At 41.7% G+C, this 144179-nt stretch overlaps 1 protein-coding gene across 2 annotated transcripts; it reads right to left on the bottom strand.

The window, feature by feature from the left end:
• Nucleotides 1-78740: 78740 nt before the first annotated feature.
• On the bottom strand, nucleotides 78741-143911 carry phf2 (PHD finger protein 2). 2 transcript variants are annotated; one of them, XM_029125386.2, is made up of 22 exons: nucleotides 143353-143911; nucleotides 135527-135612; nucleotides 135196-135310; nucleotides 125147-125307; nucleotides 124411-124552; nucleotides 119907-120093; nucleotides 118812-118974; nucleotides 115309-115396; nucleotides 114720-114826; nucleotides 111723-111814; nucleotides 110770-110859; nucleotides 106365-106721; nucleotides 104998-105114; nucleotides 101706-101824; nucleotides 99684-99859; nucleotides 97749-97816; nucleotides 92913-93091; nucleotides 88111-88463; nucleotides 86776-86871; nucleotides 82851-82960; nucleotides 82253-82619; nucleotides 78741-81625 (listed from the first exon to the last, which is right to left on the bottom strand). In XM_029125386.2, the coding sequence occupies exons 1-22, from the start codon at nucleotides 143448-143450 to the stop codon at nucleotides 81537-81539; spliced, it is 3360 nt and encodes a 1119-aa protein (XP_028981219.2). In that variant the 5' UTR covers nucleotides 143451-143911; the 3' UTR covers nucleotides 78741-81536. The 2 variants fall into 2 exon arrangements, with proteins under 2 accessions (XP_028981219.2, XP_028981220.2); XM_029125387.2 differs by having other exon boundaries at nucleotides 88111-88442.
• Nucleotides 143912-144179: the final 268 nt, after the last annotated feature.

The raw sequence follows: 144179 nt of genomic DNA, 5'->3' as shown, positions 1-144179 counted from the left end.
CAAACTTCTCCACCTGCTCTGCACATAGTTCTCAACCTTCTCCACCTGCTCTGCACCTCTTGATATCGCTGGCCTTCTAGTTACCATCGTTCCTCACCAGCACACCTTTCTTGATTGTACCCGGGCTGTCTTGTTCCATCATTCACACCTGGTTCCCATTAGTCCATTATTACACCCACTTAAGTCCCACTGTTCCCCCTGTCCTTTTTGTTAATTGTTGAAGTCACGCTGCCTCCGAGCTACAATTCTATGTTGCCGTATGTTTGCTTGGGCCTTGCCCTCAGTATTGTATTTTCTTTTCTTCTCATGTTTAGTTGAGTCCCGTTGAGATAATTCCTTTCTCTTCCAGTCTTAGAGAAATAAACTCTGTAACATGTACTTACTCCTGCATTTGCCTCCAGCCTCCTTTTCTCAGAAGTGACAATAATAGATAAAGTCAAAACAGGTTTGGCAGGTGACCCCAAGATAACAGCAAGAAATGCATGTGAACAGGAAGCAAACAAGAGGTTACGGTATGTTGAAGCAGGCTGCTGACGTTTGGCTGACAGGCTGTCTGACTCCAGGAGAACATAGGCCATTAGCAGCTACATGTTGTGATAACATACACACTTCTAACTCATCAGGTGTGCTAATGATAACAGCAGAGAGTGGGTGTGTTTGTGTGAGTGTGCGCATGTGCGTGTGTGTGTGTGTGTGTTTGTGAACATAGCAGGTGTGGTAATGGCTCTAGGTGAATTGTTCACAAATTATGTCACTATTTTGGGCTGTATGACTAGATGGTGGTATGAGCCCTGTCCAAACATGTAGATCAACCACCCCAGAATGTCTAACTACACATATGCTATATTCTCTATGTACAGGGCCTCTATATATGGGGCCTCTATATACAGGGTCTCTATATACAGGGCCTCTATATATGGGGCCTCTATATACGGGACCAATAACTACTGGGGTACACCCAGGGGTCGATTGTTTCACTCAACAGTATGATATTTTTTGCTTGCCTTATGTAGCATGGCATTTAACTGAAAAATACTGATTAGGTTCCTAAATAATGAAATTGTCAATCAAAAGTGGGACCCCCAGGGGTATGTCCTAAACCTCTTTATTTTACTGACATCTATCTGAGGCGATGCATGACAAGGGCTGCAATCAAGGACGTTTCATATCCCTGCAATGCACTATTCAATTGCCTACCGTCGGTTAGAAGGACATCCTATTGAAATACAGTATTTTTAAGGCTCATAAACACTTTCTACAGTCTTGACCTATTCAACCATGTACACTGATTCTACTGAACACTTGACCTATTCAACCATGTACACTGATTCTACTGAACACTTGACCTATTCAACCATGTACACTGATTCTACTGAACACTTGACCTATTCAACCATGTACACTGATTCTACTGAACACTTCACCTATTCAACCATGTACACTGATTCTACTGAACACTTCACCTATTCAACCATGTACACTGATTCTACTGAACACTTCACCTATTCAACCATGTACACTGATTTTACTGAACACTTGACCTATTCAACCATGTATACTGATTTTACTGAACTCTTGACCTATTCAACCATGCACACTGATTTTACTGAACACTTGACCTATTCAACCATGTACACTGATTTTACTGAACACTTGACCTATTCAGCCATGTACACTGATCTGACTCCACTGAACACTTGAACTATCCAGTCACCTGCACTGACTCTACTGAAAACTGAATACTTGAAGGTGCTGGAAATGAGGTTGAGGCCATATATTGAAGGTACTGGTAATGAGGTTGAGGTCATCTATTGAAGGTATTGGTAATGAGGTTGATGCCATATATTGAAGGTACTGGTAATGAGGTTGAGGTCATCTATTGAAGGTATTGGTAATGAGGTTGAGGCCATATATTGAAGGTATTGGTAATGAGTTGGAGGCCATCTGTTGTAGATATTGGTAATGGGGTTAGGGCCATCTGTGGAAGGTATTGGTAATGAGTTGGAGGCCATCTGTTGAAGGTATTGGTAATGAGTTGGAGGCTACCTGTTGAAGGTATGCATAGTCATGTCTGGTCCTCACTTTTTATGGGTCCCAAGAAAGATTAGGTTGGGGCACCTCCACCGTTTGGTGGAACATTCAAGTGGCTCCCCTCTTGATGGCAAAGAAAAAATTTACATTAATATCTTACAATTCAACACATTATCTGATAAGGAGGAAACCTTACTTTATTATTAAAACACGTATATATGACCATGCTGAAGCTCAAAAACCTGCACCTAGTGTATTCTACTAGTTTCTGTCATAAGTTGAGTAGAGGATAGTGGGCCCCCAAGCCACCAGGGCCCCTAGGTGGTTGCCTATGAGGACTATGTGGTGGACCGGCCTTGTTGGCAGTAAAGGGGAGGAGACTGTTTCTCTCTAGACTTCTCCAGATCCATGACTGATTCGATGTTAGCTCACTAAATCACCTCGTCAACATTTTGAGTCAATGTAATGTGATTTGAAAACCATGAAAGATATCTACAAGTTAGGAACTGCAATCTGCGTCAGCTCATCTGGAGAGGGATTGTGCAGCTTATATTTGAAGTACAAAATATTATTTCTCTCTGAGTATTTGGGGAAGGGCACGTGCTTTGTTAGAACTCATCCGGCTCTTTGTTAGTAGGTCTACAATGGGTTAATAGCTTGGCTATGGATATGGTTGATGGATTCCAAACAACAGCATATTCCCTATGTAGTTCACTTCTTTTAACCCAAATCCTAGGGGCCCTTGCGAAGAATACTGGAAGTAGGGTGCCATTTGGGATGTATCCAATACTTGTGTGATGCTGAGTGAGTGACGTGTCCTCTCGCTGGCCCCAGACCCTCACAGAGGACCTGCTGATTGGGTAATCACCTGTAATCACCTGTGTACACAGAACCTCTCGCTGATCTCTCCACTCTCGTCTCCCTGACACACACACGCACACACTGACAGACAGAACAGGATGAGATGACACACTTACTCCTCCTTTCACACTCTCTGTTAATCACTCGCTGCTTTAGAGCTTTAGTGTTACAGCCTGTGAGATGGTGGGCTGGGCGAAAATATTTACTGTTTCAACAGGTGAGGTCTTTGTGAGAATCAACAATTTCATGGAGGTCTGCGGTACAATAATCAGGAACAAGGAAACGATGAAAAGATAATCTGTTAATTGCAGCCAGGGAAAGATCTCAGTCCATTAGGAATATCATGAGTCAGCGATGTCCTGTCTCCAGATGAGAGTTCTTACTGTACACCTGGTCTGTCTGGCGAGGATTCACCCTTCACACTTGGAATCCTTAATGATGTGACTGCCAATCCGAAACTTAAACCTGGAAACCTTAATGGTGTGACTGCCAATCCGAAACTTAAACCTGGAAACCTTAATGGTGTGAAATGCCAATCCGAAACTTAAACCTGGAAACCTTAATGGTGTGACTGCCAATCCAAAACTTAAACCTGGAAACCTTAATGGTGTGACTGCCAATCCGAAACTTAAACCTGGAAACCTTAATGGTGTGAAATGCCAATCCGAAACTTAAACCTGGAAACCCTAATGGGGTGACTGCCAATCTGAAACTTAAACCTGGAAACCTTAATGGTGTGACTGCCAATCCAAACCTTAAACCGGGAAATATTAATGGTGTGACTGCCAATCCGAACCTTAAACCTGGAATCCTTAAAGGTGTGACTGCCAATCCGAAACTTAAACCTGGAAACCTTAATGGTGTGACTGCCAATCCGAAACTTAAACCTGGAAACCTTAATGGTGTGAAATGTCAATCCGAAACTTAAACCTGGAAACATTAATGGTGTGACTGCCAATCCAAAACTTAAACCTGGAAACCTTAATGGTGTGACTGCCAATCCGAAACTTAAACCTGGAAACCTTAATGGTGTGAAATGCCAATCCGAAACTTAAACCTGGAAACCCTAATGGGGTGACTGCCAATCTGAAACTTAAACCTGGAAACCTTAATGGTGTGACTGCCAATCCAAACCTTAAACCGGGAAATATTAATGGTGTGACTGCCAATCCGAACCTTAAACCTGGAATCCTTAAAGGTGTGACTGCCAATCCAAAACTTAAAGTTAAAACTCTACCGTGCAAAGAAGAAACTACATTTCCAGAAATGCCAGCTCATTCTCTTGGCCCAAGCTTACTATTGATGGACTAAAGTGAAGTGGAAAACTGCTCTGTGGTCTGATGAATCCAAATTGTAGATATTTTTTGGGAATTCATGGACACCGTGTCCTCCGGACTAAAGAGGAGCGGGACCATCCGGCTTCTTATCAGCACACAGTTCAAAAGCCATTATCTGTGATGGTATGGGGGTGCATTAGTGCACATGGTATGTGTGACTTGCACTTCTGTGAAGGCACTATAAATGCTGAACAATATATATAGGTTTTAAAACAACATATGCTGCCATAAAGGCAACATATTTTTCAGGGAAGGCCTTGCTTATTTCAGCAAGACAATGCCAAAGCACATTCTGCACGTTTTACAACAGCATGGCTCGGTAGTAAAAGAGTCTGGGTGCTAAAACTTCCAGACCTTCCAGACCTGTCACCCATTGAAAACATTTGGCGCATTACAAAATGACAAATACGACAAAGGAGACCACGAAATGTTGTTGGCCTCCTCAGTTCCCAAATGCTTTCAGAGTATTGTTAAAAGTGGTGCAACACAGTGGAAAACATGCCCCTGTCCCAACTATTTTGAAATATGTTGCTTTTATCAAATTCAAAATGGACATGTATTTTTCCAAAACAAATAAAAAATTTCATTTTCAATATTTGATATGTTGTCTTTGTACTATTTTCAATTAAATATAGGGATAAATGATTTGCACATCATTGCATGTAAGTGTATTTCTCTCCTGGGCATCTGTGGTGTCTGGTCTGGTTTTTGAAGAACCTACCTACCTATCTCTCTCTGTCTCCCTCTCTTTCTCTATGTCTGTCTCTCTCTATCTCCATCTCTATCTGCTTCTTTCTCTAGCTCTGTCTCTCTGTCTCTGTCTCTCTGTCTCTTTGTCTCTCTCTGTCTCTCTCTATCTCTATCTTGTCTGTCTGTCTGGGGTGGCCAAGTCATTAGTATGAATAGTTAACTTGATGAATGGACCAAAGAGAGTGTCTTTCTGTCTGTCTAGAGTGGCCAGGTCATTAGGATAAATAGTTAGCTGGATGAATGGACCAAAGAGAGTGTGGGTCTGAGTTAGTCTGTCTGTCCTGGGAGGTCTGGTCCACCAGGCCACAGATCAGTCATATTAAAGTGATGCAGCGGCACGCTCCCTCTCTCCCTCCTCCCTCCCTCTCTCCCCCCTCCCTCCCTCTCTAACCCCTCCCTCCCTCCCTCCCTACTACTTCCCTCTATACTGCCTCCCTTTGTCCTGCCTCCCTCTGTGCTGCCTCCCTCTCACCTGCCTACCTCCTGACTCCCTCCCTCCCTCCTTACTCCCTCCCCTCTGCCTCTCTCCCTCCTGCCTTTTAGCCTCCTGCCTCCTGCCTCCTCCCTCCTCCCTCCTCATGCAGACAGGAGGTAAAGAACTCTTGGTCAGTTCATTCATTAATCAGAGAGGTAAACAGTCATTCCTGTGACACCTGGCAGGGTTAATGCTTGGGACCCCTGGGTAATTACAGCCCCCCCTACCCCCCTACCTTCCACTCCTAGCCCAACTCACACAGCCACTCATATGAAAGCTGGTGATTAGAAAGGAAATGGGAATTAGCAGAAACATTTGGTGGAGGCGGTCTCAACTTAGCTGGTAGGGGAGAAAGGCAAGAGGGAGAGGAGGAAGAGGAGGGGGGGCTGAGGCCTGATTGGAGTGTTCCCCAGGGGGAGGGAGGGGGGAGTCAGAGCGAGGAGGGCCAGGGGGTCAGCCCTACACCAAATGAGTAGTGTCTGTTATTGGAAACCCAAATAAAGCAGCAGCGGCAAATGATTTCCCCAAAGCTACAGACGCCCCCCCCCCCCCCTCCACGGGCTGCCTCAGCAGAAATTACTGGGAGGCCACCACTGCGCAATTAGTGATTTGTTGCTTTAAGACTGAAATATGGCCATAATTCATAGCTTTCAAACCATTTCATTGGTAAGATGTATGGCTGGAGAGGGTAATTACAACACATGATATGCCAATGAGTTACCCAAGCAGTAAGTACACAACCTAACTGCATGGGGCCATAGCAGAGCAGTCAGGACAGTGAGATTCCAGAAAACATACAAAGCCTTTCTTTCCACAGTGGGGTTGAATTGTTGTGTCTCAAATATAATGTTGTGTGATGTTTGACTTGTCTGATTGAGTTGTTAGGGGGGAAAAAGCATTACTCCACTGCTGCTTTTTACAATACAATGAAAATACATATTTTGGGCAGCTTTATGGAGCAGCACTTTAAAGCACTATGGAGCAGCACTGTTGAGCAGCACAATTGAACAGTATGGAGCTGCACTGTGGAGCTACACTACGGAGCAGCACTATAATGCATTACGGAGCAGCACAATGCAGCAGCACTATGAAGCAGTATGGAACAGAGCTATGGAGCAGCACTATGGTGTTGTAGACAGTAAACTCCTCTTAACAGTTAAACAGGCCCCTGTAGTATTCTGTCCAATATGGCTGACAAATCAGTAAAACAGGCCCCTGTAGTATTATGTCCAATATGGCTGACTAAACAGTAAAACAGGCCCCTGAAGAATTATGTCTAATATGGCTGAATAAACAGTAAATCACAGGCCCCTGTAGAATACTTTCAATCAGCACTCTACTGTACACAGTGGCTATAAAAAGACACAATCCCTGTTCACCTTTTGTTGCCCTACAGTCTTAAATTAATACAGTTCTGGCTTCATTTACCCACATTGACCCATAACATCTAAGTGAAAACAAAGTCCCTGGTCTGTATTTTGCATGGTCCTTTTCCCCTTCTGTCTTGACAAGTGTTCTAGTCCCTGCTGAAGAAAAATACCCCCACAACAGGATGCTCCCACCACAGTGCTTTTCTATAGGCATGGTGTTCTTTGGGTGGAAATATGCATTGGGTTTTCATCAGATATATCTCATCTGACCACAGCAACTTTTGCAACTTGTCCTCTGAATCTACAATGTGCTTTGACAAAGCTCAAACCAGACTCAATGTTGCCTTTTTGGGGATTGTTTTTTGTCTTGCCACTCTCCTGTAGAGGCCAGATTTGGAGTGCTTGTGATATTGTGGTCACATGTACACATTGACCAGTCTCCTCCTTGACCGGTCCTTCAGTTTGGAAGGACGGCCTGAACTGTACAAGGTCTGGCTGGTGCCATACACCTTCCACTTGTTAATATTGGTCTTAACAGGGCAACAAGAGGTAGGAAAAACCTTTGAAGTGTTTTTGTAACCATGACTTGTGCCTTTCCGGGGCTTTATCTTTCTGCCCATAGTATAATCTTTGCTTTGATTTCGTTATTATGCAGTGGAGTCCTCAGTGAACAAGTGCTTCTATTCTGAACAAATCAAAATCACTACAATTGATAACCGATGGAAGACAGATATCTTGATTTCTTATCTGGAAGGTGGTTGGTTAATTAAACCTCACCAAAAACATTAAAATGTTTTGCATACATTTACCTTTGATCTGAAATACCACCGGTGAAAGCTTTCGGGCTCAAACCATCCAATTCATTATGTCCAACACGACTCGCTAAACACTAAGACACACAGTGGGGAGAACAAGTATTTGATACACTGCCGATTTTGCAGGTTTTCCTACTTACAAAGCATGTAGAAGTCTGTAATTTTTATCATAGGTACACTTCAACTGTGAGAGAGAATCTAAAACAAAATCCAGAAAATAACATTGTATGATTTTTTTTATAAATAATTAGCATTTTATTGCATGACATAAGTATTTGATCACCTACCAACCAGTAAGAATTCAGTCTCTCACAGACCTGTTAGTTTTTCTTTAAGAAGCCCTCCTGTTCTCCACTCATTACCTGTATTAACTGCACCTGTTTGAACTCGTTACCTGTATAAAAGACTCCTGTCCACTCAATCAAACAGACCAGAGAGCTGTGTAAGGACATCAGGGATAAAATTGTAGACCTGCACAAGGCTGGGATGGGCTACAGGACAATATGCAAGCAGCTTGCTGAGAAGGCAACAACTGTTGGCGCAATTATTAGAAAATGGAAGAAGTTCAAGATGACGGTCAATCTCCCTCGGTCTGGGGCTCCATGCAAGATCTCACCTCGTGGGGCATCAATGATCATGAGGAAGGTGAGGGATCAGCCCAGAACTACACGGCAGGACCTGGTCAATGACCTGAAGGGAGCTGGGACCACAGTCTCAAAGAAAACCATTAATAACACATTACGCCGTCATGGAATAAAATTCGGCTGCGCACGCAAGGTCCCCCTGCTCAAGCCAACGAATGTCCAGGCCATCTGAAGTTTGCCAATGACCATCTGGATGATCCAGAGGAGGAATGGGAGAAGGTTATGTGGTCTGATGAGACAAAAATAGATATTTTTGGTCTAAACTCCACTCGCCGTGTTTGGAGTAAGAAGAAGGATGAGTACAACCCCAAGAACACCATCCCAACCGTGAAGCATGGAGGTGGAAACATCATTCTTTGGGGATGCTTTTCTGCAAAGGGGACAGGATGACTACACCGTATTGAGGGGAGGATGGATGAGGCCATGTATCGCGAGATCTTTGAAGATCAAGAGCATTGAAGATGGGTCGTGGCTGGGTCTTCCAGGATGACAACGACCCGAAACACACAGCCAGGGCAACTAAGGAGTGTCTCCGTAAGAAGCATCGCAAGGTCTTGGAGTGGTCTAGCCAGCCTCTAGACCTGAACTCAATAGAAAAGCTGAAACTCCATATTGCCCAGCGACAGCCCCAATACCTGAAAGATCTGGAGAAGGTCTGTATGGAGGAGTGGGCCAAAATCCCTGCTGCATTGTGTGCAAACCTGGTCAAGAACTACAGGAAACGTATGATCTCTGTAATTGTAAACAAAGGTTTCTGTACAAAATATTATGTTCTGCTTTTCAGATGAATCAAATACTTTTGTCATGCAATAAAAGGCAAATTATTTACTTAATATCATACAAAGTGATTTTCTGTTTTTTTTTTTTTTAAATTACAGACCTCTACATGCTTTGTAAGTGGGAAAATCTGCAAAATTTACAGTGTATTAAATACTTTTTCTCCCCACTGTAGGTTCCTGTAGTATTAAAAGAATGTATCAAAATCTTCGTTTCATTTCTTAATTTTTTCATTTTCTTCTTCGTAACAAAAACCATGAAAAATTTTACTCCTGGTGGTTGATATTTCATCACGTGCTGTGAAAGGTTACAGTCCCTACCTTTCTCAAATGGTACCCTGCTCACTCTGTAGGGCACTACTTCTGACCAAGACCCATAGGGGTTTGTTTAAAAGTAATGCACTAAATAGGGAATAAGTGACATTTGGGAATCACAAACAGTTTCCAACCAGCTAATCTTCTGTTCATGACTCATTGACCTCTGTATGTAATAATGACAGTGTGAAGTAATTAACCAAATAAAACTATTTCCTTTCATTATGACTGTGTGTTTCCAGTACAATGTTGACCTGCCCGAGTCCAACATTACCCCCTGTTCCCTACCCAGAGAACATACTGCGCTTTGATTCACCTATATAGTGTCTACGGAATTAGTACATTGCATAGGGAATAGTGTGCCATTTGGGCTGCACTCCTGGCTCCTGGCTAGTCTCGGTAGTGTTCCAGGCTGCCTCTGCCAGAGAGGATGCAGAACATTAAACTCTTTCCCTTTTTATTATGGTGAAACCGTTTTACTTTGAGGAAATCGGTTAACGTGAGGTTTCACAACTGGGTTGCTTCTAATAGAGGATATGTCAGATTTAACCAGAGATTTGGTCTCTGTTTTCCATAGGGAACTGTCTGCATTATCTTTCTGCTCTGAACCAGCAAAAACCATCATCTTCATAACCAACCAATATCGACTGCAGCCATGCACAATCATTTGGGTTGGTATTAAAAGTGGAATGTTTTGTTAGTCCATGAACAAAATATTAAAATATAGTTTTTGAGAGAATTATCACTTTAATGGTGGTTCCAGTTGTATGTTGAGTTTTGTTATTAAGAAATATCAGGTTTTGTGCAATTTCATGGTCTTTTCATCTAATGATATATACACATCAATTCCTGAAGAACTTTGAACTTACAGAATGGATCTTTAACCTGTCTTCATCTTGCTCTGAGTGTGGGGCTCAGCCTCCCTTAGTTTCATCGTGGGGCCCACCCCCCTTCATCGTGGGGCCCACCCCCCTTCATCGTGGGGCCCACCCCCCTTCATCGTGGGGCCCACCCCCCTTCATCGTGGGGCCTACCTCCTCTGCACCAGAGGGCCTATTATGCCGCGTCCCTTAATGATACTTAATGATTTAATTGAGTAGAAATCATGGAAACAAAGTGATACATGGCTGACTCATTCTGACGTTAAGCAGACATTAAACCATGTGCTCTCTCAAGCTATTCATTCTGCCCTGTCTTCCTCCCTCCAAGAGTTGGAGGCTGTTCATTCAGCCTTGTCTTCCTCCCTCACTTTCAAACTTCAAACCAGCTGGAGTTACCTCACTAAAGCATCTGTGTCCATGGCTGAATACTAGCTGTGCTGCAGTTAACATAGTTGATATAAGTTCGGCCGACTACACCGAATGTAATGTGGGACATCACATTGTAAATCTTAATATTTACTTCTGGGTTGATGTGGTATTTGTTCTACGGACTAAATGGAACTTGCACACAATTAATGATGACACAGGAGTCTTTATAATATCTGAGCTAGGTTAATCCTTTTGGTATTTTATCCGAGAACATAATGTATGTTCAAACATTGTAACATTTACACATGCGCAGCCTCTGTAATGTTTCCATTTTGAAGGTTTACATAGAAAATATATGTGACAATCCTGACTACTTACTAGTTAACTGTGTAAACGGCTATTGTGTTTATGAAAATAACTGGATGTCACACAAAATACACACACACACACACACACTCACACACACACACACACACACACACACACACACACACATATATATATATATATATATATATATATATATACCCAGTAACTTTCATATATACCTAGTTTAAAATATAAATTAAGTGGTTTAAGTCTGTTCCCTCTATTTAGGCCACAGACTATATTCCCTCCAGTCTGTCTATTGAATGTCTCAGGTAGCCTGCAATTTTAGGCTGGATGAAACAGTAGAATGTACTAATATTTGCCATATTCTGATAATTATAAGGAGCTGGTGATTCACTGCAGCCCGTGCCATGCTGAAATTTGCTGTCCCGTGTCTAAAATAATTGGATGGTGTAACTTCAGCCAACCAGAAAGGTAAAGTATTCAGGCATTCTTGAAAATCAAGACATCTGTGTCCTGCAAAGAAACATACGTTTTTCTAGACATTTGGAATAAAATGTGGATTGAGGTTTATAGTTAGGTGATGACATCTTGTGCACCTTCAAAAGTAATTATGTAATCATCATTTATCAAAAAAACATAGTTTTCCAATTTATAATATCACAATAAAGAAAGAGTGACACAAAAACATCCACTGCTATTGAATATAATTTATAATATCACAATAAAGAAAGAGTGACACAAAAACGTTCACTGCTATTAAATATAATTTATAATATCACAATAAAAAAAGAGTGACACAAAAACGTCCTCTGCTACTGAATATAATTTATAATATCACAATAAAGAAAGAGTGACACAAAAACGTTCACTGCTATTAAATATAATTTATAATATCACAATAAAGAAAGAGTGACACAAAAACGTCCACTGCTATTGAATATAATTTATAATATCACAATAAAGAAAGAGTGACACAAAAACGTCCACTGTTATTGAATATAAAATCTTAGCAAAAGGTCTCCTATAGCCGTTTTTGAAATTGCAAGTTACAATTACTTTTATTTTTGTTGCAACATTGCTTTTCTCTAATCAGGATGTAAATTAATATTGTTATTAGAGACTTGCATGTAGTTTCTGTAGAAGTTGGTAATTGCTAAGTGATGGGTTCCAGGAATGCCTTTTCTCACATGGGCTTGGTAGCAATACACTCTATTGGCACTCTATTATATATTTCATTCATTCAATATTTTGTAGGATGAGTTTCACCAGAAAGATTTATAAGAGTAAAAAAATAATAACAAAGGCAGTAATTATAATAATCAAATAATTATTAAATAACAAAATAATACATAAATACACACTTTGAGTACATTTATAGACAGTAAAATGTCTTAGTTCAACTGAAAAACAAAATGTAAGCTGTTTATTAAGGGAGTGTGTCTTTGCTTGATTTTAATAATTACAAATAAATATGAAAACAATAAAAATGTACAATTTGTCTTGAATAAACATTTCTTAGAGTGGGCTAAGACTTTCGCACAGTACTGTGTTTACCGTGCATAAAATATTCACAGATATCCAGTATTTACAAATATCCCACATGGGATGTACTGGAATTTATAAATGACATCTATTTCACAAACTAAAGCCTTCCTTGTGTTTTAATAGATGATGTAAGGTCTTTCTAATGGACACAGAAAAACATTAGATCTGTGTAGTAGCTCAACGGTGTTTATTAAATAATCAATGTGCTTTTCCAAAAGATAATTCAGAATCTATTTTCAAAACCAGATTATTCATGCATTGTCACTTGCATACTTGCAACATTTTCAGTTACAAGCTATGAAATGTATGTTCTGCAGTGTACAAAACATATATAGTACTTGGTTGGATTAAAAACTAGAATATGAGTAAAAAACATTTAAACATTTAAAACATCTTTGCTTGTAACTGCAAAATATTTGAACCTGATATCGATAGAGGCTTGTCTCATCATCGTGTGAGTAAACATGTATTCTTACAAACTTGAGTCAGTTCTTTGAATGTGGGCAATACTGAGGCCTAAAGTAGTCATCTGATAAGTCTAGAGTAGTCATTTACTATGTTATGAGCTAGTGCCAAACTGAGTTAGTCCTCTACTGAGTTCTGATCTAGTCCTCTACTGTGTTTTGAGTTATTCCTCTACTGGGTATTGAGGTAGTCCTCTACTGAATTCAATGTTTGTCTAATTTGTCCTTCTCTGAAAACATTGTTTGCTGTCACTGAGAGACCTAATGAGCACTGGTTAAAAGAAATGCATTACATAGGGATATAAAAGTGCACTACATAGGGAAGTAGAAGTGCACTACATAGGGAAGTAGAAGTGCACTACATAGGGAAGTAGAAGTGCACTACATAGGGAAGTAGAAGTGCACTACATAGGAATATAGAAGTGCACTACATAGGGAAGTAGAAATGCACAACATAGGGAAGTAGAAGTGCACTACATAGGGAAGTAGAAGTGCACTACATAGGGAAGTAGAAGTGCACTACATAGGGAAGTAGAAGTGCACTACATAGGGATATAGAAGTGCACTACATAGGGAAGTAGAAATGCACTACATAGGGATATAGAAGTGCACCATATAGGGAAGTAGAATTGCGCTACATAAGGATATAGAAGTGCACTACATAGGGAAGTGGAAGTGCACTACATAGAGAAGTAGAAGTGCACTACATAGGGAAGTAGAAATGCACTACATAGGGAAGTAGAATTGCAGTACATAGCATTCCATGTGGAATGCAGACTAGATATCACAGTCAAGGTCTATTGTCAGATGAACCATCCAATATGGAAACAGTTAAGATACTAAGCAGATTAGCAATTAATCGCATCATTGAATTTCTTCAGGATGAGTTCTCTTTAGCTTGTTCTCCTTGTTTCTGTTACTCTCCTTTCTCTTGCTCCTCCTCTAAGCCCCCTCTTCTGCTCTCTCTAACGTTCTGCCTGCTCTCAATCCCTCTTTCTCTCCTCCTCCAGTCGCCCCCCCCCCCTTCTAATGTTTGTCGGAGCGTTTGGCAGACTGTCTCAGAGACCATCTGCCTGGCTGAAGTCCAGCTTGTGATGAATGGAGAACTACACTTAACGTCCTCATAGAGAAGTTCACTTGGGTTTTTATGGGAAAGTTTACAAGTGCCTCTAATAAATGAGACCTCAAGTGCACTTAAAGTGACGAGGTGTGGATTTGAATGTGTGAGCAACATTGAATCATGGTAGTGGACCAGTGTAACTTACCAGAAGACAAACTGCCAGATCTTATGTGAAGAAACCACAGAAATGGACAGAAGAATGATGGTTTTATATGTGTGCCTTGTCACCTGGTGGGGATTCTATTTTTGTCTCTCTAAACACCAGCCTACAAAAAGCCCACTGACATTTATTTCAGAAGAGCTGACTTTTTGCCACCTCTGCCACCAGCGTGTCCATATTTGAGTGCTTACATCCTGACAAGACATGAATGTATCTTTGACCCATAGATGATCACTCTCTCTATGTCTCCTTCTTCCATCCTTTCTCACTGCACTCCTTATTTGTTTGGGAAGTACTTTGATTGACAGTGGATATCATAGAGAGACGGGTACTGAACCCTCTGGCAGGGGTACACATGTACAAAGAGCCTGGAGTGTTACCACCAGACCATGAGCATTCCCACTGGACCAGGAGTGTTATCACCAGACCATGAGCATTACCAGTGGACCAGGAGTATTACCGTCAGACCATGAGCATTACCAGTGGACCAGGAGTGTTACCGCCAGGCCATGAGCAATACCACTGGACCAGGAGTGTTACCGCCAGACCATGAGCATTACCAGTGGACCAGGAGTGTTACCGCCAGACCATGAGCAATTCCACTGGACCAGGAGTGTTACCGCCAGACCATGAGCATTACCACTGGAACAGGGGTGTTAATGCCGGACCATGAGCATTACCACCGGACCAGGAGTGTTACCAATGCACCAGGGCTCCACACATGTTCTTGTAGTTGGGTCATGTGATGATGCCTCTTAAAACTGTGGTTCATCTCCCATTTTGGAAAAACTATCCAATAACATTACATCTGTCCATCTGTCCAACTGAAAACCAAAATTCTGTAACATTACATCTGACCAACTGAAAACCAAAATACCGTAACATTACATCTGACCAACTGAAAACCAAAATACTGTAACATTATATCTGACCAGCTGAAAAAAAACAAAACATAGTAACATTACATCTGACCAATTGAAAACCAAAGTACTGTAACATTATATCTGCCCGACTGAAAATCAAAATACTGTTACATTACATCTGTCGAACAGAAAACCAAAATACAATAACATTACATCTGACCAATTGAAAACCAAAATACAATAACATTACATCTGACCAATTGAAAACCAAAATACAATAACATTACATCTGACCAATTGAAAACCAAAATACTGTAACATTACATCTGACCTACTGAAAACCAAAATAAAGTCATATTACATCTGACCATCTCTCCAAATTAAAACCAAAATACATGCCAACTGTTTAGAAATGATTAGAAGGAGTCTGGCTTTCCCTTCTCACTTCTCCTCCCTTTCCTTTTGCTCCTCTCTCTTTCTCCTCTTCCTCTTCTCTCTCTCGCTCTTCTCTCCTTTCCCAGTCTCTCTGTTTACAAGTCCGCATGTCTCTTTCTTTGCGTCAAGATAGATGAAACAGCTTTTAACCAGCTCAGCGTGAGGATGTGCAGGTACCAGGATGAAATATGCTCTGTATATAGAAGAACATTTTATTACTCCATCAGTCAGGCCCAGGGTGCCTCACAAATATCAGCCTACTCCCTTTATAGTTCACTGTGTTGGCCCAGGACCCTACTTCTGACCAACATCCTATGGGTAGTGTACTATGAAGGGGCTAGAGAGCCGTTTTGGACGTGGATCGCAATCCTGACACTAATGTAAATTCCCCTTTAGTGTTTAAAATGTCCTTAATGTTGATAATGTTCTAATGTTTATAATGTCCTAATGTTGATAATGTTCTAATGTTTATAATGTCCTAATGTTGATAATGTTCTAATGTTTATAATGTTCTAATGTTGATAATGTTCTAATGTTTGTAATGACCACAGGGAACAGGTGAATCCCTCCATCCCTGTCAGTTAATTTGGGCTCTGCTCTCTGTGAGCGGCTTCTTTGCTATGCTGGTTGCAGATTAATCAGAGCTTCCCTGTAACATTCTGCATGAGCATTATTTTGACTGGCCATTAGAAGACAACTTACTGTTGCTATCATCTAGATCCTTGTAATGAACTGTCAACAATGTATAACAGATGTTGTTATTTCATCAGGACAGGTCCAGGATAATGAGGCACTCTTCATCTGTTTGTTCTCCCCTGTCTGTCATGCAAATCTTTCTGTTGGTCATGCTGTATCTTTCTCTCAGTCATTCTATACTTGTCTGTTGGTCATGCTATACCTTTCTCTCTGCCATTCTAAACTTGTCTGTCCATTATTATGTTTAGGCTAACTCGACTAACTTCCAAATGGCAACACCCCTGGAGTTGGAATGGCAACCCTGTTCCCGTAGTAATTCTGACATCTTAGGTCCAGGGCCCATGATGGATTAGTTCAACTACTTTGGTCCACAGACCATGAGGGAATAATGTGCACTACCTTGATCAAGGGTCCTTGAGGGAATAGTGTGCACTACTTTGGTCCAGGGCCCATGTGGGAATAATGTGCACTACCTTGATCAAGGGTCCTTGAGGGAATAGTGTGCACTACTTTGGTCCAGGGCCCATGAGGGAATAATGTGCACTACTTTGATCCAGGGCCCATGAGGGAATAGTGTGCACTACTTTGATCCAGGGCCCATGAGGGAATAGTGTGCACTACTTTGGTCCAGGGTTCATGAGGGAATAACGTGCACTACCTTGATCCAGGGCCCATGAGGGAATAGTGTGCATTCCTTTGGTCCAGAGCCCATGAGGGAATAGGATGCCATTTGGGACCAAAGTCCTATCTGTTTTAGCCTCTCATGTTTAACGCAGTGTCATGGTAACCCACACACTGCATTAAGAGGTTTCTGCCTCAATAAGCATCACTCTCACGTGTCAGCTGAGAGTCAGAGAAGCCTGAGGACCAGGTCAGAGAATGTCTCAACCAATCACGGAGATCACAGCCGCTCTGCAGAAACTACTGCCACTACTGACCAATCCCAGATGTGAGGACTCCTCCCTCCTTCCGATTGGCACGTGGACACAACATTACCTAAGGGCAAAAATATACGAAGAGGTCAACCTGAGGCATCCACAAGTAAAGTTAGTCATTTCCGAATTAAACCACATCCATAGTTATCCCTTACATACAGTGGGGAGAACAAGTATTTGATACACTGCCGATTTTGCAGGTTTTCCTACTTACAAAGCATGTAGAGGTCTGTAATTTTTATCATAAATACTCTTCAACTGTGAGTGACAGAATCTAAAACAAAAATCCAGAAAATCACATTGTATGATATTTAAATAAATAATTAGCATTTTATTGCATGACATAAGTATTTGATCACCTACCAACCAGTAAGAATTCAGTCTCTCACAGACCTGTTAGTTTTTCTTTAAGAAGCCCTCCTGTTCTCCACTCATTACCTGTATTAACTGCACCTGTTTGAACTCGTTACCTGTATAAAAGACTCCTGTCCACTCAATCAAACAGACTCCAACCTCTCCACAATGGCCAAGACTAGAGAGCTGTGTAAGGACATCAGGGATAAAATTGTAGACCTGCACAAGGCTGGGATGGGCTACAGGACAATATGCAAGCAGCTTGCTGAGAAGGCAACAACTGTTGGCGCAATTATTAGAAAATGGAAGAAGTTCAAGATGACGGTCAATCTCCCTCGGTCTGGGGCTCCATGCAAGATCTCACCTCGTGGGGCATCAATGATCATGAGGAAGGTGAGGGATCAGCCCAGAACTACACGGCAGGACCTGGTCAATGACCTGAAGAGAGCTGGGACCACAGTCTCAAAGAAAACCATTAGTAACACACTACGCCGTCATGGATTAAAATCCTGCAGCGCACGCAAGGTCCCCCTGCTCAAGCCAACGCATGTCCAGGCCCATCTGAAGTTTGCCAATGACCATCTGGATGATCCAGAGGAGGAATGGGAGAATGTCATGGGGTCTGATGAGACAAAAATAGAACTGTGAAGCATGGAGGTGGAAACATCATTCTTTGGGGATGCTTTTCTGCAAAGGGGACAGGATGACTGCACCGTATTGAGGGGAGGATGGATGGGGTCATGTATTGCGAGATCTTGGCCAACAACCTCCTTCCCTCAGTAAGAGCATTGAAGATGGGTCGTGGCTGGGTCTTCCAGGATGACAACGACCCGAAACACACAGCCAGGGCAACTAAGGAGTGGCTCCGTAAGAAGCATCTCAAGGTCCTGGAGTGGCCTAGCCAGTCTCCAGACCTGAACCCAATAGAAAACCTTTGGAGAGAGCTGAAAGTTCGTATTGCCCAGCGACAGCCCTGATACCTGAAGGATCTGGAGAAGGTCTGTATGGAGGAGTGGGCCAAAATCCCTGCTGCATTGTGTGCAAACAAAGGTTTCTGTACCAAATATTAAGCTTTTCTGATGTATCAAATACTTATGTCATGCAATAAAATGCTAATCAATTACTTAAAAATCATACAAGTGATTTTCTGGTTCCATCACTCACAGTTAAAGAGTACCTATGATAAAAATGACAGACTTGTACATGCTTTGTAAGTGGGAAAACCTGCAAAATCGGCAGTGTATCAAATACTTGTTCTCCCCACTGTATACAGTACCAGTCAAGAATTTTGACACCTACTCATTCAAGGATAATTTTTACTTTTTACTATTTTTCACATTGTAGAGTTATAGTGAAGACAACAAAACCAAAAAAGTGTTTAACAAATCACAATGTTTTTCATGTCGTAGATGTTGTAGACTCTCTGTTATATCAGTTGATTATAAGCTATTTATTATTACAGGGGATTTTAACATCAACATAGATAATAATATTGACAATAATGCCAAAGAACATTTTGCACTACTAGACACTTTTGCTCTCACTCAACATGTCAAGGAGCGTACACACACTCAAGGCCACATTCTAGATCTGGTTCTCTAAAGGTCTTGATATTTCCTCTGTATTTGTTAAATACTTTTTTGAATCACTGATCACCCTGGATGTTCAAGTAACAAATTACCTTCTAATGGCCTCAGACAAAGGTTCCGCATCCGTCCTGTTGCTTCTTGATCTTATTCTTGACCCATATTGGGCTACGTGGACATGTTCTAGCCTGGTTTAAATCTTATTAATCTGAAAGATATCAGTTCGTATGTGTGGGTTCTGCATCCGTCCTGTTGCTTCTTGATCTTGGCCTCTGGGTGGTGTAATCCGGAATCACAATATTCATTTTCACTGTTATACTGATGACACACAGTTATATATTTCAATGAATCATGGAGAAGCCCCAAAATAAGCTACTTTGGAAGCATGCGTTTCAGATATTAGGAAGTGGATGACAGAGAACTTCTTGCTTTTAAACTCAAGAAAAACAGAAATGCTCCTTTTAGGACCCAAGAAACAAAGAGCCTTGTTAGCAGATCTCACTGTGAACCTCGACAGCTGCATGGTCGTATCCAGGTGAGAAACCTTGGCGTTACCCTTGACCCGGACCTCTCCTTTGAAGAACATATAAAATATGTCTCAAGAGTTGCTTATTTTCATCTTCGAAACATTGCAAAAATCTGAAACTTTCTATCAAAAACGGATGCAGAAAAACTAATACATGCTATTATTACTTCTAGATTAAATTACTCTAATGCTCTTCTTTCCGGTTACCCTGACAAATCAATAAATAATCTTCAATTAGTGCTGCACAAGGATGCTAGAATCCTAACTAGAACAAAATAAATGTTAAACATTACTCCAGTACTCGTCTCTTCACACTGGCTGCCAGTTAGGGTTTGGGCTGATTTTAAGGTTTTATTGTTAACCATCAATACATGGACTTGTTCCTACCCCCTTGCTGAAATTATCCAGCCATACATACCTACAAGTAACCTACGATCGCAAGATCCAGGCCTTTTAATTGTACCTAGAATTTCTAAACAAACAGCCGGAGGCAGGGCCTTTTCTCATAGAGCTCCATTACTGTGGAATGATCTGCCAATTAAGGTTAGAAATGCAAACTCAGTGCAGACTTTCCAGTGTCTACTAAAAACTCATCTCTACAGCACAGTTTATAATTAGGTGTAGCCTGGCACGGGGGCGTGAAGGTGACCAGTAGGCTTGATACTGTCCACCCTTGCTGTCTTGCCAGGTGGGCTCTCATCGCCACTGGGATTCCTTCCCTCCAATGCCTTTCGGGGGTGGAGTCACTGGCTTGTTGTTGTCTCTCTCTTGCGCACTTGTGCAATTGGGCTGTATTCCGCTGGCAATACTAGGTTTAAATAGACTAGGTTTAAATAGACTAGGTTTAAATAGACTAGGTTTAAATATACTCTGGACCACACCCTCTGAGCCTGGGTCCTCTCGAGGTTTATTCTTAAATTTCAGACCTCATAGGGAGTTTTTTCAAGCCACTAATATTTAACACTACTGTTGTTTGCTCCTTGGGGTTTAAGGCTGGGTGTTTTGTGAAAGCACTTTGTGACAACTGCTGATGTAAAAAGGGCTTTATGAATACATTTTATTGATTGATTGATCGGGAATGATTAACAAGAATATTAATAATACCCTCACTCTATTTGCCATTGTCAACAGGTTTACAAACCGCCTACAGCAGATAGCATCAGAACTCATGTCCACTGTGAAACTTTATGAATTTGCGTGTTTCTTTAGTGAAAAAAGTACAAGACGGACCATCAGAACTACCCAGTCTAACAAGGACTCTGTACCGTCACCATGACCACCAAGACATAACTTAGTTATTATGTTGCAATTTAATACAATTGATCAAAAATCCCTAGAAGAAACAGTTCGACATTTTAAAGCTTCTGCATGTTGTCTCAACACACTGCCATTCAGACTTTTTTAAAACAATTTTTAACTGTAACAATGGACCTACAGCAAATAGGTAATAGCTCTCTGCAATCAGGCATTTCCCCAATGCCTCTGAAAGCAGCTGCCATTAAGCCCCTATTAAAAAAGAGAACACTGGATGCATCCATATTGAACAAATATAGACCTGTATCAAAGATCTAGATTGCAGGAGTTACTTTGTCATCACTGGTAATCATTAATCTGATAGGGTGGCTATGACATGCAGAGTTCCCCAGGGATCAGTGCTCGGACCACTACTGTTCAATCTCTATATGCTACCAAATTCTACAAAACAACAACATTAACTACCACAGCTATGCCGATGATACTCAAATATATATGGCTCTCAAACCATATGACAACAGCTCAATAGACTCTCTGTGTCAATCTATAGAGCACATAAATACCTGGATGAACCAAAATTGTCTACAATTAAACCAAGATAAAAGATAAAACAGAGAATATTGTTCTTGGCAAAAAAATGTAATAACTAGTATTAGTAAAGAGCTAGATTCTCGGGTCCTACAAACCAGGTATCAAGTGCGTAATCTTGGTGTTCTGATAGACTCAGAACTCACATTTAACAATCATATCAAAGCAGTCACTAAAACAGCATTCTATCATCTTAAAAATATAGCCATAATCAAGGACTTGATGTCCCACAAAGACCAAGAGAAGCTTATCCATGTTTTTATCTCTAGCAGCGTTGACTACTGTAATGGCCTCTTAACTGGACTCCCCAAAAAGACTGTAAAACAGCTGCAGCTCATTCAGAATGCTGCTGCTAGAATGTTAACCAGGACCAAGAGAACAGAGCACATCACTCCAGTTCTTAAATCTTTGCACTGGCTTCCAGTCAGTTACAGAATATATTTTAAAGTGGTGCTTCTAGTCTTTAAATCACTGAATGGTTTAGGCCCCAAATACATTTCTGATATGTTTGAACAATATAAACTGAGCAGAGCTCATAGATGCATGAACTCAGGTCAACTAGTAGAGCCCAGAGTCCAAACTAAACATGGCCAAGCTGCATTTAGCAGTTATGCTTCACACAACTGGAACAAACTACCAGAAGATCTTAGACGTGCCCCAAAAGTACCCATTTTTAAATCCAGATTAGAAACACTTCTCTTTTCACGCACCTATGACCGAGCGCTGACCCTTAACCGCATTGTTTAGCCTTACAGCTTGTAAATCTTCCTGTGTTTTTATCTGTTTATTATATTTCTATTTTCTTATTCTATGTTTTATTATTATGATGTTGTTTTGATATTTTCATCTGAGTATTTGTTTTTATGCAATTGTATTTTTATATTTTTTCTTTTTCTTTGCTAAGCACCTTGAATTGCTTCTATCTATGAAATGTGCTATATAAATAAACTTGCTTGCTTGGAGATTCTTCAAAGTAGCCGCCCTTTTGCACACTCTTTGCCATTCTCCAATGGGTAAACAGGACACCACAAATATAGGTAGAGTATCGCCAAAGTTACGCACTAACTAAGGATGGTGTAGAGGCTTGAAAGATTTATGTATATGGGGTGAATCGTATGTGCAGTGTATATGAAAAGTGTATATGAAAAGTGTATATGTAAAGTGTCTATGTGTTTCCGCCCTGACACAGTATATTTTTGGTTGCATTGTTTAAATTGTCTTGCTTTGTCATCAAATTTAGTCTGTGTAAGTATTCCTGTGTAAGTTATTGGTCTGATTGTGCGGGCACACACAAACACACAGTCACACACACACACGTCTTACCCCCCGTAAAGAAAACTGCTGTCCCCATGGTAGCCTTGTTCAGGACAGGAGCTGAGAAGAGCTACAGCCCTCCACCACACTACATTATCCTACAGGACTCTCAAAAAGCCACTCAGCGACCACAACTCTCTCTCACACACACACACACACTGTTTATTTTAAATCGCTGAAATATTTGTATGGTGTGTGTCTGGTGTGTTGGGGTCTGTGTGTCCTATATATGTCCCTACACAGAGGTTGTAATACAGTCACCCTGTCATACCTCACAGCCAGGTTCCTTCTGACGGCAGCCGTGGTTAATGAAGACAGATGTCTCTCCATGGGGCGTGGACGACACGAGGCACAATAAAGTTTGCTGGATGGTAAATTAGTGATTGCAATGTAATGAGTTTGCTATCTATCATGCTGGACAGGTTTATCTAAGGTAGAAGAAGGCTTTAGAAAGGCAGTGATTCAGAGAGACAATGTGATTCAGACCTGAGAGAGATGGTCCTTGTACAGAGGAAATGGGCCATGGAACAGCTCAAACACAACTCCAAGGGCTCCATGCTGCGGTGAAGCCACAAAAGCATTGAACTGGTTAGCAAATGTGTCATAAATCTCTGAAACACTCCAAGTTTTGACAATCTATACACATCTCACAATTTCCCCCCCACACACAAAAACAGTCAGACCCCCCCCACACCAAATAGCTGGTTATCAGTCAACCTGCACAGCAATTAAACTCGTTATGCGTTGTGTTTATAGAAGCTTTGTGTGAAGGAATTCCCCTGAAACTGTGATTAGCCCACTGGGTGAGGAAGGCCAAGCCACACACTGCCATAGCATGGGCTGTGCGATCTGGGTCTGGAAGGCATTTCATTAACAAGTCGGTCCTGGTCCGTATTCACATGGCCAGACCAGCGCTATGGCGTTCCTGTACTCAGTTAGTTCCAGTCTTTTGCACTTAGCAGAAGTGTTGCATATAGTGTTTGTGTAAGGTGATACTCTGAGCCACCATCCCAAATAGAACACAGAGCAAACACACAGCATGAAGGCCGCTAGAAAATCAACAATGTAAAAAAATATAATCTGATGGTCTGGAGATGATGCCTGACAGATGTTATTTTGGTTCTCAGTCGATCAATAGAGTAAATTTTTTACCAGGCAATCAATATAATCAATAGTCCCCTTTGAAGTCAATTATTTCTTCTTTATATTCATTATTATTCTATACATTACAAAGGCTAACACTTTTGAAATCTACCAAAAGTCTCTAGCATTGATTAAAAAGCTCAACCAAGACACTTACAGATTAATTTAACCTGATGCATGAAGAATTATTGTATTGGTATGATGACTTTGTGGTATTCATGTAACAAATCCTATTCAAGCGATGCTACTAATATGAACATTTTCTAAAGAAATACAGATATTGTGAATGGTTTGGATCGGCACAAAAAGTGCTAATATCTGCACCAGGACTTGGATTGGATTTGTGCCACAAATACTAAAACATCAACTCAAGCCAATCAAACTCAACCAAAGCGTACCTTGCTGTCAAACCATTTCCATAGACTACTTACAGAGCAATGTAATATTGTAATTTGGGTGACCGTTTTAAGTTAGTTCGCTTAACATTTTCACTCTGCTAGCTTAGCACATTGAATTGGATAATTTAGCACATTAAGGTGGCTAAATTGGCTAATTAATTTGTATAGACTAACAAATAAACTAGTTTATCACCTGTGCCTTAAAGGGAAGGTTCACTATTTTTGATCCTGGGGCCTTTTTTCGGTTTATCTAGCCTTAATTATATGATACATTTGGTTTAACAAAACTAACACATTAAGTTACACTACATTTGCTAGAGTAGCATATTACATTAGATGACATTAGATAACACATTAGCTTAGTATATTAGGAAGAATAGATGCTGGTTAAATCTCAGGGGACAGACTATCTGAATATTTATGATACAGTCCATTCAGTAAATACCACATCAACAATTAGCATTGTTAATTGAGGAATGACCCAGATGAACACCAAAATGTCTAACTCCACACTACTACAACACACATGAATTCACATCTTTACACAATAACCCTTTACGACACAGTAACACATTACTACACATTTCTACACAATAACCCATTACTACACCTCTACACAATAACCCATAACCACACAATAACCCATAACTACACTTCTACACAATAACCCATAACCACACAATAACACATTACCACACATTTCTACACAATTATACATTACTACACACTAATACATTACTTCATGTCTACACAATAACAAATTACTACACAATTACACTCTGCTATACAATAACACATTACTACACACCTCTACCTGCTCAGGACTCACCTCAGTCTCAGTCACAACCTATAGGTGGTCATGTACTTAATGTGGAAACTGAAGTTTCCCCGATCCTGCCAGTTTCCTTGTTATGAGAACACACCTCCATAGACACACAGACACACACACCACACATACACAGACACACACCACAGAGACACCAACACACACCACACAGACACAGACACACAGACACAGACACACACCACACAGACACACACCACAGAGACACACACCACACAGACACACACCACACAGACACACACACTACAGAGACACCAACACACACCACACAGACACACACCACAGAGACACGCACCACACACACACACACCACAGAGACACCGACACACACCACACATGCACATACACACACCACACAGACACACACCACAGAGACACCCACCACACACACACACACAAGACATACACACACACACACACACCACACATACACAGACACACACACACCACACATACACAGACACAGACACACACACTCTACACACAGTCTGAAATGCCACATTTGTGCCATCACACACGCAGACCGTCTGGTGAATCAGAGTGTGTAGGTGTGCTGAGGCAGCCCTGAGCCTGAAGCATGTTGTTTTACCACAGACCATCTAACTGGCCATTACTCCCCAATTCCCCTAATGGGCTGGTTAATTAGGAGCAGGCCATACAGGGGCCTGTGTTCAGCAGTCACTCCTGAATGGTGTCCTAGTCCCTACCCAGTGCACTACTTTGGACCAGAGCTCAGGTTCATGTCTGTAGACTGTGTAGGAAATAGGGTGCTTCTTTGCAAGATGTTTGAAGAGGTGGTGTGTTCCATCAGGGTGTGCAGTATTCACACATTTCTTCTGGCTTGAATAAAAATCTGTTAATGTCTGAATGTGTATTTAGATAAAATATGTTTCAACATCTTTTGTGGAGTATAAAAATGATTGGTATCTGTTGTTTTACGTTATCTGTTGTATTTCAGTCAGTGAAGTAGTCAACCAGTCCCTCAGTCAGATAGTCAACCAGTCATTCAGTCAGATAGTCAACCAGTCCCTCATTCAGAGAGTCAACCAGTCACTCAGTCAGATAGTCAACCAGTCCCTCATTCAGAGAGTCAACCAGTCATTCAGTCAGATAGTCAACCAGTCCCTCATTCAGAGAGTCAACCAGTCATTCAGTCAGATAGTCAACCAGTCCCTCATTCAGAGAGTCAACCAGTCACTCGGTCAGATAGTCAACCAGTCCCTCAGTCAGATAGTCAACCAGTCCCTCAGTCAAATATTCAACCAGTCATTCAGTCAGATAGTCAACCAATCACTCAGTCAGATAGTCAACCAATCACTCAGTCAGATAGTCAACCAGTCCCTCATTCAGAGAGTCAACCAGTTACTCGGTCAGATAGTCAACCAATCACTCAGTCAGAAAATCAACAAGTCCCTTAGTCAGATATTCAGTAAAATAGTCAGACCATCTGCCAGATTCTGTCACCGGGTTTGAGAATCCCTGGAAGAGTCAATGTGTCAGATATAAAGTCAGACAGTCAGTCAAGTATTCAGTCAGTCAGTAAGTTAACCAAATAGTCCGTCCGTAAAATAGTCAGTCAGAAATTCAGGGAGTTAGTCAGTGAGATAGACTGTAAGCCACTCTGTCAGTCAGTCACTTCGTCAGGCAGTCAATCAGTCAGTCATGGAATGGGAAACACAGTTAGCATTTCTTTCTCATCAAATTTCATATGGATGATTGACATTTCCAACAAAATGAAAGAAAAAATAATCCCCAGAATCTGTTTAGTCTGACATTTATGATAAAGGACATTTTATTCCAAAAGTAAAAGGGGACAGACCTCCATCAGCTTCTACCCATTCTTCACATTCTTGGAAATTCTTTCAGCAATCATGATGGTTTCTGTGGGCCAACCACAGCTCTCCCTCACGGCTCTCTCCTCTCATGGCTCTCTCCTCTCACAGCTCTCTCGTCTCATGGCTCTCTCCTCTCACGACTCTCTCCTCTCACGACTCTCTCGTCTCATGGCACTCTCATCTCACGTCTCTCTCCTCTCACGGCTTTCTCGTCTCATGGCTCTCTCGTCTGACGGCTCTCTACTCTCACGGCTCTCTCGTCTCATGGCTCTCTCTCCTCAATTTATCTCTCCCTCTTCCCTCTTTCTCTTCTCTGTTTCTTGCGTGTTTTCTGTTTCTCCAGTGATCTCTGCTGGTTTCGTGCATTACCTTTTTAAGAAAGACTGATCTAAATTATTGTGTTTTTGTTATTGTGCTGATATGTGTGTGCCTGCCTGCAAATGCGCATGCCAGCATGCGTGTGAATTTACATTCTTGCATACATGCGTGTGTGTCCATTTGCGTGTGTGTGTTACTGCATATCTGGACTGGAACAGTTCAGAGTGGTTTGGTGTGGTTGGTGGGTGTGTTATCCCAGGTGCTGCTGAGTGTTTGGACAGAAACATGTCCAACATTAAATTATCTTCACAGGATGTCTCACAGACCTGACATAGTCTACACAGGAAGTCTCACAGACCTGAAATAGTCTACACAGGAAGTCTCACGGACCTGACATAGTCTACACAGGAAGTCTCACAGACCTGACATAGGCTGAGCCACACGTGGGTTCAAACACTACAGAACAGACATGTCAAATACTGAAGCTAAGCTAGTCACAAACCTTTTGCAAATCCTGCTCAGTAGCAAAGCAGGCAGCATAAATCATTATTGAACATTTAAATTTAACACTACAACTTCGAAAAATATAGACAGAAAAATAAAGCAACATTATACATAACACTTTCAGTTTAAAAAGAGTACTGTAAACTAGCAGCAATATTGGTAGTAGTATTGAATATTATGGATATGGCAAGTATGGCAATAATACACATAAAAATTTTAACTAGCATACATTTTAAAAGAGTAGGATGGGGAGTATGAACAGTATGGTAGAAGCATTGTGTGTTATAGATACATATGTGTGTAATAAGCTTATGAATGGTACATGCAAAGGAGTATTCTAATACCCATTAAATGTACCTGAAAGGACATCAGAGCATCTGGAAAGTTTGTGTGTGATCAGTATGACCATGGATCAGTGTTGCTGGTTGAGGAGCCTTAAATGACTTAAATGTAACTACTTGTTCAAAAGTACTGCACTGTACAGGAAATTAAATCACATTCAGGGCCGGTGACCAGATCTTGATGGATTCCTGATGATTCCACAATGTCATTTGTCACCGTTATGCAGATGACAGCTGTACATTCAAATTAAATATGGTGACTCCAGATCTGCCTTGGAAGCTTGTGTTTCAGACTGTAGACGTGGTCTGCAGAACCTATTTTACTTTTAAACTCAGACAAAACAGAGACTAAACTCTAAAAAGAAAAGGTTCCTGGAGGATTTTTTAGGGGTTAAAAGGTCCATATTAATGATTAAACAACATCAGAAGACAGTTTCTCCAAATATTTAAAAATCAATTAAGACCATGTGACCTTTTTATTGCTCTTCAAGAGTCATTTGCTGGTTTCATACAAATAACAAATCTGCAAGATTTAATAAGAATAAATCCTGGTTTTTGGTTAAAAAAGAAAAAAAAATCACAAGATGCTGTTATTGTTTTTACACAGTACTGGCTTAAAAAGCTAAACCTAACACAAAATTACTGGCTTAATAAACTAAACCTAACAAAACATTACTGATTTAATAAACTAAACCAAAAACAACATTACTGGCCTAATAAACCAAACCTAAAACAACATTACTGGCTTAATAAACTAAACCTAACTCAACATTACTGGCTTAAAGAATTTCAGCCTAACACAACATTGCTGGCCTAATAAACTAAACCTAATACAATATTACTGACTTAATAAACTAAACCTAAAACAACATTACTGGCCTAATAAACTAAACCTAACACAACATTACTGGCTTAATAAATTAAACCTAAAACAACATTACTTGCTTAATAAACTAAACCTAACTCAACATTACTGGCTTAATAAACTAAACCTAACACATCATTTGGCAATTCTTTCTCAGCCTGCCTGTGTCTGTGTGCTGCTCCAATAAAAAAAATCTCTTTCTAATAATAATAACTTTTTAGATAAATGTTCATAAATTAGAGCCCTTTTCAAGAACACTAACTGCAGTGATATTTACCAACATGGATAATTGTCATAATCAAATTACCTCTGACATTTAGGGTTACAGACAGTAAGCAGCTATTTAAGTTATAGGCACAATCAAATCTCATGAAAATCTATTAAATACGCATTCCTAACTAAATGTTTAACTGATATTATATTGTTTTTGTAGATGGGAAATGTATAAGTAACCAAGGCGTGGCAGCTGGGTTGTTGAAGATCACTGCGAGTAGTCAGTACAAAAAGGGAGACAAACATGGATTGCCAGGTAGCTGTTAGATCATTTGGGCCTTGTTTAACAGCTTAAACAAGTCTAGAGGGTAGAAGTTGTGCAGTACAGCCTGGACTTGAGTTAGCCGAGAATGTAATTCCTCTCTCTCCTCTGAGGCGGTTCCCTCCCTGCAGACGTTTGTTTGGCTGATCCCAGGGCAGCTTTCAACACAGCAGATTAACCTGAATAGTTGTCATGTGAGTGAATGGAACGAGGAGGCTTAGTGCCGTGTTGTTTAGACTGGCCATGTCATCTCCAATAGACACAACAGCTGCCTGGCTGGCCTGCTCCGCTCCGCTAGCAGCTAACAGTCCGCTCCTCCAGAGATCCATTATTACAGTCTGACACTTCGTCTTCTTTTCCCCCAGCAAGCTGCATGGCTGGAAATGAATGGTTATGGGCCTTGTAAGAGTAACAACTCTGGCGATGAATGGATGCTTGGTAAAGTAACAGCTCTTGGGCTGGACTGTGACTAAACTTAGTCCTGGCCTAAAATCAAACTCAATGGACAATCCTTTCTGTAAATCAGTTCAGGGTACTGTGGGAATTTGATTGGGGTGACTGGAGAAGACCTTTTCCAATATTTCTATGTTATTTTTTACCATCTTTTTTATAGGCACTTCTTTTTAATCATATTATTTTAAAGGTTTTAATTCACCCACGATAATATCTGCTGTAACATGGATGGGACCAATACCAAAACATGGTTGCTTAACAAGGAAGTAATCTAGAACCTGCCAGTTTGGAGGAGAACTTTTGCCTGTGCAGACACCCAACACACCACAATAAGTGTCAATGGCAATGGGCCAGTTCCCTGTTAATTAACTGCAATGGGCCAGTTCTTTGTTAGTTAACTGCAATGGACCAGTTCCCTGTTAATTAACTGCAATGGGCCAGTTCCCTGTTAGTTAACTGCAATGGGCCCGTTCCTTGTTAGTTAACTGCAATTGTCAAGTTCCTTGTTAGTTAACAGCACTGGACCAATTCCTGGTTTACTGCAATGGGCAAGTTCCTTCAATCAATCAATACAATTTATTTATAAAGCCCTTTTTACACCAGCAGATGTCACAAAGTGCTTTTACAAAACACCTGACCTTAAACCCCAAGGAGCAAACAACAGTAGTGTTGAATTTCCTTGTTAGTTAACTGCAATGGGCCAGTTCCTTGTTAATTAACAGCACTGGGCCAATTCCTGGTTAACTGCAATGAGCCATTTTCTTGTTAGTTAACTACAGCATGTGAGTTTTTTGTTAGGTAAGTGCAATGTGGCAGTTCCATATTTGTTAACTTGTACAAGCTGTATTTTGAAGTACATAATTGCTGAATTTACAAAGGCAGCCCAATTCTACCTTACTAATCTTTTCTAATGGGGGGGATAAACTCAGAAAATATTCATAATGGGCTGCATGTCCAAGCACAGCCTAGAAACAGTATTTTTGTGCACAGAACATTTGAGCCAGGAGGCATTGGGTTTGTTACTGTAACTGGCAGACGGCCAGCAGGCCTAATAAAATAAGTGTTATTAGTTCTGACTGGGGTTGTTGAATGGCAGCTTTGCCGCCCAGAAATCCAGCTACGTTGCAAATACGTCTCTGGTCCAAGTAGTACCCTGTACAGGCAATAAGGCACCATAGCAGTGGATTATATAGGGAATAGGATACCATAGTATAGTACTATTTGGGGAATAGGATAGTATAGTATAGTACTATATGGGGAATAGGATAGTATAGTACAGTACTATATAGGGAATAAGATAGCATAGTATAGGACTATATAGGGAATAGGGTGCCATTTGGGATACATTATGTTAAGTTGGTTCCCCACACATCATGGCCGCTCCTGTCCATACCAATGCCTGCCTGCAGGCCCCCTGGTCTGGTTAAACAGTGTTGATTAAAGCCCTTGTAGAAGTCAGACAGGTTACAGCTGGTTGGGACCTGCTGATTACTGGGGAGGGAGAGGCTTTGGAGCTTTCTCACATTGATTTATCAATGATGGAAACCCCCTTTTAGACAATAATTACAAAATGTCTATGCTTTAAAATACATTTCAGGGAGCATGCGCCTTCTGGTAACAGGGGGGACAATGGAGATACACACCAGAGGGAGAGGTGGAGGAAGTGGGGGAGGGAGAGGTGAAAGAGGGGGAGGTGACCGGGTGAGACTCTGAACACCTGCCATGAACAGTGCTAGACCCTGGCTGGCTGACACCAACATAATGGAGACAGTTTAATAACTGATGTCATTGTAGATATCAGTCCCCCTCCCAGGTGTCCTAACAGGCCCTCCCAGGTGTCCTAACAGGCCCTCCCAGGTGTCCTAACAGGCCCTCCCAGGTGTCCTTACAGGCCCTCCCAGGTGTCCTAACAGGCCCTCCCAGGTGTCCTTACAGGCCCTCCCAGGTGTCCTAACAGGCCCTCCCAGGTGTCCTAACAGGCCCTCCCAGGTGTCCTTACAGGCCCTCCCAGGTGTCCTAACAGGCCCTCCCAGGTGTCCTAACAGGCCCTCCCAGGTGTCCTAACAGGACATATCAGTCTCTGCCGGGTGTCCTAACAGGACATATCAGTCTCTGCCGGGTGTCCTATCAGGACATATCAGTTTCTGCCGGGTGTCCTAACAGGACATATCAGTCTCTGCCGGGTGTCCTAACAGGACATATCAGTCTCTGCCGGGTGTTCTAACAGGACATATTTGTCCCCCTGCCTATTTTTTGCTCATCTTCATCAACTGTGCCATTCATATTTGACCTCACTATGGATATTTGGACAACTGTTTTGCAGAGAAAAATTACTTCTGTCTTCATTTGTTTTATAATAATGATCAGCTGGCACCCAGTTTATCAAATGTGTCTTAGCAATCGAGAAAAAACTGTAATGAGTCAATTACCATAAGGTGTTGCAGAATTTTGCACTTTGCATTATTCTATAAATGATAAATTATCTCAATGACAATACACAAATACCATAATTGTTCATTTTTGTGGTGTTTCTTTTCCCTAGTCTTAAGTTCTGGTATTTTCCTTGTTTTGCTTATTCATAGACCCTCAAAGTAAAGACATCAGGGTGGACATCACAATGGTCAGAATACAGTAGGTTTATAGTAAGTTACTGAAAGACTGGACAATTGATCCCACAATGAAACAGCTCAGATGTGGCTGTACTGTCAGCCCAGCTTCCTTCATGGTCATATCAAGTACAAGAACATGGTCAAGTACAGTGTCACAAATGTCACTAGAGATCATTGATCTTCTTCTTCGCCCTCATTCTTACACTTCCTGTATCTTTTTGATGCTGCACTGTGCTGCAGCTCAGTTTCAGGGTCTTGGCAATCTTCTTATAGCCTAGGCCATCTTTATGTAGAGCAACAATTATTTTTTTCAGTTCCTCAGAGAGTTCTTTGCCATGAAGTGCCATGTTGAACTTCCAGTATGAGGGAGTATGACAGCGATGACACCAAATTTAACACACCTGCTCCCCATTCACACCTGAGACCTTGTAACACTAACGAGTCACATGACACCGGGGAGGGAAAATGGCTAATTGGGCCCAATTTGGACATTTTCACTTAGGGGTGTACTCACTTTTGTTGCCAGCAGTTACAAATGAATGGCTTTGTGTTGTGTTATTTTGAGGGGACAGCAAATGTACACTGTTATACAAGCTGTACACTCACTACTTTACATTGTAGCAAAGTGTCATTCCTTTATTGTTGTCACATGAAAAGATATAATCAAATATTTGCAAAAATATGAGGATGTACTCACTTTTGTGAGGTACTGTACATCCCACTTTTGTGAGATACTCTACATCCCAACAAAAAAGTTGGGATGTTGCGTAAAATGCAAATAAAAACAGAATGCAATGATATAATTTAATCCCAATATTCAATAGAAAATAGTACAAAGACAATATGTTATTGTTCACCCATGCCTTGTTCACTAATGCACCCCCATACCATCATGGATGTTGGCTGTGAACTGATAACAAGGTGGATGGTCCCATTCCTTTTTATCCTAGAGAACGTGGCTTCCATGATTCCCAAAAATAATTTAACATTTTGATTTGTCAGACCACAGGACAGTTTTCCACTTCACCTCAGTACATCTTAAATGAGCTCAGGCCCAGAGAAGGCAGGAGTGTTTCTGGATCTTGTTTATATATGGTTTCTTCTTAGCATATGTGAAGTGCAAGGGTAAAGGAGAGGCAAAAACGGAAGTGACAAAACAACAAAACAGGTGTGTCCTCGGGGTGCACTGTTGCCATCTGCTCCAGCCAGTGGTTAGTCCACTGGTGAGGTGGAGCGCCAGAGAGAGAACACGCAGCACCACATGGAGCAGCCATCACAGTACTGACGACGCCTCATGCTGACGACATGGGTGACCCAGAGGGCATGGAGCCGGCCGATCCACACGGCGGGCATGGAATTCAGCTGTCAGGGAGGGATCACAGAGGTCCACCCTTCTGGTCCCAGTTCTGTTTCTTGGGACTGTATCCTGCCCAATCCACCAGGTACTGGACCCGACCCGGCCGTAGTCAGGAGTCCAGAATCGCTTGAACCATGTATGCCGGACCCCCAGCTACCCCCACCAGAGGCGGAGCGCCACTGCAGGACCGGATCCCGTCAGTGGACCAGGAACCACCAGCCCGAGTGGACCAGGAACCACTGGCCTGAGTGGACCACCAACCACCGGCCTGAGTGGACCAGGAACCACCGGCCTGTTGGAGTTCAGGTGGAGTTCAGGTGGAATCAGGTGGAGTTCAGGTGGAATCAGGTGGAGTTCATAGGTGACCTTGAACGGCCCCACATACTGGGGACCCAGCTTATGACAGGGCAGACAGAAAGGGGGGTCCCTTGAAGACAACCACGCGATACGCCTGCTCCTTCTGCCACCGCACTGCCTCCTGCAGGCGGACATGGGCGGCAGCCCAGACCTTGTCAGACTTCCTGAACCACTCCCCCACGGCCTGGATGTCTCTGGAACCCCTCACCCAGGGGCACAACGGGGGCTGGAAACCGAGGACCACCTGGAAGTGGGTGAGACCTGTGGAGGAAAGTCTCAGCGAGTTCTGAGCATACTCCACCCAGGGGAGAAAACGTGCCCACTCACCTGGGCTGTCCTGGCAGTAAGACTGGAGGAACCTCCCCTTTTGGTTGGTGAGCTCCGCCTGCCCGTTGCTCTGTGGGTGGAACCCGGATGTGAGGCTAACCGCAACCCCCAGCCTGGACAGAGATTTCTCCGGATTCTCTGAATCGTAGATGATGAGCTCTTTGCAATTTTATGCTGAGAAATTATATTCTTAAATTGTTGCACTATTTGGCTGCTCAGTCTTGAACCCTTTGGCATCTTTACATCTGACAGACTCATCCTCTCTGGGAGGATATTTTATAACCAATCATGTTTCCTCATCTTCTGATACTCATCCGCCCTAACCCTAACCCAAACCCTATTGAATATCGGGTTTAAACTTGATGCACATCTAACAACACACCAAACATCTAATACACAAATAAGAATAAGAATAACACAACCCCCTTTATAAAAAAAGTGTTAGGGTTAGGCCCTGATGTTTCTATATGTGTATTGTAAATAAATGTGACTTGACTTCATTCACATTCCAGGAACTCCTCTTTGTTTTTGGGTTTCGGCCGTGTCTTCTGACAGATGAGATCATTTTGAGAAGAGGCATCATTTCAACAGGTGACATCATTCCTACACGTTTCAAAGGAAACGTGAGTTGCTGCTGGGTAGGATCTCGGATCCAGGAGAAACACAGAGAGGCTGCGGACTTGCAGGGAGATGAAGGAACAGATCAGAGCCCTTTGTCATTGACACCTGCTGGACAGAGACGCCTGATGGACAGAGGCGCCTGATGGACAGAGGCGCCTGATGGACAGAGGCGCCTGATGGACAGAGACGCCTGATGGACAGAGACGCCTGCTGCTGGACAGAGATGCCTGCTGCTGGACAGAGACGCCTGCTGCTGGACAAAGAAGACTGCTCAATCAATCAATCAATCAAATGTATTTATAAAGCCCTTTGTACAACAGCAGTTGTCACAAAGTGCTTTACAGAGACACCCGGGCTGAAACCCCAAGGAGCAAACAATAGTAGTGTTTAATATCAGTGGCTAGGAAAAACTCACTAAGAAGGCCGAATTTTAGGAAGAAACCTAGAGAGGACCCAGGCTCAGAGGGGTGACCAGTCCTCTTCTGGCTGTGCCGGGTGAGATATTAAGAGTCCAATTCGAATAATAAATACATTTATCTGGCTAAATCCAGAGTCTTTTTGATTTTAGACTAGGTCAGAAGTATGATCAGGTGGACAAGGACAGGGACAGCAATGGGGCCCCCAAACCAGGTACTCCGCAGGTGTGGACCAGGACCTCATCTCCTCCTAAAGTTTCAAACTGGAAGAGACTGAGAAAAGTTAGAAAGTGCATTCCTCATATCCCCCAGCACAATAGGATAGCAGCGTAACACCTTGGAACTGTGACGGGGGGACAGAGCCTGCTGGACAGAGACACCTGATGCTGGACAGAGACGCCTGATGGACAGAGACGCCTGATGGACAGAGACGCATGATGCTGGACTGAGACGTGTGCTGGACAGAGACGCCTGCTGCTGGACAGAGACGCCTGATGGACAGGGATGCCTGATGGACAGAGACGCCTGATGGACAGAGACGCCTACTGGACAGAGACGCATGATGCTGGACTGAGACGTGTGCTGGACAGAGACTCGTGCTGCTGGACAGAGACGCCTGCTGGACAAAGACGCCTGCTGCTGGACAGGGATGCCTGCTGGACAGAGACGCCTGCTGGACAGAGACGCCTGATGGACAGAGATGCCTGATGGAGCCCCCCTTTTTAGCCTCCTTCTTATGAAGGACTAATGGATACATTAACCCTAACCCTAACCCCTAATCCTAACCCTAACCCTAACCCTATGGATACATTTTAGGACAGTTGGCTGGAACTACCACCAAACTCAATAATAATAAATCCATCTTACTAACCCAGTATTAAGTATGTTATATTCAATATAATAGCTGCCTGCAAAGTGTGGAAGGAAGACAGGACTAATAATACAACATAACAACAATTGGTTTCTGAAGGAACAGTCCTTTTAGAAATGTTCTGATAGGCTCCAGCTTGGCTTCTTCAGTGAGAATGTCTCTTCTACCTGTCATGGACTTCATGTTCACCCATCATACACAGATGACAGATAAACTGTCGATAATTTCTATAGTAAATATCCATGAGAGCAGATCTTGTCCTGGAGACACTTCAAGGCCTTGACTAACTTGTGTTTCTTAGCAGCAGTTTGGTTGTGAGGCTGAAGATTGCCGTTGCAGTGTTAAACGCCATAAACGCCAGACAGGACTTGATGGCTTTGAGTTTTCTTCCAGTGCAGACGTCATATTCCACATCTCCAGGTCCAGTGCAGACGTCACATTCCACATCTCCAGGTCCAGTGCAGACGTCACATTCCACATCTCCAGGTCCAGTGCAGACGTCACATTCCACATCTCCAGGTCCAGTGCAGACATCAAACTCCACATCTCCAGGTCCACTGCAAACATCACACTCCACACCTCCAGGTCCAGTGCAGACATCATTAGATCTTCATCCTCACCTTCACTAAATCATCCAGCATGATTTTCTTCATCAGAAAAGGCCTTTGGATGAAGGTCTGTCTGCACTGGGAGCATCACCATCACCATCCTCTTTGTGAACAGGCATTGGTGACTGGCTACTTGAGATGATCCTAACAGATGGGACAGTCCATACAGTAACTATGTCAACAGGCATTGGTGACTGGCTACTTGAGATGATCCTAACAGATGGGACAGTCCATACAGTAACTATGTCAACAGGCATTGGTGACTGGCTACTTGAGATGATCCTAACAGATGGGACAGTCCATACAGTAACTATGTCAACAGGCATTGGTGACTGGCTACTTGAGATGATCCTAACAGATGGGACAGTCCATACAGTAACTATGTCAACAGGCATTGGTGACTGGCTACTTGAGATGATCCTAACAGATGGGACAGTCCATACAGTAACTACAATATTAAAAACGCATTTACTTTAAAACGTGTGATGTTAGGAATTTCTTATTTTTTTTTATTTTTGGGTTATTTATTGTAGCTTTATCATTTTCCACTTGTATTGCCAAAGTAATCATTGAACACCATTGAACACAATGCCAATAATCCTTTTAAATGAAATCCCATTTAATTTAGAGAGACCGTGAGACAGTGTAAAACATTTGCAAATAGTTACGAGTGACATGGAAAATAAAGACATTGTTATTTTGGTTTGCAATGTTGTTTATGCTCCACTGATTGACCTTTCCTCATGGCAACTTGTTTGTCTGTCTCTTGCTGTCTGTCTCTTTCTGTCTGTCTGTCTCTTTCTGTCTGTCTCTTTCTGAACTGTCTCTTTCTGTCTGTCTCTCTCCGTCTAGCTAAAGTGGTTAGCTGATACCAGTCAGAATCTTAACAACAATTTTTCAAGAGATACTCCCCTCCAAAAATAAGATATGCATGCAAAGACATTTCATTCTCTGTCAATAATCTTGCCCTATTTTCCAAATCGGTATTGACATCAAGAAACTTGATCTGTTTTGCAATAAATAAAAAAAATGGAGTAGCTTTCTGATGTTAACTGAAATGTGTGAATTTAATATGCGACTTTGTTGACCCTTCAAAAAGGGACCAGCGTCTGTGTTTGTTAAGGAAACATTTAAATATCATTATTAAAAGGAAAATAAAACCAAAACCGTAAAAATTCAGCTAAGCGCCACATTTTCTAACACTTCTGTGTGGATTCAACCATTGTCCCCATATTTTATTGTACTCGGTCCAACACCAGTCAGAGATTGGCTTTAGTGGTCAGCTCAGCTCCAGGCTCACATGTCCATTTACCTCCCAGATCGCTAAGCGTTGCTTTCTGTTCTGTTGAGTGAGACCCTTTCCTTCCTCCTCACTCTAACATGGTGATGGATGCCGGCCCATTAAGCTAGTTCAACACAGATGAGCCCAGGAGAGACAGAAGTCCAAACTGCAGCTGGTTCGGGGATCAGCAGGGAAATACATCAGCGTGTTGAGTCTCTCACAACGTTTCGTCCAAAAGGTAGTTTCATCGTTAATGCTTCCCCCTGTTGTGAGGTTGTCCGTGACAACATGTATATGAAGCACATTTGAAACATGAATTCCCCGTCTCTGAAACCAAACATGTGTTGAGGTGGAGTTGGCTGCTTGTGTGTTCAATCCTGAGTCCAGACCACAGAGCTAGCTGATGAAGGATTGCTCTCTTCTGGCACTTATTTAGTGAATTGAAACTCATTACTTCTGCAGCCATGCTTAACCTACAGTAATGAATGTACATACACGCTCCTGTTTCCTTCCCTTTCCTACACCAGGGTTTCTCAGCCCCCCCACTCACAGGGCCTGACCCCCCTTGTCCCCCCCCCCCCCCCTCGGGACATAACTCAGACCCCTTTACCCCAGGCTGAACACCAGACTGAGGCTGTTAAAAATCAAATGACTCTCTACAGCGTCCTGGGACCTATCTTAGTGATTTTGCCGACTGTCTCCTTCATCGTGTCGTACAGAAAAAAGGACAACATTATTAAGCAATCATTATAACTACTGACTTCATAGCTCTCTGTCCCAAATGACACCATGTTCCCTACAAAGTGGAATTAAGCCCTATTATTTACTTTGTTGCAGTTGATTCATTGTTTTTCACATTGTCTCTGACAGACGGAGACAGTGTTTCACAGTAAGTAATAACTTGTGAAAGTTGACTTCTTTAAAAGTTATTAAATGTGTTAAATGTCACTGTGTCACTTCTCTAGATATCCACCACACGCTGAAGGTGGGGCTACATAGTAAATAGTGAAATAACAGTAAACTATCATTATGTTATGGAGGGGAAAAGGAGGGCAGTTTGCTCTCTGTGCTCAACGCGGTGTGTAGCATGTCACTGTAATTACATGAGGAATACATCTGTTGATATCAGAACCATGTGTAGCTCATTGGATAATGATAAACGTGCTCCTTTCATTTGTCGTTTCTGTTGGGAATACAGGTTAGTATAACAGAGACTGTGATATAGGAGAGTAAGATAGAATGATATAGGATAGTGTGACAAATTACACAATGATATAAGATAGCATGATAAAATTCTATAATATAGGATAGTATGACAAACGACAGTTATATATTATAGTATGATATAGGATAGTATGATAGACAAGCAAATGATAGAGGAAAGTAAAATAGAGGCATTATAGAGACAGCATGATTTTAGACTGTAATATATAGGACACACAGTGGATATAAAAAGTCTACCCACCCCTGTTAAAATGGCAGGTTTTTGTGATGTTAAAGAATGAGACAAAGCTTTTTGACCTATATCCACTTTTAATGTGACCTATAATGTGAACAATTCAATTGAAAAACAAACTGAAATCTTTGAGGGGGAAAAGTAATCTTACACTAATCTGGTTGCATAAGTTTGCACACCCTCTTATAACTGGGGGTGTGGCTGTGTTCAGAATTAACCAATCACATTCAAACTCATTTTAAATAGAAGTCATTACACACCTGCCATCATTTAAAATGACAAATAAAGTTCAGCTGTTCATTTTCCTGACATTTTCTTAGTTGCATCTCAAAGCAAAAGCTATGGTCCGCAGAAAGCTTTCAAAGTATCAGAGGGATCTCATTGTTGAAAGATAGCAGTCAGGAGAAGGGTACAACATAATTTCCAAAGCATTAGATATACCATGGAACACAGTGAAGACAGTAATCATCAAGTGGAGAAAATATGGCATAACAGAGACATTACAAAGACATTAAAGGAACTACAGGAATGTCTGGCAAGTACTGGCTGTGTGCTACATGTGACAACAATCTCCAATATTCTTCATATGAATGGGCTATGGAGTTGGGTGGCAAAACGGAAGCCTTTTCTTGCAAAGAAAAACATCCAAGCCCGGCTGAAGTTTGCAAAAACAAACATCAAGTCCCTCAAAAGCACGCGTGAAAATGTGTTATGGTCTGATGAAACCAAGGTAGAACTTTTTGGCCTTAATTCCAAAAGGTATTGCACATCACCCAAAGAACACCATTCCCACAGTGAAGCATTGTGGTGGCAGCATCATGCTTTGGGGCTGTTTTTCTTCAGCTGGAACCGGGGCCTTAGTCAGGGTGAAGGGAATTATGAAAATGTTCAAATTCCAGGCAAATATCAGGCGTCCGTTAGAAAACTGAACATGAAGAGGAAGTTCACCTTTCAGCACGACAACGACCCAAAGCACACATCCAAATCCACAGATCCACAAAAGCATGGCTTCACCAGGAGAATATTAAATATTAAATATTAAAGTTTTGGAATGGCCCAGCCAGAGCCCAGACCTGAATCCAATCGAACATCTGTGGGGTGATCTGAAGAGAGCTGTGCACAGGAGATCCTCGTAATCTGACATATTTGGAGCGCTTTTGCAAAGAAGAGTGGGCAAATATTGCCATGTCAAGATGTGCCATGCTATTAAACTCCTACCCAAGGAGTGAAGACTGAGTGCTGTAATAAAATCAAAAGGTGTGTGCACACTTATGCAACCAGGTTATTGTGAGTTTTTAATTTTTCCCCCTCAAAGATTTCAGTTTGTTTTTCAATTGAATTGTTCACGTTATAGGTCACATTACAGGTGAAAACATTTCTGACATGATTTATCTTTGTCTCATTCTTTTACTTCGTAAGAACCTGGCATCTTAACAGGGGTGTGTAGACTTTTTATATCTACTGTATAAACAATATGATACAGGACAATATGATATAGGACATATAAACAATATGATACTGGACAGTATGATTTAGGACATAAACAATATGATACTGGACAGTATGATATAGGATATATAAACAATATGATGCAGGACAGCATGATATAGGACATAAACAATATGATACAGAACAGTATGATATAGAACATATAAACAATATGACACAGGACAGTATGATATAGAACATATAAACAATATGATACAGGACAGCATGTGCAATTGGGCTGTACGCTGCTGGCAATACTCTGCCCTCATTCAGGGGGGTTGCGGTTGGTGGGTGTCCCTTTGGTTGATGCTTGGCAATGTGGGTGGATTGATTTCCTGCCTGTTGGGACCTGTCCAGGGCCTCCCCCGGGTAGGGCCACAGTGTCGCCGGACCCCCCCGTCTCAGTTCCAAGGTGTTACGCTGCTATATTATTGTGTTGGGGGATATGAAGAATGCACTACTAACTTTTCTCAGTCTCCTCCAGTTTTAAACTTTAGGAGGACCTGATTTTAGGGGCCTTGTCCTTGTCCACCTGGTCATATTTTTGAGGGAGTTTTTCCTAGCCACTGAAATTCAACACTACTGTTATTTGCTCCTTGGGGTTTAAGGCCGGGTGTCTCTGTAAATCACTTTGTGACAGCTGCTTTTGTAAAAAGGGCTTTATAAATAGATTTGATTGATTGATTGATTGACATATACAATATGATACAGAACAGTATGATATAGGACATAAACAATATGATACAGAACAGTAAGAAATAGGATCCCAGACCCCCAGCCTCCCACCCACCAGCCTCCATGCGCCCAGCCTCCCACCCACCAGCCTCCATGCGCCCAGCCTCCCACCCCCCAGCCTCCCACCCACCAGCCTCCATGCGCCCAGCCTCCCATCCACCAGCCTCCCACCCACCTGCCTCCCACCCATCAGCCTCCCACCCACCAGCCTCCGGCCCCTTTGCTTTGCTAGATAAGTGGTCATTTAAGGCCCATTGCCAGTGACAGGCGATATTAGGTTAAATGTCTCTTCCTCCACAGAACACTCATTACACTGTGCCTCACACACGTACACGTGCACACACACACACACACACACGCACACACACACTTTCATTACAGCATGTCAGCCTCAGGACCAGAGGAAATCAACTGGCTATAATTATCATAATTAGTCAGAGCTCAGATCTCATCTTCCTCCTCAATGGCGTGTAAGTGTGTGTGAGTGTGGGTTTGTGTGCGTGTAACCTGAAAAAGCAGCAGAAACACAATTATCATGGTGAGAATGATGCATCCTGGGAGGCTGGTCTGCCACCGTCACAGTGATCACAGTAACCCTGTCTAGGGGAATGTGAAGCACGGTGATGGTTTTCAACTTCATTTAAATCCAACGAACAACAGCAGGAGGTTCTGCTGCAGTAGAAGGAGGGCCTGGTAGGAGAGACATACAAAGCATGTTGACAAGAGAACAGAGTGGAGAGAGGAGCGAGGAGGGGAGAGGGGAGAGAGGAGGAGAGGAGAGGGGAGAGGAGAGAGGGGAGGGGAGGGAGGAGGGGCAGGACACATCTGAGAGCAATCGTTATATTCTGACAAAACACAGGCGTAACAGCCTGCCCTAACACTTGTTACCACCACACACACACACACTCAAAGCCACACACACACACACACACACACACACATACACACACACACTCAAAGCCACATACACACACAGGGACATAAACACTTGTTAACAGCACATAAACACTTGCTTCGCAAGAGCTGCTTAACTCATACACACACACACCACACACAGATACACACACACACACACACCACACAGATGGTGCAGGCTGCCCTGACATCTATCACACACTAATTAACTGTTCATTTGCCAACCTTTGGGTTCAAGCATGCAGCCAATTCATCACCAACAGCTAACAGCCAGCACACTCACACACACACACACTCACACACACACTCACACACACACACACACACACACTCACACACACACACGGCCTCCAGAAGGGTGGTCCCCCTTGTCGTCACACTAACCCTGTCAGCCGCAGAAATCATCTTATTTTATTAGAGATCTCAGTTGATTTTTACATCTTGTTTTGTCAATAGTAAAAATCAGACTGGATTCAACAATCTTATTAAGTAATACCAGACTGAACAGTCTGACAAATGGATAACTAGAGAGATCTATCTGTAAAAAATATAGAGAGATTCATTTAGAATATAGGTTTATTAGTCAAATGCATCGAACAACACAGCGTCAGGAATTCAATTCTTGTGACATGGCACCTGACAACTACATAGTGAGAGCTAAGAAGAAGAATATACAAACAAAAATGTAGCCAGACAAAAACTATTGTAAAAAAATAAAGCAAAAATATACATAACATATATATATATCAGTATCATTTGGATGTGACTAATAAAACCATCAAGTGACTATAATGCATTCAATATATTTTCCTGTTTCACTCATACAGCAAGCCTTCAGTATGACTATTTAACAGCTAGCCAATAGTATGACTATTTAACAGTAAGCCTTCAGTATGACTATTTCACAGCTAGCATTCAGTATGATTATTTAAAAACTAGTCATCATTTTGACTATTTATAGCTAGCCTAGAATATGACTATTTAAAAGCTAGTATACATTATTAATACTGTACTTAAAAGCTAGTCCATAGTATGACTATTCAATAATTAGACTAGAGCAGAACTATTCAACAGCTAGCCTACTGTAGGACTATTCAACAGCTAGCCTTCTGCTGGAAGGAATAGTGTTAATATCATTATCACTATTCAACAGTGTTAATGATATTCAGGAATCTGGGCCATGCTTAAAGGCTGTCCGTGTTTGGTCTTCAAGCAAGTCCAGCTCTGTCAGTGATCATGGGCCCCTTGCATTGTGGAGAAGGAGCTGTTATCTACCTAGGTGTCCTCACATACAAATATACATAATATTTGAAGACCTTTCATTTGCATAGTCCTGTCAAGTCCATACGTTTGAGTTTTGGCCATAAATAAAATACTTAATAAGTGGTTATGTTTACTGTATGTCAAGGCACCTTGTTTTAGTGATGTTGACAGCAGATTTGTTAGCTGAGAGTGTGTGTGTGTGTGTGTGGTTGTGTGTGTGTTTGTGTGTGTGTGTGTGTGGGTGTGTAGTAGCAGGCTGATGGATGTGACAGCAGCTGTCAGACAGGCAGGAAGTTCTCTCGTAAAACATCCATATGTTGACAGCTAGAGCCTGAGAGTAACACACACAAACACACCCTCACACGTACACACACCCACAGTCACACACACACACACACACCTACTCACACCTCCCGCCACGTCCATTAACACACTCATCACACACACCTCCCAGATAAATCCCTCCATTAGTGTCTACAAGGCAGAACATTTAAAGTTAAGAGCTAGACATAATGGCTATGTGTTTATGGGGGATGTGGGCTAATAGGAATTCAACAGTCTACATTCACCAGTGAAACTATATACAACAGCGAATATTCCTGAACCAGGTTCTGTTAGTAAAGTCCAGTGCTTACATTTCATGAGTGAAGAGGAAGCCAATTGTAAAATAACCCCTGGTGTTTAAAATTTGGAGAATGAAACGATAGATATATTATTTCATTTCACTTTGTTTTATTTTTCATCCAATTTCATGATTTAGTGTGTACTTCCTAGTAATTAGTTGTGTTTTGCTGCACATACAGTTGTGCTCATAAGTTGCATACCCTTGCAGAAATTGTTACATTTTGGCATTGATTTTTTAAATATAACTGATCATTCAACTTATTTAAGCATAGTGATCATATGAAGCCATTCATTATCACATAGTTGTTTGGCTCCTTTTTAAATCATATTGGTAACAGAAATAACCCAAATGGCCCTGATCAAACATTTACATACCCTAGAATGTTTGGCCATTTTACAGACACACAAGGTGACACACAGGTGAAAATAGCAATTAAAGGTGAGTTTCCCACACCTGTGGCTTTTTAAATTGCAATTAGTGTCTGTGTATAGTCAATGAGTATGTTAGCTGTCACATGGACACACTGAGCAGGCTAGATACTGAGCCATGGAGAGCAGAAAAGAAATGTCAAAAGACCTGAGTAACCAGGTAATAAGGAACTTTATAAGGAACTTTATAAAGATGGAAAAGGATATAAAAAGATATCCAAAGCCTTGCAAATGCCAGTCAGTACTGTTCAATCACTTATTAAGAAGTGGAAAATTCAGGGATCTCTTGATACCAAGACAAGGTCAGGTAGACTAAGAAAGATTTCAGCCAAAACTGACAGAAGAATTGTTCGGGATAAAAAGAAAAACCCACAGGTAACCTCAGGAGAAATACAAGCTGCTCTGGGGAATCTTGTGATAATTGATGGCAACATGAATGCAGCATGTTATCAGAAAATACTGGCAGACAATTTGCATTCTTCTGCATGAAAGCTGCTCATGGGACACTTTTGGACTTTCCATGACGACAATGACCCTAAGCACAAGGCCAAGTTGACACTCCAGTGGTTACAGCCGAAAAAAGGTGAAGGTTCTGGAGTGGCCAACAGTCTCCTGACCTTAATATAATGGAGCCACTCTGGGGAGATCTCAAATGTGCGGTTCATGCAAGACGACTAAAAACTATGCATGACCTGGAGGCATTTTGCCAAGACGAATGGGCAGCTATACCACCAGCAAGAATTTGGGACCTTATAGACAACTATTACAAAAGACTGCACGCTGTCATTGATGCTAAAGAGGGCAATACACAGTATTAAGAACTAAGGGTATGCAGACTTTTGAACAGGAGTCAGTTCATTATTTTCTTTGTTGCCATGTTTTGTTTACAGTTTTTTTCAATTGCTTAAGCACAATTTGCAAAATGCATCATTTGCAAAATGGAACACTTTTGTCAAAACTATACACGACTTCATAAAAACAATATTTTGTTACCATACGAAACACACACATTTCATATGACATCAATCTTTTTAAACCAGTTACACACTGCTGTTGCTAACCTAAAGTACTTTTAGCAAGTCTAATTCTCAGTGATTAGTGTACTGTAAATGAAGTACCCAGAAAGTGCAACTATACAATAGTTCACCAAACACTACACAAGACCAATGCTGCAGACTGAGGAAAATATCATTTATTTCTCTCTATATACTCAAATCAGTCAATATGGAGAATCACAACAAAACATGTCCCAGTAGTCATGCTACAGTACTGTGCATAACACTGTTAGCTCTGCAATCAACAGACAAACGTAAAATACTGTATCCAGTACAGGTTACAATTACAGTAAATAACAACAACCATAAAAAAATAATCTGAAAAAAATGACAATATTGTTCAGAAAATACGACAGTAAACATGCTATTCATTATCTCTTCGCCTTGCTGGATCTGGCCAGAGAATATCATCAACATCACAAGCAATATCCTCATTAGCAGGACAACACAGGAAGAACCGTCTTGAATGTGGAATCCATCCTTGCACAGCTGCGGCGTCGACTTGGTCACAGGTGTCCTCCATGGGCTGAATGAGGGGTACCTGAGCCTGGGGCTGGAGATCGTAAACCTTCCACCGCCATGCAGCGAAAAACTCTTCAATAGGGTTTAGAAATGGAGAGTATGGTGGAAGGTATAGTACTGTCAACTGTGGATGGTGTTGAAACCAGTTCTGGACCAAAGCAGAGTGGTGGAATGACACATTGTCCCAGATGACGGTGTATTGTGTCTGGTGCATTTCATTACCTGCTGTGACAATGTGGTGCAATCGGTCCAAAAATGCGAGACTGTGAGGTGTGTTGTAAGGGCCCATTTTGGCATGACGGAGGAGAACCCCATGCTGTGAAATAGCAGCGCAAAGGGTGATGTTACCCCCACGTTGCCCTGGAACATTGATTATAGCCCTGTGGCCAATGATATTTCTGCCTCTCATTCTTGCTTTTGTGAGATTGAACCCTGCCTCATCAATATAAATGAATTCATGCTGGATTTCCTCAGCATCCATCTGCAAAACTCTGAAATACAGTGAAAGACAAGATTCTGTAGTTCAGGATAGGTCTAGTATACAGTCAATGTAAAAAAGTCCTGTGTGCAGTATGCAACATCACGGTGCTAAAGTGAACAACACAAACCTCCACATACTCATGCAGCAGCCGTTTGACCCTCTCTGAATTCCGCTCAAAAGGCACTCGATAAAGTTGTTTCATTTGAACCTGATGTCTTTTCAGGATGCGTGCCAGTGTAGACTGAGAGACCCGTTGGACATTACTGTAAATGGCCTGGTCACCGATAATGTTTGCTTGTAGTTCTCTGAGCCTGATAGCATTATTGGCCAAAACCATATTTATTATCTCTCTCTCTTGTTCTTGTGTGAATATGGGCCCCCTTCCTCCTCGCCGTTCCCGACCCTCAATCCTATGTAGAGAATCTTACATGTAACTTACTGTACAATGTCACAGGAAGGGGTATCAGTGCTGATAGGGTGCATACAATAAGCCACTGATTACTGTAACTGTAGACAGATCTTTTACCTGTTTTCCTGTCAAAGTCTTTCCTGTCTTATGACAGATGCCACTGTATATCTGCTAAGATTTGGCTGAACTCTCAGTCCAGCCTCCCTCAGCGTCAATCCATGGTTCACAGCATGGTCCACTAGTGTTGCACGAATGTCATTTGATAAGTTTGGTCGTCTTCTTTTTTGTGCACATTCTCCTCCTGCTTCAGGTCTTTCTCTACCTCCTGCTCTTCCTCTACCTCCTTCTCTTCCTCTACCTCCTTCTCTTCCTCTACCTCCTGCTCTTCCTCTACCTCCTCCTCTGTGTACTCCTCCTCTCACCCTCACTCTTCTTCTGACTCCTTCCATTTTGGTTCAAGGCAGGTGAACCTACCTGCTGCATTTTTATAGTGCTTAAACCTGATTGGTGTGTCTACAATTTAGCAATCATGTGTTTGTGCACCTGATGGCCGTGTTTAACAGATTGGCTCATAGGTGTGGTAATTTGACAGTCAGTGCTTTGGAATTGCAAGGAAGTGACATCTTGATATACTTCTGTGTCTGATGTATACAAGTGTGTTTTGGGTTTTGCAAATCACTGTGTGTAATGTTTTGCAAATAGTGTGAAGCTGCCAATGTGCTTACAGTTGTGCAAATCTAGCCTTGTGTTTTGCTCCTTGAGTGTAAGGTTTTGCTAATTGTGGGAAAAGTTAGATTTTAGTGTGTAAGCAATTGTAAAAAACTATAATGATTGTGCCATTCTGTTATGACCTACAATTGAATGTGAATCCCAAGGAATAATAAACATGTTTTGCCTGCTCACTCATGTTTTCTTTACAAATGGTACATATACTACCAATTCTCCAAGGGTATGCAAACTTTTGAGCACAACTATAGCTCTCCATAAGTGTTTGGATAACCTAAAGGACAATAATTGTAATAAATGTATATGCAGAATGGCAGTCTTAAATGCTACATATTGCTCTTCTTTCCAGTGGTCTCTGTTCAGTTTAGGAGGTCGTCACAGGTTTATTCAGTTTTTTCCATCAGTTGTTTCTTTCTGTGGAAACGGTAGATGATGCCAGACATGAAAACCATCCCAGTAGGGTTTTGCTCCAGCCTAGCCTTAACAATTCTCTTTCCAATGTGCCAGATACTCCAGTTACACTCAGCTGGATGAATACTAATCCACATAAATGAATCATCCATGTATAATGTAATCCATTTATAAACAATGTAAAACTAAACAAAACAACACATTACTGATTATAGGGTCTTTAGATTCTCTGTTTCTCTAATCACCTAGGAAACTACCAGAGATTATATTACTGCAGGTGTGTGTGAGTGTATACTTGCGCACATGCATCTGTGTGCATGGGTTTATGTTTGTGTACGTTTGCATTTTTGTGTTTGTGCTTGTGTGTGCATGTGTTTTGATCTGTGTGTGCTTGTGCGTATGTGTTTTTGTGTGTTTATGTGTGGGTGTGCATGTGTTTTGGTGTGTTGGAGCTTGTGTGTGTGTGTGTGTGTGTGTGTGTGTGTGTTTTTGTGGGTGTGTGTGTGTGTGTGTGTGTGTGTGTGTGTGTGTGTGTTTGTGTGTGTTTGTGTGTGTGTGTTGGTGTGTGGGTGTGTGTGTTTTGGTGTGTTTGTGTGTTAATATGTATGTGTTTTGGTGTGTTTGTGTTTGTGTGTGCATGTGTTTTGATGTGTTTGTGCTAGTGTGTGTGTGTTTTGGTGTGTTTGTGTGTGGGTGTGTATATGTTTGTCTGTCTGTGTGTTTTAGTGTGTTTGTGTGTCGGTATTTGTTTTGGTGTGTTTCTGTGAGTGTGTGTTTTGATGTGTTTGTGTGTGGGTGTGTGTTTTGGTGTGGGTGTCTGTGGGTGTGTGTTTTGGTGTGTTTGTGTGTGGGTGTGTGTAGGTGTGTGTGTGTTTTGGTGGGGCTATTTGTGTGTTTTGGTGTGTTTGTGTGTGGATATGTGGGTGTTTTGGTGTGGGTGTGTGTAGGTGTGTGTGTGTTTTGGTGTGAGTGTGTGGGTGTTTTAGTGTGGGTGTGTGTAGGTGTGGTGTGTGTGTTTTGGTATGGATGTGTGTGGGTGTGTGTTTTGGTTTGGATGTGTGTTTTGGTGTGGGTGTGTGTTTTAGTGTGGGTGTGTGGGTGTGTGTTTGTTTTGGTGTGTGTGTGTGTGTGTTTTGGTGTGTTTGTTTGTGGATGTGTAGGTGTTTTGGTGTGGGTGTGTAGGTGTTTTGGTGTGTTTTGGTGTGTTTGTGTGTGTGTTCTGGCCCTTGGTTATATTTAGTGATATTTTTGAAGGTGTTAACGCTAACAACATCAAGGTGATACATGAATGTAATAACAATGTTTAATAACACCAGGGTGATATAGAGATGTAATAACAAGGGCATTAGACTAATTACAGGTTAAATAATAAACTTAACAACATAGGGTGTAATAATAGTGGTTGATAAAAACAGGGACTTTAATAACAGGTGTTAATAACAAGGTTAAATAATGGGTTGTATTAATAGGTGTTAATAACAAGGGTAAATAACGTTTTGTAATAACAGGTGTTAATAACAAGGATTAACCTTTAATAATGATATATGGAGAATTAATGTAAATGTTTCTATTATGAAAATTGAGTGATTATCTCAATTGTTGCATGTTCATTCCTAAGAATGTATACAAGCTTTCCGCAAGAAATAACTGCCAGCAAGAGGCAACCTACAGTAAAAAAACTAATGTTACTATAGTTAGTTTTTGATATGTATGTGCTGCAATGTTTAGCAGCAATACTATTCAATGTATTCATATGGAGTATTACAGGTTGGTTTAATTACATCACCTGGCTTAACAGTTAGCTAGCTACCTAATGTAAAATTTCAGAAATAAAATGTGAGGTTCTTGTTTGGCTTTTGTGCTTTATTCTTCAATGTAGCCTTTTCTTTTTGGTTTTTGTGCTTTGTTCTTGAATGTAGCCTGTTCTGTTTGGTTTTTGTGCTTTGTTCTTGAATGTAGCCTGTTCTGTTTGGTTTTTGTGCTTTGTTCTTGAATGTAGCCTGTTCTGTTTGGTTTTTGTGCTTTGTTCTTGAATGTAGCCTGTTCTGTTTGGTTCTTGTGCTTTGTTCTTGAATGTACCCTTTTCTGCTTGTTTTTTTTCCTTTCTTTATCAATGTATTTTTTCCTTCTGTATTATTGTTTACACATGTGTCTTGTTAGCAGCCTATTTATTTATTCAGAGACAGTCAGGGACTTGTAATCAACAAAACATGTTTTTTTTATCCTCACGTTTTTGTCAGGATGCGCAATATGTTAACAGGTGCGTAATGTAAAAGTAGAATCACTATCATAGAACAGTTAGCTGTGAAATTCCAAGTTTGAAAGCATATCGTTTCGATGACATGGGGCCCATATTGACACACACAGTGACATAGAACTCTCAAACCTTGAAGCCAGTTCCACATTTCTTTAAATTTCAGACCTCTATTCAGGGACTTATTTAGACCTGGGATACCAGGTGGGTGACCTTATTGATGAACAGATGACCAGCAGGCTACCTCATAGGGTAACAGTTGAATACCCCTGTCATAGCACAACATTTTCGGGGGTGGCAATTTTAGCTCAAAAGCTAATGTGGAACATTCTGTCTCAGTCCCTCCTTTTACACTGCTCTATTATTGTGACTGGGGACTCGGGGCTGTCCTGTTTTAAGTCCCAATTGTTTTCATTTCATTGGTATAGGTGACGAGGGACAAGGGTCAGTCTGACAAATATGCTCAGATATCATTTCGAATCCAAGGAATGCTCTCTCTAACTTTGCTGGTGTCCTGTTTATCCATGGGAGGCCTTTTGGCACTGCCTGGGACTACATGGCCCAAAGGACTCGTGGCGGACCCTGTCCAGAGTCCTCCTGGTTGCATTGCAGATCATGGCTGGCCCCCATCAGAGTCTGGTTCCTCTCCAAGTTTCTTCCTAAGTTCGAACCTTACTAGGGAGTTTTTCCTAGCCAACTGTTGCTTTAGCCATGTATTGCTTGCATTAGGTTTGGCCGGGTATCTGTAAAAGCACTTTATGAAAACTGAAGATGTAAAAAGGCCTTTATTTTACAATTGATGGCTAATAACTCTAGAATTCATCTCTAAGAAAATAATACATTTTTCACACAGAATATTTGAGAAAGAAATAACTCAGCCTCTTTTTTCTATTTAGCAAAAATGTATTAATATTAAAAATAGATTTTATTTTACTGTGCATGAATTTCTTGTTGTTGTTTACCTTAAGCCTTAACCCCAAGTTACAGTTGGTGTTAGAATTTAGCTTAGGCACTGGGGCTAGGTTATGTTTAGGCACTAGCGCTAAGTTGTGTTTAGGCACGAGGGCTAGGTTATGTTTAGGCACTAGAGCCAGGTTATGTTTAGACACTATGGCTAGGTTGTGTTTAGGCACTAGCGCTAAGTTGTGTTTAGGCACTAGGGCTAGGTTATGTTTAGGCACTAGAGCCAGGTTATTTTTAGGCACTATGGCTAGGTTATATTTAGGCACTATGGCTAGGTTATGTTTAGGCACTATGGCTAGGTTATGTTTAGGCACTAGGGCTAGGTTATGTTTAGGCACTATGGCTAGGTTATGTTTAGGCACTAGGGCTAGGTTATGTTTAGGCACTAGGGCTAGGTTGTGTTTAGGCACTATGGCTAGGTTATGTTTAGGCACTAGGGCTAGGTTATGTTTAGGCACTATGGCTAGGTTGTGTTTAGGCACTATGGCTAGGTTATGTTTAGGCACTAGGGCTAGGTTATGTTTAGGCATGTAATGCTACTGAGGTTAGGGTTAGGATAAAATAAATGATGTTTAAGGAAGCTCATGGTGGCCAGAGCAGCGTGGGTGAGTATGCGTCTGGTTAATGTGTTCTGATTGCCCTCCCCCTTCCCAACACCCCCCCCTCACCTCCTCTCTCCCCCACCTCCCCTTCTTCTGAAACACCAGCCGCCATTGCTTGATCAGGTCCAGGCCTTACAGCACTCCTTCATCCCTGGCCCCAGCATGTACGTGTCTGTGTGTCTGTGTCACTATGTGTCTGTGTCAGTGTGTGTGAGTGTGTGTGAGTGTGTGTGAGTGTGTGTGTGAGTGTCAGTGTGTGTGAGTGTGTGTGTGTGAGTGTGTGTGTGAGTGTGTGTGTGTGTGTGTGAGTGTGTGTGAGTGTGTTTGTGTGAGTGTGTGTGTGAGTGTGTTTCTGTGAGTGTAAGTGTGTGTCAGTGTGTGTGTGTGTGTCAGTGTGTGTGTGTGAGTGCATGTCTGTGTGTGAGTGCGTGTCTGTGTGAGTGTGTGTGTGTGTTTGTGTGTGTGTGTGTGTGTGTGAGTGTGTGTGTCTGTGTGAGTGTGTGTGTGTGTGTGTGTCTGTGTGAGTGTGTGTGTGTTAGAGAGCTTACCTCCACAGTAATGACAACTTAGTGAAAGGAGACCTGTGGCAAGGCCAGATCTGTTCAAGATGGCTGCAATCAGCCGCTCAAGACCGTGTCATTGCTGCGCTGCCCTTCTTTCACACACACACACACACACACGCATACACACACGCACATACACACACACAGAACTTACAGATGGAAGATGGGAGGGGTTTCCCCAGAACAGCTTTGATGATTAGAAAGAGGGTTAACTCTTTCATTCATAGATAAAAAGAAACGTTTTTAGTGCATTTATGAGTATATTTAATGGAGAAACACTCAATCATAACGCCATAATGGAAAGACTCTTTACATTAATTGGGATTTAGACTAGTATGGATGTGGACTGACAGACACACATACAGACAGATGCACAGAAAGTTAAATCAAAACCATTACATGTACAGCATCTGTCTATGACTGTGATCTAAATATATATCCACAATAGAGGGCATGAATCTGGACTCTAACCTCTAGGTTACCATTTGTTACCATCGGGTCACATGTTCAAACGTATGTTCTGTTGGTTAGCGGTACCTCACCATTTAGAGGGGAACATTACCAACAGGTCGTTAGCATTGTATACAAGGACAGATCTGAGATGTTTGTGCCACAGCCTGGAAAAACAGTGTTCAATCAACACACTTCGGTTTGAATGATTCTGGTTTCCCCTCTAGTCAACTGCCCACGCGCTGAAACCCAAGAAACAGAACATAAACACAACCACTGGGAAAGAAAATACAGCCCTCCATACTCTGTCTTCCTCGTAGGTACTGACGCATGTAGACACACAGGACGCACAAACACGAGCACTCAAACCCAACCACACACCACACTGAAACAGCTCTCACTTCAAAACACAGAAAAAAATCTCACTTCAAAACACTGAAACAGCTCTCACTACAAAACACTGAAACAGCTCTCACTACAAAACACTGAAACAGCTCTCACTTCAAAACACAGAAAAAAATCTCACTTCAAAACACTGAAACAGCTCTCACTACAAAACACCAAAACAGCTCTCACTACAAAACACTGAAACAGATCTCACTACAAAACACTGAAACAGCTCTCACTTCATAACACTGAAACAGCTCTCACTTCAAAACACTGAAACAGCTCTCACTTCAAAACACTGAAACAGCTCTCACTACAAAACACTGAAACAGCTCTTACTACAAAACACTGAAACAGCTCTCACTACAAACCACTGAAACAACTCACACTAAAACATACTGAAAAAGTTCACCCTACAAAACCCTGAAACAGCTCTTGCTACAAAACACTTAAATAGCTCTCACTTCAAAACACAGAAACAGCTCTCACTTCAAAACACCAAAACAGCTCTCACTACAAAACACTGAAACAGCTGTTTACTACGAAACACTGAAACAGCTCTCACTACAAAACACAGAAACAGCTCTCACTTCAAAACACTGAAACTGCTGTTTAGTACAAAACACTGAAACAGCTCTCGCTACAAAACACTGAAACAGCTCTCACTACAAAACACTCAAACAGCTCTCACTACAAAACACTGAAACAGCACTCACTTCATAACAATGAAACAGCTCTCACTTCAAATCCCTGAAACAGCTCTTGCTACAAAACACTAAAACAGCTCTCACTACAAAACACTGAAACAGCTCTCACTTCAAAACACTGAAAAAGCTCTCACTTCAAATCCCTGAAACAGCAGCTTGCTACAAAACACTGAAACAGCTCTCACTACAAAACACTGAAACTGCTCTCACTTCAAAACACTGAAACAGCTCTCACTACAAACAACTGAAACAACTTTCACTTCAAATCCCTGAAACAGCTCTAGCCAGAAAACACTGAAACAGCTCTCACAACAAAGCATTGAAACAGATATCACCAGGAAACACTCTATCAGCTCTCACCACAAAACACTGAAATGGTTGGCTTATAATCAATTAATCTTTGTTCTGGCAGGTATTAACCATTGGCAGGTGATGTATTGTAAGGAAGGTGTGAATCTACGGAAATCTACAAATCTACGGAAATCTACAAATATGTGTCATCTGCATAGCAGTGAAAGCTGACATTTTGTTTGTGGATGGTGTCCCAGAGAGGCAGCAGAGAGTTGAAACAATAATGGTCCCAAAACTGAGCCTTGTGGAACTGTACCTTTGTTCTGTCAGAGAACATAACATCCACGCAAGGAACATACATCTTTCTGATGTATGGGATCCAAATCAGGTAAGAACATGACACACAGATGCAGAGCCTTTGTCTGAGGTCAATAAAAGACCTTCTCAAGTGCAGGTCTCAGTACCATGATCGGGTCTGAAACTGGACTGGAGGGTTTCAAGTATAATTTGTCTTCAGGAAGGCAGTGAATTGCTGGGAAACAATTATTTTTTTTTGAGAGGAATGGGAGGTTTGACATTGGTTGAGTTAGTTTCCGCAGTCTACACAAACACACAGACAGATTGACAGGCAGACAGACAGAAAGACACACAGACAGACAGTCAGACATAGAGACAGACATACAGAGCCAGGCACGCAGACAGACAGAGAGATGGACAAACAGATAGGCAGAAAGATAGACAAACAGACAGGGGCTTTAAATGTATTTGATCCTGCAAAGAGTTCAGCATTACACTAGTTTAGCAAACTCTATAATCCAGGGACTGAAACACTACAGTCATATTTTAATTATCTGTAAATCATTAACTGTGTGTTTGTGTGTGTAAGCGTGTGATGGAGCATTTGTGTGTACACATCAAGACTCTATTGACTCATATCATGACTGATTTTAGTATGTATATATGTGTTAGCAATGTTGTTGAAAACAACCATTTTAATATTTCTTTGCTGTAGTTATTGTGTCATGTCTTTGGGATGTTGGGTTCCACCGTTATATAAACAGCTTTATACAATCCTCCCGCTTAATTACACAACAGCCCTGCCCCAAATTCAATTCTATTCCCTATATAGTACACTTAAGTGGCACCCTATTCCCTACATAGTACACTACTACGGCATCCTATTCCCAATATAGTACACTACTATAGTTCCCTGTTCCCTACATAGTACATTACTTCTGACCAGGACCTGGAACTCTGGCTGTAATTTGGGATACTGAACGTTTGACTGGGGGAAAAATGCACCAAAAAAACAGCTGAAATCAGGACCAAGGCTGGAAATAATAAACAGTCAAACAGATTTATATTTTGAAGAGTTTTAGTACGAATGGCAAAGCAGCAGAAAGTCCCTTGAAGTCTGGAGTGTGTGTGTGTGTTCGTGTATGTGTGTGTGTGTGTAAGTGTGTGTGTGTGTATGTGTGTGTGTGTGTGTGTGTGTGTGTATGGGTGTATGTGTGTGCCTGTACCTCTCTGAAGCAGCCAGTCGTCCTCCACTGGCTCTCCGTCAGAGTCCTATCTGCTACCACTTACTCAAAAATGCAACAAATTTACTTGTAATTACTTAAACTTGGCCATGCTTGTAAATACTTGTGTTCTGACAGTTCATTTATTTAGTTTGATTGCTGCATCCTATTTATAGTGCTGAGGACTGAGGATGCCCAGCATACTGGGCCCAAGGAGCACAGCACAAATGGCACCCTATTCCCTAAATGGTGCATTACTTTTCACCAGAACCCTATGGGCTTATTGTCCACCATGTACGAAAAAGGGTGCCATTGAGAGGCAGGCGCAGACTAAAAGAGCAGGATGGTGATGTGAGTCTTTTATTGACTCAGTCCCAGGCAGGCTGAAGGATGAGGAATGAATGGGCTGGGCTGGGGCTGAGCTGGGGCTGAGCTGGGGCTGAGCTGGGGTTGAGCTGGGGTTGAGCTGGGACTGAACTGGGGCTGAGCTGGGATTGAGCTGGGGCTGAGCTGGGGTTGAGCTGGGACTGGGCTGGGACTGAGTTGGAACTGAGCTGGGATTGAGCTGGGGCTGAGTTGGGGTTGAGCTGGGACTGATCTGGGACTGAGCTGGGGTTGAGCAGGGCTGAGCTGGGACTGGGCTGGGGCTGAGCTGGGACTGGGCTGGGACTGAGTTGGAACTGAGTTGGAACTGAGCTGGGACTGGGCTGGGGCTGAGCTGGGACTGGGCTGTGACTGAGCTGGGGCTGAGCTGGGGTTGAGCTGAGGCTGAGCTGGGGCTGAGCTGGGGCTGAGCTGGGGTTGAGCTGGGACTGAACTGGGGATGAGCTAGGACTGAGCTAGGACTGAGCTAGGACTGAGCTAGGACTGAGTGGGGGCTGACGTGTATTCTGGCTTAGCCAGGCATTGAGAAGATTAGAAAGAATGATAATGAACTATCTGTCTGCTTATTATTTTCTGATGGGATAAAAGCCTCTAAGGCAAGGATAGTTAGCTGAGATTAGTACATGGCCAATTAGTGGTTTGGGTTTTGACAGTAATTATGAAGGAGTGTGAACTGATCTTCACAGCAACACCGAAAATCCAGAGCAGGAGGAGTCTCATCTACTTGGGAGGGAAAAGTATACAGATATTTATTTTCCTTATTTCTAACTTGCTTTGTCAATGTAAACAAATGTTTTCCATGCCATTAAGGACCTTTAAAATAAAACTGATACAGACACAGAGTTAAAGAGAAAGAGAGAGACAGAAGCAGAGATAGAAAAAGAGATGGAGGGAGAGCAATACAGAGATTCAGAGAGATAAAGAGATGCAGACAAAGGTACACATGAGATACAGACAAGATAGTGCTACAAGGAGAGATAGATATAGAGAGACACATGGAGAGATGCATAAAGAGAGATACAGAGAGAGATAGATATAGAGAGACACAGCGAAAGATGAACAGAGAGAGATAGAAATTGAGATATAGGGAGAGATAGATATAGAAAGATATAGGGAGAGATATATGTAGAAAGATATAGAGAGAGATAGATATAGAAAGATATAGGGAGGGATAGATATAGAAAGATATAGGGAGGGATAGATATAGAAAGATAAAGGGAGGGATATATATATAGAAAGATAAAGGGAGGGATATATATATAGAAAGATAAAGGGAGAGATATATATAGACAGATACAGGGAGAGATAGATATAGAAAGATATAGGGAGATATATATATATAGAAAGATATAGGGAGAGATAGATATAGAAAGATATAGGGAGAGATAGATATAGAAAGATATAGGGAGAGATAGATATAGAAAGATATAGGGAGGGATAGATATAGAAAGATATAGGGAGGGATAGATATAGAAAGATAAAGGGAGGGATATATATATAGAAAGATAAAGGGAGGGATATATATATAGAAAGATAAAGGGAGAGATATATATAGACAGATACAGGGAGAGATAGATATAGAAAGATAAAGGGAGAGATAGATATCGAAACATACAGGGAGAGGAGGATATGGAGGACAGTATGTATTTACAGCTGACAGCATATCCTAATGTAGTAGCACCATAACAGTTTTTTGCGTGATATCTTTTCTATGCTGACTTATGGTGATTTATTCCTATAAAAGAAACACATTTTAATCTCATGCTTTTTCACCAACGCACTAAGGTACATTTCAGATTGTAATCTAACCAAATCCCAAGGTATTTGTAAGAAAGCTTTGGTCATTTTTACAATATTTATTATTATTGAGGCCCTATGTATCATACCTATGGAGTATAATTTCTTCTGCAATATTTACAACACAATGCAATTCTGATTCATTGTTGACACCTACATGTGATCATTCCATCATGATTATTATGCATGAAGTCCATTCTTGGTTACATGTCCCTTAGGCAAAACTGAAATCTTATTTTATTTTTCAACCGCAGGGAGCTGCTGATCAAACCCTTAAAAGTCCCAAACAACACTTTCGAAGGTGATGTGAACTTGTCCTATGCCAGTGAATCTCCATTGAATTCAAAAGATGTCCTTTAAGTCAAGCTATATTCTCTAGAGGCAATTTTCTGTGCCACTTCATTTTCAAGTGGTTGTCAAGGCAACCCGAGGGGATAACTGCTGTGTCACATCCCAGCGTTTCGTCACTCAGAGAGATAACATCTAAATGATCTGACCTGCAAGCTGTTTACAGAGCATCTGAAGCATTTTAACACAAGGGGTGACAATGGCCCTCACCCTCTCCCCCATGTCCTGCAGCAGTCATCACTTACCCCTGACCCCGCCCCCAGCTGGTCATGCTCCATCTCTCTTCCACAAACACAGGGAGGTTTTCCTGATTAGCTGCCTGATAACTGTTACAGGGAAGCCCAGATCGGCGGCAACGCAGGAACGTGTCCGAGATGACGAGGCCATTAACAGGGCGCTGGTGCAATCAAATGTCCCCTTAAATACAATTCTATCTCAGTAAAAATAGCCATTTTTGGATATTATTTATTATAGTGAAGGAGTCCTCAGACTAAACTTTGATGAAAATAATAATATTATTTATAGAGCAAAAGCAAGACATGCTTCTCTACTGTCATTCAGACTGCAGCCAGTTAATGATGGGGGCTGGAGAGACACATAATCTATTAAACATTTTGTTGAAATATTCTGCTTTTAAATTACACAGAATAATCCCAGTCTGTGTTGCATCAAAGCAATGTCTTTAAGACAGATGTTTCATCTCCATAAAAAACATTGGTAGGATGTTGTCCTGGATGAAAGCCAACTGGCACATCTTCCCAATAGGTTCTGGATGAAATGAGTGTACTATAAAGAGAATAGGGTGGTCTAAAGTAGTTCACTATAATGGGGATAGGATGGTCTAAAGTAGTTCACTATAATGGGGATAGGATGGTCTAAAGTAGTTCACTATAATGGGGATAGGATGGTCTAAAGTAGTTCACTATAATGGGGATAGGATGGTCTAAAGTAGTTCACTATAATGGGGATAGGATGGTCTAAAGTAGTTCACTATAATGGGGATAGGATGGTCTAAAGTAGTTCACTATAATGGGGATAGGATGGTCTAAAGTAGTTCACTATAATGGGGATAGGATGGTCTAAAGTAGTTCACTATAATGGGGATAGGATGGTCTAAAGTAGTTCACTATAATGGGGATAGGATGGTCTAAAGTAGTTCACTATAATGGGGATAGGATGGTCTAAAGTAGTTCACTATAATGGGGATAGGATGGTCTAAAGTAGTTCACTATAATGGGGATAGGATGGTCTAAAGTAGGTCGCTATAATGGGGATAGGATGGTCTAAAGTAGTTCACTATAATATATATGTAATATAAAGGGATAATATAAAGGGGAATAGGGTGTCAGGGTAGTGTACTATAAAGGGAATAAGGTGTTCTAAAGTAACGTACTATAAAGGGAATTTGGTGTCAGGGTAGTGTACTGTAAAGGGAATAAGGTGTTCTAAAGTAGTGTAATATTAAGGGAATAGGGTGTTCTAAAGTAGCATACTATAAAGGGAATAGGGTGTTCTAAAGTAGCATACTGTAAAGGGAATAGGGTGTTCTAAAGTAGCATACTATAAAGGGAATAGGGTGTTCTAAAGTAGCGTACTGTAAAGGGAATAGGGTGTTCTAAAGTAGCATACTATAAAGGGAATAGGGTGTTCCAAAGTAGCATACTATAAAGGGAATAGGGTGTTCTAAAGTAGCGTACTGTAAAGGGAATAGGGTGCTGTTCTGAAGGTCTGTAAAGCTAGAGGAAGCCCTGGCTGGTTTAAAGCATTACAGCCAGTGGCTATCTGACCACATAATGACCTTCAGAGGCCTATGTTTCCTCTGGGTACTGTCACTAGGCCCACTCAATGTGTGCGTGCTTCTGTGTGTGTGTGCATGTGCCTTGTGTGTGACCAAGTGTTTGTGTGACCATGTGTGTGTGTGACCATGTGTTTGTGTGACCATGTGTGTGTGTGACCAAGTGTTTGTGTGACCATGTGTGTGTGTGACCATGTGTTTGTGTGTGTGTGTGTGACCATGTGTGTGTGTGTGTGTGTGTGACCATGTGTGTGTGTGACCATGTGTATGTGTGTGCCTGTGTGTGTGTGTTCCCGTGTGTGTGTGTGACCATGTGTGTGTGTGTGCCTGTGTGTGTGTGTTCCCGTGTGTGTGTGTGCCTGTGTGTGTGTGTTCCCGTGTGTGTGTGTGACCATGTGTTTGTGTGACCATGTGTGTGTGTGACCATGTGTGTGTGTGCCTGTGTGTGTGTGTTCCCGTGTGTGTGTGTGACCATGTGTTTGTGTGACCATATGTGTGTGTGACCATGTGTGTGTGTGTGTGTGTGTGCCTGTGTGTGTGTGTTCCCGTGACCATATGTGTGTGTGACCATGTGTGTGTGTGTGCCTGTGTGTGTGCCTGTGTGTGTGTGTGTGTGTGTGTGTCATTAGGCTCTTAGTAAGCCACATAATTGCTGTGCCATCAGGTCCTGTAATCGCTCCCCCTGATTGGCTCTTTCTCTGAATGAATCCGTGGTCTATATCAGGCCCTCGACCACATAACCACCCTGTTAACATGGCTAGGAAGTCCTGGAGGTCAGGAGCTCTCTACGTGGTGACCTCTGGTGTCATGGCAACCTGAGACTAGCCCACCACATGGACCTGAGTGGGCCCTAATGATTTAGATGGGATCAGTTACACACACAGCCTGCTAAAATAAACCACTTGTTTCAGTGGTGTGTGTTCATGAGCAGGGCTGGGGGAACGGACCCACTGCTGTCTCATATCATCCTGAGACAGGGAAGAGCTAGATGGTCACAATTAACCACAAGTCACAATTAATCACAGTTGTATTTAGCTGGTCAGAATGAACTACAGTAATAATTAACTGGCCAGAATGAACTACTGTAACAATTAACTGGTCAGAATTAACTACAATAATAATAAACTGGTCAGAATTAACTAGAATAATACTTAACTGGTCAAAATGTACTACTGTAATGATTAAGTGGTCAGAATTAACTACAATAATATTCAACTGGTCAGAATTAACTACTTTAATGATTAACTGGTCAGAATTAACTACAGTAAAGGTTAACTAGTCTGAATTAACTACAGTAATAGTTGTACAGAATGAAGTACTGTGCTGATACATAGTGAATAACTTTAGTAGAAAAGTGCATGGCATTAGCTATTTAATGTCGTGTAATAGAGGTAATAGAAAACTGTACATAGGTTAAAGTGAGTTGCATAGCTACATAGTTTCAGTAGATAGCAATATCATATAAACATTTTAATGTAGAACTACTGTACTTTAATAATCTGTAAAAGTTGACTCCAGTACATTTTGTCAATCAATGTTTTAATAATCCGTAAAAGTGCAAAAGTAATTTATCTGCAGAAGTGTTGGTTGTCCAGCTGAGTGAATGTAGCAGACAGGTAATGTTGTTTGTTTATTTATTCAGTATTACTGCATTCATCACCTAGTTTAAGTGCTTTATCGGGTGTGTGTGTCTCTTTCTCCAGGTCTGTCACTGAAACCTCTCAGAGCTTATCGTAGCATTCACTTCAGTTTTACTAGAAATTATCCTTTTGTCCCGGCGTCTAAGACACTTGCTGATGCATGGCATGGCGTAGAATTTCCCTAAATGCTCCGGTAAACATTGGGCTTACGTTGGGCAACAAAGCACCAACCTTAAAGAGAGCTTTCAAAAGCAATCTCCGTCCCGGCCTACTGCCTGTAAACAGAGTAATTGTCCTTGGGAGACTCCCAGCACCAGCTGTGTACAATTAAATACCACCTCACAAAGACCTCGTCTGAAGTAGAGAAGTGGTGTTTATTTAAATGTACCATTATTTTAAATTATAGAAATAAAGTTGATTGACATTTACTTCTGATTTTTAATCATAGACCTCGTGTGAGGGAATGTTTTAACCATGAAAACGATAATTACAATATTTATTGATGTCCTGTAAAACCTTTCAATAACTAACATTGAATTATTTTGTTTGGTTGACTGGAAATTATTAAGAAGCAAATAAAAAACTTTTTGTAATTGTATTTTGTTTTGAAAATGCATGTTATTCATTCAACCAACTTTCCGTTCACTCTTAAAACCACAGTTAAGTGATCTCCCTCCAGATTTTTTCAGCTGAAACTCTGAAAATAGCAAGCAAAGTGGTGTGTGTTTCCTGACTGAAAATATAGCGTAATTAGCTACTCTTTATATTGGCCTAAATGGCACCGTATTCCTGATCTAGTACACACATGTCATTTTGGCCGAAATGTTTATTGTGTATCTAGAATTGTGTCATAAACTTCATTGAATTAAAATAGTTGAAGTCCCCAGGGTTAGTTAGTGTAAAACTCTTCTAGCTGAGACAAGGTCACTGGGAGTTTAAAACCTTTTTGTTTGAATGTTCCTGTTGTAAGAAGCATCACAACCTATCATGTCTGCCTGTTCTATTGGAGGTAAAAACAACAGGTGGAAGTCTGAACTCTCTTACTGCGAAGTGTGATACGCCTAAGTTGTCAGTCATAGGCGTGTGTGTGAGTATATATATACTTTATATATATAGTATATATAAATGAAAAGGTAAATCATAGGTCTGAATGTTATAAAAAGAAAAAGAAAATATGCTGTATGTTGAGACAGAGGAAATTATTATGATGATGTTTTTGCATCACTGTGACAGTAAAAAAAGTAAAAAAGTGTATTAAAGTATCTTTAACAACAGTCAGGTAGCAGGCGATAGTATCTTTAGAATCTGTCAGGTAGCAGGCTCTGGTATCTTTAATATCCGTCAGGTAGCAGGCTATAGTATCTTTAACATCAGTCAGGTAGCAGGCTGTAGTATCTTTAACATCAGTCAGGTAGCAGGCTGTAGTATCTTTAACATCAGTCAGGTAGCAGGCTATAGTATCTTTATTATCAGACAGGTAGCAGGCTATAGTATCTTTAACATCAGTCAGGTAGCAGGCTATAGTATCTTTAACATCAGTCAGGTACCAGGCTATAGTATCTTTAGCATCAGTCAGGCAGCAGGCTACAGTATCTTTAGCATCAGTCAGGTAGCAGGCTATAGTATCTTTAGCATTAGTCAGGTAGCAGACTATAGTATCTTTAAAATATGTCAGGTAGCAGGCTATAGTATATTTAGCATCAGTCAGGTAGCAGGCTGTAGTATCTTTAACATCCGTCAGGTAACAGGCTATAGTATCTTTAGCATCAGTCAGGTAGCAGGCTGTAGTATCTTTAGCATCAGTCAGGTAGCAGGCTATAGTATCTTTAGCATCAGTCAGGTAGCAGGCTTTAGTATCTTTAGAATCTGTCAGGTAGCAGGCTATAGTATCTTTAGCATCAGTCAGGTAGCAGGCTGTAGTATCTTTAAAATCAGTCAGGTAGCAGGCTATAGTATCTTTAGCATCAGTCAGGTAGCAGGCTATAGTATCTTTAGCATCAGTCAGGTAGCAGGCTACAGTATCTTTAGCATCAGTCAGGTAGCAGGCTATAGTATCTTTAGCATCAGTCAGGTAGCAGGCTATAGTATCTTTAGCATCCGTCAGGTAGCAGGCTTTAGTATCTTTAGCTAGTCAAGCTTGGCTGGTGTCTGTTAAGCAGCTGCCTCAGTCTGCTATGTAGCCGGTGTCAAGGACAGATGTTTTACACTGCTGTAGTTTACACTGCTGTAGTTTACACTGCTGTAGTTTGCACTGAACTTAAACCAAAACTCTGTTTGTATCAGTGCAAAGTGGAGAGCTGTTCACTAGAAGTCCAGTACATGAAGCATGTGTCAGAAATGTAAACACTGTTAGAAAGGTAAACAGTGCTAAAATGGTAAACAGCAATAAAATGGTAAACAGTAAACAGTGTTCGAAAAGTTAAAGGTGTTACACTAGTAAACAGTGTTAGAAAGGTAAACAGTGTTAGAAAGGTAAACAGTGTTAAAATGGTAAACAGTGTTACAATGATTAACAGTGTTAAAATGCTAACAGTGTTATTGTAGCAAACAGTGTTAGAATGGTGAAGAGGGTTAGAAAGGTAAACTGTGTTAGGAAGGTGAGCAGTGTTAGAATGATAAAACAGTGTTAGGATGGTAAACAGTATTAGAATGGTAAACAATATTAGAATGGTAAACCATTTCAGAAAGGCAAACAATGTTAGAATGGTAAACAGTGTTAGAATGGTAAAGAGTGTTAAGAGGATTTAGTGTAATAATCTGTGGTAGACAGACGAGGACCCTCACGCAGAACTCAATACTTGTACTATAATTTAGGTTAAGCTTTCAGCTTTCAAAAATATTGTTTCCAGCATGTCATTACATATAGGCTACATTACCATAACCTGGAAATGTTGGCTACATTACTATAACCTGGAAATGTAGGCTACATTGCTATAACCTGGAGCCAGAGATTTGGAATCACATTAAAACCTGGTATGAATACAGAATGTACACTTACCTAAGGGATTATTAGGAACACCATACTAATACCGTGTTTGACCCCCTTTCGCCTTCAGAACTGCCTTAATTCTACGTGGCATTGATTCAACAAGGTGCTAAAAGAAACCAATTTCAAATGATTCGAGCTTTGTGACATGGTGCATTATCCTGCTGGAAGTAGCCATCAGAGGATGGGTACATGGTGGTCATAAAGGGATGGACATGGTCAGAAACAATGCTCAGGTAGGCCGTGGCATTTAAACGATGCCCAATTGGCACTAAGGGGCCTAAAGTGTGCCAAGAAAACATCCCCCACACCATTACACCACCACCAGCAGCCTGCACAGTAGTAACAAATAATGATGGATCCATGTTCTCATTTTGTTTATGCCAAATTATGACTCTACCATCTGAATGTCTCAACAGAAATCGAGACTTATCAGACCAGGCAACATTCTTCCAGTCTTCAACTGTCCAATTTTGGTGAGCTCGTGCAAATTGTAGCCTCATTTTCCTATTTGTAGTGGAGATGAGTGGTACCCGGTGGGGTCTTCTGCTGTTGTAGCCCATCCGCCTCAAGGTTGTATGTGTTGTGGCTGTACAGATGCTTTGTAACGAGTGGTTATTTCAGTCAAAGTTGCTCTTCTGTCAGCTTGAATAAGTTGGCCCATTCTCCTCTGACCTCTAGCATCAACAAGGCATTTTCGCACACAGGACTGCCGCATACTGGATGTTTTTCCCTTTTCACACCATTCTTTGTAAACCCTAGAAATGGTAATGCGTGAAAATCCCAGAAACTGATCAGATTGTAAAATATTCAGACCGGCCTGTCTGGCACCAACAACCATGCCACACTCAAAATTGCTTAAATCACCTTTCTTTCCCATTCTGACATTCAGTTTGGAGTTCAGGAGATTGTCTTGACCAGGACCACACCCCTAAATGCATTGAAGCAACTGCCATGTGATTGGTTGATTAGATAATTGCATTCATGAGAAATTGAACAGGTGTTCCTAATAATCCTTTAGGTGAGTGTATTTGTGTATATATGTTTTGGACTTTTTCGGTTTGTTGTTTTATCATGTGACCATTTTGTAATTATTATTTTCTGATGTTTTACAATTTGTGTTTTTACAGTTTCTTTGGACAATATGCAAATTAACTTTTTTAGAATAACACATTTTTGGGACAAATACAGTATGTGAATTTGTGTAGCATTTGAGTAGTTCCTAGTTTAAATACAACACTGTTTCCAAAAGTTGGGACGCTGTGTAAAATGTAAAGAAAAACAGAATGTAATGATGTGCAAATCATTTAAAACCTATATTCAATGGAAAATAATACATAGACATCATATCAAATGTTGAAACTGAGACATTTTATTGGTTCTTGAAAGATATATGCCCAATTTCAATTTGATGCCATCAACTCATTTCAAAAAAGCTGGGACAGGGACAACAGAAGCCAGGAAAAGTTGTGGGATGAAAACAAATAAAACCTGGTGGAACATCTCACAACTAATTAGGAATAAATTGGTGAAAGGTCTCACCTCTCTGTGAAAAATCATGCAGGCAAATAGTGTAACAATTTACGAGTAACGTTTCTTAACATAAAATTGTTATAAGTTTGGCGATCTCATCATATATGTATGAACTACCAGAGGGTCTTAGATATGAGACCACTTATTTTTTCACGCGCCTATGACTGAGTGCCTATGACTGAGTGCCTATGACTGAGTGCTTACACTATTAGCCTTGCAGCTTTTATATATCTTCGTGAAATCTACTACGGAATCTAGCAGTTAAATGTTTATTACATTTTTATTCTATTTTTTAATGTTTTACCAATCGTTAAATTAGTTTTCTGTAATGTGAGTTCTGGTGCTATCAGAGGAATAACGTCTGTGTAAATGTAACAATCTGGTGATGACGGGTAATGCAAGTTCTTGTGCTGCTGCTGTAATTTAGACATCAATTCAGAGATTATCTCACAAAGGGACTGACTGGTTCATCCAAGCGCTGGAGTGCAAGGATTGAGATACTGGCGTGGAGAGTCCTCCTGGAGGGTGCTTAGAGAATTGTAACAATCTGACTGTTTTTATTCTATTGCATTTAAATTTGAATTTTTTTGTAAAGCACATTGAATTGCTTCTATGTATGATTTGTGCTATATAAATTAACTTGCTTGTTTGCATAGCAAGCAAAAAAACTATATTGGATGGCTGTGATCTTCGGGCCCTCAGGTGGCACTGCATTAAAAACAGTCATGATTCTGTAGTGGACATTATTGCATGGGCTCAGGAACACTTCCGAAAATCATTGTCTGGGAACACAGTACATCACTGCATCTACAAATGCAAGTTAGAACTCTACAATGCAAAGACAAAACCATAATGAACATGATCCAGAAATGCCATTACCATCTCTGGGCCCAAGCTTATTTGAGATGGGCTGAGGTGAAGTGGAAAACTGTCCTGTGGTCTGACAAATGTAAATGTTAAATAATTTTTGTGAATCATGGATGCCGCTTCCTCCGGACAAAGCAAGAGAGGGAACATCCGGCTGTCTAAGAGCCAGCATCCATGATGTTATGGAGGTGCATTAGTGCACATGACATGGGTGACTTGCACATCTGTGAATGCACCATTAATACCGAACAATATATACATATTTTGGAGCAACATATGCTGCCATCCAGACGTCTTTTTCAGGGAAGGCCTTGCTTATTTCAGCAAGACAATGCCAAACCACATACTGCACATATTGCAACAGCATGGCTCTGTAGTAAAATAATCTGAGTACTGAACTGGCCTGCCTGCCTGCAGTCCAGACCTGTCACCCATTGAAAACATTTAGCGCATTATGAAACGAAAAATACAACTTTTTTGATATGAGTTGCTGGCATCAAATTCAAAATGGACATGTATTTCCCCCCAAAAAATAACGTTTCTTAGTTTCAACATTTGATATGTTCAATGAATATCAGGATAAATTACTTGGACTTCACTGCATTCTGTTTCTATTTGCGCTTTACACAGCAACACAATTTCTTTGGAAACAGGATTGTATATAGATTCTATAAAAAATCTCTAAATTAATAAATATTAAGTTATATTGGAATTTTTCAAATTCAGAACTATACTAAACTTTGTGTGTGTGTGTTTGCATTAATTATTTTAGGTTGGAAGGACATTTCAGTCCTTCCAACCCTGGGCTACTGATGGTTGGAAGGACTTTTATGTGGATGAGCTTTCCCTCTGCTGTCATGACAGGCCTTTCCTTGATGGGGGTGAAACATTAGGGATGAAGTTATGTTTTCCAGTTAGGCTTTTTAGATCAGTCAAAGGTTAAGGAAACATGCCACCATGAAAACACCATGACAATGCTGTCACTATGACGACATTATGTTTGGGCTCAGGATGAGAACCTGCAGTTTCCTCTGACACCATGACAACATGCTACAGAAACAATCAGGTTTCTTCAGGATGACAGAGAAGGGCTAGATCTACGAATTGGTTGAGAGGTAGCTCTGAATCTGTCTGCAGGAATAAACACTGAGTCACAATGTTTCAACACCAACAGAAACAGGCAACTAAAGAACTAAAGAGTGATCTTGAAATCTCTGCAACAAGGGACAGGGAGGAACACGCTATTAAAACAAAAGGAACTCTTCCAGCTATCATCATCTGGCTGTCTGAAGTCAAACCGGTGAATAGTGGGACTCCTGCTGCTGCCTGTCCTTTCCCCCCTTCCATCCTTAGTGAGACAACTCATCATTTTACAGTATATCTATAGACACATGATGGGCCTTGGCTCCTAGAAACTGGGAACGAAAGACTGATTCACCCTCATCAAAGTGCCATAAGTCCACACCTACTAGCAAGCTACTAGGAGGGTCTAATTACACACTGCAGGGACAACGCCCCCCTACCTGTACCAGTCACACTGCAGGGACAACGCCCCCCTACCTGTACCAGTCACACTGCAGGGACAACGCCCCCCTACCTGCACCAGTCACACTGCAGGGACAACGCCCCCCTACCTGTACCAGTCACACTGCAGGGACAACGCCCCCCTACCTGTACCAGTCACACTGCAGGGACAACGCCCCCCTACCTGTACCAGTCACGCTGCAGGGACAACCCCCCGCTACCTGCACCAGTCACACTGCAGGGACAAGCCCCCCTACCTGTACCAGTCACACTGCAGGGACAACGCCCCGCTACCTGCACCAGTCATACTGCAGGGACAACGCCCCCCTACCTGCACCAGTCACACTGCAGGGACAACGCCCCCCTACCTGCACCAGTCACACTGCAGGGACAACGCCCCCCTACCTGCACCAGTCACACTGCAGGGACAACGCCCCCCTACCTGCACCAGTCACACTGCAGGGACAACGCCCCCCTACCTGCACCATTCACACTGCAGGGACAACGCCCCCCCTACCTGCACCAGTCACACTGCAGGGACAACGCCCCCCTACCTGCACCAGTCACACTGCAGGGACAACGCCCCCCTACCTGCACCAGTCACTTCACAGCAGAATTACATGCTATTATCAGCCCTGACAGCCTTGAACCTGGACAATGAATGGAATAAAAGGCAATTGAGGACCGCGCCATGGAAACACTTCTTTGGCAACAGTAATACCTGGCTCACAAACAGCCCGGGCACACACACACACACACGCTCAGATGGCTTGGCCACACAGAGACAAAGCTAACCTTACATTCCTGTGTAATTAGGCCATCTCTGTTACGGCACGTTCCACCAAGCCACCGGGGACCTGCCAAGTGCATCAGGGGGCAAGCAGAGCCCTTCTACAGGCCCGCGTGCCAAATGGAATCCTATCCCCTCCATAGTGTACAGCTTTCATCAGGAACCAAAGGAGGACTGTGCTCTGGTCAAAAGTAGTGCACTTCAAATGGAAGAGTATGCCATTTGGGACCAGTCATCCTGGCCTGCTGCTGGCCAGTCACATCTGCAATCACTATTCAACACGGTGACCATGAATGCCGTTTAAAAGTAACACTCTACAGACACGACACTCACAGCTCTGACGGCTAAATGGGGAACCCACTTGCCCTTTCAAGGGAACCGATATTCAGAGGAGACAAATGGACACACATTATATTGGTGGAGGAAAACAATGACTGGACTAAGAACTTTAATGGTCTGTTAGGATGTATTGGTGGAGGAAAACAAAGACTGGACTAAGAACTTTAATGATCTGTTATTGTGTATGTTTTCAATGATTAACAACAAACACATTTTTATAACACTAGAACTGTGATTTGAATACCCTGAACAGCATGAGTGTTGGAAACTGGTCTAGAATAGATGCATTTAATTTTGTTTACATTAGTACAGAAATCAGAAAAGGTACATTTTAAACATAAACATATGGTGAATATTATTAAACGATGTTAAAAAGTATTATATTTTAGGTATTTATATAACATATTAGGTCATTATTATAATATATAAGTTACAAATCATAATACATAATATTAAAATTATAATATATGAGGTATTTATATAATTAATTAAGTAATTATTGTAAAACACGAGGTATTTATATAATATATAAGGTACATAACACAATATCAAAGGTAGAAATTATACTCTAATCAGATCCTGACGTCGGGGCAGACTGAAGTCCTGTAGATACCAGCTGAGGTTTCATCCGTTGAGGCTGGGTTGGAGGTTTTCCTGCTATGCTCAGCCTACTCATCCTCATCCCTTTTGGAGATAGTGATTGTTCCTAAAAAGAAGTCCATGCATAATGCTGAGACATGTAAGTTATCATTTAAAAATGGTTCACATTACAAAGACCACAAAATCATTAGTGAAAAGCAAGGCTTCCAGGACTAGTTTTAACATTAATCCCTGCAAACGAATTACCTAACTAACTAAGTTAATATAAACTCCCCCTATCCTACAGTTCTTTATGACACCAGCCTGCATGGTTGAGGGTGACAGCGCTTGTTTAACCACTGACTTAACAACTAAATGTAGTGTCACTGATCAACGTAATGTAAACAAATGTAGTGTCACTGATCAACGTAATGTAAACAACTGTAGTGTCACTGATCAACGTAATGTAAACAAATGTAGTGTCACTGATCAACGTAATGTCAACAAATGTAGTGTCACTGATCAACGTAATGTAAACAACTGTAGTGTCACTGATCAACGTAATGTAAACAACTGTAGTGTCACTGATCAACGTAATGTAAACAACTGTAGTGTCACTGATCAACGTAATGTAAACAAATGTAGTGTCACTGATCAACGTAATGTCAACAACTGTAGTGTCACTGATCAACGTAATGTAAACAAATGTAGTGTCACTGATCAACGTAATGTAAACAACTGTAGTGTCACTGATCACGTAATGTAAACAAATGTAGTGTCACTGATCAACGTAATGTAAACAACTGTAGTGTCACTGATCAACGTAATGTAAACAACTGTAGTGTCACTGATCAACGTAATGTAAACAAATGTGGTGTCACTGATCAACGTAATGTAAACAAATGTAGTGTCACTGATCAACGTAATGTCAACAAATGTAGTGTCACTGATCAACGTACAGTAAACAACTGTAGTGTCACTGATCAACGTAATGTAAACAAATGTGGTGTCACTTATCAATGTAATGTAAACAAATGTAGTGTCACTGATCAACGTAAGGTAAACAAATGTAGTGTCACTGATCAACGTAATGTAAACAAATGTAGTGTCACTGATCAACGTAATGTCAACAAATTTAGTGTCACTGATCAACGTAATGTAAACAAATTTAGTGTTACTGATTAAATTAACAGTTTAATCTAGTGTTATTAAAAACATAAAATGTTACTCATTAACGTAATGTTGTGTTACTCAAAAATGTTATGTGCAGCGTGACCACAAATTTAAAGTGTTACTGAACATTTTCATGTAAAAATGTGTTACAGAAAATGTTATTTAAGTGTTACCATATTTAAAATGTATTCTCATGTATTTTCTGTGCATTTCCTCCAGATCCATCACTGTCAGTGTTTCTCAAGAAAACAGAGGATCTCTTGTGACATTAACGAAGTGCTAGAACATTGTTTATTAAACAGTGTTGTCTGGAGGCCAACAAGCCGATGCTAAAACAACCCCTATCTGATCTATAGGCTTTTTGTGCAATCCCTCTCTGGAAAAAACCTTAGCGATAAACATCATTAATAAACTCCTAAGTACTTTTAGTCCACAGCCCAAACACCATCCTCTTCTCTAGGTAGGTAACTACTTTTGACCAAGGCACATAGAGCTACTACCCCAAATGTAATGAATAGGGCATTTTGGAGACATTCTATTAGTACTTAGCCATAGTGCTGCCTAGTTGTTACCCTGGTTTGAGGGTTATCATTTTGTTGTGTCCAGACTGGGACATTTCAGATTGTTAAAGACGTTATATACTCTGATGGCAATCACAGAGTGTTCATCATGTTTCAGAGGCTTTCTGTCGCATTCTGTAATGATAATATACATGAAAACATATAATGTTTTTTAAAATGAAACCATCCTGTTATTGTCAACATCAAGGAATATGGTGAAGAACAAATTAATAATTTCCTTCTTATTGTTTTTATTATTATAATTGTTCCAATATTTCCTTTAAGTTAATGCTTTAAACCCGAAATTAACTGAACTTTTGAATTCACTAATGTGTGAACTGAATATTGGCCTGCTAAAAACATTACAATACCAAAAACAGATGAAAAAAATATGCTTAAAAGAGAAGTCCAAAAACAGATTAACATGCGGGAATAATGACTATAAGAATGGAATTACAATTTTGGTAATTTTTGTTTGTAGTTTACTGTTTCCATTCAATGCTCTGCGACTTGATCCTTAAATGGCCTGAAGACAAACAGCTCAAATTATTTAAAAAACAACCTCCAGTAATGCCTGTAAATCTGTTATTGTGATATTAAAAACATTAAAGGTATATTTTTCTCTACAGAAACTGTTCTGTTGCACACTAGGTGGAAAACAGGTTTACTAGACCTAACACCCCAGTCAAGTCCAAAACCAATTCACATGAAATTAGGATAAATATGAAATGTGTTCATGTCATTTGAATGTGTGTAATTTCTTTCAGCATGTGGTATGATACCTAACATCTCAAATAATTCATCATGAAACATTTGGAAATCTTCCTGCCCCAGCAAAAATATATTATCCTATCAAAACAATTACAGTAATCTAATCATACATTATCATTACCCCTTGTGTTATTCAGATCAATCACAAACTCCTTTTTTTTTCTCTTTTATGCTTAAAGTCAAGGAGATCAAATGAAAAAACACATTCTATTTTGTTTCAGCAAAGATCTTGCCCTTAATAGATTAGATGTCTTGTACATTATCCCTGTGGTGTCACTAGACTAGATGTCTTGTACATTATCCCTGTGGTGTCACTAGACTAGATGTCTTATACAGTGGGGAGAACAAGTATTTGATACATGCCGATTTTGTAGGTTTTCCCACTTACAAAGCATGTAGAAGTCTGTAATTTTTATCATAGGTATTCTTCAACTGTGAGTGACGGAATCTAAAACAAAAATCCAGAAAATCATATTGTATTATTTTTAAGTAATTAATTTGCATTTTATTGCATGACAAAGCAGAACTTAATATTTGGTACAGAAACCTTTGTACTTGACCAGGTTTGCACACACTGCAGCAGGGATTTTGGCCCAGTCCTCCATGCAGACCTTCTCCAGATCCTTCAGGTTTTGGGGCTGTCGCTGGGCAATACGGACTTTCAGCTCCCTCCAACGATTTTCTATTAGGTTCAGGTCTGGAGACTGGCTAGGCCACTCCAGGACCTTGAGATGCTTCTTACGGAGCCACTCCTTAGTTGCCCTCGCTGTGTGTTTCGGGTCGTTGTCATCCTGGAAGACCCAGCCACGACCCATCTTCAATGCTTTTACTGAGGTAAGGAGGTTGTTGGCCAAGATCTCGCGATACATGGCCCCATCCATCCTCCCCTCAATACGGTGCAGTCGTCCTGTCCCCTTTGCTGAAAAGCATCCCCAAAGAATGATGTTTCCACCTCCATGCTTCATGGTTGGGATGGTGTTCTTGGGATTGTACTCATCCTTCTTCTTCCCCCAAACACGGCGAGTGGAGTTTAGACCAAAAAGCTCTATTTTTGTCTCATCAGACCACATGACCTTTTCCCATTCCTCCTCTGGATCATCCAGATGGTCATTGGCAAACTTCAGACGTGCCTGGACATGCGCTGGCTTGAGCAGGGGGACCTTGCGTGCGCTGCAGGATTTTAATCCATGACGGCGTAATGTGTTACTAATGGCTTTCTTTGAGACTGTGGTCCCAGCTCTCTTCAGGTAATTGACCAGGTCCTGCCGTGTAGTTCTGGGCTGATCCCTCACCTTCCTCATTGATGCCCCACGAGGTGAGATATTGCATGAAGCCCCAGACCGAGGGATATTGACCGTCATCTTAAACTATTTTCGAATAATTGCGCCAACAGTTGTTGGTTTCTCACCAAGCTGCTTGCCTATTGTCCTGTAGCCCATCCCAGCCTTGTGCAGATCTACAATTTTATCCCTGATGTCCTTACACAGCTCTCTGGTCTTGGCCATTGTGGAGAGGTTGGAGTCTGTTTGATTGAGTGTGTGGACAGGTGTCTTTTATACAGGTAACGAGTTCAAACAGGTGCAGTAAATACAGGTAATAAGTGGAGAACAGGAAGGCTTTTTAAAGAAGAACTAACAGGTCTGTGAGAGACTGAATTCTTACTGGTTGGTAGGTGATCAAATACTTATGTCATGCAATAAAATGCAAATTAATTATTTAAAAATCATACAATGAGATTTTCTGGAGTTTTGTTTTAGATTCCATCTCTCACAGTTGAAGTGTACCTATGATAAAAAGTACAGACCTCTACATGCTTTGTAAGTAGGAAAAGCTGCAGTGTATCAAATACTTGTTCTCTCCACTGTACGTTATCCCTGTGATGTCACTAGACTTGATGTCTTGTACATTAACCCTGTGATGTCACTAGACTAGATGGCTTATATGTTATCCCTGTGGTGTCACTAGACTAGATGTCTTGTACATTATCCCTGTGGTGTCACTGAACTAGATGGCTTGTACATCTAAGAAAGCCCCTATTTCAACTGAGAAAGTATACCGCCTGTGTATACGTGACTGTGTTTTGTCTGAGGCCATACGACCTGTACAGTTCTCTGCCCCTTCAAAGTCCTGAAAGTACAGGAGCTTGTCCCTTCAAATTAGTTTACAGTTATGTTAAACAATGTGATTTTAAATGAAGTGTGTTTGTGTGTGTGTGTGTGTGTTGGGGGGGGGGGGACTGCCAATGTTTTGACCTCCAATTTGCAAACTCTGGCAGCTAAATGTGTAAATGTATGAATTGAAATAGTAATTATGTCTGAAATTGTATGTGGTTGTATTTTTAGCTTGGTCTCTTTTAAAAAAAATATTGTTAGTCTCAATATGGCCATGCTGGTTAAATAAAGATTAAGTAAATAAAACATGTTAAAAGTTAAATAGGTTCCCATTCTACATTGTGGGGAAGGACTGACTCTTGTCCCTGGACCTACTATTGCCACCTAGTGGCCATTGACAGATCTGTCCCGAAATATTAGACAGCAGGCTGTTAACTTGCAGGTTGTGGCCAAAGGAAGTGCACTATATATATAGGGAATAGGGTGTCATAGTAGTGAATTATATAGGGAATAGGGTGTCAAAGTAGTAAAATATATAGGGAATAGGGTGTCATAGTAATGAATTATATAGGGAATAGGGTGTCATAGTAATGAATTATATAGGGAATAGGGTGTCATAGTAATGAATTATATAGGAAATAGGGTGTCATAGTAATGAATTATATAGGAAATAGGGTGTCATAGTAATGAATTATATAGGGAATAGGGTGTCAAAGTAGTAAAATATATAGGGAATAGGGTGTCATAGTAATGAAATATATAGGGGATAGGGTGTCATAGTAGTGAATTATATAGGGAATAGGGTGTCAAAGTAGTAAAATATATAGGGAATAGGGTGTCATAGTAGTGAATTATATAGGGAATAGGGTGTCAAAGTAGTAAAATATATAGGGAATAGGGTGTCATAGTAATGAAATATATAGGGAATAGGGTGTCATAGTAATTAATTATATAGGGAATAGGGTGTCATAGTAGTGAATTATATAGGGAATAGGGTGTCATAGTAATGAATTATATAGGGAATAGGGTGTCATAGTAATGAATTATATAGGGAATAGGGCACAAAAGTAGTTTACTATATAGGAAATAGGGTACCATAGTTGTACTATGGAAGTACTACTTCCAAAAAGAAGTATAATAAAACAAGAAAAGGAACCAGGCAGGCCAAGTTCGGCCGGCCTGCGATTAGAAGGAATGAATGTTGTTGCCCTCACTGGATTCAAACCGATGTCTCCCAAACAGGTGTCTTCAACCACTACGGCACATGTATGCTGAGTGTCAGTAGACACCATTAAGCATTGTGTTAAACTGACTTATTAAGTCTTATTAAGTTTACTTCCACCAACAAATAGCATCTATGAACTGTAATAGACTTACTAGTATCTACTTATTACTTGGAATAGTCATAAGAATTGTGCAAATGCTAGCAAGACTTGACACAGCCAAAGCTATTTCATTTCATGGCACAATGTCAGTTTTTTTCTGACGGAGGCACCTTGTCGGTCTACTCTGACGCAGGTACCTTGTCGGTCTACTCTGACGCAGGCACCTTGTCGGTCTACTCTGACGCAGGCACCTTGTCGGTCTACTCTGACGCAGGCACCTTGTCGGTCTACTCTGACGCAGGCACCTTGTCGGTCTACTCTGACGCAGGCACTTTGTCGGTCTACTCCGACGCAGGCACCTTGTTGGTCTACTCTGACGCAGGCACCTTGTCGGTCTACTCTGACGCAGGCACCTTGTTGGTCTACTCTGAGAGTCCTCCATGTTCATATCACCCTCTCCAAAAGCAGGGGTTTCAGTGGGAGCCTCGAGGGTACCCCATGATCATGTTCTGCTGATGAAACTCAGACGCTGACCTTCATAGAAAACCTCAGTTCAATAAACATCTTTATTTTCTGGGGTATTTCATCTTTCACGTGTCTAGTCTGACATACTACAAACAAACGCATGTGGGATGCTGTGAGAGTGAAATCAGGCTTTCACCCTCAATTATTTTCATTCCTCAGCTTTGGGACATTGTTAGCAAGTGGCAGAGACGCACATGAATATGTAAATGAATATGTAAATGGAGGGCGGAGGGATCTTTGGGGATTAGAACCAGTTCTCAGGAAAGATTATGTGACCCAACTTCTGGTATGGGTGGTTAACAAGGTGGGGCTTCTGGTATGGGTGGTTAACAAGGTGGGGCTTCTGGTATGGGTGGTTAACAAGGTGGAGCTTCTGGTATGGGTGGTTAACAAGGTGGGGCTTCTGGTATGGGTGGTTAACAAGGTGGGGCTTCTGGTATGGGTGGTTAACAAGGTGGAGCTTCTGGTATGGGTGGTTAACAAGGTGGAGCTTCTGGTATGGGTGGTTAACAAGGTGGAGCTTCTGGTATGGGTGGTTACCAAGGTGGGGCTTCTGGTATGGGTGGTTAACAAGGTGGAGCTTCTGGTATGGGTGGTTAACAAGGTGGGGCTTCTGGTATGGGTGGTTAACAAGGTGGAGCTTCTGGTATGGGTGGTTAACAAGGTGGAGCTTCTGGTATGGGTGGTTAACAAGGTGGAGCTTCATCTAGATTGGCTGATCAGTGCAGAAAAGAATCTTCCCACAGACATCTTTTTTTTCCCTCTTACTCATACAAGTCTGCAACACCAAGCATTCAAGTCCCCCTATCACATGATGACATCAAAGTACCACTAGCCTATAAAGTGGGACAGAGGCCTCTAGAGGAAAAATACAATATTTGCACAATACATAGTCATTGGCTAGTTAAGTGAAATCCAAGGCTTAACAAATTTAGTGAATGGAAGACAAGAGGTCCCAGAGTTACATCAGCCACTGTCCTGGCACAGCGTCCATTTAATAGGTTGGACATACAAAAATAAACCACAACAAAGCAACACACATACTGTATTCATGGTACAAATAAAACCTGAAAGAGTTCTTTTGACAGTTTGATCTGAGTGTTGTATCTTACTGTGGAGACAGGATCTATATCTGATAGACTAAAACAATCAACCAGCACATTAACAAAATGTATGTAAAAATGTACATAATAATGACGTTTTATACCAAAATAAAATCAACGGCATGATAGTTATTGGACATAGCTGCGTAAAAATAATAAAAAAATAATAATATGTAACATCTTGACTGCTGATGACCTTGATGTAGTGAGTTGTGGGGGAAAGAAATAAACACAGAAATGTATTTTATGAAGTATGGCAGAGAGTCTGAAACCTCAGTGATGTCAAAGACCACATAGCATGACTGGGGGGGGCGGGGGGGGGTTAATTCACAGGCTGATAAAATATCCAAAAACAAAACTCTTAAGAATTGTACAAGTATAAAAAAGCTACAAACATTAATAAATTACATCACAGACACAAAGAACACTCCACAAGGTGCTAGTAAAAATAATCTGGAACCGCAGCAAAACCGCATACTAGAACCTAAACAGGCTGGTCCTTGAAACTGTTTTTTCCATCTGTGTATTTTTTTTCCTCTCTTGAACATAATGACAATACAAAGAGCTGTATGTAGTTATGTTCTTGGACATCATGACAATACAAAGAGCTGTATGTAGTTATGTTCTTGGACATCATGACAATACAAAGAGCTGTATGTAGTTATGTTCTTGGAACATAATGACAATACAAAGAGCTGTATGTAGTTATGTTCTTGAACATTATGACAATACAAAGAGCTGTATGTAGTTATGTTATGTAAATGTAAGGCCATAAGACAACTCATGTAATGTTGTTCCTCAGCTGTTTTCCAGGCAACACCTTAGTCTCATAACAAATAAGCAATGGTTAAAACAACTGAAAACGAACAAGTCTAATCAAATAAAAAAGGAGAGACTAATATCTATATATTCATATATATTTGTTTAAAATAATTAGCAAAAAACAAGTAAAAATGTATAATAATGAAGTATTATTAAGGGAGGAAAGAAAGGATACAAAAAGTATTTATGTAAAAGGCTATGTACAAGCTACATTCTAAATAGTGTAATGTGAACGCGTTGTGCATATGCCAGTCGCGCGGGTCGCGGTGCTGCCTGCAAAGCCAACAGAAGAGTGAAAGTATCCCCATGCAACCACAGAGAATGGATGAGGCTTATCATTAGATCAGAATCCTAACAACCACGACACACGGCCGCTATCGTCCCCACGTCCCGTGCTTAGAGTTCTAACAACGTCAGTCCTACGTTTCCGCTAAGACAGAGGTAGTGTCCCAAATGTCACACTGTGCCCAACGTAGTACACTAGGTTTGACTCGGGCCCCGCCTTGGTCAAATGGAGTGCCCTACACTTCAAAGGGAACAGGGTGTTGTTTGGCACACAGTAAATACAGTATTTGTTAGATTACAATGAATTTGTAAACAGAACCACAAAAGTCATCCTTATTAAAAAAAAAAAAAAAAAAAACACAAACTATGGTTAAGGCTGCTTTGCTGGGACCGTGCACTGGGATAATAAATGTGCTTATCTAGAACACTATCACACATCGGTGCTCCCTACTGTCTCTATAAATATCCAATGTACATGGGCTTTATCACAGACTCTCAATGTAGGACCAACCTCAGTCCAAACAAATGGAACATTGTTACGAGTTTGTTTAGGTGTAAAAACAACCTTTCAAACGAGAACATTCATTATGATGTCTGTTCCATTTCTACATCTATAGAAATCCTCTTCAGACAGAGAAATCATTTTAACACTGTAACCGCCATAATAGACATTTGACATACTTTGAATATTACTTCATGTTTTGTGCTTAATAGTTGTTTCATATTCTAAGTGCCTTTTGGCGGTTCCTTTCCTACCTACGAATGAAACCTAATATGAGAACAATAAATATCAGGACTGATAGTGCTTAGCAAGCAAAAGATTTGCATGGAAGAGAATGTATTTAATGAAAGTTAAATGTTGAAAAACAGCCAGATTGTTAGGCTAGATCTAATCTGGTGAGGACAGAGAACAACTTCTATTAGCTAAATTCTTGAACAACATCACAAGATAATGATAAGCCACATCCGGACAGTGAGAACGAATTCGGTAAAAAACGACTTGCACCCTGAACTACCTCTACCCATAACCCCCCACCCTGTCTAGAAGTGTCATGCAACTGAACACATGCAGGGATACTTTCAGGGTCCTGGAATGACTGTAATGTACTTCTAGGTTGTCTATTATAGCACACTATTCCCTTTCTTGTGCACTAGTTTAGACCAGAGCCTTATGGGAGACCAGTGCACTATGCAGGAAATAGGTTGCCATTTGAAGACCTAGATTAACTCCCCCTGATAGATAAACTGACTGTAGTAAAATGAGACACATTTCTCTTAAAAAATATTTATAGCAGGTATTCTGTACACTTTAATATCTGAAAGTTATAAAGTATAAGTAGAGGCAAAAACCTATTGTGAGTGACGAAGTTCTTCTTAGAAATTGAAAAATGTATTGACTTTCTCCTTCCACTCCCCTGGTGTGTTTCAGTTTGTCTCTGTTAGCCCTGGACCAATCAGGAAAGAGGAGGTGGAGACGGGGCTAGTTCATTGGCCAGTATTACTGCATCAGGAGCCAATGGCAGTCCTCCTCAGTGAGTCAATTTCTGTTACAGCAGGAGCTTCCCATTGCGATGAATCTTGAGGATCTTTCCCAGTCTCTGTTTGGCCGTCGCCATGCCTTTCTTTAGCCGCTTTGCTTGGGAGAGAAAAGACAAGAATTGTTAGGACCAAACACTTTACTAATTATATCGACAGTCCCTATGTCTTCCATTGATTAGTAGAGTGTGAGTAATCACCACAGATCTCTCACCAGTATGGACAGAGAAATCACCATAAATCTCTCACCAGTATGGACAGAGTAATCACCACAGATCTCTCCCCAGTATGGACAGAGTAATCACCACAGATCTCTCACCAGTATGGACAGAGTAATCACCACAGATCTCTCACCAGTATGGACAAAGTAATCACCACAGATCTCTCACCAGTATGGATACAGTAATCACCACAGATCTCTCACCAGTATGGACACAGTAATCACCACAGATCTCTCTGGACCAAAGGACCAATTAGAAAAGGGGTATGATCAGAGTGACATGGCACCTGGCCAGTGGAAATGATCTTTAATAAACGTCAACACAACCAGCTAATAGCATAAGATGTTGGGAGCCATTCTAATGAAATACCATTGTATGGACAAGTGCAAATAAGGACCGTAATGCATGTAGCTGGGCGGCCATTTTACAATCATCATATCCAGACCTGATGCTTTAGTACACAGGACGTCTATGGTCAGGGGTCAGATCAGCCCTCCTCCACTCACCTTCGCCCTTCGCATCGCCCTTGGCGGCTGCTCCCCCCGCTCCTCCTGCTCCTCGCTCCCCCTTGGCTGTAGTGTTGTTGTTATTGTGAGATGATGAAGATGTGGAGGGTCTTCGCTGTGTGAGGAAGACTCCAGGGGCCATTGGCTGGGGCCCCCCAGACTGCTTCCCTCCTGCTTCAGAGAACTCAGGGTCGCTCAGGTCATGGTCGGAGTCCTGAACCACATCTGGTTCTGGAGAACTGCTGTCTCTGCTCAGCTTCCTCAATGGCTCCTGGTCTTCTTCCTCCTCCTCTTCCTCTTCCCTCACGACCACAGGGGGCTTCTTTTTGGTGCTCTTCTTTTTTTTCTTGGTCTTTTGCTGCTCTTCCTGCAGCAAAACCACATAATTGAATACATCATTACTCCCTACTTACAGTACAGTAGTACAACATGCAAATAAAGAAATCTGTCTTGCAGTACACCCTATTCCCTCTGTAGTGCACTCCTTTTGACCAGAGATGACACCCTATTCCCTCTGTAGTGCACTCCTTTGGCCAGAGATGACACCCAAGTTGGAGAGAGAAGTTTAACTAGTTGTTTTAGTAACTGTGTGACTGACCTGGTGTGAGAGTTTGGCGGCAGCAGCAGCCAGTCCCGTCTCTATGGAGGCCACTCGCGCTCCTTCTCTCGCCGGCCTTGCCTGACGAAGCACAGAGGGGCCAACACGCGCTGCAGACAAGTACAGGGATCAGTACGACTGAAAATAAATACTTTGTTTCATGTTAGCTAAAACCTTTGCACACACACACATCCACTGCTGAACAAAACACATTACACCAAACACTGAACACGTCCACCTAAATCAACACTAAACACATCCACTTCAATCAACACTAAACACATCCACTGCTGAACAAAACACATTACACCAAACACTGAACACGTCCACCTAAATCAACACTAAACACATCCACTTCAATCAACACTAAACACATCCACTGCTGAACAAAACACATTACACCAAACACTGAACACGTCCACCTAAATCAACACTAAACACATCCACTTCAATCAACACTAAACACATCCACTGCTGAACAAAACACATTACACCAAACACTGAACACGTCCACCTAAATCAACACTAAACACATCCACTGCTGAACAAAACACATTACACCAAACACTGAACACGTCCACCTAAATCAACACTAAACACATCCACTTCAATCAACACTAAACACATCCACTGCTGAACAAAACACATTACACCAAACACTGAACACGTCCACCTAAATCAACACTAAACACATCCACTTCAATCAACACTAAACACATCCACTGCTGAACAAAACACATTACACCAAACACGTCCACCTAAATCAACACTAAACACATCCACTGCTGAACAAAACACATTACACCAAACACTGAACACGTCCACCTAAATCAACACTAAACACATCCACTGCTGAACAAAACACATTACACCAAACACTGAACACGTCCACCTAAATCAACACTAAACACATCCACTGCTGAACAAAACACATTACACCAAACACGTCCACCTAAATCAACACTAAACACATCCACTGCTGAACAAAACACATTACACCAAACACTGAACACGTCCACCTAAATCAACACTAAACACATCCACTGCTGAACAAAACACATTACACCAAACACTGAACACGTCCACCTAAATCAACACTAAACACATCCACTTCAATCAACACTGAATAGTCCCAAATCAATAAATACTGTAGACATCCACAAAAAGCAATAATAAACATATATAAATGAACACTGAACATATCTGCATATACCAACACTGAACACATCTACCTCAACCAACACTGAATAGTTCCATATCAATAAACACTGTACACATCCACCTCAACAAATAATAAAAAACCTACAATACCCATTCACTTAAACCAACAATGAACACAACCAAATCAATACTGAACACACACCTAAAACAATACTGAACACATGAACCTCATCTAAAACAGAATACATCCACCTAACCAAAAATTGCATACACATATCAAACACTAAAAATAAACATATTCCTTCTATAAACACTAAACATCACCTAACACTGAACACATCAACTTAAACCAACACTTAACATATTCATATCAAACACTGAAAACCTCACCAAAAACTGAACACATCTACCTAAATGAACACTGAACACATCCACACGAACACTGAACCTATCCACATTAATCAATAATGAACACATCCACCTAAACCAACAGTGAACTCATCCACATGAACCAACATTGAACTCATCCACATGAACCAACAATGAACACACCTATCTCATCTACCATTGAATACATTCACATAACACATCCATCACAACTAAAACTGACCACATCCAGCTCAATTAAAACCGAACCCATCCACCTCTAACCCAAACACTCAATACATACACACACCAACTAAACACGTTCCTCAACTAAAACTAAACACACAACTTACCTAACACTGAACACATTCACATGAACATCTACATGAACACTGAATACATACACCTTAATTAACAACACTGACCACAGGTGTAGACTACCTGTGGTGCTGTTTTATATTATAATAATGACAGGTGTATGGCTGTTCTATATTGTGGTAATGACAGGTGTAGGGCTGTTCTATATTGTGGTAATGACAGGTGTAGGGCTGTAGGGCTGTTCTATATTGTGGTAATGACAGGTGTAGGGCTGTAGGGCTGTTCTACACTCACCTAAAGGATTATTAGGAACACCATACTAATACTGTGTTTGACCCCCTTTCGCCTTCAGAACTGCCTTAATTCCAAGTGGCATTGATTCAACAAGGTGCTTAAAGCATTCTTTAGAAATGTTGGCCCATATTGATAGGATAGCATCTTGCAGTTGATGGAGATTTGTGGGATGCACATCCAGGGCACGAAGCTCCCGTTCCACCACATCCCAAAGATGCTCTATTGGGTTGAGATCTGGTGACTTTGGGGGCCATTTCAGTACAGTGAACTCATTGTCATGTTCAAGAAACCAATTTTAAATGATTCGAGCTTTGTGACATGGTGCATTATCCTGCTGGAAGTAGCCATCAGAGGATGGGTACATGGTGGTCATAAAGGGATGGACATGGTCAGAAACAATGCTCAGGTAGGCCATGGCATTTAAACCATGCCCAATTGGCACTAAGGGGCCTAAAGTGTGCCAAGAAAACATCCCCCACCACCAGCCTGCACAGTGGTAACAAGGCATGATGGATCCATGTTCTCATTCTGTTTATGCCAAATTATGACTCTACCATCTGAATGTCTCAACAGAAATCGAGACTCATCAGACCAGGCAACATTCTTCCAGTCTTCAACTGTCCAATTTTGGTGAGCTTGGGCAAATTGTAGCCTCTTTTTCCTATTTGTAGTCGAGATGAGTGGTACCTGGTGGGGTCTTCTGCTGTTGTAGCCCATCCGCCTCAAGGTTGTGCGTGTTGTCGCTTCACAAATGCTTTGCTGCATACCTCGGTCGTAAGGAGTGGTTATTTCAGTCAAAGTTGCTCTTCTATCAGCTTGAATCAGTCGGCCCATTCTCCTCTGACCTCTAGCATCTACAAGGCATTTTCGCCCACAGGACTGCCGCATACTGGATGTTTTTCCCTTTTCACACCATTCTTTGTAAACCCTAGAAATGGTTGTGCGTGAAAATCCCAGTAACTGAGCAGATTGTGAAATACTCAGACCGGCCCGTCTGGCACCAAAAACCATGCCACGCTCAAAATTGCTTAAATCACCTTTCTTTCCCATTCTGACATTCAGTTTGGAGTTCAGGAGATTGTCTTGACCAGGACCAAACCCCTAAATGCATTGAAGCAACTGCCATGTGATTGGTTGATTAGATAATTGAATTAATGAGAAATTGAACAGGTGTTCCTAATAATCCTTTAGGTGAGTGTATATTGTGGTAATGACAGGTGTATGGCTGTTCTATATTGTGGTAATGACAGGTGTAGAGTCACTGTAGGCATGTTCTATATTGTGGTAATGACAGGTGTAGGGCTGTAGGGCTGTTCTATATTGTGGTAATGACATGTGTAGAGTCACTGTAGGCATGTTCTATATTGTGTTAATGACAGGTGTAGAGTACCTGTAGGGCTGTTCAATATTGTAATAATGGCAGGTATAGAATACCTGTAGTGCTGTTCTATATCGTGGTAATGACAGGTGTAAGGTACCTGTAGGTCTGTTCTATATCGTAGTAATGACAGTTGTAGAGAACCTGTAGGGCTGTTCAATATTGTAGTAATCACAGGTGTAGAGTATCTGTAAGGCTGTTATATATTTTGGTAATGACAGGTGGAGAGTACCTGAAGTGCTGTTCTATATTGTGGTAATGACTGGTGTAGAGTACCTGTAGGGTTGTTCTATACTGTGGTAATGACTGGTGTAGAGTACCTGTAGGGTTGTTCTATATTGTGATAATGACTGGTGTAGAGTACCTGTAGGGTTGTTCTATATTGTGGTAATGACTGGTGTAGAGTACCTGTTGGGCTGTATGGTGTGTCATCTGAGCCTTTCCTCTTCTTCGATCTAGATTTGAAGACAGGATTATCCTCTTCAGACTCCAGTGAGGGATAAACTGAGACACATAGAGACAATCACCATCAAGTAAGAGACACATAGTTAAACAGTCTGTCAGTTGTCCACAGCTGTCCGTGAGTTGTCCACAGCTGTCCGTCAGTTGTCCACAGCTGTATGTCAGTGGTCCACAGCTGTCTGCCTGTAGTTCACTGCTGCCTGTCTGTAATGCACAGCTGTATGTCAGTTGTCCACAGCTGTCTGTCTGTTGTTCACAGTACCTTCTAACCTCTTCTCAATCTCCTGAAAGGTCACCTTTCTTATCTCATAAAGTGCATTCCTAGAGCAATTGGTTTTCCTCCAATATCATAATGTTGGATGATATCTCCTTGCTCTCGCTGTCCAGCTGTGAGGCAGATGCCCACCCCCGATCCCTCCCTCCCTTCACCTAGCCACTCTGAACACGCCAGAGAAGAGCACGCACTTGGCATTCCAATAATTAAATGATCAAGATAAAGAATGAGTTGTTTACAGAATACAAGTCAGGGAGAACTAATAGAATGCTGCCCTGCTAGAGCCATTAGAACTACAACTGTTAGAGAGAAGTTCTAGAATAAGAATGTTCGTGCCACTAATGACTAATTAGAGTTCTGGGATTCTGAACGTTTTTAAAACAACACATCTAATTGGTGCTAATGGGAGATTAAGGGCCTGAGAGGGGCAGTGCTGCTGTTGTTGGACAGACCTCACAGGAACACCACGCCATCTGGAGGAACTGCAGGATACAACTGAAGGGTGGAGGTTTGGAAGGAGCTGGAGAAACGTAAACACATGCCCTGTCATCTAGCGCTAATGAAAACTTCCTGGGTTAAATTAGACCGTGGCAGCCACATGTTTATACAACAGAGGTCAATCTGATTTTAAAGACACCTGCTACTAGTGTGAAGGGAAGGTTTGAGGCACCTCAGCGCTCTGCTGGGACAGGTTTTACAAATACGGTCTCCGCTAGCTAATCATACCTCTAATGAAACATGCATGACATATCTCTAATGGAACATGCATCATATCTCAAATGTACCATGCATCATACATCTAATTAAATGTGCATCATATATCTAATGGAACAGGCATCATATATCAAATGGACCATGCATTATACATCTAATTAAACGTGCATCATATCTCTAATTTAATATGTATCATTTCTCTAAAGAAACATGTATAATATCTCTAATGGAACATGCATCATATTTCTAATGGAACAAGCATCATATCTCTAATGGAACATATATCTGGTTACCATAATCTGAGTCCTTGAAGCAGGCATCCATGTGATCATGGTCATCATCATAATCTGCGCTGTCAATGCTGCTGCCCTTCCTCGTCTTCTTGGGGAGTCGCTTTGCCGGCCGCTTACTGTTCCCATCTCCTCCTCTTCCGCTGACCACTCCTCCTTTCCGTCCAGTCGTGGTTGTGTTGCTGTGGTTCCGGCCGGCCCGGTCGCCGCCCCAGGCCCCAAGGGTGTCGGAGGAGATGGCGGTGACCCCGGCGGTGACCCCTGCGGTGACCCCAGCCGTGGCCCCGGAGGACAGGTTGGCCATAGACAACATCCCCTGAATGGCCTCCTGTGTGCTGGGAGATGCAGGTGGCTGACTGTAAGTACGTCAATAAGAAATAACACAATAACCCATTACACTCCTGGAGATGTCCCCGGCAGAGAGACACATCGAGAGAGTGAGACACATCGAGAGAGGGAGACACATCGAGAGAGGGAGACACATCGAGAGAGGGAGACACATCAAGCTTTGTTTCATACAGATCGAAAAAGAGAGACAGGCCAACAGAGAGAGACAGATGAAAAGACAGAGATCGAGAAAGAAAGATCAAAAAAGACAGATAAAGACAGAGAGACAGACGGAAAGATGAAGTGTGATCAAGACAGATTGATGAAGAGAGATCAAAAGAGACAGAGAGCGAGATCAGAAGAGAGACAGGTGAGGACAGAATGACAGTTTGAGATAGATAAGGAGAGATATACAGATTGAGAGCGCTAAAGAGTCAGGCTGAAAGAGACAGACTGACAAAGCAAGAGAGTGAAAGAGAGACTGACAAAGCAAGAAAGTGAGAAAGATAGATCGAGAAAAACAGATTGAGTGACAAATTGAGAGATAGACAGGAGAGACTGAATGAGAAAGACAGATTGAGTGAGCGACAGATTAAAAAAATTAAAATAAAAAGAGAGAGAGATGGTAATGTCAGACTGGGTTCATACACTTTATTTGCTATGAGTGCAAGGTGGGACATTTTGGGACCTTTCCATTGGTTTATTAAGCCAGACAAGCTAAAACAGGCACATATTAAGGATGACTAACTTATGTTGTAACAGGATCTCTTAAAATCTGATTCAGACATCATCAATCATCAAGAATGTGGGAAATAGACACCATCACTTGTTAACATTAATTTAACTATGTGAAAATTGCCACGGATAGAGACAGATAAAGATGAAAAGAGATGGATAGAGACAAATAGAAATAGATAGAAACTGATAGAAACGGATAGAGACAGATAGACCGGGGCTCCTCAGTAAAGTGTTCTTCTACTCAGAAGTATTATATGGAGTCCTTAGGGACTTTACCATACAGATTAGCTCTATTAGCGAAGTAATAAATGTGCAAAGTGGACATTTAATAATGTTTCATAATTATATTTAATGTTCTATAATTGCCTGTGGTCATTTCCTCCTTGCAGACCATGAGTCAAATGCCAGCAGTTTATAATTAGGAAGTAAATTAACATATTTTAGCGATGTTTTCTTTCAACTCCTTTGCTGCTCGTTTGCTTGAGCAACTAGACCATCAAGAGGTAGCTGAGCGGAACAGCTGTCAAGCTACACTCACGCGCACACTCCTGTTCCTATAACAAGCTACACTCACGTGCACACTCCTGTTCCTATAACAAGCTACACTCACGTGCACACTCCTGTTCCTATAACAAGCTACACTCACGTGCACACTCCTGTTCCTATAACAAGCTACACTCACGCGCACACTCCTGTTCCTATAACAAGCTACACTCACGTGCACACTCCTGTTCCTATAACAAGCTACACTCACGTGCACACTCCTGTTCCTATAACAAGCTACACTCACGCACACACTCCTGTTCCTATAACAAACTACACTCACGCTCACACTCCTGTTCCTATAACAAGTTACACTCACGCGCACACTCCTGTTCCTATAACAAGCTACATACACGTGCACACTCCTGTTCCTATAACAAGCTACATTAACGTGCACACTCCTGTTCCTATAACAAGCTACATGAACGTGCACACTCCTGTTCCTATAACAAGCTACATGAACGTGCACACTCCTGTTCCAATAGTTTCTATTAGACTCCTGGCAATTGTCAGGGGACCAATATTAACTCACATAAAAAATATATTTTCCCTAAACCATAACTTTTACCATTAACTTAACCATTACTTTAACACAAAGCCTAAAATAGCCTTAATTTGCAATTAATTACCAGCAAAATGTTCCCAAAACTTTAGTGACAGGTGTAAACAATAGACCCAGGTGATTAAAAACAGGTGTAAACCATAGCCCCAGGTGATTAATGACATGTGTAAACCAGAGCCTCTAGGTGATTAATGACAGTTGTAAACCATAGCCTTGGGTGATTAATGACAGTAATAAACCAGAGCCTCTAGGTGATTAGTGACAGGAATAAACCTTAACCTCCTGGTGATTAGTGACAGGTGTAAACCATAGCCTCCCGGTGATTAGTGACAGAAATAAACCATAACCTCCTGGTGATTAGTGACAGGTGTAATCCATAGCCCTCTGGTGATTAGTGACAGGTGTAAACCATAGCCCCCTGGTGATTAGTGACAGGTGTAAACCATAGCCCCCTGGTGATTAGTGACAGGTGTAAACCATAGCCCCCCGGTGATTAGTGACAGGTATAAACCATAGCCCCCTGGTGATTAGTGACAGGTATAAACCATAGCCCCCTGGTGATTAGTGACAGGTATAAACCATAGCCCACAAGTGATGTGCAACTCCTCCCTGCCTCAAAGCGGACATATAATGAGCATTTTGTAATAAACTGGTTGAAATGCTTCACCCAGGAGGGGACTACATATTGGTAATGGTTAAGGTGAGAGTTAATGCTTTAATGTGTGCCAATAAAAAGAAATGCTCAAGTCGAAATAACTCAACACACAGCTATTAATGGCTAAACCGCTGGCAACAAAAGTGAGTACACCCCTAAGATCTCTCTTGCTTAATGTTTGTAGACAAACATCTCTAGCTACCCTGCCTCCGTTATGCCTCTGCCTATTTTAGTATCCAGCATTATTGCACTTGGCTGAATTGGGGAAACATTTACTAAACACATTATTGTGGCCAAAAACCTATTAGAAAAGCTAATCGTTTCCAGACCCACACCTGAACCCCTTCTAAACACATTTTAGCCTAAAGATCAAAGGCCAAAACCACAAATGCATAGGAATGATTCAGCGTTGGATGACGTCCGCAGTTTTCCAGTTGGGGGGTCTGTGTTTCATACAGAATCCTAACACAGGGTAGGAGATGGTACAACTATTGGATCAGGGATGAATAACTTTTTATTTCATTTTACGTGGGCTACAAATATATTGGGGAAATGTAAGGGCTTTGACATACCCTGCTCTAATGGACCCACTTGGGTTCTGCACTTATTTCATTTCAAATCAAGCAATGTCCATAGTTTATAATAACACATAATATGTCTTTAACATAATGCACTGCTTTTTAAACAGAAAGTTTTTATTCATACAAATTTGAAAATATTCTAAAATTGTGATTAATCGCGATAACAGAACATTCAGGTAGAATCTACTGGAACCCCAGTCACAACAGATCACCAGGGATATAAGAAAACATTCAGGTAGAATCTACTGGAACCCCAGTCTCGACAGATCACCAGGGAATAACAGACTGTTTCAATAACAGCTTCCAGCTGCTCAGTTTAACTCTCTTTCGTCACATTAATTTACCTGCCTGTCGGCAGCCTGATCCATTTTAATGAGTAATCACTACAATAAGCTTCAATCCATTGAAATCAAATTTTCAGAACGGACTTTGTGAGTGTAGTTGACTCAATCAAAACCAGATTCAAACCCAGCAAATGTCTGTGTATGTATACAAGTACATGTGTCTATGTTTATGTATATGTTTGTGTGTGTTGGCTGGTGTGAGTCCTGTTGTCTACCTGTTTGTGTGTGTTGGCTGGTGTGAGTCCTGTTGTCTACCTGTTTGTGTGTGTTGGCTGGTGTGAGTCCTGTTGTCTACCTGTTTGTGTGTGTTGGCTGGTGTGAGTCCTGTTGTCTACCTGTTTGTGTGTGTTGGCTGGTGTGAGTCCTGTTGTCTACCTGTTTGTGTTTGTTGGCTGGTGTGAGTCCTGTTGTCTACCTGTTTGTGTGTGTTGGCTGGTGTGAGTCCTGTTGTCTACCTGTTTGTGTGTGTTGGCTGGTGTGAGTCCTGTTGTCTACCTGTTTGTGTGTGTTGGCTGGTGTGAGTCCTGTTGTCTACCTGTTTGTGTTTGTTGGCTGGTGTGAGTCCTGTTGTCTACCTGTTTGTGTGTGTTGGCTGGTGTGAGTCCTGTTGTCTACCTGTTTGTGTGTGTTGGCTGGTGTGAGTCCTGTTGTCTATCTGTTTGTGTGTGTTGGCTGGTGTGAGTCCTGTTGTCTACCTGTTTGTGTGTGTTGGCTGGTGTGAGTCCTGTTGTCTACCTGTTTGTGTGTGTTGGCTGGTGTGAGTCCTGTTGTCTACCGGTTTGTGTGTGTTGGCTGGTGTGAGTCCTGTTGTCTACCGGTTTGTGTGTGTTGGCTGGTGTGAGTCCTGTTGTCTACCTGTTTGTGTGTGTTGGCTGGTGTGAGTCCTGTTGTCTACCTGTTTGTGTGTGTTGGCTGGTGTGAGTCCTGTTGTCTACCGGTTTGTGTGTGTTGGCTGGTGTGAGTCCTGTTGTCTACCGGTTTGTGTGTGTTGGCTGGTGTGAGTCCTGTTGTCTACCTGTTTGTGTGTGTTGGCTGGTGTGAGTCCTGTTGTCTACCTGTTCGCGGTGTAGTCGATGCCGCCCACTGCCTTGCTGGCCTGGAGCAGGTCGAGGATACCCACTGCGCTACCTGCCTTCTTCTTCACCTTGGAGTTACGACCTTTCACTTCTGGTTTGACCTCTGGTTTGACCTCTGTGTCAATGTGGAGTGACTCTTCATCTGACGAGTCAGCCTTCTGAGAAGGGAAAAGGATCAAAATATTATACCTACTGAAACATAACTGTACTATACATACTGAAACAAAGTAAGTATACCCACTGAAACATAACTGTAATATACATACTGAAACTAAGTTCTTATACCCACTGAAACTTAACTGTACTATACATACTCAAACAAAGTAATTATACCCACTGAAACATAACAGTAATATACATACTGAAATTTTGTTCTTATACCCACTGAAACTTAACTGTAATATACATACTCAAACAAAGTAATTATACCCACTGAAATCCAACCATACTGTACATACTGAAACATAATGTTAATATCCCACTAAAACACAATGTAATTATACTGAAACATATACTGTCATGTGATATAGCTCTGACCCATCATTTACTTAATGGGAACCCCTTAAAAGCAACTACTCCCCCTTGGGTCCCCATAAAATACCAACATGACATGTAACTTAACAGATGACATAGTGACAGAAAAATAACAATAAAACACTTTTACAGTACAACCATACAATTGAAAGCAACGTGTCGATTTTGCCAGTTAGATTAAGTGTGTTATGGTCAGAGTTTGTGCGTATTTTTTTTTATTTACTGTACTTGAGTCCCAGTTCTGCCATGTTGTTTAGAGGTAATTTTGCTGTTCATTTCAGTAACTGAGGAGGGAAGGGATTATGTGTGATTATGACAATACTCATTTGTAGACCGAATAAATCCTTCTAGTCACGTCTGGTGGGAAACACATGGGGGTGTGAGCTATATCTGATCAGATCATCAAACTCAAGAGAAGCTGTCAGCTCTCCAGAAGCTGTCAATCCTCAACCAGGAAAGAGAAGGATGCTTGTTGCTAGCAATGCCTCAATGGCAGGTCTGCATGTGTCGTCAAGGACAATCACGCTGCTTAGTTTTTTAAGCGACCTGGAGCTTTGCTTCTTCCTACTTTGTCGTAACCAAGGTCTTACTGCCCAGCCCCATCCACTAAGATATACTAGCAACCAGCTGTGTTTCTGGCCTAGTTTTCCCTCTCTGTCTGTCTCCATCTGCCTCTCTGGTGCATCAGCCATGGCCATAGCTAATCAGTGTGTGGTATTCCTTGGCCCGGTGCTGCTGAGTGCTGCTCTGATTCACACTGTTTGTTGTTTTAGGTCTCACCAATATGGGAGAGAAGCAGCACGCGTCTATTCAAGAAGCTGGGACACACACACACACATACACACACTATATACACACATGTACATACACACATGTGATCTCTATTGCTTCATGACTGTTTTTTAAACGACCACACGGAATTCATTAAGGACCTCATGGAAGGGGAGGATATTCTAGAATGTTTTCCTCTGACTATTCTGTTCTTAGAAGCCGTCATTAGGCTGTTCTCTTCATGGACATAGAAATGTAAATATCAAGCTGTAATTAAAGTCATTAGTTCTGTATGATAGCTGGCTAATAGGACAGCTGATGTAGAAATGCCAGCCTGAGTTCCAAATGGCCCTTCCCCACTCAATAATCCACTTTGACTAGGGTGTAATTTGGACCACACAAGGGGATCTTGGCATTATGCTAACCAGATTATACCCTTCTGACACCAACTGACCTCAACTTATCCCAAACTAAATATGCTTTTCAGTCGTTCTATGTACATTGTACTTTATTACTGAAAACAGAGGTGAGAGCTAACATGAGAACAGAGGTGAGGAGCAAACATTAGAAGCCGATGGGGAGGAGCTAACATTAGAAGCTGAAAGGGAGGCGCTAACATTAGGAGCTGATGGGGAGGAGCTAACATTAGGAGCTGATAGGGAGGAACTAACATTAGGAGCTGATGGGGAGGAACTAACATCAATAGCTGATTGGGAGGAGCTAACATTAAGAGCTGATGGGGAGGAACCAACATTAGGGAGCTGATGGGGAGGAAGTAACATTAGGAGCTGATGTGGAGGAAGTAACATAAGGAGCTGATGTGGAGGAAGTAACATTAGGAGCTGATGTGGAGGAAGTAACATTAGGAGCTGATGTGGAGGAAGTAACATTAGGAGCTGATTGGGAGGAAGTAACATTAGGAGCTGATAGGGAGGAACTAACATTAGGAGCTGATGGGGAGGAACTAACATCAATAGCTGATTGGGGGGAGCTAACATTAAGAGCTGATGGGGAGGAACCAACATTAGGGAGCTGATGGGGAGGAAGTAACATTAGGAGCTGATGTGGAGGAAGTAACATTAGGAGCTGATGTGGAGGAAGTAACAATAGGAGCTGATTGGGAGGAGCTAACATTAGGAGCTGACGGGAAGTAGCTTACAGTTGTGGTCTTATGTAATGGGGCACTTCATTAAAATAATTCTAAATTGTTTAGTCTGCACATTGGCATTTCTCTGAGTTGCATTTGAACAAAAACATATAATCTGAAAAATTCACTACATTTGTACTTATTCCATACATAATTTATATTATTGTATTATTGGCACCTTCGGGAAGCAGCAACAAATAATTCTAGTGAATCTTCTTAATTATGGACCTGTTCTCACCTGTGGTGAGAAGTGCCTGCAATATGAAAGTCAATATGAAAGCCAGTTTGAATAGAGAAAATGTGTTTTGTGTCACTGTTTGTGCCGCAATGAGCATGGAGAAAATAAAGACAATTAGCGATTTACATAAGGAGGTCTGACACACGATTGTAGCCAAGCATTTACAATCTCAAGGCTACAAGTTAATCTCCAGAGAACATGATGTTCCTGTTTCCACTGTACGTAATGTTAACAAGACGTTAGGGTCATGCTGCTAGTCAAAATCCCTGACCGTGGCTGCAACACACAACTTGATCTAACATAGCAGTAAAAGATTGTTCGAAAGGTGAAAAATGCACCTTGATCAACCGCCATACAGATTTAAGCTGAACTTCAGACACACGGTACAATAGCTTCACCTTTTTTTCTATTGCACGGAGAAGGGACATAAGAAATCATGACTGCAGTGTGCCAAGACAGACCTGAACATGCCACAATCTTTCTGGGACAACCTTCGTGGACAGATGAGAATAAATAAGAGCTTTTTGGTAAAGCACACCATCTCTATGTTTACACAAAACAAAATGAAGACTTCAGAGAAAAGAACACTATAAGAACATTATAAGATAAATTCAATTTCTGTAATTATACATTATACAATGCCTTGATATAAAGGTAGTAAATAAGGTAGATAATGTATTTAACTCTCAAAACAGCTTTAACAAATACCATTGTGGGTCTTTGGATTCATTTGCTAAGGAGTCATTTTGTTTATATTTGCTATGTTTCTGAAGATGGTTCAGAAGTAGTCATTTTGTTTATATTTGCTATGTTTCTGAAGATGGTTCAGAAGGAGTCATTTTGTTTAAATTTGCTATGTTTCTGAAGAAGGTTCAGAAGGAGTCATTTTGTTTAAATCTGCTATGTTTCTGAAGATGGTTCAGAACGAGTATGCGGTGTAAGGATCCAAAGAAAAAAAGGTACATTGCTGCTCAATTTACAAAAGATCTTGTCACCCCACCTATCTAAGCCAAAATATCACAGATTGGAAATGTTCAGTTGGGCCTGAAAGGAGGTTACCGTGGAAACAGAGACAACGGCAGGTGCGTCTGTTTGCCGCCACTCATTAGCTGACTAGAATCTGACTGTCCTGAGGTAATTTGACGTCATTGATAGCAGTAGTGCGTTAAACTCAAATGAAAATTGAAAACCATCAAGCGTGTGAATAGAACAACGGAAAAATAGAAAGGAGATTTTTGAGTGAAGTATCTTGACCTCTAAAATGAATCCTTCAACATTCCACTCCGGTAGACTACTATAATGCACACGTTGTTGCTGAGCGCACTCCCTCTCCTACTGGAGACTGTGCACACTCTGAAGCTGCTCGCGCACCTGGTCTACGTAAATTGTGCTGAATTAATTGTCTGGATCTGACGATAGTGTGTTCTGTGTTTCAAGTCGCACATGAATACAATAGCACAAGGCTCTCAACAACATAAAGAATAGTGCTGTAACCCAACACATAATTTATATACCAAGAAAATGCAATTAATGCATCTAAGAATCAGGAATTTATGTTAGGAATATTTTTTTTTCTTGCTGTGGAGGCTAAAATTGCCACTGTAAAATGAACACAGAGGAAATGCTGGGAAGCACAATTGGTCTGAAAGATCAGGCAAATTTAAAGCAATGAGCAGATACTGATTATTATATTATTATTATTATTATTATTTTTGCCTATAATCGGCCGATATATCGGTGCATCCCTAGAAAAACAACCCAGGAATGGTTCAATTCAAAACGTGGAACAATGAGTCCAGGTAAATCCTACTGAAGTGATCTGATAACAGTTGGGAGGTGCCCTTCAAATTAAAAGTGAAGCAGTTTGCACAAGACGTGTGGGTAAAACTGCCAGAGGTTGACCATAGGAAGTGATTGAGTATAGTTATTTAACCAGGCTGTATTTTTTTCTTTGTAGAACAAAGATGTTTTTGATTTAAAAAGATATATAAGGTTTTGAATCAAAAACAAAGGTTCTGTGATAAAAAATATTTTGGAGACTATACCTTGTGGTCAATTTCAACACATTTTTGAGACAACGCGAGTTATTCGGGATGAAAATACTTTTGGCCACGACTGTACATACCTTGACAGCAGAGGGGAGGAGCTTTGGCTTCTTGGATGGCTGGATTGGTTCTTTGATACTTGACAGGACTGGAACAGAAAGATAAAAGACAGTCGATTAACAACAAATTAACTAGAATTTAGTCAGTCAACAACTGTCCAATGAGAAGCTAGATTCAATCAACATCTTGCTAGCAAATCCATCAATTAACAATTACAGCTACAAGCAGCATCAGCCCCCACAGCACCACTGAGAAATTGGACACACTGTCCAAACATTAACTACTTCTTGCCCCCTTACTGTTTTTACCAAATATCACAATGCATCATGGTACAGATAATTCTGCTATCAATCTGCAATCTGCTTTTTATGGATTTATTTGTAAAAAATTGTAGTAATGTTGACAAATTTGAACGTTGCCTTTTTATTGGTCCAGGACCAATAAGCACCAAGTTTGGTTTATAGCAATAATGGATGCCTATTTTCAATAGCTATATTTTACAAGAATGTAGCTCAAACAAAATGGTGGCTCAGAGCCAATAAGCTACAGTGATTTTTTTTCCTGTCTCTCCATACAGCCAATCTGAAGCATACTTCCAATCTGAAGCTAGCAGTGGATCAAGGCTTGATCTTCATAGCTCTACTGTACAGATAATCTAAACACGCTTTCATCTGTTCATTTTTGACAATTTACAAGAATTTGTGTTCCCACATGCATGTTTACTGGCCAGGGATTTGAATTCCTATTGGTTTAATATTCTCCAGTACTACACTGGGATATGAGGTAAGGTAATATTCTCTAGTAATACACTGGGATATGAGGTAATGTAATATTCTCTAGTACTACACTGGGATATGAGGTAAGGTAATATTCTCTAGTACTACACTGGGATATGAGGTAATGTAATATTCTCTAGTACTACACTGGGATATGAGGTAAGGTAATATTCTCTAGTACTATACTGGGATACGAGGTAAGGTAATATTCTCTAGTACTATACTGGGATACGAGGTAAGGTAATATTCTCTAGTACTACACTGGGATATGAGGTAATGTAATATACTCTTGTACTACACTGGGATACGAGCTAATGTAATATTCTCTGGTACTCCACTGGGATATGAGGTTATGGAATATTCTCTAGTACTACACTGGGATATGAGGTAATGTAATATTCTCTAGTACTACACTGGGATATGAGGTAATGTAATATTCTCTAGTTCTATAATTTTCATTGATTACGATTAGCATTATTTGGTGCCATTGAGGTTCCCATTGACCTGTGCATTGAGTTTCCTAATGCTGAGCTGTCCACTGAGCTGTCCACTGAGCTGTCCACTGAGCTGTCCACTGAGCTGATCACTGAGCTGTCCACTGAGCTGTCCACTGAGCTGATCACTGAGCTGATCACTGAGCAGGCCACTGAGCTGATCATTGAGCTACTGAGCTGATCATTGAGTTAGTCATTGAGCTGTCCACTGAGCTGTCCACTGAGCTGTCCACTGAGCTGATCACTGAGCTGTCCACTGAGCTGATCATTGAGCTGTCCACTGAGCTGATCATTGAGCTGATCATTGAGCTACTGAGCTGATCATTGAGTTAGTCATTGAGCTGTCCACTGAGCTGTCCACTGAGCTGTCCACTGAGCTGTCCACTGAGCTGATCACTGAGCTGTCCACTGAGCTGATCATTGAGCTGTCCACTGAGCTGTCCACTGAGCTGTCCACTGAGCTGATCACTGAGCTGTCCACTGAGCTGATCATTGAGCTGTCCACTGAGTTGTCCACTGAGCTGATCATTGAGCTGTCCACTGAGCTGATCATTGAGCTGTCCACTGAGCTGATCATTGAGCTGGCCACTGAGCTGATCATTGAGTTAGTCATTGAGCTGGCCATAGTAGTGCCTTTCCCTGTACTTGATAGTAGGAGTAATTTCCACATAAAAAAAGGACTCACAGGACAAGTCTCTCTTGATGGAGTTCTTTTTCCTCCTGATGGGGAACTCATCTATCTTCAGTTCCCCCTCGTCTGACACGTACTCGTACTCGTCTCTCACCGGCTTGCCCTTGTCCTCCTTCAGGTTTTGTAACGAGCTGAACACACCAGAGTTGGTCTGGGGCTTCAGCTTGGAGCTGGTACCGAAACACACAAGCATTAACACCCACACACACACGATCACCCACAAGTACACACTAAGACTAGATTGTATCGTCAACCTCTACCATTGGAGGTAGATTCAGTACATGCGTACTGTACCGTAGCTAGTTTTTCTGTTCATTGATTTTATATAGAGCAGGAGGTATAAATCGACTAGTGGCATGCTCTTTAGAGCTTTATTCAAGCATCATCATGTTCCGCGGGGCCGGGTCGCGGGGGCAGCAGTCTAAGCAGGGATGCCCAGACTTCCCTCTCCCCAGACACTTCCTCCAGCTCTTCCGGGGGGACACCGAGGCGTTCCCAGGCCAGCCGGGAGACATAGTCCCTCCAGCGTGTCCTAGGTCTTCCCCGGGGTCTCTTCCCGGTGGGACGGGACCGGAACACCTTCCCAGGAAGGCGTTCCGGAGGCATCCGAAACAGATGCCCAAGCCACCTCAGCTGACCCCTCTCGATGTGGAGGAGCAGCGGCTCTACTCTGAGCTCCTCCCGGGTGACCGAGCTTCTCACCCTGTTCGTAATTTTTATGGACAGAATTTCTAGGCGCAGCCAGGGGCCGGAGGGTGTCAGGTTTGGGGACCACATGATTTCGTCTCTGCTCTTTGCGGATGATGTTGTCGTGTTGGCCCCTTCAAGCCAGGACCTTCAGCATGCACTTGGACGGTTTGCAGCCGAGTGTGAAGCGGTGGGGATGAAAATCAGTACCTCCAAATCCGAGGCCATGGTCCTCAGTCGGAAAAGGGTGGCTTGCCCACTTCAGGTTGGTGGAGAGTGCCTGCCTCAAGTGGAGGAGTTTAAGTATCTAGGGGTCCTGTTCACGAGTGAGGGAAGGATGGAACGGGAGATTGACAGACGGATCGGTGCAGCTTCTGCAGTAATGCAGTCGATGTATCGGTCTGTCGTGGTGAAGAAAGAGCTGAGCCGCAAGGCGAAGCTCTCGATTTACCGGTCAATCTACGTTCCTACTCTCACCTATGGTCATGAGCTTTGGGTCATGACCGAAAGGACAAGATCCCGGATACAGGCGGCCGAAATGAGCTTTCTCCGCAGGGTGGCTGGGCTTTATTCAAGCATCGATTTAATGCCTTCACCAGCAGCGTTTAATGCAATGCTAATGTTACGCCACGCTGTTCTGACTTCAAGCCTGTAAAGTCCAGAGATAAGGCTGGCAACATTGGTGGTGCAAAGAATTTAATTAATAATAATCATGGTAACCATAAGCAGTTAGCCATTGTTAGCCAGTAGAAACCCAAACTATGAAATATGAAAATGATTAAAGATATTGTCAGATATTGTTACGGCAAAGATGTCAGACAAAACCACAAACCATAAATGCAAGTGTTTTTTGGTAATTAAGTCAGATACTCCCTTGCCTTTCATCATCAAAACCGATTGGTTCAGGACCTTCAGTGTTTGGGTCCTCTCTAGGTGCCTTCCTAATTTTGACCCTACTAGGGAATTTTTCCTAGCCACTGTGCATTTTCTGATTTAGAAAGGGCTTTATAAAATAAATAATTTTGATTTATTTGATTAATTGGTCAATTATCAAAATCTGCAATATATTAACCCTGAAGCAAAACATTTTTGTTTTTGGCACAAATGGCACTTTTATTTAAGCTACAGGCCCTTTGTTTTTGCATTTTGTTTTGCATTATAAAAAAAAAAAAAAATCTATCATGTTAAGAAGTTACATTAAAAGTGTTCATTCAGTTGTTTGTAAGAGTTAGTATTTATTTTTTTAAAACAATAATTGTCAGATTAATAGTTAAACACACCAACACCTAAAAACAGACAATAACAACCCCACACAGCTGCGGTACTCACCCTAATAACTTGTGGTGTGTCATTGAAAAGGCAAATTTGTCTCTGTTGCCCGACAGCGGCGTTCTCTCAAACTTGTGCTCTTCAGTTTCCATCTTCAGTAGGGAGTCTGGTTTACTGTTCTGTAAAAGATTCATGGTAAATGACAATCTCCTAGGCTGAGTCTGGCTATGGGCTGGCAGTCTAGAGAATGTCGCCTGATGACCTTCCAGAACAGGGTCAGTGTGGGCAACATTTTGGCTCGAAGGCCCGATCGGGATTTTTGAAATTCAAAAGGGGCCATACGTATTTATAGAAATTACAAATGTACTACCTGGAAAAGGGCAGTTCTGAAAAAATGTGATGTTTCAATATACTTTTTATCAGGTTTTAAAGTATTTAAGAGTAGCTGGGTGTGCTTTTTATTTACTCAAACTAATTTAGAATATATTATTTCTTACTGGAATATATTATTTATTTTACATTTGGTGAAACTGTGTCTGCAACCAGGTCTGGTCCGTGGGCCATAGGTTGCCCACCTCATTCTGAGACCATGTGGTGTACTCATAAGGTTTTTGAAATCACCGGACTCGTGTCAGTCATGTTGGGGCCTTTTTCACTCTAAGACCGGGTGTTAGATGGTCCATGTGTCTGCCTCTGTGTCACTAGCCCATCTGGTAATATTTGAGTTGCAGCAGCTCTGCACGGGGACCATGCAGCTGGGACAAACTACAGACATTCCAACCCAAACACTTTGGCATACGAGTTTCCATGAAACTAAAGCCGACTAATGTCTTCCGTTCACCCCTAAGCTTTCCTCCAGGAACCATCCCATGTTATCCAGCCATAATGACACAACATTAGAGCAGGCCTGTTTTCCAAACCGCGGACTGTATCCTACATGGAGCACTACTACTGAACAGAGCCCCATGCAAGATAGGTAATAGAGTGCCATTTGGAAAGAATCAGCAAAACTCACAGCAGCATATGTGAATGCTTATGTGAGGAATATAGTGATATATGACATAGTGTAATTCCATGGTTCTGAGGGCTGGGCCGGTTGGCAGGGCCATGGTTCTCAAAATTATGAACAGTTCCAGTACTCTAATTATGAATCAAGCCGCAGTGTTAGTTTAGCTGATTACTTTGATCTCCAGCGTGTTAATCACGATACGATGATCCCACATTTCTCTGGGTTGGACTCAGCTTCTCAGGCTCTAAGAGAATAAAACAACTTGCATCTGACAAATGGAATCCAGCTTAAATCAGGTTTATTTTTACATTTAAGCATCATTATGATGTTTACCCTGAGACATTGGTTGTTATAGTATGCCAAGACAACCACAACTCCAAGTTCTCTGAACCTAACCTAACTCAAACATGTCTGACCTCAAACTAACCTAACTCCAACATGTCTGACCCCAAACTAACCTAACTCCAACATGTCTGACCCCAAACTAAACTAAATCAAAGATGTCTGACCCCAAATTAACCTAACTCAAACATGTCTGATCCCAAACTAACCTAACTCAAACATCGGACCCCAAACTAACCTAACTCAAACAACGGACCCCAAACTAACCTACCACAAACATGTCTGTCCCCAAACTAACCAAAGGTGGATATCAAAAGTTTACACACCCCTGAGACAAACATGTCAGAACCTTTTCCACCTTTAATGTGACCTATAACGTGAACAATTCAATTGAAAAACATACAGAAATCTTTGAGGGGGAAAATTTAAAAAACTCACAATAACCTGGTTGCGTAAGTGTGCACATCCTTAAACTTGATTTTATTACAGCACTTTTTGAGTAGGAGTCTATTAACATGGCAAAAAACTTCTTTGCAAAAGCACTCCAAATCTGTCAGATTGCGAGGACATCTCCTGTGTACAGCCCTCTTCAGATCACCCCACAGATGTTCAATTGGATTCAGGTCTGGGCTCTGCCTGGGCCATTCCAAAACGTTAATCTTCTTCTGGTGAAGCGATGCTTTTGTGGATTTGGATGTGTGCTTTCGTTATCGTGCTGAAAGGTGAACTTCCTCTTCGTCTTCAGCTTTCTAACAGACGCCTGAAGGTTTTGTGCCACAATTGCCTGGTATATGGAACTGTTCATAATTCCCTCCACCCTGACTAAGGCCCTGGTTCCAGCTAAAGAAAAACTGCCCCAAAGCATGATGCTGCCACCATCATGCTTTACTGTGGGTATGGTGTCCTTTGGGTGATGTGCAGTGTTGTTTTTGCGCCAAACATACCTTTTGGAAGGCAAAAATGTTAAACCTTGGTTTCATCAGACCATAACACATTTTCCCACAAGCTCTTGGGGGATTTTATGTTTGTTTTTGCAAACTTCCGCCGGGTTGGATGATTTTCTTTGTAAGAATAGGCTTCTATCTTGCCACTCTACCCCATTCATATGAAGAAAATGGGAGAATGTTGTCACCTATAGCACACAGCCAGTACTTGCCCGAACTTCCTGCAGTTCCTTTAATGTTGCTGTAGGCCTCTTAGAAGCCTCCCTGACCAGTTTTCTTCTCGTCTTTCCATCAATTTTGGAGGGAAATGCAGTTCTTGGTAATGTCTCTGTTGTGCCACATTTTCTCCACTTGATGATTACTGTCTTTACTGTGTTCCATGGTATATCTAATGCTTTGGAAATTATTTTGTACCCTTCTCCTGACTGATATCTTTCAACAATGAGATCCCTCTGATGCTTTGGAAGCTCTCTGCGGATCATGGCTTTTGCTCTGAGATGCAACTATGAAAATGTCAGGAAAATCCTATTAGAACAGCTGAACTTTATTTGTGATTAATCTGTAAATTATGGCAGGTGTGTAATGACTTCTATTTAACATGAGTTTGAATGTGACTGGTTAATTCTGAAAACAGCCACATCCCCAGTTATAAGAGAGTGTGCAGACTTATGCAACCAGATTATTGTAAGGTTTTTATTTTACATTTTTCCCCCTCGAAGATTTCAGTTTGTTTTTCCATTGAATTGTATATAGGTCACATTAAAACCGGAAACAGTTCTGACATGATTTATCTTTGTCTCATTCTTTTACATAACTCAAACTGTTTGGTACCTAAACAAATTATTATAACCTAACTAAGGACAATCTGTATCTTATCTTACATTTCCAACTGAATCAGTTCTGTATCTTACATTAAATTAACCTTAACTTGGTTTTTGTTTCCAAATAAAACATCCTTAGGAATGTATACTACGTATCTTACCTGAAACATCCACACTCAAATGGTTCTTGTATATAAAATTGCCTCACGTCAGACTGTTGTGAATAAAAATCTTACCTTGTATTTCCACTTGGCTTCCGTCTGCTTCTTACTCTGTTCTCGGATCTCAAACTTCTCCACATCATTCTGCTTACAGGTCTCCTTCTCTGACATGCTTAAGACGTTCTTAGCCGCCTGGAGGAGCAGGGAGAGAGCTCAGATCATTTCACTGTACAAATAAACAGGCAGTTGATTAGCAAATCACTCGTGTTGGGACAGCACCGGTGAAACAGATGTGCGCACACTGTCCAGCGTAATGGGTCAGGTCTGGAGAAGATGTGTAATGAGTCAGGCATTGAGTATATGTGTAATGAGTCAGGCTTGGTGTAGATGTATAACGGGTCAGGCCTGGTGTAGATGTGTAATGGGTGAGGTCTGGTGTAAATGTGTAATGGGTTAGGCCTGGTGTAGATGTGTAATGGGTCAGGCCTGGTGTAGATGTGTAATGGGTCAGGCCTGGTGTAGATGTGTAATGGGTGAGGTCTGGTGTAGATGTGTAATGGGTGAGGTCTGGTGTAAATGTGTAATGGGTTAGGCCTGGTGTAGATGTGTAATGGGTGAGATCTGGTGTAAATGTGTAATGGGTTAGGCCTGGTGTAGATGTGTAATGGGTCAGGCCTGGTGTAGATGTGTAATGGATCAGGTCTGGTGTAGATGTGTAATGTGTGAGGTCTAGTGTACATGTGTAATGGGTTAGGCCTGGTGTAGATGTGTAATGGGTCAGGTCTGGTGTATATGTGTAATGATTGAGGTCTGGTGTAGATGTGTAATGGGTTAGGCCAGGTGTAGATGTGGAGGACAATACAGGTTTCCACAGGCTGCTTATGATGAAAGTTTAGCCCCAATGGAACAGTGATTTAAATGCCTACATTTTATATACATTTGACAAGGGTTCCTATAACAAGGTTATTATGCAAAACATCTCACCTAGAAGCACAGACCACATGGGACACAGCATTGTGGTCATGTAGAATGGTGTGCATTTAACTCTTATAAAGGAAAATGCTACCCAGATGCAACTAAATGGTCACACACATAGACACCCCAGGGCCAGCGGTGCAGTATGGTAGCGGCTATAACAGCTGACTGGAGGAGTACCAAGGGATCAAGAGAAACCCTCTCAACCAGATACGTTTGCTTTTCTGTCAGCTTGACCTGGTTGTTTGGCTCCTTCTTTGCTGACAAGTACATGTGGACTGAAAAAATTACAACAAAAAATGTACTGGTATCTTTTTTGTTGATTAACAGGGAAATAGAACATATACTACAGTAGTATATGACATAGAACAAAACTACAGTAAAGGAGCTTTTTGTTGGACTGGTCCATCCAGACTGAGGGGTGGAACTAGGTTAAATGGGTTGATCAGAAGTGAGGTTAGGGTTACCTTTCCCCCCATTTTGCCCTTCTTGGGCTGGTCCATCTTGCTGAGGATGTCCTTGGCATGAGACTCTAGAGCCGCCAGGCTGGAGGGCTTGGATGGAGGTGGGGGTGGAGGGGGAGGGACCTCTTTCTCTTTCTTCCCTTTCTTCTTTCCTCCTTCCTTCACTTTCGGGACCTTTGGCGGTTTGGGCGCTTTGGGCATCTTGGGTGGCTTGGGGGCCTTCTTCCTGGCTGGTTTATCCCGGGGAGGAGGGGAGGGTGAGGGGTCGCTGGAGGGAGAGGCAGGCTCCGATGGGGCAGGAGGGGGTTCCTCAACCGGAGCCTTGGAGCTCAATTCACTCTTAATGGCTTTAGTCGCATTCTGCAGGGACAAAAGACACTTACCAAGGTGTTCACACAATACATAACACACACGTTTTACTGTATAGTGACTAGGGAGGCAATGAAACACAGCATGTTATCGAATCGTTCGGTTAGCCCACTACGGTTCAATACGCAAACGTGAACCGCAGTGTTACGATATGCTGGTCATTTTCCTATAATTCCCAAAACATGCTTATTGCGCTGTTGACTAAACTCACGTTGTAGATTCAGATCCCCAGAATCAGATACGTAGCTTATGAACAGGTAAGACAGGCGACTGCTTGGGGCCCCAGGCTGTTAGGGGGCTCCTGAGAGCTGACAAATGTCACTCCACAGCAATGTCTCGAAATGTGTCAATCGCAGTGACGGCAACCCCCTCCCCCTTAAACAACCAATGAATGATCTGCAATGATATCTCAGTAAAAAAAACTCCATAAAGGCGCCCCATGAAGAGAGAGGAAAGGAAAAAATATATTATCTCAGCTCCAGCGCGCCAATGGCGAGTACTAGCGAGACAGAGAGAAGCAAATCTGATGAGGCACCACAGTCTTTCAAATCCACTGTGTGGAAACATTTTGGATTCAGCATTTAATAGTGTTCATTTTGGCACCCTTTTTTAATTTAGTCTAGTCTTAGTCATTCAGACTAAAATATTTTAAAGTTTTAGTCACACTTTTATCACTTGAATAATGATTTAGTCTAGTTATTGTCAAACGACAAAAACAGTGAGCCGTTTTAATTAAATCAATCACTGACTGACATGTAAACATACAGTCTTGTTCTACCAGCACATTTTCTGCATAAACATTATTTGTTGATTCTAGTCACAAATTGGTGAAAGAACACATTCATCTGCAGATAGAGGGCAAGAATTAATGCGAAAAAAAATCACTGATTCTGTAAGGTGACATTTTTTTTAACAATTCTAAAACACGAATGTATGAATGTATTCGTCCAATGAAGTCAGTTACAACAGCGAAGTCAGTTACAACAATCTATTTTATGTGAATATAATAACTTTCACAACATATTGTAGCAAGCTAGCATCAGTATTAATCTTGCAAGTGGGTTGTACATGTTTTTAAGTATTGCGTATATACTCCGTAAATCCATACTGATACGTGTCTAAAATGTTTATGGGAACTATACACAATATCAGGTAAGGCTGATGGAATATATCAGAATGTTTTAGAGAAGAATATAATAAATAGAACACCCTCCCCCTCTTCCAATTGGTTGTTAATAGCCTGCAGCGCCTGGTTTCTTGTTATACACCGACTTGTTTATTTCCTTGAAGATGAAAAACGATGTCCGTAGCTAATGATTTTATCGGTCTAAAATAGTGAAAACCCATAATGTCTTGTTTTTTTTTTTTACAGTAAAAACATGGATATAAATTGAGGGCGATTTGATGAAATACGTAAAACAAAAATAACAACCCAGCTAACTCGTTACGTAACCACGACCAACCTTGACATTATGGATTGGTGATGGATTGGTAATGCCATGACGCTGTGGCAACGTTATCCGAAGGTTATTGCATGACCACATAATTGGTAATCTTCCTTACCTCCTCCGCACGTCACAGGAGCGTAATTACACGACGTACTGACAAGGTAACTACTTACGTACCGGTTTGGTAAAGATCCTACGTAACTCCAGCGTTATCTGAAGGAAATTATGACCACATAATTGGTAATCTTCCTTACCTGCTCAGGGTGTAGCAGAAACGTAATTACAGGACGTACTGACTATGTAACAACTTTCGTACCAGTTTGGTAACGATCTAAAGCAACTACAACCGGGAAATATTAACTCCTCGTTGCTACAACGCACTTTGCTTACAATGTCCTTACTGCCACCACATCGGAAACCACGTATTCCAAATATTTCAAAGTTCACCTGAAGATCTTTAGAGTCACAAGAATTCCCCAATCACCACAATTCAGACCAATTCAAATAGTTCTATATAATCTCCCAAAACAGACGGAATGCGTACACAAATTGTAAACTGCACGCGCAAATGTGCCACACCTCGAGCGTCCCGCCATTTCTTGTTCGTTATAGTTTACTCCTAAATAATTGTCAGACGTTTACAGTATCTCAGCAGACATAACCGGTGGCTATAACAGGTTTATTTTACTCCAGTTTAAGATAATTAATGTTCTGATGTAGTCATGACTGTAATATACCTAGCTAACTACTGCAGGTAGCGCAAGTTTTCTTTTAAGGTATACCTGGCTAACTAGCTACTGCAGCAAGCAAACGGTACTGCACGACTACGTTAAACATCAGTTTAGTTCGTACATCATTTCTGGAGCACCGTGGTCATTTCTGGACAAGGAATCTCAGGTAAGCGTATTTACAAAGCAGATAGATAACTATCTGTCATATAGCTAAAATCGCTTTGGTAGTTCCCATCGAATTACAGTACTGTCTAGCAAGCCAACGTTAGCTCAAACGTTAGCATGTTGTTAACTTTTTTCAAACCAAAAAGATGAACACACAAGTACTCAAATGTAAAGATTTTTAAGTGTCCGTCTTTGCTTGTGTGATTGTATTTTGTCAGTTAGATAATATACATTTTTTGTTTCAATTTATTGTTAATTATTTTTATCTTCATGATTTCACAATTCTTCACTATTGGAAAAGAAAATAACCAAATGAAGAGTAAAGCATTCATATTGGCTTGTGTTTTTATATTTTAATTATTTGTAAAATGTCCAGTTTGATAATATTTCTATATTTGATCAGTTGATAGCTGGAATAAAAAATGCAATGATTGGTGAAGGATAGAAATTACATAAATGTTCTGGTTTGTATGAATATACTTTTTTGCTACTTATGGGGCTCTTGTATATTACAGGATATACAAGAGCCCCATCTCATCGACTGCCATTGAAGGTGTTTTATGAATATTATCATAGCCTTTTTTGTTGAAGAAATTAACTCTGGTTCAGTGTGATGATGAGGGTAAGAAGACCTAAACAAAGTATAGCCTGCAAGCCTTGCAACTGTCGGCTACTCGAGTGGAAACTTTTAACATGATGACGTAATTCATACCGAAACCGTACCGTTACCGAGACCCACAAACCGCGCTAAGTACCTAACCGTTGGCCCACTGTACCGTTGTATACCTAAGAGTAACACCTTCATGCAGGGTATATAGAAGAGTTGAACAGGGTATATAGCAGGGAAGAACAGGGTATATAGAAGAGTTGAACAGGGTATAAAGCAGGGAAGAACATGGTATATAGAAGCGTTGAACAGGGTATATAGCAGGGAAGAACAGGGTATATAGAAGAGTTGAACAGGGTACATAGCAGGGAAGAACAGGGTATATAGCAGAGTTGAACAGGGTATATAGCAGGGAAGAACAGGGTATATAGCAGGGAAGAACAGGGTATATAGCAGAGTTGAACAGGGTATATAGCAGAGTTGAACAGGGTATATAGCAGAGTTGAACAGGATATATAGAAGAGTTGAACAGGGTATATAGAAGAGTTGAACAGGGTATATAGCAGGGAAGAACAGGGTATATATCAGAGTTGAACAGGGTATATAGCAGGGAAGAACAGGGTATATAGCAGAGTTGAACAGGGTACATAGCAGAGTTGAACAGGGTACATAGCAGAGTTGAACAGGGTATATAGCAGGGAAGAACAGGGTATATAGAAGAGTTGAACAGGGTATATAGCAGAGTTGAACAGGGTATATAGCAGGGAAGAACAGGGTATATAGCAGAGTTGAACAGGGTATATAGCAGGGAAGAACAGGGTATATAGCAGGGAAGAACAGGGTATATAGCAGAGTTGAACAGGGTATATAGCAGAGTTGAACAGAGTATATAGCAGGGAAGAACAGGGTATATAGCAGGGAAGAACAGGGTATATAGCAGGGAAGAACAGGGTTTATAGCAGGGAAGAACAGGGTACATAGCAGAGTTGAACAGGGTACATAGCAGAGTTGAACAGGGTATATAGCAGGGAAGAACAGGGTATATAGCAGGGAAGAACAGGGTATATAGCAGGGAAGAACAGGGGTACCTCTGAGATCCGGATCTCCCTTGCCAGGTCCTTGATGAGCTGAGTGGGCTTCATGTTCTCAGGCAGCTCATCTTCATGTTCCAACAGAGCCTGTAGGGAAATCATGTTTTTGTTACAGAACCCTTATTTTTATTATGCTGCAGTGCATCTACAGTATCTCACAAAAGTGAGTACACCCCTCACATTTTTGTAAATATTTAATTATATATTTTCATGTGACAACACTGAAGAAATGACACTTTGCTACAATGTAAAGTATTGAGTGTACAGCTTGCTGTCCCCTCAAAATAACTCAACACACAGCCATTAATGTCTAAACCGCTGGCAACAAAAGTGAGTACACCCCTAAATGAAAATGTCCAAATTGGGCCCAATTAGCTATTTTCCCTCCCCGGTGTCATGTGATCTGTTAGTGTTACAAGGTCTCAGGTGTGAATGGGGAGCATGTGTGTTCAATTTGGTGTCATCGCACTCATACTGGTCACTGGAAGTTCAACATGGCACCTCATGTCAAAGAACTCTCTGAGGATCTGAAAAAAAGAATTGTTGCTCTACATAAAGATGACCTAGGCTATAAGAAGATTGCCAACCCCCTGAAACTGAGCTGCAGCACAGTGGCCAAGACCATACAGTGGTGTAACAGGACAGGTTCCACTCAGAACAGGCCTTGCCATTGTTGACCAAAGAAGTTGAGTGCACATGCTCAGCGTCATATCCAGAGGTTGTCTTTGGGAAATAGATGTATGAGTGCAGAGTGTTGAGTTATTTTGAGGGGACAGAAAATGTACACTGTTATAAAAGCTGTACGCTCACTACTTCTTCAGTGTTGTCACATGAAAAGATATAATCAAATATTTACAAAAATGTGAGGGGTGTACTCACTTTTGTAAGATACAGTATATTCAAGGAGTTTAGGTTGTAAATACCATGTGTAGATGTTTCAGGAAGGTTACCTGTTTCTTGGTCCATGCCCTGAATGCCCCATTGATGATCTTAGCTCCATGGATCAGGTACGGAGCTGGCTGCTTATTGGCCTTGTGCAAACCTGCAATGAGAGAACGCTGTCAGGCTCTGACACTCAAATAGCATCAGCCTGCTTAGAGAAATTAGGGAAACTAGTGCAAACTAAATTTACATGCACAATGTACAATCAGTTGTCAGATGTAAACAGCATGCTTTAACTACTGGTACACAAACAAGATTTCCACATCCATGCAACGTATGCAACTCTTTAGGTTATGTTCTGAAAGACTTAGACAGATCTGAGTGCCGTTTCTTGGTAAAGATGTATTTTAACCTCAACCTGTTAAAATAAAGGTTAAAAATAAAAATCTGTTAACCTTTGACTCTGAGAACATTGATGGAAATATAAGGAGCCATACAGAAGTTTTTCTCTCTCTTGCCAAACAAATCACAACACATCCACATTATCATGTTTCATATACAGCCTTTCAGAGCTCTATTTGTCACCATGTTAACAACCGGGATACATATCTAACCATGTCTCTTTGTTTAATTGGGACCAACAATGGGAGAAAAAAATAATTATTACATCTGACTAGTTCAGCAAACTCCTGGAGCATGTTACTGTTGAACGTTGTATAATATAGACACATACCTCCTTCTCCCCTTTACCACCTCCCCCTTTCCAGTCTATGCACACTGCCTCTAGATCTTGTCTCCATCTAGATCTTGTCTCCATCTAGATTTCGTCTCCGTCTATCTCCTATCTGCCTCTAGCTCCTGTGTGCCTCTAGCTCCTTTGTGCCTCTAGCTCCTTTGTGCCTCTTGCTCCTTTGTGCCTCTTGCTCCTGTGTGCCTCTAGCTCCTTTGTGCCTCTAGCTCCTTTGTGCCTCTAGCTCCTTTGTGCCTCTAGCTCCTGTTTGCCTCTAGCTCCTGTGTGCCTCTAGCTCCTGTGTGCCTCTAGCTCCTGTGTGCCTCTAGCTCCTGTTTGCCTCTAGCTCCTGTTTGCCTCTAGCTCCTGTCTGCCTGTAGCTCCTGTGTGCCTCTAGCTCCTGTGTGCTTTTAGCTTCTCACTGCACTCCACTGATGAGGGTCTGGAAGAGAGGGCCAACCTTTGCCAAGCCTGACAGGTGCCCTGAAAATCAAACAACTTCCTGTCTAAGTATGCATATGATTCTGCCTGTGACACGTCCTGCTACGGGTCGTTTAGTTACAGAAATTATGATATATAGATATATAAAATATTATTTAATAGACCAGATATAGCTGTTATGTAGAATATGGGATACTATCTGCTATATTAATTAAAGTTGAGGTTCTGCAACATTTTGAGCTTTTCATCACTTCTGAACCAACATACTGAGCCTCAACACTGAAATAGATGAGTCATACATTATAATTAGCTATAAACCACTATGGTCTTATATAGAAGCATTCCAAGTGCCACCCTATTACCTATGGAACCCTTTGGGCAATACACTGTTGGGGGAATAGGGGGCCATTTGGGCACTCTAATGTTGGGGGAATAGGGGGCCATTTGGGCACTCTAATGTTGGAGGAATAGGGGGCCATTTGGGACGGCCCATCCCGTATGTTGGCAGTGTGATCATAAGAAGGCAATTTGGCCGTAATACAGCAGAGAGAAAAATAGTTTAGTGGAAATATAAACAGAGCTCTGTAGCCAGCTGAGAGGAGTTAAAATGCAGGGACAGGGAGAGAGAGGGCGATATGGTTAGAGAGGGAGCAATATGGAGAGTGAGAATGAGAGAGAGGGAGCAAATCTGAGAGAGAGAGAGAGAGAGAGAGAGGGAGGGAGGGAGAGAGGGAGGGAGGCAAAGAAAGAGAAAGGGAGCGATACAGAGAGAGAGAAAGGGAGTGATACAGAGAGAGAGAGAGAGAGAGAGAGCCAGTGACTGCCAGGCCTTATGAACCTAATCATGTGTGAACGAGGCCATGCAGAAATTATATGATGGTAATAATATTGGAGCATCCAGATCCCCATCTGCTGAGCAGACCATACAAAGGACACACGCACCATGGAAAGACAGGAAGACACATCACACACACCATGGAAAGACAGGAAGACACATCACACGCACCATGGCAGGACAGGAAGACACATCACACGCACAGGAAGCCACATTATAGCTACACAAACAGGAAGACGCATCATAGCTACACAAACAGGAAGACGCATTATAACTGCACACAAAAATGGAGACGCATTGTAGTTACACGAACAGGAAGACACATCATAGTTACACAAACAGGAAGATGCATCGTAGCTACACATGAACAGGAAGATATACAGTATTATAGCTACACATGAAGAAGAAGACGCATCAGCTACACACGAACAGGAAGACGCATCATAGCCACACATGAACAGGAAGATATGCAGTATTATAGCTTCACATGAAGAGGAAGACGCATCAAAGCTACACACAAACAGGAAGATGCATCATAGCTACACAAACCGGAAGACACATCATAGCTACACGAACAGGGAGACGCATCATAGCTACAATGAACAGGAAGACGCATCATTGCTACACATGAAGAGGAAGATGCATCACAGCTACACACAAAATGTAGATGCATTGTAGTTATACAAACAGGAAGACACATCATAGCTACACAAACAGGAAGACAGATCATAGCTACACAAACAGGAAGACGCATCAATGCTACACATGAACAGGAAGACGTACAATATCATAGCTACACATGAACAGGAAGACGCATCACAGCGACACACAAACAGGAAGACGCATCATAGCTACATATGAACAGGAAGACGCAACATAGCTACACATGAACAGGAAGACACATCATAGCTACACACAAACAGGAAGATGCATCATAGCTACATGAACAGGAAGACACATTGTAGATCCATGGACAGAAATACATATCAAAGAAATAAATAGCCTAACAAAAGAAACAGAGAAAGAAACAGATAAGAAACAGAGAAAAAGAGAAAGTACCTTTGAATCTTTCCAGCAGGTGTCGTCCCACGTACCAGCAGGCCGTCTCAAAGTTGGGGAACGGAGTCAGACTGTTCACCTTCAGACGCTTCTCCACCTCGTATGCTCTGGAGGATGTATGTACTTTAAACACTGACAATACAGTCAACCTATCTGTCAGATATGTACTTTAAACACTGACAATACAGTCAACCTATCTGTCAGATATGTACTTTAAACACTGACAATACAGTCAACCTATCTGTCAGATATGTACTTTAAACACTGCTATTACAGTCAACCTATCTGTCAGATATGTATTTTAAACACTGATAATACAGTCAACCTATCTGTCAGATATGTATTTTAAACACTGATAATACAGTCAACCTATCTGTCAGATATGTACTTTAAACACTGCTATTACAGTCAACCTATCTGTCAGATATGTATTTTAAACACTGATAATACAGTCAACCTATCTGTCAGATATGTACTTTAAACACTGCTATTACAGTCAACCTATCTGTCAGATATGTATTTTAAACACTGATAATACAGTCAATCTATCTGTCAGATATGTCTTTTTAAACTGATAATACAGTCTTACCTCATCTGCATCTCAACACTCAAGTTGTGGACAAAGTGTCCAGAGAACGCCAGCGTGTCCACTGGAGTCAGTACTGCATTGATCCAACCTGGAACACACATGCAAGATTGATAATCCTACACCCCCTACACTTTAGAGTGGACTAACCTGTCAAGAACACTAGTTCTGAGTGCACTAACTTGTCAAGAACACTAGTTCAGAATGCACTACCCTGATATTTACCCTACTTCAATGTGCACTAACCTGATATGTACCCTACTTCAGAGGGCACTAACTTGATATGTACCCTACTTCAGAGGGCACTAACCTGATATGTACCCTACTTCAGAGGGCACTAACCTGATATGTACCCTACTTCAAAGTACACTAACCTGATATGTACCCTACTTCAATGTGCACTAACCTGATATGTACCCTACTTCAATGTGCACTAACCTGATATGTACCCTACTTCAGAGGGCACTAACCTGATATGTACCCTACTTCAAAGTACACTAACCTGATATGTACCCTACTTCAATGTGCACTACCCTGATATGTACCCTACTTCAATGTGCACTAATCTGATATGTACCCTACTTCAGAGGGCATTAACCTGATATGTACCCTACTTCAGAGGGCACTGACCCAATATGTACCCTACTTCAGAGGGCACTAACCTGATATGTACCCTACTTCAGAGGGCACTAACCTGATATGTACCCTACTTCAGAGGGCACTAACCTGATATGTACCCTACTTCAGAGGGCACTGACCCAATATGTACCCTACTTCAGAGGGCACTAACCTGATATGTACCCTACTTCAAAGTACACTAACCTGTTAAGAACAGCCGTTCAGAGGGCACTAACCTGTTAAAAAGACTAGCTCAGAAGACACTAAACTACACTGAACAAAATTATAAACGCAACACTTTTGTTTTTGCCTCCATTTATCATGAGCTGAACTCAAAGATCTAAGACTTTCTCTATGTACACAAAAGGCCTATTTCTCTCAAATATTGTTCACAAATATGTCTAAATTTGTGTTAGTCAGCACATCACTCTAAAATGTGCAGTTTTACTGTATTGGGGTGGGTCCGGGGGGATCCGAAAACCAGTCAGTATCTGGTGTGACCACCATTTGCCTCACACAGTGCAACACATCTCCTTCACATAGAGTTGATCAGGTTGTTGATTGTGGAATGTTGGTCTACTCCTCTTCAATGGCTGTGCGAAGTTGCTGGATATTAGCAGGACCTGGAACACGCTGTCGTATGCACCAATCCAGAGCATCCCAAACATGCTCAATGGGTGACATGTCCAGTGAATATGCTGGCCATGCAAGAACTGGGATGTTTTCAGCTTCCAGGAATTGTGTACAGATTCTTGCAACATGGGGCCGTGCATTATCATGCTGCAACATGAGGTGATGGTCGTGGATGAATGGCACAACAATGGGCCTCAGGATCTCGTCACGGTATCTCTGTGCATTCAAAATGCTATCAATAAAATGCACCTGTGTTCGTTGTCCATAACACACCTGCCCATACCATAACCCCACCGCCACCATGGGCCACTCGATCCACAACATTGACATCAACAAGGCTGTCTGTTAGGGTTAGGGCTGATTTTAAGGTTTTACTCTTAACCTATAAATCAATACATGGACTTGCTCCTACTTACCTTGCTGAAATGATCCAGCCATACATACCTACACGTAACCTACGATCGCAAGATGCAGGCCTTTTAATTGTACCTAGAATTTCTAAACAAACAGCTGGCGGCAGGGCCTTTTCTCATAGAGCTCCACTACTGTGGAATGATCTGCCAATTAAGGTTAGAAATGCAAACTCAGTGCAGACTTTCCAGTGTCTACTAAAAACTAATCTCTACAGCACAGTTTATAATTAGGTGTAGCCTTGCCCAGGGGCGTGAAGGTGACCAGTAGGCTTGATACTGTCCACCCTTGCTGTCTTGCCAGGTGGGCTCTCGTCGCCACTGGGATGCCCTCCCTCCAATGCCTTTCGGGGGAAGAGTCACTGGCTTGTTGTTGACTCTCTGTTGCGCAATTGGGCTGTATGCTGCTGGCAATACACGGCCCTCATTCAGGGGGGTTGCGGTTGGTGGGTGTCCCTTTGGTTGATGCCTGGCAATGTGGGTGATTTCCTGCCTGTTGAGCCCTGTCTGGGGCCTCCCCCGGGTAGGGACACAGTGTCGCCGGACCCCCCCATCTCAGTTCCAAGGTGTTATGCTGCTATATTATTGTGCTGGGGGATATGAGGAATGCACTACTAACTTTTCTCAGTCTCCTCCAGTTTAAAATTGTAGGAGGAGATGAGGTCCTGGTCCACACCTGTGGAGTACCTGGTTTGGGGGGCCCGTTGCTGTCCCTGTCCTTGTCCACCTGGTCATACTTTTGACCTAGTCTAGAATCAAATAGACTCTGGATTTTGCCCAGAGAAATGTATTTATTTATTTATTATTCCAATTGGACTCTTAATATCTCACCCGGCACAGCCAGAAGAGGACTGGTCACCCCTCTGAGCCTGGGTCCTCTCTAGGTTTCTTCCTAAAATTCGGCCTTCTTAAGGAGTTTTTCCTAGCCACTGAAATTCAACACTACTGTTGTTTGCTCCTTGGGGTTTAAGTCCGGGTGTCTCTGTAACTGCTGTTGTAAAAAGGGCTTTATAAAATAAATTTGAATGATTGATCAGCACACTGCTCACCCACACGACGCCATACACGCTGTCTGCCATCTGCCCTGTACAGTGAAAACCAGGATTCACCCGTGAAGAGAACATCTCTACAACGTGCCAGACACCATTGAGTGAGCATTTGCCCACTCAAGTCGGTTACGACGACGAACTGCAGTCAGGTCGAGACCCCGATGAGGACGACAAGCATGCAGATGAGCTTCCCTGAGACGGTTTCTGACAGTTTGTGCAGACATTTTGGTTATGCAAACCGATTGTTGCAGCAGCTGTCCGGGTGGCTGGTCTCAGACGATCTTGGAGGTGAAGATGCTGGATGTGGAGGTCCTAGGCTGGTGTGGTTACACATGGTCTGCGGTTGTGAGGCCGGTTGGATGTACTGCCAAATTCTCTGAAAGCCTTTGGAGACGGCTTATGGTAGAGAAATGAACATTAAATTCACTCTGGTGGACATTCCTGCAGTCAGCATGCCAATTGCACGCTCCCTCAAAACTTGCGACATCTATGGCATTGTGCTGTGTGATGGAATTGCATCATTTTAGAGCCTATGGCACACCTGTGCAATAATCATGCTGTCTAATCAGCATCTTGATATGCCACACCTGTGAGGTGGATGAATTATCTCGGCAAAGGAGAAGTGCTCATTAACACAGATTTAGACAGATTTGTGAACAATACTTGAGAGAAATAGGCCTTTTGTGTACATAGAGAAAGTCTTAGATCTTTGAGTTCAGCTCATGATAAATGGGGGCAAAAACAAGTGTTGCGTTTTGTTCAGTGTATTAAGAACAGCCGTTCAGAGGGCACTAACCTGATGGTATGAATAGGGTCTGTCCTTGCTTCAGAGTGCATTTATAGCACTTGTCCACTTGGTCGGCAAAAAACATCTCTGTGTGATTGGCTGAGGACCTCCAGCGTTCGTACAGCGATAGGTTGGCTGATGTTGGCTTGATCAGGAAAAAGATCTTCTCTCCCTGAAATAATCAAAACTAACATCAGGATAAAACACGGGCAATTATTCCTCAGATGCCTTTTGGAACCACAAACATTTCTGGTGTTTTGAGCTTGTAATTTCTGTCAAAGTAAAACATTGTAAAGAATAAAAGGTGTGGTTTGTAGTTCATCCTAACCTGACTCTGAATTATGTAACTTCCGTAAAGAGATATGCTTCAGTCAAAGGGTAAAATGTTGATCCCCATAAAATTATTATATTCCATTCATTCAGAATACAACATCTCCATAGTCCTGCCACCTGGTGTACAGGACTGTGGAAAAGTATGTACTCCCCCTGGAAAGTTGTATTTCTTTATATTTGGACGCATGGATAATTGAACTAAATTCCAACCACATTCATTGAGGAATATCCCAATTTAACAAATCAAATCAAAACAATATATACTTTGGAACCATGAATATGATTATAATAAACAGAAGTGGAGTTTCTGTTTACTACAACCCAAAGAAGTGTTTGGATTGTAGTGCAACCTCTTATGTGTTTTGGTTTGTTGCATTCAGCAGCGTCTGTTATCGTGTTGAGTCTATCACACCAGAGAAAAACATTGAACCATATTACTTTCTGCAATCTAAAAGGGCTAACTACGTCCAGTTAAATCTTGTGCTGCCATTTCGTCTGTGCCACAGTCCTGGAGGAGGTGCCTGGCTGTTGAGGAAACAGGCTGCTTACATCTGGGCCATTATTCACAAAGCCTCCCATAGTGGACTGATCTTATTCAGATGATCTAAACACGGCTGTGTCCCATTTACCCCGCAGACATTTTCAAATAGACCACAATCATCTGCATCCTCATTACAGTGCACTCGATGTAACACCAACTAAATAACATAAATCAAACCTGGCTTCACACATACACATAGGAATTACACAGATACGGTCAGCAACTCATACCTTCAGTATGTGATACCAGACTGAGGCCCCACCACACTCGATGTGGAAGTCAGTGTAACTGTCCTTAACACAGATCAGACAGTATTTAGTCACTTTGGGCTTTCCCAGCAGGGCATCATCCGGCCAGTAGTTCTCCACCCATGACAACCTCCTCACAATCTGAGGGCTCTGTACGATACTGTCCATCCTAGGGGAGAGACAGAAAAGTAGAGAAAAATAGATAGGTTGGGAGAGCAAGACAGAGATAAACATCATATTCAATCGTATACTAAGTGTATAATAGCTAATTGTATAATTTATATTTGGGAGCTATCCACTCTCTTGGGACAGAATCATATTATTATAGCAACAAGGACAACTTTCAAACAAAAATAAAGTAAGTATGCTTTAATACATTCATGAAAAGAAAAAAAGATTATTGAAAAGCAATAAACTGGTTACTATTTTTACGATTTTTCTGTATCTCACATTTTTGCATGGATGTGTACAACACTTTAGGTTGGCCATGGAAGTCCAAGTATGAAAGGGAGACATGAAACACAATATCACCAAAAGTATGTGGACACCTGGCCATCACACCCATATGAGCTTGCTGGACATCCCATTCCTAAACCATGGGCATTAATGTGGAGTTTCCCCCTCTATTTGCAGCTATAACAGCCACCACTCTTCTGGTAAGGCTTTCCACAAGATTTTTGGAGTGTCTCTGTGGGAATGTGTGCCCATGTAGCCAAAAGAGCTTTTGTGAGGTCAGGCACTGATGCTGGATGAGAAAGCCTGGCTTACAATTGCAATTCCAATTTATCCCAAAGGTGTTTAATGGGGTTGAGGTCATGGCTTTGTGTGGGCCACTCAAATGCCTTCACACCAACCTCACTGAACCATGTCTTTATGTACCCCACTTTGTGCACAGGGGCACAGTCATGCTGGAAGAGGAAAGGGCCTTCCCCAAACTGTTGCCACAATGTTGGAAGCACCCAATTGTCAAAAAATGATTTGTATCCTGTAACATAAAGTTCACACTTGAGTGTAACAAAGGGGCCCAAACCCTGAAACACAGCCCCAGACCATTATCCCTCCTCCACCAAACCTTATGGTAGGCACTATGAATTACGGTAAGTAGTGTTCTCCTGGCGTTCACCGCACCCAGATTCATCCATTTGACTGACAGATAGTAAAGCATGATTCATCACTCCAGAGAACATTTCCACTGCTCTAGAGTCCAGTGGCAGCGCGCTTTACACCACTCCAGCTGACATTTGGCATTACACATGCTGATATGAGGCATGTGTACAGCTGCTCGGCCATTGTGCTGATGTGGCTTTCAGAAGCAGTTTGGAACTTTGTGGTGAGTGATGCGCATTACCATGCAGCGGCCCTGCTCTGTGAGTCTGCGTGGTCTACCACTTTGTGGCAGGCTGTTGTTGCTCGTAGACACTTCCACTTCACAATTATAGCACTTACAATCAACTGGGGCAGATCAAGTAGGGCAGACATTTCACAAACGGACTTGTGGCAAAGGTGGCATCTTATGACAGTGCCACGTTTAAAGTCACTGAGCTCTTCAGTACGACCCATTGTACTGCCAATGTTTTTCTATGGAGACTTCAGGGCTATGTGCTGGAATTTATGCACGTGTCAGCAATGGGTTTGGCTAAAACACCTGGGGCTGTATTCACAAAACATCTTGCTGATTTGGGAGAACTCTTTAAAAAAAATCCTACCTTTAGGACTCCTACATTTTTGGCCTATTTCACAAAGTGGTTTAATGCTAAAACCAGCTCCTAAATCTGGGAAAAGTTAGGAGTAGTCAAGAGGACTCCCAAGTCACTAAGACCAGGTCACAAACCATCCTAAAAGGGCTGCTGATGGCAATCCGCCTTGTAATCAGGTCGACATTTTAGAAACACTTAATGATACCTAGATTTTAAAAAGGTATCAGCTTAATTGCGAGTATAATGACCACAGTAGAGCTAGTCAGGGATGCAGTCACTCCACCAACAAACAGAAACAACCCAGTAACCCCGGAGATCCAGGTTGTGACGACTCTACGCTACTTGGTCACAAGGAAAATGCAGCTATGCAGCGCAGATGAACTATGTACATCTCATTCATCGTTCTGTAGAATATTACATCAAACAATAAATACCCTCTCCAGACCCCATATCGTCAGAGAAATAATTTGGTTTCCTCATGATGTCCGTCAACTACAAAGAAACAAAGTCAACTTCCTGACCATAGCTCGACCACCCAGTGCTGGGACACATACTTGCACGAATGATTGCACCATCAAAGGAATAATGCGCATTTCTTTATGAGCTGCCAGACATGTAAGAGACTGACAATAACTGAACATACACTCATCAGCCATAACATTATGACCACCTGCCTAATATTGTGTAGGTCCCCCTTTTGCCTCCCAAAACAGCCCTGACCTGTCGAGGCATGTACTCCACTAGACCTCTGAAGGTGTGCTGTGGTATCTGGCACAAAGACGTTAGCAGCAAATCCTTTAAGTCCTGCAAGTTGCGAGGTGGGACCTCGATGGATCGGACCTGATTGTCCAGCACATCCCACAGATGCTCAATTGGAATGAGATCTGGGGAATTTGGAGGCCAAGTGAACTCCTTGAACTCGTTGTTGTGTTCCTCAAACCATTCCTGAACCATTTTTGCTTTGTGGCAGTGCACATTATCCTGCTGAATGAGGCCAATGCCATCAGGGAATATCGTTGCCATGAAAGGATGCACATGGTCTGAAACAATGCTCAGGTAGGTGGTACGTGTCAAAGTAACATCCACATGAATGCCAGGACCCAGAAGAACATTGCCCAAAGCATCACAGGTTTCCCAGAAGAACATTGCCCAAAGCATCACACAGCTTTGTGAATAGGTTTTAATAGGAAACTCTTAGTTAGGAACTTTTAGTGCTGTTTAGGAGTCCTCCTAGTGGTGAGATAAAATGTTTTGTGGATATGGGCCCTGAACTCAATAATTACTAGGGGCAGTGTTTCCCCTACTTTTCTTCCCAACCAGGTGGGGGGGGGGGGGGGTCACGGGCAGACACGCTGGCATCAACAACACAAAAGGCTAGGTGTGTGAAATGCTAAAATGTCCTCTGTGTACATCAGCCTGTATTGTTTTATATTTTCTTTTATTTCTTAACATTATTTGACAATACTGTCTTAACATCATTCCCTAATAAGAATTTACTCACAATTAACCATTCTCTAAAACTGTTCATGAATCGCCTCCCTGACTCCTAATAACTAATGAGGCAATATGAATTCCATGTACAGTATAGTGTGTTGCATTGATGGTTAAAGAGGGGGTAGAAAATATAGTTTTGCTGGATGTAGCACACAGTGCCCCATGATTTCACATTATATTTGTACATTTACAAACTCCTGAGTGTTTCGTACAATACATTCACTGTGGCACTGAATAGTTCTTCCGCAAATAGTATCATTTGTACATTTCAGTGGGGGGATGGAAAATATAGTGTGGTTGGATTTATAACACAATCCCTATCCAAACCTAATGAGCACAAGCAAATTAACAACAATAACATCAGATCTTGAATAGCATGTTCTCTATATTAACCTACTCAGCTCTGACCATTTCTCAGTGTGCTCCACCAGATTATATTCTTTAACTTATGTAAAATATTATTTATATAGTAATTTTGTTTCATTTCTATTTTTCCCACATAGTTTTTCCTTTGAAAATCTACACAAAACACACTCTATAGACACACCTCAGACTTTTATTTTGAAGAAAAACCATCAAAAGTTTGCAGCTGCCAAACGTATATAACGTTTCACTGCACACTTTTATTTTGAAGGCACAATATGAAAACCAGAGGTCTTATTGTTGCTGCTGACTCTCTAATGTTTCCAGCATGAAGTTAATCTAATGTAGCCAATTGTAGCTACCAAGCTGTGACTGTTAGTTAGCTAACTTGTTTTTTACCTTGGGTTGTCACTCAGACGATGGCTACCTTCTTTATAGCAATGCACAGCCACTTACTGACAGTCCAACACAAACCTGCACGTGCACAGACACAGGCAGTTATGTTTCTCTGATCTCACTCGCTAGCTTGATACTCTGAACATCGGGTGCAGGACGTTGTTGCTCTGCTCTGATGCTCGTGCGATGGTGAACTGCATGCGATAGTAAACTGTGTGTGATAGTAAACTGCGTGCGATGGTGAACTGCACTCAGCTTGGGGGGGTCCTATTTCATAAAATGATTATGTTTCTCTGTGGCGGCGCATCACAATTTAGCAGCAGTGGGATCTTATTACAATAAGAGGGAAACAGACATTTAGGGGTGTCCACAGACATTTGGCAATATATTTATCTGCACATGACAGAGTACACAACTTTTGGGAAGCCAGTTTGGCTCTGTGGAGTCAGATTATTTTTATATCATCCATTTAAACTGTTTCTAACTTGAATGCAGCTGTCTCCAGGTGCCTGGAGCTGTCAGGTCTGTTTGCGTACCTTGTGTCAGAGAACTCCAGATTGATAACGTTCAATACTTTCTTCCGGTTGGTGCTGTAGTAGTAATCTACAAACTCCTTCAGCTTCATCTTGCAGTCTGTCTGCTTGGTCACGTCTATCACATCAACCCCCACATCCGGACCTGCAGCAAACGTCAGACAAAGACATTAATAACAATTAAATTCAAAAATGCTTTGGAATAAACATTAGTTATTCATTTTATTTAAAACCTGTACTAATTCCTTTTTTCTGGGTGAGGGATAAATAAACATTAGTTATAAAAAAATGCGATCTACTCATTTGTAAACATGTTTACTGAAGGAGTGTTGAACAGTTTCATTGTTTCAGGATGTGAGTCGTGTCTCTAAACAGCAGACAACAGCTCCCTCTGCTGGACAACCAACGTCCCTGACAACACCCACCTGTTCTATATAAACTATTTTAGTAAACATTCAAGATGTTTTTAAACTGAAATAGGATTAAAACATACTTTGTGAAATTTTGAATGTAACAATTAAATAAACAATAATAACATGTTTTTTAATGTTGTCAACTTGGCACAGCAGATGAAAATAACTCTAAAAAGCCACAATTCATGTCAGGATCTGCTAATCCAATAGCATCCTATTCATTTTATAGTGCATTTCTTCTCACCAGGGCACACAGGAAATACAACACTATGTTTTACCTGGGACCTCTGAGGCCAAATTGAGGCAGGCTGATGTCCAGTGCTTACCAACATAGTTCTCCACATCACTGATGTAAAAGGTAGGGGCCGGCATGGACATCCCCAGGCCCTCTTTCTTCTGGACCAGGATGGGCTCATTAAACCCCACCTCCTCCAGATAATCCATAGTCAACTGGCTGCCGTTCAGCTTCACCACAATGTCCTCAGAGCTGTATAACACATTCAATCAGATTCCATCACAATATTATAATAATAACACTGTACGTTGTTGTTATCAGGCAGTCCACAATGGGCTGACCATGGTTCGGCTTCACAGGGACAGACTCTGAAAGTGTTTTCATTATGTTTTACAGCAGCTAGTGCTCCAGGCTGACAACACTGTGAACCAATGCCCCCATAGGATTTCGATGTACATTTCTGTGTTAACTGTCAGTTGGACAAAATCTGGAGGATTAAAAAAAAAAATCTTCTGAAGCATCTACATTTATTATTCAGACATTTTTATCCTGAGTGACTAACACAACGTTCATACAGGCATTGGCAAGTCAAGTTCAAGGACTTTCTTGACATTTTTAAGGACCTAAATGTGTAAAATGTTGAATGATAAGAGCCTCTGAAGGAACAGTAAATGGAAAACACTACAAAACTACTGTTAAGTATTCCATTTAATTTACACATTTAATTCCCTGCCTCACACAACCTACTCCCTTTCTCTCTCTCTCACTCTCTCTTACACACACACACACACTAAAAGACGTTCACCAGAATCTGGGCTGACACACACCTCTTAAGCTCACTGACCCACCGCCAAACCGGATGATGTTGCAGGCAGCATAACGTTCACCGCGGCGTCTCCAGGCTCTTTCAGGTCTTTTACATGTACTCAGTGTGAACCAGCTCTCAGCCAATGGCTGACCTGCCAATTCTGGTGTTCTCTGGCAAATGCCAATCAGGCTGCATGGTGCTGGGCTGTGAGCACTGGTCCCACTAGAGGATGTTGGGCCCTCATGCCACCCTCGTGGAGTCAGTTTCTGACAGTTTGGAGTCAGTTTCAGAAACCAGTCGCCCGCTGAAGGTCATTTTGTAGGGCTCTGGCAGTGCTCCTCCTGTTTCTCCTGGCACAAGGGAGCAGATACTGCTCCTGCTGCTGGATTGATGCCCTTTAATGGCCCTGTCCAGCTCTCCTTGTGTAATGGCCCATCTCCTGTTATCTCCTCCATGCTATTGAAACTGTACTGGGAGACACAGCAAACCTTGCGACGGCACGTTTGGATGTGCCATTGTGGAGGAGCTGGACTACCTGTGCATCCTGCCTCTCATGCTACTAGTATTGAAAAGGACACTAGCAAAATGCTAAACTAGAGAAGAATTTGTCAGAAAGGAGAAAGCAATTGTCAACCAACCACTTCGCTGTCATGCAGACCAGGTGCTGTTTGCTGTTGGCATGGCAGGTCAGGGACTGTTTGCGAAAGTTGTCAGTGCCTTTGTAAAAAGACTCACATTTGTCCGCTCTAGCTGGGAATTTACGACAGACGACACAGTGCATGTCAATGCAGAGTCAATGTCAATGCAGAGTCAATGTCAATGGAGAGTCAGTGCGGAGTCAATGTCAATGCAGAGTCAGTGTCAATACAGAGTCAATGTCAATGCAGAGAGTCAATGTCAATGCAGAGTCAATGTCAATGCAGTGTCAGTGTCAATGCAGTGTCAGTGTCAATGCAGAGTCAATGTCAATGCAGAGTCAGTGTCAATGCAGAGTCAATGTCAATGCAGAGTCAGTGTCAATGCAGAGTCAATGTGGAGTCAATGTCAATGCAGAGTCAGCGTCAATGCAGAGTCAATGTCAATGCAGAGAGTCAATGTAAATGCAGAGTCAAAGGCAATGCAGAGTCAGTGTCAATGCAGAGTCAATATATATGCAGAGTCAGTGTCAATGCAGTGTCAGTGTCAATGCAGAGTCAATGTCAATGCAGAGTCAATGTCAATGCAGTGTCAGTGTCAATGCAGAGTCAATGTCAATGCAGAGTCAATGTCAATGCAGAGTCAATGTGGAGTCAATGTCAATGCAGAGTCAGCGTCAATGCAGAGTCAATGTCAATGCAGAGAGTCAATGTAAATGCAAGTCAGTGTCAATGCAGAGTCAGTGTCAATGCAGAGTCAATATATATGCAGAGTCAGTGTCAATGCAGAGTCAATGTCAATGCAGAGTCAATGTCAATGCAGAGTCAATGTCAATGCAAAGTCAGAGTCAATGCAGAGTCAGTGTCAATGCAGAGTCAGTGTCAATGCAGAGTCAATGTCAATGCAGAGTCAGTGTCAAGGCAGAGTCAATGTCAATGCGGAGTCAATGGTAATGCAGAGTCAATGCGGAGTCAATGTCAATGCAGAGTCAATGCGGAGTCAATGTCAATGCAGAGTCAGTGTCAATGCAGAGTCAATGTCAATGCGGAGTCAGTGTCAATGCAGAGTCAGTGTCAATGCAGAGTCAGTGTCAATGCAGAGTCTGTGTCAATGCAGAGTCAATGTCAATGCAGAGTCAATGTCAATGCAGTGTCAGTGTCAATGCAGAGTCAATGTCAATACAGAGACAGTGTCAATGCAGAGTCAATGTCAATGCAGAGTCAATGTCAATGCAGAGTCAATGTCAATGCAGTGTCAGTGTCAATGCAGAGTCAATGTCAACGCAGAGTCAATGTCAATGCAGTGTCAGTGTCAATGCAGAGTCAATGTCAACGCAGAGTCAATGTCAATGCAGAGTCAATGTCAACACAGAGACAGTGTCAATGCAGAGTCAATGGTAATGCAGAGTCAATGCGGAGTCAATGTCAATGCAGAGTCAGTGTCAATGCAGAGTCAATGTCAATGCAGAGTCAGTGTCAATGCAGAGTCTGTGTCAATGCAGAGTCAATGTCAATGCAGAGTCAATGTCAATGCAGTGTCAGTGTCAATGCAGAGTCAATGTCAATACAGAGACAGTGTCAATGCAGAGTCAATGTCAATGCAGAGTCAATGTCAATGCAGAGTCAATGTCAATGCAGTGTCAGTGTCAATGCAGAGTCAATGTCAACGCAGAGTCAATGTCAATGCAGAGTCAATGTCAACGCAGAGACAGTGTCAATGCAGAGTCAATGGTAATGCAGAGTCAATGCGGAGTCAATGTCAATGCAGAGTCAGTGTCAATGCAGAGTCAATGTCAATGCAGAGAGTCAATGTCAATGCAGAGTCAGTGTCAATGCAGAGTCAATGTCAATGCGGAGTCAGTGTCAATGCAGAGTCAATGCGGAGTCAATGTCAATGCAGAGTCAGTGTCAATGCAGAGTCAATGTGAATGCAGAGTTAATGTCAATGCAGAGTCAATGAGGAGTCAATGTCAATGCAGAGTCAGTGTCAATGCAGAGTCAATGTCAATGCAGAGAGTCAATGTCAATGCAGAGTCAAAGGCAATGCAGAGTCAGTGTCAATGCAGAGTCAGTGTCAATGCAGAATCAATATCAATGCAGAGTCAGTGTCAATGCAGAGTCAATGTCAATGCAAAGTCAGTGTCAATGCAGAGTCAATGTCAATGCAGAGTCAATGTCAATGCAAAGTCAATGCGGAGTCAATGTCAATGCAGAGTCAGTGTCAATGCAGAGAGTCAATGTCAATGCAGAGTCAGTGTCAATGCAGAGTCAGTGTCAATGCAGAGAGTCAATGTCAATGTAGAGTCAGTGTCAATGCAGAGTCAGTGTCAATGCAGAGTCAATGTCAATGCAGAGTCAATGTCAATGCAGAGTCAGTGTCAATGCAGAGCCAATGTCAATGCAGAGTCAATGCGGAGTCAATGTCAATGCAGAGTCAGTGTCAATGCAGAGTCAATGTCAATGCAGAGTCAATGTCAATGGAGAGTCAGTGCGGAGTCAATGTCAATGCAGAGTCAGTGTCAATACAGAGTCAATGTCAATGCAGAGAGTCAATGTCAATGCAGAGTCAAAGGCAATGCAGAGTCAGTGTCAATGCAGAGTCATCGTCAATGCAGAGTCAGTGTCAATGCAGAGTCAATGTCAATGCAGAGTCAATGTCAATGCGGAGTCAGTGTCAATGCAGAGTCAGTGTCAATGCAGAGCCAATGTCAATGCAGAGTCAATGCGGAGTCAATGTCAATGCAGAGTCAGTGTCAATACAGAGTCAATGTCAATGCAGAGAGTCAATGTCAATGCAGAGTCAAAGGCAATGCAGAGTCAGTGTCAATGCAGAGTCAGTGTCAATGCAGAGTCAGTGTCAATGCAAAGTCAGTGTCAATGCAGAGTCAATGTCAATGCAGAGTCAGTGTCAATGCAGAGTCAATGCGGAGTCAGTGTCAATGCAGAGTCAGTGTCAATGCAGAGTCAGTGTCAATGCAGAGTCAGTGTCAATGCGGAGTCAATGTCAATGCAGAGTCAGTGTCAATGCAGAGTCAATGCGGAGTCAGTGTCAATGCAGAGTCAGTGTCAATGCAGAGTCAATGTCAATGCAGAGAGTCAATGTCAATGCAGAGTCAGTGTCAATGCAGAGAGTCAATGTCAATGCAGAGTCAAAGGCAATGCAGAGTCAGTGTCAATGCAGAGTCAATGTCAATGCAGAGAGTCAATGTCAATGCAGAGTCAAACACAATGCAGAGTCAAACACAATGCAGAGTCAGTGTCAATGCAGAGTCAGTGTCAATGCAGAGTCAGTGTCAATGCGGAGTCAGTGTCAATGCAGAGTCAGTGTCAATGCAGAGTCAGTGTCAATGCAGAGTAAATGTCAATGCAGTGTCAGTGTCAATGCAGAGTCAATGTCAACGCAGAGTCAGTGTCAATGCAGAGTCAGTGTCAACGCAGAGTCAATGTCAACGCAGATTCGTACATAAATGAATTTTCAGCATTGAATGAACATGTTTTAATCAACAGTTTATTAAAAGTTTTACTGAAATTGATAATTGTGAACACTGTAAACTAAAAGGGAAATGTTACTTATGACTTCAAAAGTTTGTGATACTGACTTTATCTCTAGTCCCCAATATGCTCTACTGGAAACTTTTTAATTTATCCTTATTTGCATGTACTATTCATTTTAGCCACACAAAGATAAAAAAACCATACATTTTTATAAAGTAATCAAATCATTTAATTCTTTGTTTGCATGATTTACAGAAATTATTGTTCTAATTAAATACCAATTCCACCTAGCTGGATTCCATCCCTTAAACTGGATCCCAATAAGGATTTCCCATCCCTTAAACTGGATTCCAACAGAGATTACCCATCCCTTAAACTGGATTCCAACAGGGATTACCCATCCCTTAAACTGGATTCCAACAGGGATTACCCATCCATTAAACTGGATTCCAACAGGGATTACCCATCCCTTGGTGTGCCAGGGGCAGGGAGGGTGCACGGAGCGTGGCACAATTTAAGTTGCCAGGTTTTCCAGAAAACCCTGGGATTCCCTTTTGATCATTTTGCAACCATGACTTTCTGGCCAGGTAACTATGCCAAATAACAGATATTAACTATAACTTATGAGATATGTGCTGTAATATCTGAATAGCCGAAAATGTGCACTCAAGAATATTGAAATCGCCAAAAATTTGAATACTCTGCCATGACTAAAAGGTTAGACAAGAATTCTGGAAACTCACTGAGGAACATTGTGTATGGCCCAGGGGCCTATAAATAGTAGCTATGTAAAACAATTTATCGGCCTGGTTAACTTTCATGAGTAAAACTTGTATTAAAATCAGTTATGTGTTTGAGAGTAAATTTATATTTACTGTCATAAATAATAGCAATACCCCCTCCTTTTCGGGATGCACGAGGGATATGATCACTAGTATAACCAGGAGGAGAGGCCTCATTTAAGGCAATTAATTCATTAGGCTTTAGCCACGTTTCACATAAACCAATAACATCTAGTTTATGATCAGAGATTAATTAATTTACTGCAACGGCCTTTGGTGCAAGGGATCTAACATTTAGGAGTCCCATTTTGAGATGTGAGGTGATACCGTCATTTTTATTTTTATTTGTGACCGAGGTGGAGGAAGGCTTTATCTTAATAAGGTTGTTTTTGTTAGCACTACCTTGTTTAACTTTTCTCAGCCTGGAACGAGTCACAGTGGCAATAGGTAAAGCTGTACTAACTATTCTTTCGACTTCTCAATTAAACGTTAACAAAATGTAAGTGATAAAAACTACTCTGTGATTCTTTCCACTTCTCAATGAAACCTTGACAAAATGTTATTTAAGTAATAAAAACTATTCTGTGATTCTTTCCACTTCTCAATTAAACGCTGACAAAATGTTATGTATGTATTAAAACTACTCTGTGATTCTTTCCACTTCTATATAAAACGCTGACAAAATGTTATGTAAGTATTAAAAATTACTCTGTGATTCTTTCCACTTCTCAATTAAACATTAACAAAATGTTATGTAAGTAATAAAAACTACTGTGTGATTCTTTGCAAGGAAGAACTTGATTTTTGGGTAAAAATGGCCTTGGTCTGGGAAGTGACCAAGAACCCAATGGTCACTCTAACAAAGCTTCAGAGTTTCTCCATCAATCAGGCCTTTATGGTTGAATGCCTAGAAAAAATCAACTACTGATTAACCCTAACCATATGAGGAAAAGATTATCTGGCCTGAGGAAACCAAAATCAAACTATTTGGCCTAAATGCCAAGTGCTACATGTGGTGAAAAAAGGTACCGCTCATCACCAGGCTAATAGCATCCCTAAAGTACAGAGGTTAGAGCATCATTCTAAAAGCACACCTACAGTACAGTGGTTAGAGCATCATTCTAAAAGCACCCCTACAGTACAGTGGTTAGAGCATCATTCTAATAGCACCCCTACAGTACAGTGGTTAGAGCATCATTCTAATAGCACCCCTACAGTACAGTGGTTAGAGCACAGGTGTCAAACCGGTTCCACGGAGGGCCGAGTGTCTGCAGGTTTTCGCTCTCACCTTGTACCTGATTGATTAATTAGTTCACTAATTGGTTAATTTCTACCCCCACCTGGTTGTTCAGGTCTGACCTGGGAACCAATTTAAAGGAAAACCCAAAGACCTGCAGACACTCGGCCCTCCGTGGAATCGGTTTGACACCCCTGGGTTAGAGCATCATTCTAATAGCACCCCTACAGTACAGTGGTTAGAGCATCATTCTAATAGCACCCCTACAGTACAGTGGTTAGAGCATCATTCTAATAGCACCCCTACAGTACAGTGGTTAGAGCATCATTCTAATAGCACCCCTACAGTACAGTGGTTCGAGCATCATTCTAATAGCACCCCTACAGTACAGTGGTTAGAGCATCATTCTAATAGCATCCCTACAGTACAGTGGTTAGAGCATCATTCTAATATCATCCCTACAATACAGTGGTTAGAGCATCATTCTAATAGCACCCCTACAGTACAGTGGTTAGAGCATCATTCTAATAGCACCCCTACAGTACAGTGGTTAGAGCATCATTCTAATAGCACCCCTACAGTACAGTGGTTAGAGCATCATTCTAATAGCACCCCTACAGTACAGTGGTTAGAGCACAGGTGTCAAACCGGTTCCACGGAGGGCCGAGTGTCTGCAGGTTTTCGCTCTCACCTTGTACCTGATTGATTAATTAGTTCACTAATTGGTTAATTTCTACCCCCACCTGGTTGTTCAGGTCTGACCTGGGAACCAATTTAAAGGAAAACCCAAAGACCTGCAGACACTCGGCCCTCCGTGGAATCGGTTTGACACCCCTGGGTTAGAGCATCATTCTAATAGCACCCCTACAGTACAGTGGTTAGAGCATCATTCTAATAGCACCCCTACAGTACAGTGGTTAGAGCATCATTCTAATAGCACCCCTACAGTACAGTGGTTAGAGCATCATTCTAATAGCACCCCTACAGTACAGTGGTTCGAGCATCATTCTAATAGCACCCCTACAGTACAGTGGTTAGAGCATCATTCTAATAGCATCCCTACAGTACAGTGGTTAGAGCATCATTCTAATATCATCCCTACAATACAGTGGTTAGAGCATCATTCTAATAGCACCCCTACAGTACAGTGGTTAGAGCATCATTCTAATAGCACCCCTACAGTACAGTGGTTAGAGCATCATTCTAATAGCACCCCTACAGTACAGTGGTTAGAGCATCATTCTAATAGCACCCCTACAGTGCCGAAGACACTTACAGAAAGTATTGAATAAAGGACCTGATAACTTACATTACTGCCCCACCGCTCTAACCACTCTACTGCCCCAACAATCTAACCACTCTACTGCCTCAACGTTCTAACCACTCTACTGCCCCAACCACTCTACTGCCCCAACGCTCAAACCACTCTACTGCCCCAGCCACTCTACTCCCCCAACGCTCTAACCACTCTACTGGCCCAATGCTCTTTCTGCCCAGAAAAAAAATTATGGATCAATCTACTGAAGAGCACATGTTGTTTAATAGCTCTATCTAGGACTCTGGTGAACTTTCAGACCACACTAGGAAAACAAGGCCAAAACAATCCGAATGTTTGAGTCTTAAATGGCTGAGAAGTATTAGTACTGATTACCTGACTAGGGTTAAAGAAAGCTTGAAATTGGCAACAAAAGTGAGTACACCCCTAAGTGAAAATGTCCAAATTGGGCCCAATTAGCCATTTTTCCTCCCCGGTGTCATGTGATCTGTTAGTGTTACAAGGTCTCAGGTGTGAATGGGGAGCAGGTGTGTTAAATTTGGTGCCATCGCTCTCACACTCGCTCATACTGGTCACTGGAAGTTCAACATGGCACCTCACGGCAAAGACCTCTCTGAGGATCTGAAAAAAAAGAATTGTTGCTCTACATAAAGATGGCCTAGGCTATAAGAAGATTGCCAAGACCCTGAAACTGAGCTGCAGCATGGTGGCCAAGACCATACAGCGGTTTAACAGGACAGGTTCCACTCAGAACAGGCCTTGCCATGGTTGACCAAAGATGTTGAGTGCACATGCTCAGCATCATATCCAGAGGTTGTCTTTGGGAAATAGATGTATGAGTGCTGCCAACATTGCTGCAGAGGCTGAAGGGGTGGGGGGTCAGCCTGTCAGTGCGCAGACCATACGCCGCACACTGCATCAAATTGGTCTGCAGAGCTATCGTCCCAGAAGGAAGCCCCTTCTAAAGATGATGCACAAGAAAGCCCGCAAACCGTTTGTTGAAGACAAGCAGACTAAGGACATGGATTACTGGAACCATGTCCTGTGATCTGATGAGACCAAGATACACTTATTTGGTTCAGATGGTGTCAAGTGTGTGTGGCGGCAACCAGGTAAGGAGTATAAAGACAAGTGTGTCTTGCCTACAGACAAGCATGGTGGTGGGAGTGTCATGGTCTGGGGCTGCATGAGTGTTGCCAGCACTGGGGAGCTACAGTTCATTGAGGAAACCATGAATGCCAACATGTAATGTGACATACTGAAGCACGGCAAGATCCCCTCCCTTCGGAGACTGGGCCACAGGGCAGTATTCCAACATGATAACGACCCCAAACACACCTCCAAGACGACCACTGTCTTGCTAAAGAAGCTGAGGGTAAAGGTGATGGACTGGCTAAGCATGTCTCCAGACCTAAACCCTACTGAGTATCTGTGGGGCATCCTCAAATGGAAGGTAGAAGAGCGCAAGGTCTCTAACATCCACCAGCTCCTTGATGTCATCATGGAGGAGTGGAAGAGGACTCCAGTGGCAACCTGTGAAACTCTGGTGAACTCCATGCCCAAGAGGGTTAAGGCAGTGCTGGAAAATAATGGTGGCCACACAAATTATTGACACATAGGGGTGTACTCCCTTTTGTTGCCAGCGGTTTAGACACGAATGGCTGTGTGTTGAGTTATTTTGAGGGGACAGCAAATTGACACTGTTATACAAGCTGAACACTCACTACTTTACATTGTAGCAAAGTGTCATTTCTTCAGTGTTGTCACATAAAAAGATCAAATATCAAATATCTGCAGAAATGTGAGGGGTGTACTCACTTTAGTGAGAGACTGTGTATATATATATATATATATATATATATATATATATACACACACACATACACACACACACTAATGTCATGTACCTGGGGAAGGTGCGACTGCGTAGCTCCTTGATGAACACTTGACTGCCGTTCTGAACAGCTCTGACATCGCCACTCTGCCCCGTGTCATGTTTACTCCAAGTCTTCTTTTTCTTCACTGAAAACACAAGTACATTCAGATACTAACGTCCAACATTACTACAAGGGTTCTAGTTACTCGACTTCAACACCTCAATTAACACCAGACACACACTGACGAAGGGACAGACTTCCTGAACATCTCCAGCAAGAAGTTTTATTTGCAGAATGTTTAGTGAGAACCGATAAATAACACCAAATAGTGTCAGACAAAAAGAGAGACAGACAGACTTACTTGTAGATTTTCCATCAGTTTTCTCACAGTTGGGACAGTGGTAAATGTCAATGTCTGGAGCTTCATCCTCATCCACACCAACACAGCTGAAAAATATGCAGAAAAATGTTTTCAAAAATCTAGTCTTACTACTAACACAGTTAAAACACCCAGTCTAATATCCACCACAGTTGAAACTGCTAGTGAAATAACTAAAAGTTTAGAAATATTAAAACTGTTAAAAAATCTAGTGTAATAACTAACATATTTAAAACACCTAATCTATTTACTAATACAGTTAAAAAAAACTCTAATAACAACTAACTCCAATATAACCAAATGAGCACAAAGTATTATTTTTGCAAAACAGCTCAGTAAATTCAACACAACTCTAGAGAAATTAGGAAACATTATTTTCAATAAATCATGTAAAACACAATTTAAATATATGTTCCCAGCTGATAGAAACTACTACCTTGAATATGAACCTTCTGCATATATACAAAACCTTTTTGCACAATTTTTCAATCAGTACATTCATAGTACATTCATGCCACAATTATTGACCATGTTGTCAATCATAGCCTTTCCATGAGAGAGACTAAGCAGCAGGTCCTGCCCAGTTTCAGCAGATCACAGCCGGAACAGATGAGACAACAGTGCTGAGTACCAGTAATAACACCTTAAACACAACTGCAACAGATGAGACAACAGTGCTGAGTACCAGTAATAACACCTTAAACACAACTGCAACAGATGAGACAACAGTGCTGAGTACCAGTAATAACACCTTAAACACAACTGCAACAGATGAGACAACAGTGCTGAGTATCAGTAATAACACCTTAAACACAACTGCAACAGATGAGACAACAGTGCTGAGTACCAGTAATAACACCTTAAACACAACTGCAACAGATGAGACAACAGTGCTGAGTACCAGTAATAACACCTTAAACACAACTGCAACAGATGAGACAACAGTGCTGAGTATCAGTAATAACACCTTAAACACAACTGCAACAGATGAGACAACAGTGCTGAGTACCAGTAATAACACCTTAAACACAACTGCAACAGATGAGACAACAGTGCTGAGTACCAGTAATAACACCTTAAACACAACTGCAACAGATGAGACAACAGTGCTGAGTACCAGTAATAACACCTTAAACACAACTGCAACAGATGAGACAACAGTGCTGAGTACCAGTAATAACACCTTAAACACAACTGCAACAGATGAGACAACAGTGCTGAGTACCAGTAATAACACCTTAAACACAACTGCAACAGATGAGACAACAGTGCTGAGTACCAGTAATAACACCTTAAACACAACTGCAACAGATGAGACAACAGTGCTGAGTACCAGTAATAACACCTTAAACACAACTGCAACAGATGAGACAACAGTGCTGAGTATCAGTAATAACACCTTAAACACAACTGCAACAGATGAGACAACAGAGCTAAGTACAATATCATGGTACTGTGCACCAAGAATTGAAATGATATCGTATTGTGAGGTCCCAAGCCATATGGAATGGACTGATCAGGTGATATTCATTACAAAACAACCTGTTTAACTGCCAATGCCTATACAGGGTAGTCTACCCATCCAGTAAGCCCAAAAGGCTACTCGTTGAGAAAATAACCAGGTCTGAGTGCTTGTGCCACGTCTAACCAGGCATGTTCTCAATCCAGAAAAAAAGAAACCATCAGTTCAGAAAATAGGCTGACAAAAGTAATGCCAGTTTCCCATGGTGTCGTGCATGGATAAATCCAATCCATGCACGACACCAAAGGTTCCGTAACTGCTTCTGCACTGCAATGCTGCAAGCCAATCACAGCGTTCCATTTGATATGAATAAACTTCTGTTGTATCACAGCGCATTGACGCCGCAGGTGTTAACGAGGCATCAGCATTTCGTGAAGCTTGGACGCTGCCACGCGAGTCATGTAGCAGTCATCTAATTCAAAGGGGGCATTCCTTAAAGCCCCATTCACACCTACAGCATCAATGCGCTGTGATACAACAGAAGTTTTTTCATATCAAATGGAACGCTGTGATTGGCTTGCAGCAATGCAGTGCCGAACTTTTTGCAGAATGTTTGGTCATGCATATCATGTTTGACAGCTTATAATATAATCTCCCTCTAGTAGTGTTTGCTACTAATTCAGCTCTACTTCCACGCATACAATTTGAGACATACATTGGATAAATCCAAACACATAAACAGCAAACATTCTGCAACTGCTTCTGCACTGCAATGCTGCAAGCCAATCGCAGCGTTCCACTAGCAATACATTAACTTCTGGTTGTGACGCCCGATGTCCACCAGATGTGTTAAAATATTGTGTACGTTGCTGAGACTCATCCACTAAACAAGGATTATCATTTATTCTGAGACTCTGTTTTACACTACAGCTTGCTGAGACTCATCCACTTAACAAGGATTATCATTTATTGTGAGACTCAGCTTTACACTACAGCTTGCTGAGACTCATCCACTAAACAAGGATTATCATTTATTCTGAGACTCTGTTTTACACTACAGCTTGCTGAGACTCATCCACTAAACAAGGATTATCATTTATTCTGAGACTCTGTTTTACACTACAGCTTGCTGAGACTCATCCACTAAACAAGGATTATAATTTATTCTGAGACTATGTTTTACACTACAGCTTGCTGAGACTCATCCACTTAACAAGGATTATCATTTATTGTGAGACTCAGCTTTACACTACAGCTTGCTGAGACTCATCCACTAAACAAGGATTATCATTTATTCTGAGACTCTGTTTTACACTACAGCTTGCTGAGATTCATCCACTAAACAAGGATTATCATTTATTCTGAGACTCTGTTTTACACTACAGCTTGCTGAGACTCATCCACTAAACAAGGATTATCATTTATTCTGAGACTCTGCTTTACAGCAAAGATAAGAAATGCATCATGCATCATGGCATGAGCATCAAGGCACACTTGTGTTCCAAAAGTGAATTCCAAGTTACTATAGGCAGATATTTAGCATTATGTTATTACTTAATTTCAAGTCAACTTTATATTTTCGTCTTTACGGCCAATATGCACAGAGTATATGCTAGTTTAATGCTGAGGACTTAATATTTCAAAGTATGTGATTTTTGCTATTTCTTAATATGTAGCCCATTGAAAGAATATAGCTTGTGTTCCTTTTTGGCTAAATGCTGATTGTTTCGATTTAACTGAATTCCAAGCAAGTGTATTTACTATTTTATTTTATAAATTATATAGGCAAAATGTTTTTGGTTTTCTTGGCAGCCATCGGAAATATAGTATTTCGTTGTAGTGTACAATTAATAAGCTAATAACATAGTCCTACTTGTTTCAGTATATGCATTTTGGTTAAAAGACTGATAGATCGTTATACTATTTGAAATAATGACTATATAATAATTGCATACACTGTATCCTCATCCTTTTATTTTGTTAATAAAGAAAAGCTAGCACTCATTAAAATGGCTTGGTTAGAGAGAAAAAAACGAATACTCGACATACATAATCACAAAATTGACGGATTTTGTTTGAATTACGACTAAACAAAACATGAATGGAGCGAATTTGGAGTGGCAATTCCTTTTCCAGCGAACGAAGAGCGGGTTTGAGCAGAGCGAGGGGAAAGACGTGGAGCGGAGCGTAACATTTGAGCGGGATTTCCAAGAGCTCCACTCCGCTCACATCCCTTGGAGCAGGTTACGTCACCTATCTTCAATACTCTGGGAGGGGTAGAATCAGAGGGGGTTCCCCTGTAACAATAAAACGTAAGTGGCCCAAAACATACGGTAGATTACATTGCATAGTGCTAATAACATCAAAGCCCGCTTCATCCCTACCAAGACACAACCAGAAAGAAAGTATCTAATCACGATCTAACCTCCCCGGGAGCAGTTTACAGTAGGTTAAAGCAGTACACTAGGCTTACTACAGAACATGATTCATCTCTGTTCATATCAAGCTTCAACAGACCTCAGTCGAACAAAATGAAACTAAATAAATCAAGCCAACTGATTAATGGTAAATAAAATGTAAATGATTAAAATGTCTCCCTCCATTATACAGAGTCCGGAACGGAACAATAGCGGGGATTCCTCGGATCAGAGGTAATTACACATGATTGAAACAGAACAACGACACCGTGATATACGTTGTGTGTGATCACTGGATCAGACTGACAGCAAATTACAGTTTAGTGTCTACTGGCTACTACTCACGTTCGATCAGTTATCTAATACGATTGTAGCTGCTGACTGCATCTTAGCGAAGAAACTACCTGCCAAGTCATGGGTCCTATTTGTAACTCAAAAGTTCAACAGATGCATGTTTAAAACCTTAAGGACATCCGCAACACGGCTTCTCGTATGAAACACAGTCAACACGGAGTCTTGACAGGAGATATCTTGAGCAGCAGACAGAAGTACAGTTTTGCTGGTGTTTCAGCATTCACTGTAAAGCTCTATCAGAACAGAGACTAGCTCAGCAGTTCTCAAACCTCTCCTCAGGGATTCCCTGGTTTGACAATTTAGTTGTAGCCCTAAAATAGCTCACCTGACTGACATAGTCAAGGGCTTGATAGTTAGATAATGTATTTAATTAGATGTGTTATCTGTTGAATGGTTTAAATACATGGACGGCTGACTGATGGTCCCTGAGGTGAAGTTTGATCCCTGACAAACTCCCAGTCAAACACCATTAGCGACAATGCAGTGTGTTTATGACACATGACATGAGGGCACTGTAATGTCTTATGTCACAATCCATATGACAAAAAACCAGGGACACGTCAGATCTGACACACCAACATGTCTCACAGCAGCTTTGCATGCAGCCAGTGATGATCTCTAAATCAAGTCGTAACTGCCTTATGTCATTATGACAGAACATTATGATGCAATGCCACGGAGAGCATGCAGACGCTCATACACTACTAGTACTACACCCTGCAGACACCACCCTCTGGACTACAGACACTACTAGTACTACACCCTGCAGACACCACCCTCTGGACTACAGACACTACTAGTACTACACCCTGCAGACATCACCCTCTGGACTACAGACAGTACTAGTACCATACCCATCAGACACCACCCTCTGGACTACAGACACTACTAGTACTACACCCTGCAGACACCACCCTCTGGACTACAGACACTACTAGTACTACACCCTGCAGACATCACCCTCTGGACTACAGACAGTACTAGTACCAAACCCATCAGACACCACCCTCTGGACTACAGACACTACTAGTACTACACCCTGCAGACACCACCCTCTGGACTACAGACACTACTACTACTACACCCTGCAGACACCACCCTCTGGACTACAGACATTACTAGTACCATACCCATCAGACACCACCCTCTGGACTACAGACACTACTAGTACTACACCCTGCAGACACCAGCCTCTGGACTACAGACACTACTAGTACCACACCCTGCAGACACCACCCTCTGGACTACAGACACTACTACTACTACACCCATCAGACACCACCCTCTGGACTACAGACAGTACTAGTACCATACCCATCAGACACCACCCTCTGGACTACAGACACTACTAGTACTACACCCTGCAGACACCACCCTCTGGACTACAGACACTGGACTAGACTGGCCCTACACAGAAGAGCTGCAGGAAAGGGGAGTTTTGAAATGTAGCTAGCTCTATATCGGGTGGAAACAAAACAAAATGAATGTATTAGCAAACAAAATATTACAGGCTGGACTAAGGACACCAGATCATAACAACAAACAGCTTCAGGATAATTTCTACCTCTATAATACACTTTCAAGTTAATATCTAGCTCAGTAATAAACCTCCTGGGTAATGTCTAGCACCAACCAACACCTTCATGCTGAGATATTAAGAGTCCAATTGGAGATAATAAATACATTAATCTGGCCTAAATCCAGAGTATATTTAAAATTAGACTAGGTCAGAAGTATGACCAAATGGACAAGGACATGGACAGCAACGGGCCCCCCAAACCAGGTACTCCGCAGGTGTGGACCAGGACCTCATGTCCTCCTAAAGTTTAAAACAGGAGAAAACTGGTAATGTCTAGCACCAACCTACTCCTTCAGGGTAATGTCTAGCACCAACCTACTCCTACAGGGTAATGTCTAGCACCAACCTACTCCTTCAGGGTAATGTCTAGCACCATCCAACTCCTTCAGGGTAATGTCTAGCACCAACCTACTCCTACAGGGTAATGTCTAGCACCAACCTACTCCTACAGGGTAATGTATAGCTCTACAATATACGTTCAAGGTAATGTATAGCTCCAGGGTAGTGTCATATCTACAGCCTTGCTCTAATGTCAACAACCCTGACAGCCCACCTCTTGGTGTTTCCACTGAGTAATGTATAAATAAACAGGTGAATCACAGACCATGTGGGAGGTCCAGGGACAGGGGACACTATCATTTTGTCTGACCTGAACTAACATCAGCTTTTAACTATGTATTATGCACCGTTAAAGGCAGGCATGTTTGGATGGACGGATAGCCTAGCTACCCAAAGGTAATAATAGTGTAATAAGGATAGGAATTACACCTAGTTTTAAAATGCAACCCCTCGTATGTAGGGTGAATAAAATATATATTAGGGGTTGTTAATATTAGGCTACTAGATTCTGCAGTGTCAATTCTGGGATAATATCTGATGTGCCATTAGTCAGGCTACAGACAGCCTGATCATTGGAACGGCATCACTTTGGTACATTCTCATATCTGGCAAGTTTCGTGATAATAACACGAATGATAACGTATCGCTGAACTGGCATGGTTGATTTGAATTGTTATACATTTGAAACGTCTGCCTAATAGAATGTTGCATTGTAGCCAGCCTAGCCTGCACCAAAGGGTTAATGTTAACGCGCGTAAATATCGTCCTTTCATTTTAAACGCTTATTCACTATTTTCAGTTTGAAATAAGTGATCGAAATGAAATCTGATTAAACCTAAACACCAGCAACGTATATTTGTCCTGTAGTGGGCCAATAAATGTACAAAGGATATCGTAACAAAATGGAAACAGAGCAAAAGAAGCGGCAGAGTTCCATCATTATCGGCGGGCTAAACTGATAATTAGCTCATACTCACACATTTTAACAATTTAAATTGTTTCAAATACATGGTGTGAAGAGACATTCGCGGAGCTATTTTTCTAATTTTACAGTCACCGAACGCAACACTGCAACGTCTATCAATGGGCTGGTATTCAAACTGCTCGGCTGGAAGGCAGCGGGGTATTGTCAGCTACGAATGTCAGAGGGGAGTTAGGGTCGTGATTTCTTTAGCAGTTTTTTGAACATGAACAAGCAATAAACCGACAACTAAAACATGATTTTACGATCAAACCTAATGGCGGGACAAGTGGTATGAATGTAGATTAAATGCTGTAGCCTCGCAACTGTCTGATCTAGACAACCACTGTTCCGTTCTGTCCTACAACCGTTCGCTGCCTCGCGACAACACTGCCTACTGTAGCACACGAGATATGCCTGGTAAATTATAACGGAAATATAACTAAATAATCGAAACACATTGTGAAATATTTACGTTACTATATGGTTGACAAACCATTTTGCGCTATTCACAAAAAAATGTCACAATCGAGTCATCTATATTTAACTCCGCCTTCTTCTTCGAGCGGCCTCGCTCTTGTGTGGCAATTCAGATGTGGACAGGGAATGGCCAACATAAGCTGTCAAACGCCAAAAATACCGAAATGTACAATGCAAAAGGAGAAAAGAATCACCCAAATACATTGAAACAATTACCTGCCGTGAAACCAGTCCTTGCAGGCATCACATTCGATCATAAACTGTGTAACGTCGTACGGTAATCTGCAGATGCAATATACTGGTACAGTCGCCATGTTAGATCATTCACAACAACGTTGGATAGGAGGGAGACGGGGCACCAGCAGGAACTCTCCTGCAACAAAATACAATACGAAGATCTTCCACACGCTGAAGCTAGTCCGATCCACTGGACACAAATTTAAATCCAAAAGTCCATACTCCGCTGATGTTGCAGAGTTTGTGATTATCGTCCCGATGTAGCGGCGAGGTCGATAACGTTAATGTTCCTGAAGTGCATCATTGTTTTCCTGCCCCCTGGTGCCTGTACAGTATTGAGACGCTCATAAACCGAGAGAAAATGTATCCTTGTTGCATTGTAATATATGTTACGTCAGCTTGTAAGACCGTGAATTCGTTCTCGCTGGCTCACATCAGATGAATGAATCTCATTAACAGTGCAGCTGTTTCAACGGGGATCCCGGGACGTTCCAAGCCGAGTAGCTTGAGCGTCGGCACAGAGCAACCGGATTCGAGCAACGTCCCGATTTTCACCTGATCAAATACAGATTGTGTCCGTATCTCCGCGGGACATGATGACCGAGCTGAGACGCCGCAAACGGTGTTCATAATTATAACGCATATCATACAATAACATACACTATATTTATTATATGTTTGATTTAGAAAAAGAAATGTATAATTTTTGAAGACCACACATTATACAAGGCGTTCGGAGATAATGCAAACATAGAAATCTAAGTAGTTTCCAAATGCCTATAATATTGACATATGTAGTGGAAACT

Source organism: Esox lucius, chromosome 2, assembly GCF_011004845.1.
Source record: "Esox lucius isolate fEsoLuc1 chromosome 2, fEsoLuc1.pri, whole genome shotgun sequence".
NCBI classification, from domain to species: Eukaryota; Metazoa; Chordata; class Actinopteri; order Esociformes; family Esocidae; genus Esox; species Esox lucius.
Note: the sequence above shows the minus strand (reverse complement) of the source record. Positions and strands in the feature narration are given on the sequence as shown.

What these genes read in the sequence shown, in the direction of transcription:
- phf2 (XM_029125386.2), bottom strand. Translation starts at nt 143,450, where the DNA reads ATGGCGACTGTACCAGTATATTGCATCTGCAGATTACCGTACGACGTT. An exon ending in GACCCTATTCATACCATCAG is followed by an intron (nt 115,397 to 118,811) that starts GTTAGTGCCCTC and finishes TGTGTGTTCCAG; the next exon opens with GTTGGATCAATGCAGTACTG. An exon ending in AGTGTTGAGATGCAGATGAG is followed by an intron (nt 114,827 to 115,308) that starts GTAAGACTGTAT and finishes TACATCCTCCAG; the next exon opens with AGCATACGAGGTGGAGAAGC.